Source organism: Erpetoichthys calabaricus, chromosome 3 (genome assembly GCF_900747795.2).
Source record: "Erpetoichthys calabaricus chromosome 3, fErpCal1.3, whole genome shotgun sequence".
Taxonomy (NCBI): Eukaryota; Metazoa; Chordata; class Cladistia; order Polypteriformes; family Polypteridae; genus Erpetoichthys; species Erpetoichthys calabaricus.
The window spans coordinates 273,826,038-273,970,216 of NC_041396.2; the positions used below are offsets into that span (position 1 = coordinate 273,826,038).

A 144,179-nucleotide genomic window follows, 5' to 3' on the forward strand; every position below is an offset into this window, starting at 1 on the left:
TGGCACATGAATCGCTTGTCGACCAGGCAAAGATATTTTTGCCTCCTCTTCACATAAAACTGGGACTCATGAAAAATTTCGTGAAAGCACTGAACAAGGAAGGCAAAGGTTTTCATTATTTAAGACAGATGTTCCTAAGAATAACTGATGGCAAGATCAAAGAGGGCATTTTTGTTGGCCTCCATATCAGACATGTTATGAGTGACAAGCGGTTTGAAGATCTTTTAGTTGGGCCAGAAAAAATTGCCTGGAAAGCCTTCAAAGAAGTTGTTGACAATTTTCTGGGCAACTACAGAGCCCCAAACTACATTCAGCTGGCAGACAACCTTCTCAAAGCATACAAGACAATGAAGCGCAACATGTCACTCAAGATTCATTTCCTCCACTCACACTTGGACTTCTTCCCCGCAAATCTCAGTGTTGTCAATGACAAACACGGTGAAAGGTTTTACCAGGACATTGCTATGATGGAGAAACAATACCAGGGCAACTGGAATCCGTCAATGCTTGCTGACTACTGTTGGTCACTGCAACGTGATGCGCCAGACATTGAATACAAAAGAAAATCAGGAGCAAAACACTTTTAGTTCTGTTGAATTTAATAGCTTATGCGAAACATAAATGTGACTAAATACATTATTGTCAGTAAACATATAAATGTCTATTTCTCAGAGTTCCTATGTGATGCAGTTAAACCAAAATTATATTTGTGCATACCAAGTAGGTATCACAATCAGCAAAATCTTTTCAGGAAGCAAGACTTTTCAAAAAAATTGTTGTGCCATATAATGTGCCAAACATCATCCTATCTTTTCCCTCCTAAGCTTTGTGCAGAATGTGTACAGTAACAGAACTTTTGTTTGTCCAACTTTTTTTTTCTTTGTTGAAACCTCTTTCTGTTTATTTGCTTGTCAGCCTGAGTAAACTGGACAGTATTTGCAGCTCAAAGTACACTTTTACCGAAGTTCAGATGAAAGGTGGAGAAGGGCCATTTTAGTGGACCGCTTTTATTTCTAAATTTCTATCTTATTAAAGGTCATACGAGGATTAAAGACTAGAAAAGGTAAGTCAAAAACAAGAAAAAAAAATGTTATTTCAGAATGACAGTCTCAACACTGGTTTTCAACGGCTTTGTTGAAAAATCATTTTCTTAATAGTAGAATGTGTGAGGAGTTTGGGCCGGCTGGATGAGCAGCTGTTTAAAGGTAGGTAAATCTGTATAGACACTGGGATTTTCTTGTTTTCTGTCATCAAAATCAGGAGCTCATTTTAGCTTAATAAAATCATACTTTTTTATGTATTTATTTATTTGCTCTCCTATAGTAGATATTGCCTAAGTGTAGTTTGCATGGTTTCTTCATGTCTGCAGGAGGTTTTCTCTGACACAGAATGAATGTCAGTGTCTACAAGATTGGGCCCTATGATGAATTAGCAAAATGTCAGTAGTTGTTTTCTGCACTGATGTTAAAGGAAGGCTATTGTCCCCTTGACCCTGAGTTGGATTAAGGGGCTTGATAATGCTATATATTAATTTTAAATGCCCCATCCAGGTCTGTTTGGTACTTTGTGCTCCGTGCTGCAGGAACAGTCTGAGCTGGTTTAAATGTGTGCAGAAGCTAGAAAACTGGATTGCCAGATGATATTTAGCAAATGGATGGATTAGTATCTAGGATTTATTATAACCTAATTAATAAAGGAGGTACAGTGGCAAGAGAAAGTATGTGAGCTGGTTTTCTACATTAATGGTTCATAAAATGTGATCTGATTTTGATCTTTTTCACAAGTATACAGAAACTCAATATACTCACACTAATAACACACAGGCAGTTCTAATGTTTCATGTAATTTTTGATCAAACATTCAAAGATGCTTTGGAAAAAGTATGTGAGCACTTAATAACTGGTAGAACTTTATTTGGCAGCAATAACCTCTAATAATCGCTTCCAGTAGCTACAGGTCAGGTTTGCATAATGTCCAGGAGGAATTTTAGACCATCCTTCATGTCAGAACTGCTTTGGCTCAGCCATATTCTTAGGATGTCTGCTGTGAATGGCTCTCCTCCACAGCATTTCTATTGGGTTCAGGTCTAGGCTCTGACTGGGCCACTCCAAAAGGTGGATTTTTCATTTTTAAATTTGAAACTGTTTTCCAGCAGATTTACTTCAATGTTTACAATCATTGTCCTGCTGCATCACCCAACTTCTAGAAAGGTTCAGCTGGCAGACAACCACCCTGACATTATCTTGCAGGATTCCTTGATAAACCTGAAAATTCATTTTTACCTCGTTGATGGCAAGCTGTCCACACTCTAAGACAGCAAAGCGGCTCCAAATGATATTACTCCGTCCAATGTACTTCACCGTTGGGATAATGTTTTCATGTTGCTACGTGGTGCCCATTTTACACCATACACACTGCTGCATATTCTTCCCAAACAATTCAGCCTTAGTTTCATCAGCCCACAAAACATTTTCCCAATGGAGACTCAAGATGGCCTTTGGCCTTTTTTTTTTTTTTTTTTTTTTTTTTTTTGAGAGAAGTGGATTCCTCCCTGGTGTCCTGCCATGAACATAGTGTATATTCAATGGTCTGTGTATGGTAGACTCATGAACATGGTGTTGAAGCTAACCTGTTTCAATGATACTTTCAAGCCCTGAGCTCTTACTCCAGGGTTCCTTTTTATCTGATTGATCATTCCCCGTTGTGTGTTTTGATTCATCTTGGCTAGGTGTCCACTTCTGGGGATAGCAGCCATATTTCTCTGTTGATAAACAGCTTGTCTAGTGTATAGTGACAAATATCTAAACTCTTTAAATTACTTTATAAGCATTTCTTGGTTTATGCAAATCAACCATTCTTGCTCATAGCTCTTCTGAGGTCTCTTTTCTTTGCTAGACACCCTTCACATAATCAGGTGCTTCTTTTGAATAGTAAATGTATAATGTCTGAATCTTTTTTGTAGGTCAAAGAATTTCTAAACTGCACCTCCAGTCTCATTTTCTAACTCCTGCCTAAAATTAGCTTTTGTTGAAATCATTAGCCTAGGGCTTTGCACATTTTTTCCAACCTAAACCTGTGAATGTTTGAATAATGTATTCAATTTGAACAAGGACAATACAATAATTTAATATGCAAAAGAATGATACAATAATTTGTGCATTATTAGCTAAATCAGACTTTTTTCATTATTATGCCTTAGATGAAGATAAGACCATATTTTAAACCAGTTTTTTTTTTTTTGTTCTTTATTTCGCCTTATAAAATTTCTCGTATTAGGAATTTGTTAGTTTTCGCATACCCCTTGGGGTCAAAGTGCAGGGTCAGCCATTGTACAGCACCCCTGGAGCAATTGAAGGTTAAAGGCCTTGCTCAAGGGCCCAGCAGAGTAGGATCTCCTTTTAGCAGTGATGGGGATTCGAACCAGCAACCTTCAGGATACCAGTGCAGATCCTTAGCCACAAGCCACCACTCCACCCACTAAGTTTACTCGATCAAAAATAATGTAATTTATTGAATTAAATTATTAAAATAAATTATTGAAATAATAACAATTTATTGATATTAAAAACCATGCCTTTCTTGATATTTTAGTTTATAATTCAAAAATGGAATAAGAAGGCGGCACGGTGGCGCAGTGGGTAGCGCTGCTGCCTCGCAGTTAGGAAATCCGGGTTCGGTCCCAGGTCCTCCCTGCGTGGAGTTTGCATGTTCTCCCTGTGTTTCTGTGGGTTTCCTCTGGGAGCTCCGGTTTACCTCCCACAGTCCAAAGACATGCAGGTTAGGTGCATTGGCGATCCTAAATTGTCCCTAGTATGTGCTTGGTGTGTGGGGATGTGTGTACCCCTGACTTGCACCCTGTGTTGGCTGGGGTTGGCTCCAGCAGAGCCCTGTAGCCCTGTGTTTGGTTATAGCGGGTTGGACAATGGAATAAGAATCTGAAAATCTACATCTCATTAAAGTTCGATGAATTCTGAAAAGAATGATACCAAACATATATACAGTATGTAGGTTTTAAAATAAGCCCAATTAAAAGCGTAACATTAAAACGTCACATTAAATCATTGCACAAAATCATTGTACTTTTAGGCTTAGGATTTTATATATGCAGAGTAGATGTGGTTATTTCCAAATGGCTAACATACTTTGCATCGCCACTGCATAGACTTCTGTTTTACACTGCATAGCATCTTGTGTGCCCATCATTTATTGTGTGTTGTAGCATCTTCCTTTGTGTTTTAGTATAACTATATTACATTACACATGTACTATATAAATGAAAGACCTGTGTGTGTGTGTGTGTATGGAGCAGTCCAGATAGATAGATAGATAGATAGATAGATAGATAGATAGATAGATAGATAGATAGATAGATAGATAGATAGATAGATAGATAGATAGATAGATAGATAGATAGATAGATAGATAGATAGATAGATAGATAGATAGATAGATAGATAGATAGATACTTTATTAATCCCAATGTCCATTCTGCTTACACTCAACCACAGCAATTAGATGGCACATGCATGCACTTTTAAATTTTTTCAGCTCTTGCATGCACTGCTCTACAAAATACCTGTGTGCAGCAAATGCCGCCATGCAACTACAACATTGTGTGAATGATACAGATGAAGAGACAAAATATTGAAATGAAGCAAACACTGCGGCTCAACAATGTGCAAGTGAAACACCTCAGCAATGGAGGGCAAGGCTTGAAGTTTTCACAAAAAAAAACATTGTCTTTCTGAAGGTATTTTCTTAAGACAAAGATTAATAGGACTCTTGTGCCAATGATACGGCTAAGATATGGTACTACCAGTGTCTTCTTACAAAAGCCAGTGGAGCAGCAAACACAGATGGGTCCACATCCTCTGCACTCAGTAATTCTTAAGAGTTAGCTGACAACTCTCCAAGTTTATGAATATAGTAAAACTGCTAGGGAGTCTTCGGGTTTTTTTTGTCCCAAAACCACACAGAGCTAGTATACTATAAATGGAAAGGCATTGGCTCCCTGATACCCTAAAATTAATGTTAGCACATTTGTAATATGTGATGTGTACAAACAGAAATTTCATATACAGTATAAGAATAAAACAGAATTGAATTAAAATGTCTCTTTCACTCTGATTCATTGTAAACTGACTCACCATTTCATCTGGAAGAATAAATTGTGATTGATTTCTAGATTATAAAGAAGAAAGTCAAATATATTCACATACATATCAGAGGCGTCTTCTATGACAGGCATTAAGGTAACTGCCCCACTGATCCTAAAGTTGGAAGGCAATGCTCCCTGAAACCAATCTCAAAGCAATGCTAGAAAAAACTTATGATGGTAAAATGAATTGAAAAGTGCATCCAAGGTGCATTTGTGTCAATTATGTGAAAGCATAAACAGAAATCTTTAGCTGGTAGCTCTCTATTTAACTTGTCAGTTTAACATGTAGCTTACAGTGACGGTGATAGAATGATCCTATAGTTACCGTACAGCCCCATAAACCATAAATATATAAATTCAGTCATAATTACAGTTTTGTAATTATAGCAAAGTGTTTTATTACCACAAACAACTGTCCATACATTTCACCGTATACAGTATTACTGAGAACACAATGCAAATACTTTCTGAAAAATTGCAAAAAAAAAAATGTCAAGACACTGACCGCATGATATAACTTTGCTGAGATCTTTGTTGATACTCAGGATGAGACACTTATGAGAATATAGGGGTACTTTTTCTCAGGAGCGAGAAAACATGAGACAAAAGAAAATATCTTCATTATATTTCTTTCTGACCTCATTGTTGTCTTGAAGAAAGCAAAAAGCTATTAAGGAAATTTTCTTTTTGATTTTTCATTCCTATGGGAATGCAATCATAAAATTTGATCAAACATAACTGTAAAGATTATCAATAGAAATTTACCCATGATTCCTGTTTACTGTTCGTTTTCTAATACATGCAAAACAAAATAATGTCATCATCCAATCAAAGCCTGACATCAGAGTTTTTCCAAAAGGAGACCAACTTCAGAAAGCCTATTTACTGAGGTAAAAGCGAATGTGAAGAGAGTAACCAGAGAAATCATAGAAGGCAATGCACAATGGAAGATGATATATGTGGAGGATTAAAGCAAATTTTAAAATAAGCCCGTTTAAGAGATGCTTGTACATTGAATTAAATCAGCCTAGGGCAGTGCATTAAATCATGTTGCCATGTTGCTGGTTTCTTTTTATTTTGTTGTATCTGATGTCTCCTATACTCTGCCAAGTCATAGACTATTATAATTATCATTATTGTTAGGGCTCATTTATACTTGACACTCAGAACGCAGACGCACAAGCATCATGGATGTCACACGTTCCTAGCATTCATTTGATGCGTCCTCTGAACAGGTCCTTAGAAATTTAAGCGATGCGTGCACGAGTTGCAGTACCAGCAAAAAGTCAGGGGGGCGCAGTGTGATTAAACTTTAGAATGTGATGTCAGAGTCTCTGTTTACAATCTCCATGTGACAGAAAGCCTCTATGCAGATCCTAGAGGATCGATGTGCACACTTCGATGTTTGATGAATGGTTCGATGTGGTGAAGCAAAATACCAACATACAAATGCATTTGTGGTGCTTTTATATTCAAGTCTCACATACCATCTTTTGTGCCGTCTTTTTTTTCTGGGGCTTCATCCTGTCCCGACAGCAGCGGCAAACAGCAATAGATCACCACAGAGAACACATTAAACATATGATATTCCAACACGCTACACATTTAGAATCCTTAGATTTATACTTGATATCACTTTCATGATGAAATGCATTAAAGTATTATGAGACTTGCCCGGACACCACCAGACAGACACCGCATCTTTGCATCTTTATAAAATGCACGTTTATTTTTTGCTCTCCAACTAACACAACACAGTCCCGCACAACACACTGTGCTCCTTGCCCAAATCACCTTTTTCCCTGGCCTACTGGTGGTCCTACTGGTGGTCCTTTCCGGCAACCCCTTCGCGGGTTTCGTGCCCCTTTTGATGGGACCACTAGCACTCCAGATGTCATTGCTGACTTTGGGGCTTCCCTCTGCACCCGCAGATGCCTGTCTGTCTCCGTACGTGATCTCACGGGCTCATGTCTCACTCTGTGGGATGACTCGGCTTCATTCCTCGGGCCCTCCCCTGTCCCTGGGCCACCTTTCCTCTCTCCACGGGAGCTTTGTCCTGCTCCCACTCCCGACTCTAGCTCAATGATTGGAGGGAGGCGGCCCCTTTTATCCTTACTTGGATGAGCTCCAGGTGCTCTGCCTGACGACACCTCCTGGTGTGGCGGAAGTGTCAGGAGAGCACCCGGAAGCACTCCGGGTGTCCCTGGAAGGATCATCCTCCATGAGTGTGGTGGAAGTAAATGTGTCCCAGGCTCCATGAGGCCCGGGGCGCCCCCTGGCGGTGGGCACAGGCCCCAACGGGCTTGAGCCTCCCTGCTCCCCTTCCATGGCCCTCTCCTGATCCAGGGCGGTTGCCCCCTCATGGCCCGGAGGATGAACACGCCTCCTCCCAGTCCTTCCAGGAGTCCTGGCTGGGTCTCTCCCCCAGCCTCCTGCGATAGTATGTATGTTACATTTTACAGATAAATCGTTAATCGTTAAATAACGAATACTGTGAATAATTACACACATGTGGGTGACACGGTGGCGGAGCGGTAGCACTGCTGTCTCGCAGGGTGTCACGTCACTGCTATTCTCTGCCTGGAGTTTACATGTTTTCCTGCTGGGTTTCCTCAGTGTGCTCCAGTTTCCTTCCAAAGATATGCAGATTTGGAGATTTGGTGCTGCTAAAATGACTCCAGTGTATGTGTGTGCTTCACCTTGCAATGAGCTGAGGGCCCATCTAGGGATTGCTTCTGCCTCATGCCAAATTCTTGCTGGAATGGACACATCCCTGGATTGATGGATTTAATCATTAAACATCCTTTTCAGAGATATTGAAGTAAGGGCGGAGTGGTGGCTCTGAGGCTAAGGATCTGTGCTAGTATCCAGAAGGTTGCCTGTTCGAATCCCCATCACTGCCAAAAGAGATCCTACTCTGCTGGACCCTTGAGCAAGGCCCTTAACCTGTAATTGCTCCAGGGGTGCTGTACAATGGCTGACCCTGCGCTCTGACCCCAAGGGGTATGCGAAAACGAACAAATTCCTAATACAAGAAATTGTATAAGGTGAAATAAAGAACAAAAAAAAAAAAAAAAAAAAATCAGAATTTAATGGGTATTCCAGGCAATTCACAACACAGTCAAGCTGAACCTGTTCTCACTGTGATAATATCTCACACTGCCACCTGGAGGATTCCTCCAAATTTCCGTAAAGTACACACACAAGTATAAACAGTAAAACGCTTGTGTAGCAGAAACATCTGCTGGAGCATGCATCGCGTCGTGTGAAGTATAAACCTGGCCTTATTGTTTTCACTGTTATAATTGGAATATTACCTATGTTGTAGCCTAGAATTTTTGCCTTCACAATATTTATAATGAATTGGTGCCTAAGAGCATTACATCTCATATAGATAGATAGATAGATAGATACATACTCAAACTCACTGTGGGCCATTTTACGGGCTTCAATTAACCACATATGTTCACATCTTTGGAAATTTCTAGAAATAAAAAAAACTTTGTACTACATTCATGGTTTCCGGGGTAAATGTAAAGGTGTTCACCCATCCATTATTCAACCTACTTAAGTCATTTGAACTGTAGCATATCCTGGGTGCTAGGCACACCCAACCACACTGTCCAAATTTAGAACTGCAAAGTAACCTAACATTCACATAAGAACACATGTTCACGCAAACGCAGGTAGGCAGTAAGGCATAGTTGTTAAGTCTTTGAACTTCAGACACTTGTGGTTTGTGGGTTTGTGGGTCCTGCTTCTGACTTTGTCACTACATCTGCCTGTGCTGAAAAAACAAAAACAATGTAATCAGTTTTACCTCAAATATTGTAAGTCACCATGGATTAAGGTATCAGTCTAATGATTACATGATTTATACCTCTAGCACTTTATCCCAAACCCAAGTTTATCTTTCAGAATTGAATAACAAATATGTACAAAGAATAAAGCAAAATATGTGAAATGATACAATGCAAAAAAAACAAAGTATAAATAACTTAATAACATTAGAAATGTACAGGTAAAATATGAAATACTAAGATAGAAAAATAGAGCAGTAACTATATACAGAGTATAAAACTGTATGGCATGGTAATATTGGGAGAATAGATGTGTTTTAAAAAGGAAAGACTTGTGCAACTGCAAAGAGATTGAGGAAGAATGTTCTAAAGTTTTGGAGCAGCCACACTAAATGACCAGGCTTTTACAGTAGACAGTTTAATTTGGGGAACAAAGAGAAGACCAGAGCCATAAGACCTTAGGGAACAAGCTGGAATAGAAGATTGAAAGAGAGAAGAAAGATAAGAAGGAGCAAAGGCATTGAGTGCTCTGTATGTAAGTAAGAGAAAATTAAATTCAACACAATTAATTACAGGAAACTAGTACTGTATAACAGGAAAAGGACAAGAATAATATGGGCAGATTTTCTGGTGTGAGTGAAAAGCCAGGCTGCTAAGTTTGATATATATTGTAATTCACGGAGAATGTTTAACAGCGAATCCAGCATATAAAAAGTTACATTTCTATGAGATGTGAGGTACTGAAGGCATACACTGCAATTTCAGTGCCATGGAAACTAAGTGAAGAAAGGACAGAGGCAGCATTATGTAGGTGATTGAATGCGGCTTTACATAGGGAGTTAATGTGAATCTGAAAAAAAGAGTCAAACATAACATCAGGATTACAAACTGTACTCGAGAAAGTAATTGTAATGACATCAGAGTTAAAGAAAATATCACTGACATTTGAAAGACTGGCTTTCGGCCGTACCAAAAATGATCTCAGCCTTATCCTGCTATAACATAAGAAAATTAAATGCCGTTCAGAGGAGAAAGTGGAAAGGGACCAAAGAGGTGGGTGCTTAGGTATATTTGGGTTTTCTAGAAATTAAATTGCAAACCATGCTGATGATTACTAATAGAGCCCTGGGGAAGCAAAAAATTGACCTGGAACAGAGCCGCTGGGGACACCTTGAGAAACTGGAGTGGTAGGAGACTGAGGTTTTGCAATAGAAAAGAAATATAATAAGGTAGGTCCTGAACCAGACCAAGGTAGTATCACCAAATTTCCAGGTGAGACTGATGATGTCATGTTGTTCATTCACATGCTCACAATGGGGAAAATGTATGTATTTTATCCCAAAATATTGTTAAATCAATACTCCCGGAAAACCAGGACAGAGTCCTGTCTTCAGTCCACAAGATCATTCCCAAGTGAACGTCTTTCCTCTGTGTGAACTGATATGCATTTTGTCCTTTGTGAGAATATGACTGGATGACTTGATGTGTGGATTATATGACATAAGTAAGTAACGTGTGATTTTTTGATGCTGTTTGCTGTGGTCCAACATTGGTCTCCATAGACATCCATTCTATCAAAGGTTTGTTACCTCTGTCATCCATGTAAACAAAAGATTCTCAGCCATTCCGACAACCTACATAGGGTATGTAACATATTAAAAAAATGTCATGTTTAGGTGGAGTATTCCTCTAACTAGACCAGAGTCCAAGGAGTAGAGGAGGTAATTTACTGCTCTATGAAGATAAGTTTCTTTGCTATAATAGGAATGGAAACCTGACTGGAAAAACTCAAACAAATTGTTAATGGACACATGTGCCTGTAATTGAGAGGCCTTCTCAAGAACCTTTGAAGGTTAGAGACGAGTCTGTTTCAGAGTTTGAGGATTATTGGAATTAATTCTGAGACAGTTGCAGGATTTCATATTTGCTTCAGCATGTAGTGCGTTTTACAGATTGAGTTTCCAATACAAGTGGGTCTTATCAAAACCATCAGTAATGGAATGAAACTTTAAAATCACATTTACAAAAATGAAATCCATAAAGAGAGAATTTTCCATCCATCCATTTTCCAACCCGCTGAATCCGAACACAGGGTCACGGGGGTCTGCTGGAGCCAATCCCAGCCAACACAGGGCACAAGGCAGGAACCAATCCCGGGCAGGGTGCCAACCCACCGCAGGACACACACAAACACACCCACACACCAAGCACACACTAGGGCCAATTTAGAATCTCCAATCCACCTAACCTGCATGTCTTTGGACTGTGGGAGGAAACCGGAGCGCCCGGAGGAAACCCACGCAGACACGGGGAGAACATGCAAACTCCACGCAGGGAGGACCCAGGAAGAGAGAATTTTAAAACAGTAAAATACTTAATAGGTTTAGTACAGTGAAAATGTATTTGTCTATCAAAATGTAATTGTTGCCACAGTTCATCAGGAAATTAATGGACAGATATTGTTGTTTTTCAATTATATTTAATCAATTTCTACCTTGTTCTTGGCATGTTTTGACAAATCTCCATTTATGTGTGTGCCAGCTCTGTATTTAATAATTAGTTTAATCTACACTTGTATTTTAACTGAGAACTGTTCACTGTGCTCTGTGCCTGCACTCTGTGAAGAGTGTTGTACAAAAATAAGTTGTTTTGTGTATATTGTATTGTAATGTATTGTATATACAGTAAATATCGGAGAAGATGTCATTAATATAAGTTATACAGACCAGTGAGGGACTCCACTGATGGCCTCACTCCATTTTTCTCTTAGGTGAACTCTTTGACTCCTACCCATTAACCAACCTAAAACACAATTTTCATGGTAACAGTTTCTCATTTCAGGCGGCACAGTGGAGCAGTGGTAGCGCTGCTGCCTCGCAGTAAGGAGACCAGGGTTCGCTTCTCTGTTCCTCCCTGTGTGGAGTTTGCATGTTGTCCCCGTGTCTGCATGGGTTTCCTCCGGGTGCTCCAATTTCCTCCCACAGTCCAAAGACATGCAGGTTAGGTGGATTGGCGATTCTAAATTGTCCCTAGTGTGTGCTTGTGTGTGTGTGTCCTGCGGTGAGCTGGCACCCTGCCCGGGGATTTGTTCCTGCCTTACGCTGGGATTGGCTCCAGCGGACCCCCGTGTTAGGATATAGCGGGTTGGAAAATGACGGACTGGCATTTTCTCATTTCAAAATTAACTCTGTACTGTATCAAAAAGTCTTTTTGAAAGTTTAAGTAAAGTATGTTGTATGCTTTACTTTTGTCTGCCACTGTAGCTGTCTGTTCAAAAAGTCTAACAGATCAATAGTCTTACTGCAGTTTACCATAATAAAAAGTACTTAGTAAATTATCAAAGTTCAGATTGAGTAATATGTTTTTAAGTTTTTATGTCTGCAGACTCACAAATACCACACAGAGAGACAGACAGAGGGCCATCTAAAAGAGGTCAAATTATGTTCAGGATTTCCTAAAGAGTGAACTTCGAACCTGTTACAGTTCTGTACAGTTTAGATAGCTTTTGTTTGTGGAGAGAAAGTAAAAAGTATGTTCATCAGGGATGAAAAAGTTTTTGGTTTTTTTTGTAAACTATAAACTATACAAACTACTATAAACTATAGTAACATCAGATAAAAATGTACAAAAAATAATAATAAACTGGAAAAGTGAATATATCAGTAATTGACTGTGATTATTAATACCATTCGTGCTACTATATGTTACTAGAAGTAATAAACCAGTAATTGAAAGACCACTACTTTCTTAAGAAGATTCTAAAGAAAAGGAAAGTTTGAGATGGGTCTGAAGTTACTGAGAAATGCAAGAATCAAGGGAGGGTTTTTCCAAATAGTACTTACAATGTCAATTTCTTAAGAAAGAGGAACCAGGCCAAAAATTAGTTTTATTTATAACACAGGAAATGGGAGTCAAAAAGATAGGAAGACGGGCTTTTAGCAGTGAGGTAGGACTGGATCAAGTGAACTGTTACGGGTACTTGATTTCACAATCAGCTCATGAACGTACACAGGATCAATGACAGTAAAGCAGCTAAAGAGAGAAACAGTACTAATATTATTACAATTGGACTAAATGTCAACTGGAGGGCAAAATGTAGTTACTCATAAACAGTGAAAGAAAAGGTACTGGAACAATTAATTAATATAGATTACTTTTGTTATTATTCATAACTGAAAGATAATAACCCTAACCTCAAAGCCTGTGATTGACAGCAGTAGCTGTCTTATTCAAACCAGAAGTTCCTATTAGTGTTTGAGGGGTTGTATTTGTTTTATATTAATTTGTTTAATGTATATTGTGATGAGTACAAACATCAAACCATACACATAACCATTGTAACTCAAATCCCAGGTTCAAAATTAAAGTTTTATTTTCAGAAACACCTTACAAAAGTCACTAAAACACAAGTGCAGTTCTCCATCTCTTTTCCCCTCTCCTGCCACTTCTTCCAGGTGAGTTTTGTTCGTCTTCCACCTGACTCCAACTCACCAGAATGATGGCAAGTGGCTTCTTTTACCTTAGATCCAGGTGTACTTCTGGTGCTAGGGTGTAGCCCATAGGAAGCACTTCTATGTGAAGCAGAAGTCCAAAAAAGTAGGGATCACGGATCCTGGTGGTAGTCATGGAACCCACCAAGGCTTCCCCATGGGACTACTAGTTCCAAGCAGGCCTTGTGGATTTCCATACAGGTAAGCGTTGCCCAGGGATGCTGGCATCTAGCATGTCAGGGGAGCATGTTGTCTTGACAGGTTGCTTCCCCCTGTCCTTCCATCACACTGGCCTCTCGATCGGGGATTGTTTCTTTGTACAGCTTTGCCAGGATGCCAACGTATCCACTTCCACAGTATCCTGTCTCCTGGCCAAGGTAGGATGATCCTCATCTTATCTATCTATCTATCTATCTATCTATCTATCTATCTATCTATCTATCTATCTATCTATCTATCTATCTATCTATCTATCTATCTATCTATCTATCTATCTATCTATCTGTCTGTCTGTCTGTCTGTCTGTCTAGATAGATAGATAGATAGATAGATAGATAGATAGATAGATAGATAGATAGATAGATAGATAGATAGATAGATAGATAGATAGATAGATAGATAGATAACTTCATTTTCCTTTACGATTGTTTCCCACTATAATTCTGCCCAGCTGGAATTATGGGTCTAAACTCAATACATGAAAATTTTCCCAGTATCACATATTATATGTAATACTTTGAACAGAAATAAAAACTGGCATTGTGTACTTCAGTTGGTTGTGGCTTCTGTATATTTGGTTGTGGGTTCAAATCCTGCAATTAACATGGTGAGAACCTGAGCAAGTCACTTCACCAGCTGGCTCCAATTAAAAAAAAGAAAAGAAAAAGAAATTAACAATTCAAATATTGCAATTCACCTTGGATAAAGGCATCTGCCAAATAACTAAATGAATGACATATGCTTTAGTCTCATATTCATTCTTCACCAAGAATATACATTTTATGAATATATAATTAAAAAATAATACATTTTGCCTCATTATCCCAGTATTTTGTTTCTCATTGTATATTATCAATTTTATTTGAAAAAACTCTAAAAACTTATTACACAAAGAAACAAACAGGCAGTATGGGAAATACAGGATACAAATTTATTAATAATTATGAAACTATATATCTTGTCTATTGCAACCTTCATTTGTGATACTGGCCCTATATCACTATTTTTATTATATTCGCTGCATAATCCATGCATCCATCCATTTTCCAACCCGCTGAATCCGAACACAGGGTCACGGGGGTCTGCTGGAGCCAATCCCAGCCAACACAGGGCACAAGGCAGGAAACCAATCCCGGGCAGGGTGCCAACCCACCGCAGTCGCTGCATAATGATTCTCATTAATATGCTCAAAATGCTCCTGAAAAGCCCGTTGTACTCAAGCAGATAGATATCTTCTGCCATCTGCTGGAATATCTGTGCACTACAGGCAAAAGTCAGTATTTAAACAACAGAGTGCAGTTGCACCCTTCTCAATTTAAATGCTATTTTGAAAATGGGTCGCCTCGAGGTGGAGACGCAAGACAACTTTTTGTGAAAATCTTTGCTCCGTTTAAAAAAGTTACAGGTAGAAGTTTATATTGTTACTGAAATTTCAAGATGAAGGTTTAGAGGATCGAAACAACTTATAAATACGTATTATTTTATGCTAGAATACATAGTAAAATCGTTTTGAAAATGTGCAGATATACAGAGTAATTTAGCCATAAATTCCTCAATAGTCAATAGTAATTTTTATTGCATTTCATGATGCAATATGCATTATAATTACAACAATGCAAAACAAAAATCTTTTTTTTAAATCTGTATGTTATATTGACAATTGCAATAATTTGATTTTGGTGTGCAATTTTAGATGCCAAAAAGTACGGCATTGAAGGTGCCTTGCACTTGATTGTAGATGAACAGTTAGGGGAAGATGAGAATGATGATAATGATGAGGAATGGACTCCTAATGCAATGCTTACAGAAGGCCAAGATCAAGTGCGGCAGACTGCTATCCTCTTCAGAACCGGAAGCAACACCAACCGGCAAAAGGGCAGTTTGTAGTGTGCCTCCTCATGTGAAAAAAAGGATGGCATTGATCATTTTCTAACATGGGAACCCCAACAGAGATGCAAGGACTGCACAGGAAATCACTCCTCACGTCTATGAGGATCATATCTTATCTTCATCTATGCTTGAACAAAGACAGAAACCTTTTTTTTTGTAACCACAATATTAAATACAAAAAAAGGTTCTAAAATTTCCCTAAAAAAAATAACCAAGCAATTTGAAATGTTCTAAATATTGTTGAAAAGGACATGTTGTGATCAATAATTTGCCATAAATACCCAATGAATCAAACATTATGCATAAAATGTTACCATATATACAAATTATTTTTTCAATTTCATTTGTGTATTTTGTCATAACATTCAATAAACCCTTTAGTTTTAAAAAATTAGAATTTTTTGGCTATTACTTTATACATACTGTATGTCAGGCTTTACAGGGCTAGAGAAATGGGCAGACGTGATGGTATAATGGGCACCTCTGTATTGTCTAATGTGATCATTGTAAGCAGTGCAATGCACTCCAGGTCTTCTGATAAAACCCCTCAAGGTGCCATCCAGCAGCTTTCGTGAATCTAAACTGAGAGGGGCACCTTGTAGCAGAACAGGTGGAAGGCACAATTCTAGTTTTCAGAGCGGCTAAATTATCAAGGGTAGTAAAAATGAGAGAATTAAGGTTACAATGAGATATTACTGTTTGGCTACAGTTAGTCGATACAGGAGGATCAAGAATGGATTCAATAAGCTTGTCATCTCATTTATCAATGATGGAAGCAGAGGGATATTAACATGCTTACACCAGCAGAAGAAACAATGTCTAGTCCTGTATGTGTGTATGAGAAAGAAAACCAACAAGCAGAAGGAAATCAAAGCAGTCTAGTATGGACAAAAAAATATCAGAAATCACTGAGCAGCAGGGAGACTCAATATGAATGTTTGAATGACCAAGAAGGAAAATTCACAAGCAGGCAGCAGACACTATTGTAAGTGATTCAGTAAATTCTGACTTTAGTTTTAACACATACTTTGGTGAGCAATAAATCAAACTGGAACATCCTTATGAGTTTCATTGCAAAATATTCAAAAGAAGTAATGTTTAAAACAACAGCAACGTTTATTTTCATAACCCATCTGCATATAGGACAGTAGCTCAAAATGCTTTAAAACAATAAAAGCTAAACAGAGCTATGGAGGAAAGTAAAAATTAAAGAACTGTTATTTATAACAGCAGGGAATTGTAATGTTCAGCTTAATAACAAATTATGTTCAGATGGCCAGAAAGAACTGGAAAATAAAAACTCTATTTGATAGGGTGATAGTAAAATTAAACCAAAAGTCCACCCAGACCCCCTGGGGACTCTACAGCCCATGAATGTGTCACCATTAAAAGGATACTTTTGATGAGCTCTCTTTAGATTCCTACTTACAGATGTTGTTGCAGTATACTTAGACCAGGAGACAGTGGCACCACCAAAAAACAAAAAGGAAAACACAAAAAACTACTGATTAGTGACCAGTCTCTGAAATTGCATTTGTAGACAAGCGTCACATAAAACAATAGCCAGACCAGCAACCTCACAACAACAACATAACATTGATTTCTACAGCACATTTTCATATAAACAATGTAGCTCAAAGTGATTTACATGATGCCATAGAAAATAAAAAAAACAAATAAGATAAGGTAAGAATATTAAGGAATACATAATCTAGAAAATAAAATCTATACAATTTATAAAACACAGATACTGTAAATAATGCATAAAAAGGTAACATCTTTATATACAATATCATAATAAAAATCACTAAAGAGAAGTCTGGTGATAAGGAGGACAGAGAAAAAAAAACAAAGAAAAACTCAATTTAAGGTGGAGAGAAAAAAAAAACAATATCTGCAGGGGTTCCAAAATTAAAAGACCACCCTGCCCCACTATGCATTCTACCTAACATACTTTTCCTTAAGTCATTCGCCATTGTATTCAGGCTTCTTCCATTTCAGAATATTATTGATGCCACTCTGCTTCTGGGAACACTTAAAATTTTACAGATGGTTTTATCCCTTTGCAATGTCGGTGTCTTACCACAATTTGATCATGGAGGCCTACAGAGAGTTCCATGGACATCATGGCTTGGTTTTTGTCCTGACATGCAGTGTGAATTGTGGTGCCTTATATACACAGGTACACATGTGGCCTTCCAAACAACATCCAATAAATGTTTCCACAGGTGTACTGGGTAACTGAATATAAATTGATGGGTAAAAATGTCAAATGTATCTATTTAAAATGAAATCTACAATGAAGTGTGCAGAAATGGATTCTGATTACTCTCTAACCCATGTTAATACTGTTTACAGATATTCTTTTACAGTTGAGTACAGGCAGATAAAGCAACTTACTCCGGGTCACAAAGTGGTTCACAGGTGGGATGTATACTAATAATGTATGTATAGAGGTACATAAATATTCAACCATACAACTTAAGTACAAACAAAACCTTTTGGCAATAAGTGACTGATAGATGGACTATAGTCAGCCATCAGTATAATTGCTGCTTTGTTAATTATAATTTGTCTAAGAAAATAATACAAAGAAAACCAAGAAAAAAATGCATTATTTCAGTGCTGTATTCTACTGAGTTCTAATCAATTTGCAAAAAAACAAACAGGTGAGAATACAACGCACAAAGCTTGCTGGCAGGACAGTGAACTCCATTCTAAATAAAGAGTGCAAGTTCCCTATTGTAATGTAGTTTATAAATATCTGTTTATTACAGTTTTTCTCAGTCACTCTGAGAACTCCAATGGTCAGCACAGTTGCCATATTCTCAAAATAGTCAACACGGCACAAAAAACTTTTTTGCTTACTTGGCTGATGCCTTTATGCAAAAAAAGTACAATATTTGAGATACAATTGGTTACATTTCTTTAGTTGTTTTTTTTCAATTGTAGCAAAGGCATGTGAAGTGACTTGTTCATAGTCACAGAGTTACAATAGCAGGATTTGAGCCCAAAACCTCAGTGTCTTAAGTCCATAGCCTTAGCACCTACAGCTTAGGGTCCGCCTAGATTACTAATTTGTTCAGTAAAAATCCTCATTCTCCATGCAAAATACACACAGCAAAAGTGAATAATAATAATAATAATAATAATAATAATAATAATAATAATAATAATAATAATAATAATAATTCAATTAGTCACCAGCTAATACACTGGCAAAACACTGGTTATTATTTTCCCTGAGTGTAGTCAACCCTAAAGTGTGTTGTGTTGCTCACTGTAGCACACTATCTGGAGAGGGAAAACTAAACTGTTCTATACATGGGTGTCAAGCAAAGTAATATAACCTACAGATGTAAATTTGCTGTGTGGTAACTTATTGGTGTTCATTCATAAGTGTCCAAAGAGATGATGCTACACAAAACGATTCGCCCTTAGGCCAGCCTCAATCACAAACAAGTCATGATTTAGGATAAGATCAATAATATTTGCTTGTATCTTATGTCATTACAGACCTCTGTTTTATGCAGTCATATCCCAACACCTCTTTCAGCTTGCTTCTGAACTCTTCCTCTTCCTCTTCTTGGTCCTCATCTTTCTCCTTGACAGATTTATAAATGTCCTGTCTTTTAGTTTTCCTTGATCAAATAAAGCTACAAAACCATATAAAACTGTTATTTTTGTATGGACTGATTACTGTATCATTACAATACTACATCAACAAATCCAACCAAATCAACTGGAATGGTTGTTGACGAGTCCACCTCTGACCATCTGTATGGTTTGTCCATAAGTAAGGAGATATCTGAGGAAGATACACACAGGAAAATTTCCCGGACCAGATGGAGTCAGTCCTTGAGCTCTTAAGGTCTGCACAGACCAACTTTGTGGTGTATTCTGTCACCTGATCTGTTTTGTCATTAAGGCATCAGAAAGTGCTGCTGCATTGGAAAACATCCTGAATTGTTCCTGTTCCAAAGAAAGCACCAATCTTCACCTAATGACTAAACACCAGTGGCACATACTTCTCATGTCATGAAGAGTCTTGAGAGACTGGACATGGACTAAATGAGTCCTCCTGTAGTAGACCAGCTAGAACCACTGCAGTTGCATATAGGAAAAAGATTGAAGTGGAGGATGCAAGTATCGATCTTCTCCAAAAGGCTTATTCTCACCTGGACAAAGCTGGCAGCACTGTGAGGATTATGTTTTTCGATTTCTCCAGTGCCTTCAATACCATCCATCCATCCCTGTTAAGGGGTAAACCCAGGGATATTCAGGTGGATGAGCCTATGGTGTCGTGGACAGTGGACTATCTTGTCAGGCATACCGCAGTTTGTGAGACTCAAGAACTGTGTTTCTGATATGGATTTGAGCAACACTGGAGCACCAGAAGGAACAATCTCTTTACTCTTTATAGCACCAGGCCATGGCACTTGCAGAAATTCTAAAATAATTCTGCACTTATAAGGTGTATTAATAAAGGGGATTAAACCGAGGAGAGGTTCACGTGGAAAAGTTTGTTTCTTGGTGCAAAGAGAATAATCTGCATCTTAACATCACCAAAACCATGGGACTGGTTATTGATTTTTGTCATACCAAAGTCTGGTCACTATTCAGGCAGTGGATGTAGATGTGGTGCACTCCTGCAAGTACTTGGAGTCCAAATCAATAACAGGTTGGACTACTCTCAGAACAAAGAGGAACACTATAAGAAAAGGGAGAGCAGGCTCTTTTTCCTTAGGAGACTGTGCTTCTTTAATGTGGGAAGTTATATCTTCTGTAACTATGTGATGGCCAGTGTGATTTTTTATGCTGTGGTGTGCTGGGCTGGTAACTTCACTTCAAGAGAGACCCACCGTATCAACAGGCTTAATAAAAGGGCAAGCTCAGTTACAGGATGCATTTTGGACACCCTGGAGGTTGTAGTGGAGGAGATAATTGAAACAAGATTGTATCATTATGCCATTATGAACAATGCTGCACATCCTCTCTCTAACACACTGACACTGAGGACTTTCAAGCAATGAATTATTCAGCAGACATACGTCAAGAAATGCTACAGGGGCTCCTTTATACCAATAGTAATACGTCTGTATAATGCCTCACTGTGACTGTGACAGCCAAGTCAAAAGTTTTCTTTCCTTTCATATTTTCTTCCTTGTTAGTTATAATGGTGTGTGTTCAGACCAAAGTCTGTGTGCATATAGCTGTATACAGTATTTATTTATCTATTTCTGTATTTATTTATTTGAAGATCTATATAAAGCTAAATTTCCCCCTGGAGACAAATAAAATTTTATCTATCTATCTATCTATCTATCTATCTATCTATCTATCTATCTATCTATCTATCTATCTATCTATCTATCTATCTATCTATCTATCTATCTATCTATCTATCTATCTATCTATCTATCTATCTATCTATCTATCTATCTATCTATCTATCTATCTATCTATCTATCTATCTATCTATATATATATAAAAGGAAATCCTGGAATGGAAAGCAAATGCAAGGCTACGATACATGATAATCTCGAAAGACATTTAAAAGACCCACGAGACCAAGGAGACTTGCCATGGTGCGTCTCGCGGGGACCGTAAACATGAGACTTGGTGCCAAGAGATTGTCCCAGGGCTGTAGCAAAAAGGACAGTGGCTGTACAGGCTTTAAAAAGATCGAAGGGCAGCACGTGAGCAGCTATAATCACCCCCGCGCCTCCTCTGAACGCAAACGCGAAATTTGAAATTATCTTTGTACACACAGAAATGTACATCAAAGCAAAGACTTACAACTTGAGGAAAGCAGACATTACGGGGATGAGGAAGTATCTACAAAACAGAATGGGAAAGCAAAAACTCAGCAACTGAAAAAAAACAGATGGTGTCACTTCAGATATCTTTTGAAAAGGGGTTAAAATAAGATTATTCTAAAAACCAATAAAACAAACTATCTAAAAAATAGGCCTAAATGGGAAAATAGGAGCATTTTTAAAAAAGTAAAACTGGAATGATCACTGGACAAGAAAATTTAAAAAGGCCAGATAATTCTGATTTAGAATAATATTGAATACTACAGCAAGAAAAGAGAAACCAAATAAAATTGCTAGTGAAGCCAAGACAAATAACAAGGATTTTTTTAAGTACTATACCAGTAAAAGGTCAATAAAAAGAATTTAAGAAGCCTTAGGGACAAACATGGAGAAATCATTGAAAATGAGAAAGAAATAGCAAATTTATTAACAGATGAAGACATGGATTGCCTCATGCAGAAGTAAAAACAAACTCTGAAATCATAAGTTTTAAGACAGAAAAAAGGCCCTCAACACTTTGAAGACTAATAAAACTTGCAGCCTGATGGGTTTTTACCAATTGTATTAAAATAAATAAAAGACATCATGTATAAACCCTTGTTACACATATTTGAGCTGTCACTTGAGAAAGGAGAAGTATCTGAGGACTGGAAAGTTGCAAATGTGACTCCAATCTTCAAGAAAGAAGTGGATCCTAGTAATTACAGACCAATAAGTCTTACTTCTTTGCCATGCACATTTTGAAAACAATTAGAAAAGTACCTAAATGAAAATAATGTGCTAAATAACAGCCAGCATGGGTTTATAAGGGGAAGGTTCTGCCAAACCAGTCTTTTAGATTTTTTTGAAGAAGCAACCAGAATAGCTGACAAAAACAAAACATCCAACATAATTTACTTTGACTCAGTCTCACATCAAAGATTAATTCTGAAACAAGAGGTTGTAGACATCAGAGGTAACCTACAAAACTGGATCTCCACTTGGCTAACCAGTAGAAGACAAAGAGTACAGATAAGAGGAGAATGCTCCACATGGAGTTCCGCAGGGGTCTATCCTTGGACTGTTACTTTTTCTGATTTTTATTAATGACATTGATTTTGATATAGTGGGTAAACCTGTGAAATTTGCAGATGACACTAAAATTGGAGGGATGGCAGACACGGAGGATAAAGTGAAAAGAATTTAAATCGACCTGAACAACCTTCAGGACTTGGCAAACACCTGGAAATTGAAGTTTAATGTACAAAAGTGCAAGGTCCTATATGTGGCAAAAATAACATCAATTACAGATAATCTGCATGAATAAAAGCTAAAGTACCACTTCTGGTTAGCGAAAATAGCCCAAAAGGTGATAGAAATCTATGTTTTATACCTAATACTTGTATGCAAAATTTGGTTGACCTAAGTGAAAGCGTACTCAAGCTATTCTGTTCACATACACACATTCACACACACCGAGTCAGACACACAGACATTATTCCAAAAATGAACTTTTCGGAAAAATTTCAGACTCCGGGAGGTCTAAAACATCGAGATTCATCAAAATCTAGAAATGGAATTTTTGGAGGATTCCGATACGTTCCCTACGACAAAATAAAAAATTAAAAGAAAGAAAAGTTCGAACTTGACTGTTCCAGTCCCAGTGAGAAATTTTGCAGACATACCGTATTTGCTGTTGGTATAAAGGAGCTCCAATAGCATTTCTTGATACACTTCTTTTGAATAATTTGGTTGCTGAAAGCCCTCAGTGTCAGTGTGTCTTACAGAGGATGCGCATCATTGTTCACAATGGTACTCAATTTTGTTTTAATTCTCTCTTCCTTCCTAGGGGGTCCAGAGTGTGTCCTATAACTGAGCTTGCCCTTTTAATTAGCTTGATGATTTGATAGACCTATCTGGAAGAGATGTTACAAGCACAGCGCCACACAACATAGAAAATCACACTGGCCATCACAGAATTATTGGAGATGTGAAGGATTACACTTCACACATTAAAGAGCCCGTTCTGCCCTTTCTTATATTGTTTCTATGTGTTCCATGACCACTTCAACCTGTCATTAATGTGAACCCCCAAGTACTAGTGTAGTAGTGGACCACCTCTATATTTACTGCCTGAATAGTGACTGGAGGCTTGTTGGTGTGGTGAAAGGTAATAAGCAGTTCTTAAGTTTTGCTGATGTTAAGATGCAGACAATTCTCTTTACATCCAGAAACAAAGTCCTCCACCGACTCCTATACTATGTCTCATCCCCTTATCAATACACCTCATGCATGCAAAAACATCTGAAAATTTCTGTAAGTGGCATATTATATATTATATTTCTAGCCTGAGATGTACAGAGTGAAGAGAAAAGGAGACAGGACTGTTTCTTGTGGTGCTCCAGTGTTTCTCACACAGTCCTTGAGTCTCACAAACTGCATCTGCCTGACAGATAGTCCATTATCCAGGACACCATTGGCACATCCACCTGCATGTTTACCCATTAACAGGGATGGCTGGATGGTATTAAAAGCACTGGAGAAATCATAAAGCATAATCCTCAAAGTGCTGCCATCTTTGTCCAGGAGGGAACAAGCAAATAGAATCTGTTGTGGCAGAAACACGCTCCTCAAAGAAGGCACTTGGAGACCACAGGATGTGCAGGTAGAATCAAGCTTTACTGCGTGATGTACACATGCTCTGAATTCAAATGAAACGAGCAGTTAGAAACTCGGCTACCTTACATTTATTACAGTCCTTATCAAAAGTTGGCCTCACTCAGCCCATTTAACACTCCTATCTGACTCCAACTTCTCGTTGTCCTGGTCCTGCCTCTAATTCATTCACCCATTATTTGCCAGCCTAATGAGTGTAGCACTCCATCTTATCCATCATGGCCATCTGGAAGGCCTTCTCCCCACCTTGAACTCGTCCAGTTCCTGCCATCATTATCTCTGGTCCTCAGTTCACGTTCACCACCTGGAGAGAAGGGGGTGGGGATGGGGATGGGGGTTCTGTCTGTCGACTCCTCTCCACATACCTGACCTTCACTCATGAAATATTAGTGGTTTCCAGCTTGCTAAAAAAAATAAAACTATACTGGCACAAGCCCGTTTGTGATTTAACCCTTGCTATACTAACGTGCACTAGGATATAATGTTTAATTTCATATATGCTCATGATTCTCTTTGAATATATGCAAATCATTAACTTTAAGAATATACTTTTCTATATTTTCTGCATCCTCCACTTGCTGTGTAAAGAGTGTTGTGATGCGGTGTGCTTTTAAGGCAATGTAAAACATTAAATCTTTTTGTATCTTTGGAGCCAGTTGAGTGTCTTACCCTGATAAATGTTGATTTTAGTAACATAGAGTATAGAAGGGAAGATCTCATCTGGACATTTTGACACTTAAATTCACTAGTGGCAGAATGAGCAGCCAAAAAGTGACACGTGGCTGAAGGTTAAATGGAGGATAATCGGTTATGGCAAGTCTGATAAAGTTTCAATACCTTAGTAACAGATTTTGGAGTATGACTGCTTATTCAGTCATAAGGCATATGTTTATTCACATTTGAATTTATGCACATTGTGACCCTCCCCATTTGGTTCTGTGCATGAGGAAGTTTTCTACTTGCCTTTCTTCCATGTTCTGCTAACTTTGTAAAACTGTAGGCATGCTACAGCTCTAACATCTGTGCTTGCTTGCAGCTCATTTCTCTTAAGAGCTACACGTGGCGACAGCTAGACTTAAGCAGGGTGGCCCATCCGTGCACTAATGGCACACAGATTTCATGATGATTTTCAGTCTCTGGAGGTGGACGAGGATGCAGAAAAATGGAAGAGAGGTGAGAATGTTTACAGTTTTTGGATTTCATGTTTTGATGTACAAATTTATTATTAAATAATAAGGCTTCACTAACTGTCATTTTCCAGTTGAATTGGGTGACTCTTAAATGATTTAGACAACAATCCAGTTTCGTTGACTAGAACAAAAATTTCTACTTTCAATTGGGATAACAGTTCATTTGACGTTAATGGCTTCTTTGAATGGAAATGAAACTGGTCTCCAGCTTTCTGCTGCCTTATTCATTCAAGTCAGGAGTGAGCTGACAACTTCTACTGGCCTCAATGTATTCTTTAACGCATGATGCTTTTCTTCCCAGGTATGATGACTCAAGTAGGGCAGTCGGTTCGATCATCCAGATTGCTGTACATCACATTTGCAGTTGTTTCTATATTTCTCCTGGCTATTATAATAACAATTGGCGTCAATAGTAAGTTCTATCTGTTTTGTGTTGTCTTTTCATAAATAAGAACTTGGTGGAGTACTAATGATGTGACCACATTTCTAACACATTCTTTAAAAGTTAATATACTATAAAGCAGCGTTTCTCAACCTTTAAGTATTTGCGACCCGAGTTTTCGTAACAATTTTAATTGCGCCCCCTAACGTTTTTTTGAAAAGAGCCCACTAATACCAATTTGTTCTTTTTTTAATTAATAATATATTATAGATGCATATTTTATTATACCTACTTAACTTTTATCAACATTTATCTAACTCTATATTTATTTTTCTAGTATCAAAATGTCATTTAAGTTAATTTGTTTTGGTTTCAATAGATGTATTTTTCATATTTTTGATTCTTGTTTTCTTTTTTTCACATCTTCGTGCCTCCCTTTTTGCTACTTCGTGCCCCCCTAGGGGGGCCCGCCCCACAGATTGAGAACCACTGCTATAAAGACCACATGCTGATGTTTTATCCTTGAGATCACAATGTGGTATGTGTAAGACCTGGCTGTGAATCTGGTCTATTGTGCCTTTTGTCAGAAGTTTTTGTATTTTTAGAATCTAAATGTGAGACTGGAATAAGAACCCATGTGTGAGTTTTGTCTGTTCTCTATGACATTTCATGGTTTCCCTTGTAAATTTTATTTCTTTTATCTCAGACACTGTCTAGTGTCTAATGGTGCAGACTATAAGCCCCAAAACTGCTGGTTCATCCCTTGCTTTGAGCTCAATTACCTGTCTTTGTTTATACTTATGGATGAGGTTCACTGTAACAATCACTGAGCCCACTGTACCATCATATCTACAGCAACATCCACAAGTTCCTAGAGAATTCCCCAATTTTTTCAGACCATTTGGAAAATATGTTCCCTCTAGTGTATCCATGCCTTATATACTGTACTTTGTGAGAGAGTTGCTCAGGGAGCATGCTAACTAAATGCTCAAACCTCCTTAAGTGTCCTTATTTGATGCAAGAATCAGATGTTCTAATCCAATCTCCTCCGGCATTGCTTAGCTGATATCCATGTTATGAAACAATAGACAAGACAACCTGAGCAGGTACCTTAATTTGGCTGCTTCTAATTGAGATCTAATCTTTTTGGTCATGACTTCCAGCTCATGACCATAGGTTAGGATGGGGATAAAGGCTGGCTGTTAAATCAAGTGCTTTGTAGAAGGAAGTCATTCTCTTTTCACTATCACTGTCCAGTGCAACACCAGATTATAATTTTCTCATTGTAAAGTGGTTTTGGTGGCATGCACTATTGAAATTTTTATGTAAAACAAGAAGAATATGCATGTTTTGGTAATTGGCAATGTGTTTATGCTCGAGAGTTTGCTCTTTTAAAAAGACTTGTGTATTGCCTTTGTTTTGGTCCTGTTACTCTCAGGATAAACAAAAAGGAGGTGAAAATTACCAAAAATGCTAACAATTCTTCAGATCATGCTCTGCTTTGCATGTTTGGTCACAATGTGTTTGCTTGAGGCAGTTAATGTGGTTAAGTGTTTAAGTCATTATATGACTTTATGTCACAAGGAGGGCAGCACGGTGGCGCAGTGGGTAGCGCTGCTGCCTCGCAGTTGGGAGACCTGGGGACCTGGGTTCGCTTCCCGGGTCCTCCCTGCGTGGAGTTTGCATGTTCTCCCCTTGTCTGCGTGGGTTTCCTCCGGGCGCTCCGGTTTCCTCCCACAGTCCAAAGATGTGCAGGTTAGGTGGATTGGTGATTCTAAATTGGCCCTAGTGTGTGGTGGGTGTGTTTGTGTGTGTCCTGCGGTGGGTTGGCACTCTGCCCAGTGTCTTGTGCCCTGTGTTGGCTGGGATTGGCTCCAGCAGACCTCCGTGACCCTAGTGTTCGGATTCAGCGGGTTGGAAAATGGATGGATGGATGTCACAAGGATGCCAATTCTGCACCCATTCCATTGGGTCCTGGATTTTGTCAGGTGGTGTACTGCTGTGTCAATGGCATTGCATTTAAATCCTAAGGTTGGTAGTTCAAACTGCATTTTTGACCCACTTGGCTTAGTGCGTGAGCAAGTTGGTCATTCCGCCTGGGTGCCAGTTGTAGAATGATCCTAAGTCAAATTACCAGTCCATCTTAGTGCACATTTATGAATGTGTGATCAATTGCACTTTATATAAAAAGGTGGTATATGCAACACATTCAGAAAGTATTTGAACCCCTTTACTATTACATAGTTTAGTATGTTGCATCCTTATGCTAAAACCATTATTTATCTACCATATAATAAAACATAAGCTTTGTGGACCTGGAGAAAGCATATGACAGGGTATGAGGAAGTTGGGAGTGGCAGAGAAGTACGTAAGAGTTGTACAGGATATGTACGAGAGAAGTGTGACCGTGGTGAGGTCTGCTGTAGGAGTGACGGATGCATTCAACATGGAGGTGGGATTACATCAGGGATCGGCTCTGAGCCCTTTCTTATTTGCAATGGTGATGGACAGGTTGACAGACAAGATTAGACAGGAGTCCCCGTGGGCTATGATATTTGCTGATGACATTGTGATCTGTAGCGATAGTAGGGAGCAGGTTGAGGAGACCCTGGATAGGTGGAGATATGCTCTAGAGAGGAGAGGAATGAAGGTCAGTAGGAACAAGACAGAATACATGTGTGTAAATGAGAGGGAGGTCAGTGGAATGGTGAGGATACAGGGAGTAGAGTTGGCGAAGGTGGATGAGTTTAAATACTTGGGATCAACAGTACAGAGTAATGGGGATTGTGGAAGAGAGGTGAAAAAGAGAGTGCAGGCAGGGCGGAATGTGTGGAGAAGAGTGTCAGGAGTAATTTGTGACAGATGGGTATCTGCAAGAGTGAAAGGGAAGGTCTACAGTACGGTAGTGAGACCAGCTATTTTATATGGGATGTAGACGGTGGCACTGACCAGAAAGCAGGAGACAGAGCTGGAGGTGGCAGAGTTAAAGATTTGCATTGGGTGTGACGAGGATGGACAGGGTTAGAAATGAGTATATTAGAGGGTCAGCCCAAGTTGGACGGTTGGGAGACAAAGTAAGAGAGGCGAGATTGCGTTGGTTTGGACATGTGCAGAGGAGAGATGCTGAGTATATTGGGAGAAGGATGCTAAGGATAGAGCTGCCAGGGAAGAGGAAAAGAGGAAGGCCTAAGCAAAGGTTTATGCATGTGGTGAGAGAGGACATGCAGGTGGTGGATGTAACAGAGCAAGATGCAGAGGACAGAAAGATATGGAAAAAGATGATCCGCTATGGCAACCCCTAATGGGAGCAGCCGAAAGAAGAAGAAGATAATAAAACATAAGGTCTGTGTGTCTAGTTCCTCTGAGCAATCTGATTAGATAGTTTGGCTATGGTGTAATTAGTCAGTTTGGCTATGGTGAGGTGACGAAAGAGGAAACATGAGTGTGAGACGCACAAAGAGGAGTAAAGGCATATGATCCACACAGAGAGAGCTGCCTTCAAAGATGGCACTTACAAAACCAGACTGGAGGAGAAAAAGGTGCCTTGAAAATAATGACATAGTGCGGGGATGCACTTAAGAGCTGGAACACTGGTGAAGAGGCATTCCCACTAATACAAATACAAAGGAATTGCACTAAAAGTAGATGTAGGGAAAGACATAGGAATGATTCTACTAATTGTCTGTGACAGGTACCACAGTTTTTAATAAATCTGCAAAGAAATATTCTAAAACCTTGCTTTTGCTTCTGAGGTATTAAGTGTTGCTTGATAAGGGAAGGAATTTGAACAATTTTAGCTTAAGTCTACAACATGACAAAATACAACAAAAGTGAAGGGGTCTAAATACTTTCTGAAGACACTTACATTATGTTTTAGTGTATATATCAAAAAGGTTCATTGGCTGGACCTTCATCTTGGACACTTGTCAGTTTTAGCCATGGCTTTATCATTGTAAGAAATACTTCTGTTCAGTGGTAAGGAAGCAAAAAAGCAAAAAGAGAGTTAACATGCTGTTCCTTTCAATGAGCTTGTGTCTTGTCCAATGCTGATTCCTGCCTTGTATCTAAGCTTACCAGGATATACTCATTCCACCTCATAAACTGTTTTTAAAATAATCAGCTTTATAAAATGAATGTATGAATACACCAACTATGCATAAGGTATTTTAAAATTGAATGAAATTAATCAATTAGTGCATATTTACTGAGGTTGGTTTGTCCTCCTTTTGTTTCTGAAAGATGGTATGCTAATTTAATTGCCAACTTTAAACTGGCCATGTATGAGTATTCATAAATGTGCACTAAGATGGACTGGTAATTTGACTTGGGATCATTCATGTCCAGGTGGTCTTGCCTCCATGAACCTAACCTGTATTAAGTGTGTTGGATAATGGACGCATTTTCTTGCACTCAAATATTCCTGTAAAATAAGTACAATATGTTACATTTTCCAAGTTTTATACTGTCCCAAAATTGTTCAGGACAGGTGAAATGGCGACTCTAATTTGGTCCAATGCAAATGTAAATGTGATGTGCAATGGACTGGACTGTTGCCTCAGCCAGTGTTGGTCCCAGCCTTGTGTCTAATGCATTTGAAAAAGACACCAGCTTCCCATCACCATGAGCTAAAATGAGCAATCTTACAAAATGAATGAATCAATCAATTAATAAATGAATATTTACAAACTAATTCTTGAATATACAGTCTCTAGGTACATCCATTGGTAATTCTATGAAAAAAGAAAATGAATCTTGAACTAGTATGCGAGTCACATCTTTTCTTTTTTTCTTTTAATAAAGATGTGAAAGTACAGAAGAAGTTCGAAATTCTAGAAAATTCAATAACCAACTTCAGCGCCTCATCAAATATTGACATTCAAGGGCTCAGAGATGAAGGTAAGCTGCATGTTCTCAGGGTTGCCTAATCCCTGGGGAGAATTACAGTGGAAACAATGTTAAGGACATGGATTTTCAACAAAAATGGTGAGCAGTTTAAGTCAATCTAGTGTCCTCACTGTAAATTTCTTCCACTCGTTCCTTCTAATTGTTGTTGAAATGCTAAAACAAATCTCTAAGTTCATTAAATTTTCTTTGGTAAGACAACTCAAAGGGCAGAAGCCTCATCAAGTAATGGTGCTGACATGAAGGATGCTGTGGACCCCTATAGTAATATTGATGACCAACACAAAACCCTAAGTAGCCAGCCTTCTAAATAGAAACAATCCTGCCATGTTATCCTTCTGCTGTGTAGAGTGTTTTTTGAACACAAACAGCTGATCTGGCCGTGATTCTTACCACATTTTCCAGATATTTCATTTAACTCTGGCATTCATGACTGGTTTCTGGCTAGCACCTAATGACCCCAGGAGGAACTCCAGCATCTTCATAACACTGTAATAAAAAAAACAGTATGTCTTGATTGTCTTACCCTGAGGGATATTAGATGAAAATAGAGAAGTTGAGGAAGGCAAACATGACAAGAAATAGGATGAAACAATTGTTTATTTTCTGCAGTTCTTTTTGAAGTAAAAACCCTTCTCAAGCATAACTCTAACAGTACAATTGTACAAAACTCAATAACAGGAGCAATTTGACAGACTGGCATAGACACTGACTGGAAGACAGTGATGAGAGTAGGAGAAATTAAGGTAGGTAGGTGCTATAAGAAATATGATAAACCAATTGGTTATTATCTGTGGATCTGCTTCCATAAAAACCTTTCATGAAGCACTTTGCACACAGTACAGTTGTGGAACGCCCTATAACAGGAGCAAGATAGCAGACTGGCATAGGAGCACACTGTATGGCACAGTAGAACTTGAGCATCAAAAATAGTTGTGTGACTCTAAACCACTAAGACACAATCTGGATATAAGTGACAATTTAGTAGTAAGGGTAATTGTAATAATAGTGGTAGAGGTAGAAGTAGCAGTAATAGTAGTACAGATTGAAAATTGGGCTTACAGCCTGGACAATGCACACATTGATGGGTGCCTCTAACCTGAGTGAATATTTAGACATGCATTCCAGTGACTAGCCTGATTCCACGTCTACAGGAGATGAGTTATTAAGAAAGATTTAAAAAGTGTAGCCTTTTTAATTTAAGCAAAAGGAGATTAAGAGAAGACATAATTGAAGTGTTTACAATTATGGAAGGTATTTGTACAGTGGATTGAGACTGTTACTTTAAAATGAGTTCATGAAGAACATAGGAACAAAGTTGGAAACTTGTTAAGGGTACATTTCACACAAACATTAGGAATTATTTCTTCACACAAAAAAACATAGACACATGAAATAAGTTACCAAGTAGTGTGGTAGACAGTGGAACTTTAGGGACCTTCAAAACTTGACTTCATGCTATGGAGGAACTGAATGGATTAGACTAGCTTATTTTTTTGGGATGAATGGCCTGTTCTCTACTACATTGGATTATAATGAATATTGACAACCTTATAGCTCAAGATAATTGTGAAGAACAAGTAAGCTCTATTTGTCATTTGGTTTAAACATGAAATAAAGCCGAAAAACAGACCTTTTGGCCACATTTTAAAGGTCTCTCAAAGACAGAAGACAAAACAGCAAAAAAGGTTTGGGTACCACAGGTTACTTCCTTTAATGTCCAAATTGATATTATGAAAAAATAATGGCAAATAAATAAAGGTATGTCAGCACAGATGTTGTAATGGCTTATTGTAGCCTGTAAATGAGGTCCATTCCATTCGGAAGTCAGGCTCTGAATGATGGAGGACTTCTTGTGGTTAGGAGTTAATGAAGGAGAGGAAGCAGAAGGGGTGGAGCCAGCAGTGTCTTGGCAGGAAGTGACATCAGTAGTCTTCCACTGAGTTCTAAAGTACAACCACGAAACAAACCTGATGCTTGCCTGTGTGACACAAGATATTATAAGCACATTTTAATATGTAATTTTGGTAAACATTGATTTACAATAACCGCTCCACAGGTTATACAAAAAGGTCACAGTAATGCCTTAATAACAGTAATAAAATTATATAAGTAATATTATCATTAGTAGTAGTAGTAGTAGAAGTAGTAGTAGTAGTAGTAGTAGTCTTACTGTCACATATACAGAGAACAGTGAAATTGTTACTTGCATGTCACTCTCTGGTGCCATGATAGATGAGAATGTATTAAAACACTGTAATTTAAGCTCATTTTATTTTAAAAGCAATGTAATAATAATAATCATCATCATCATCATCAATGTCATTGTCATCGTCATCATCATCATAAAAATACACTGAAGTTAGCCAGGTAATTACAGAGTAACTTCTGTGTAAAGACATAGCAAATAAGAGATGATTAAAGTGTTGTCGATTTTGCTTAGAACAATAAAAACTGAAGACTCTTGACCAAGGAATAAGGGTTAGAGGCAGATCTTCAAATCAAATGCACCATATTATGAAAATGTGCCTTTCCTGTTCATCTTGTGCACTGAGTTTTCCGGAAGTATGTTTTAATAATCTTTCAGCACAAAATGTATGCATTTTGCATGTTTTGAGCCTTCTGGTGGCCGACTTGGTTTTACAGGAGACTCCAAGAAAGGCTTTTCATCTAAAGGAAAGAGCTGTAGGGGGAAAGGGAGATTCAGTGAGCAACAGTGCCTTCTCTCTTCTCAGGGTGACATTGCTAACCTTACATAAGTCCTAAAGATTTCCCATGTGACATGCTTGACATTATATAACTTTTTATTTGCCCGTGACTGCTGGTTGTTACACCTAGGACTGTTCTTAAGCTGACTTCTTTTGTAAATAGGCCCTCTGTCCTCAACTTGGGGTTCCTAAAAACAAAAGATTCCAAAATACCTCAAAAAATGCCCACTGAGGGAGACTGTCAAACCCTGGCTAGTTACAAAAAGGGTAAATTTAAGATCTTTATAAATAAAAAGATTTATTTTTACAAAAACTGTTCAGTGGCACAAAGCAATCTGAGGAGTACAAGAGCCTAAAGCAGTTGCTGGAAAAGCCAAAGGCAATGCAAGGCATACAACGTTCCAAAACACAAATAGTAGTTGAAAAACTGAGCATAGAGGTAAAAAAAAAAAAAGTTCAGTGCATTCACAACAACATAAAGATAATCAAAAATCCAAAAAAAAAAACTCACCAACACCAGCACATTCAATGGACCTTAAGGGCTGTAGGTTTTCTCAGCTTTTAGAAGGCTGAGGACAGTCCCTTCATGTTAATGGGCAAGCCTCTTTGGGAAACACTCACAAGACACATGGAACACAGTCGAAACTACATAGACACATAGAAAGAAAACATTTTAGCATAAAAGAATAAAAAATTAACGAAAAATACATATAAAAGGAATCTGAAACCCTGCCAGGGGGAACCTTAGCTAAAACATGGATTCACCAAACTCAAGTAGCTTTCTCAATGCAATCCCTACTGTGTTTTATGTTAAACCCCACTTGGAATAGGGAACCACTGATAACCCAGACCACAGAAATTTAAATGAATGAATTTATTAATTATATAATAAAACAATAGAAGGCACACTAAAATAAAAAGAAATAACAGAAATATTATATTAATTTCTAATGTTAGGAATTAAATATTAAAAAATGCAAAAAAAATGCAGATAATGTCATACCTTTTTCTAACCTATTTAATCCAGACCAGGACTGTTGATGGTGCTGGAGCCTATCCCAGCTAGCATAGGGCACAAGGCAGCAGCAAACCCTGAACAGGGCGCCTGTCCATTACAGGGTTACCACACAGACACAGGCCAGTTTACATAATCTTCAAGAAATTCACAGAGACATGGGGAGAACATATAAACTCCACAAAGGGAGGACTCAGAATGCAATACCTATTCTCCTTACTGCAAGGCAGCAGCCAAACTATACAGATAATGTAAAAAACAAAACAATCTAAATCTTACAAGATTTAAACTATGCACAAAAAAAGGAGTTGAGAGATTATGTCTAATTACAAAGTTAGAGAAATCCTTACTCCAAATGGAAATTCAGAGTAACAAGCCAAAAAGTTTAAAGTAAGATGCTACAAAGTTTATAGTCCAAAACTAATATCAGAATTTTCAAACACACAAGTAAGTATATTTTTATTATTATTAAGTATATTATAGCCTTTAATTTTTGCCCCACTCCCAACCCACCCCCGCCAAGTTAATGTCAAGCCGGTGCCAATGAATTTATTTCCCAGGATTCTAATTGGCTGCGGACTCAGCAAATGTCGTTAAACAAACCGCCAAATTGCTTTTCTGAATTCTCTTAATTTCACCTCTTTTCCTGTTCTTTGCATCCTATTGTACTACCCCTTCAGTGTTTAACTTATTCTCAGCATATTGGTGTTCTACTGCCTTTTACAAAAGTCAAATGGGTTCATTCAAAATGCACTATAAACTTTATCTTTTCCCTTTTTTAATCAGACCAAGACTTTAAAGATGAACTCCTGAAACTGCGAGATACAATACAAAACATTGAACTACAGCTAGTGACGGGTGGGTAAAGCATCTCATTTCAATTTATTTTTTTTCATCATGGAATTATTTTGTTTTTTCATGTTAATTAATGAACGTCCTTAGTATTTCCATATGTATAATACTTAAACCTACAGGCACTCTCTTAATATTTATTGTTATTATTGTGTTGTTATAGTGCAAAGGGTCCCTCCTGCTAGCAAAGATGTTAATCTTCTGAGGTCACAGCTGGAATCTTTGAAATGTCAATTTGAGAAGATTCAGAAAAATGGTAAATAAATAAAAATGTGATTTCTGTTTTAGGTTTATTTCTCCTGTGAGATGTCATGTGGAATGGATGATTAATGTGGTTTATCACAAAATGTACGACTGGTTTAAAATCAATGTATTTGTCTGCCTTTATTTCTCATTGCACTCTTTTATGATGAACATACCAAACAACAACATTTATTTATATAGCATCATTTTCATACAAACAATGTAGCTCAAAGTGCTTTTCAAGATTAAATAAAAAGGAAGTTAATATATAAAACTTAAGCAAGCAAGATTAAGCAATAATTCTATACAGCATGTACAAATGAAAAAGGTAAGGTCAGATGGCCAGGAGGACAGAAAAAAACAACAAAAACTCCAGTTAGGCTGGACAAAATCTGCAGGGGTTCTATGGCCAAAACACCACTCAGCCCCCACTGGGCATTCTACCTAACAAAGATGTGATAACTGATTCCTCATCATTTACAGGCTTCACATAGAAGAATTTGATGATGATGGTGGTCATGTGGACATCTGGGACACCCACCATTCAATCCATATACGCCGCACAGTTCCTTGATCAGATGGTGTTGGCTCAGATCACCACCACAAAAAAAACAGAAAAGAAAACAGTGAATAGTACAGATCAGCAAGGAATTGCAGAACCTGGAGGAAAATTATAATTTAATGGCCTTACAGATTAACAGAGATACAACTAAAATATACCTATGAAAATGCCATTTTAAAATAATTGGTTGTTCTGCAATATTAGCCTGGTGAATTTCTATTGGTAAAATATTTCACATTTTAGGTGCATAACAGCAAACAGCCACCTCACCACTTCTTTTCAGGTTGACACTTAGAATTATAAGCAGACCTTCATTTGAAGATCTGAGCTAACGACTTGGAGTATAGGAGACACACATTTCAAAATCTAGGACGGAGACTATTTAAGGGTTTATAAACCATTATTAGTATTTTAAGTATTTTTTACTTTATTTTAAACCAATGTAATTATGCTAAAACAGGTGAGATGTGCTCAGATTTTCTTTTTGTAGTTAAGATACTTGCTGCTGCATTTGCACTAACTGTAACTGCTTGGTGTCTTTCTTAGGGAGTTGTGTAATGAGTGCATTACAGTAATCTAGTCAACTGAAAACAAAAGTGTGAACTAATTTTTCAGCTTCTTGCAAATCCTAACTTTAGCTATATTCCTAAAGTGAAAAAATGCAGTTCTCGTAATCTGATGAATATGTGATTTAAAATTTGGGTCAGAGTCAATAGTTACCCCTAAATTCTTTACCTCCGATTTGACCTTTAAGCCTAAGGGATGAAGTTTATTTCTGCTTTCTCCTTATTTAGTTTGAGAAAGTTACTGCTCATCCATTCAGAAATACAAACATGTCACAGGATCAGAGCCGCATCAGCCAAGATGGAATACCAGTCCATTGTAGATTACATTCATATACACCTACATTTTAAAGCTTTTCAAGTAAGAAAGACAGACGTTTTGAGGTAAGGTTGTTGTATTCAGTGATCATGGTGTCAGAGAATCACTACAGAGTACGATGTAATTGTTATTTACATATGCTAATCAACATGTGCCATAAATAGAGAGTACAGTAACCATATCTTGAAACATTTGCCTTCTTTATCTGATGTATACTATAACTAAATAATTATGTGCATGTAAGATCATACTTAAACAACATATAAAGTCACATTAAACTTACTATAACATTACATTATCAAATCATTTAATCCACTTGAAGGCCATGGAGGCACCAGTCCTTCGCAGGGTCACGTCACACATAAACAGTGGATCAGTTTAGAGTAGCCAGTTAACTTAATAATGATGCCTTTGGGGAGGTGGGAAGAAATCCAATGTATCTGGAGAAAAACCCATGCAAATGGAAGGAGAAAACAAGTAAACTGCAAAACAACCATGCAAAGGTTTTGAACTCAGGGCACTGGATCCATGAGACAATAGCTCTAACCACAGTATTAAATATATATATACTGTACATATTTTGAAAATGAAGACTAGTTGATTGCCTGAAGCATAAAGCCTGTCCAAGTCATCTGTTTCACAAGATCAAGATGATCCATTGTGTTTTAACTTTAATAATCTTTACCTGTAGCTAAACCACAAAGTTGCAGGTTCAAGCAATTTCTTTAATCTGTCTGTGCTTTGGATGAAAAAAAACACAGTGAGCTTGAAAGTTAAAGTATATAAAATATAAAATAACAATAATAATACTAAGCAAAGGGGTGCTTATTTTAAAGGGGTTATTAATTAATCAAAAAAAAACTTCACCCAACATGACACCCACTCCAAAAAAGAATAAAAAATAAATAAACAAAAAAACAACACGGTCCTAGACTGACTGGATGACCCCAACAATGTGTAGCCATGCAAGAATTGAAACAGTGAATTAAAAAAAGCCAAATCGCTGAGTCATGGCTATGCAGTCTCCAACCAACCAAACTGCAACTAACCATTCATCAATAGTGACCTCATAACCAATGTCTGACACTGAGAGTTCTAACTGGATAAAGTTTTAAAAAGAGCATTTCCAGAGGTTCGGGAAAAAATGAATCATGTGACTTCCATTAAGAGGAATGAGTGAGTGGGACTCACTAGATTCGTTATGCATTGGTCTACTCTTGTGTACTTTAAGTTTAACACACACCAACTCACACATACACACACAGGAGTAATTCATACTCTCATTTAAACCTGCACAGCCTGTCTCTCTTCTATAGGGAGACTCCAAATAGAGACTTACTAGCTTTGGTGTGGACAGACCAGATGGGCAATCCCTAGACACTAATGTCTAGCGCAGGGGTGTCGAACTCCAGGCCTGGAGGGCCGCAGTGGCTACAGGTTTTCATTCTAACCCTTTTCCTAATCAGTGAGCAGTTTTCACTGCTAATTAACTCCTTTTCCCTTCATTTCAATAGCCCTGTTTTTAAGGATTCAGTCCTCTGAATTGATTTGTTTCTTCATTAAATGGCAGCCAAACAGAAATGAGACATGAAACGAGCCAACAGATGACCAGCTAAACTGGGATTTTAAACTCCAACCAATTTCACTCCAAACAGTTTCTTAATGAGAAGCTGATTCTTGCTCTTAATTAAGCCTGTTATTTAATTCAATTGCTTGTTGCTGCTCTTATTCAGCCGCAGCAGATATTTCCAAATTTGTCGATTTTTTTTTTCTGTTTTTTCTAAGAACACCGTCAAAATGTTTTGGTGACCTGAGAGATCAATCTTACTGAGACCTTCACCTTTCTTTATTTTCAGATATTGTGTGATGGGCACAGGTGAGCTGGTCATGTGGTGGCTTGTTTGGCTACTAATTAAGGAAAGAGACACAATTAAGGGGCCTGACAAGTTAATTAAAACTAAAGCAAAATAAGTTAATTAGCAGTAAAAACGGCTCACTAATGAAGATGGTTAGAATGAAAGCATGCAGCCACTGCGGCCCTCAAGGACACCTGTGGTCTAGCGCAGGGGTAGGCAACGTCGGTCCTGGAGTGCCACAGTATGTGCAGGTTTTTGTTCCAACCCAGTTCCTTAACAAGAACTCAATTATTGCTGATGAAGCACATATTGCTTAAGTGACATTTTAATGCTTCATTTTAGTGGTCTCGCTTGTTAAGGTTCTCCAACCTTAATTGCTTATTTCAATCTTAAACTGCTGCATTCAGTGTTTTAATTGCTCCTTATTAGCAATAAGATGTAAAGCACGGGTAGGCAATGTCGGTCCTGGTGAGCCACAGTGGCTACAGGTTTTCATTCAACCCAATTGCTTAATTAGAAACCAATCATTGCCAATCTCAGACCTTATTTAATTTTATGGCTTGTTAGTCTGTGCAATGTAAGGCTTTTATATCGTAGATTTTTTTCCTTTCCAAGGATATCATCCAAATGATTTGAAGCCTAAAACAGATCATTTTCAGTCTGTCACATTTTTCTATTAGGTGTTTTATTAAATCAAACCGTGCACGATGAACACACACAGATGTAATTGGAAAAAAGCTAGCTGGAGAACTGCTGGCTGCTTTGTCTTTTACATCTTATTGCTAATAAGGAGCAATTAAAACACTGAATGCAGCAGTTTAAGATTGAAATAAGCAATTAAGGTTGGAGAACCTTAACAAGCGAGACCACTAAAATGAGGCATTAAAATGTCACTTAAGCAATATGTGCTTCTTCAGCAATAATTGAGTTCTCGTTAAGGAACTGGGTTGGAACAAAAACCTGCACATACTGTGGCACTCCAGGACCGACGTTGCCTACCCCTGGTCTAGCGCATACAGCATTTTCCTGTGACTTATCAATGGTGCGTTACTCCTTCCTATTCTACTCACTTTTGAAGTCGTCCAATCAACTGTGGTTTAGAACTATAAAGGAATGGCCTTTTTCATGTTTTACGTGTAGGAGTCTCTGTAGACATGTTTGCACATCCTCGATTAACACCCCTTGACACCAGAGGAAACTCTGAAAGTAAGCTAACCAAATGTTGCTACAGCTGCAAATCATTAAATGTTCACACTGAAATATGGATGGGAGCATACAGCTGGCTTTCTGCAACCTGGCTAAGGCTGCTCTCTTAACAGGCCTTATGTGCCACTGAAAGCCTAAATCAAGGGGCAATGCTCATTGTGTCTTACAGCACCTCTTGACTTCCATGGACTTGGAATAAAACACATAGAAACAATCTAATTATGTTAAGCTTTCATTTTAGTGGTTTAATTAAAACTTAAATTAAGGATTGCTTGAGTCGTTTAGCATTTTTAATATTTTTTTTTTTTTTTGTAATTCACCCCGGCTCCTTTATTTGTCATATATTAGGAAAAGGAATGAAGAATTTCTTAACTCTTTTGAATCTGAATTTTTTTTGTCATTAATTATTTTCACAAAAATCACTTTTGGTAAAAAATTTTAACATCTGTTCAAATTGCAGAAAACATACAACAGACAACTATATGAACACTCTATTCTCAATTATTTCGATGTGCATGATACCATTAAAGGGCACAAGTAGCAAACAATGCTAAGTCGTGAATACTGAAAATATGAATTGCACTGCTGGAGTTTTTATCAACAGCACTCTTATTGTCACTCTCTTCTGACACCTCAAAATCTTCATTTGGTAGTACAGAACTTGAGACATCAACAATTCATAAAATCATCTTCTGCAGAGGTTTCTTTTGATGATGGTGGCTGAAGATATTTGATGTCCTGCTGTAAGAATAATGAATGGTATTCAATTCTCTTGCAATTTTTTCTTCCAGCTAGAGGATAAAATTAAATAATACATTCTAGGTGACTTTTTTTGACTTACTGTATTTAGCCTTCCACCCCTTGATGTTGACTTTTTGTTGACACTCAGTTTGAAATTGTTAAGACAAGGAAAATGATATTGAAGAGACAAAAGTTGTGGTTGAAAAAATAGTGCGCTGTGGTCTGAAGCCAAAAGATCTAAATGAAATCGAAACTAACAAAGGCAAAACCCTTCATTAAAGTCAAGAAATACATATAAAGAATCTGTTGCTCTCAAATTAAAACACATACGTAAAATTACAGAATTTTGATTTTTCTTTCTTTAGTTCATTTGAAGAAAATAACATTGCATACAATCAAGTCAAACTTAACAAAATAGAATTTAACTCCGAAACAAGAGAAAAAAATGAGAGTCAACAGCATTGGCAAAAATAATAATAAAAAAAAGAAGGGAGATTGTCATTTTCCTTATTATAGTTGCTTGTATTAAAATTTTATTAATTAGATCTTACCATAGTTTTAAAAAAGTTTTGAAAAGATCTTCTAAGCGATAATTTGATTTTTTCTAATTTCAGATAGTATAGTCACCCACTGACTTATAAAAGGTGGGATGGGATTCTTCCAGTTGAGTAGGATATGTCCACGTGCTAGTAGTATGGTGATGGCTATTCCAATCAATTTTGATTTTGACTGAATCCAGATTCATAGATCCTAGGATGAGCATCTCAAATAAGTTCTGGGTCATAACCTTACAATTTATAACTTCCAGGTGTCACATAATAGCAAAGGGGACCTGTAGCTAAGCACATTGAAGAAGAAACAATATGGTGATTCCCACAATATATTAAATGAAAATTATAGACATTGAAATGAAATAAAAATTCAAATTGATACAAATTAGCTCTAAAATGATAGATAGATAGATAGATAGATAGATAGATAGATAGATAGATAGATAGATAGATAGATAGATAGATAGATAGATAGATAGATAGATAGATAGATAGATAGATAGATAGATAGATAGATAGATAGATAGATAGATACTTTATTAATCCCCAAGGGGAAATTCACATACTCCAGCAGCAGAATACTGATAAAAAACAATATTAAATTAAAGAGTGATAAAAATGCAGGTATAACAGACAATAACTTTGTATAATGTTAACATTTACCCCCTCGGGTGGAATTGAAGAGTCGCATAATGTGGGGGAGGAACGATCTCCTCAGTCTGTCAGTAGAGCAGGACATTGACAGCAGTCTGCCGCTGAAGCTGCTCCTCTGTCTGGAGATGATACTGTTCAGTGGATTTAGTGGATTCTCCATGATTGACAGCTCAGCGCCTGTCGCTCTGCCACAGGTGTCAAACTGTCCAGCTCCGTGCCTACAACAGAGCCTGCCTTCCTCACTAGTTTGTCCAGGCATGAGGTGTCCCTCTTTTTATGCTGCCTTCCCAGCACACCACCACGTAGAAGAGGGCACTTACCACAACCATCTGATAGAACATCTGCAGCATCTTACTGCAGATGTTGAAGGACGCCAGCCTTCTAAGAAAGTATAGTCAGCTCTGTCCTTTCTTGCACAGAGTATCAGTATTGGCAGTCCAATCGAATTTATCATCCAGCTGCACTCCCAAGTATTTATAGGTCTGCACCCTCTACACACAGTCACCTCAGATGATCACGGGGTCCATGAAGGGTCTGGGCCTCCTAAAATCCACCACCAGCTCCTTGGTTTTGCTGGTGTTCAGTCGTAGGTGGTTTGAGTTACACCATTTAACAAAGTCCTTGATTAGGTTCCTGTACTCCTCCTCCTTCCCACTCCTGATGCAGCCCATGATAGCAGTGTTGTCAGCGAACTTTTGCATGTGGCAGGACTCCAAGTTGTATTGGAAGTCCGATGTATATAGGCTGAACAGGACCGGAGAAAGTACAGTCCCCTGTGGCGCTCCTGTGTTGCTGACCACAATGTCAGACGTGCAGTTCCCGAGACGCACATACTGAGGTCTGTCTGTAAGATAGTCCATGATCCATGCCACCAGGTATGAATCTACTCCTAACTCCTACTAATAAATGCATAAAAATCTACAGAATCGTTACATTTACACTTTTGTGTTGCTTGTAATTTTCCTTTGACACCTTTTCCTGTAATAACTCATTTATGACAACACAGGTTCTACCTGAAGGGCCTAATTTAAGACCTCTGAAGCCCTTCTTTGCTACCTGTTCTGTTTTGTTGGTCCTTTGACTGTTTAAGGTTTTCATATTTGATCTCCTTGACTTTTGCTCCTGTGTTTGGACTTTGATTTTTAGATAGCAGGTTTAGTTTGAATTTTCGTTTTTCTTTGTATTTTGTCATCTTTTTGAACATTTTGGTTTAGTTGTGTTTTTTGAATTTGTAGTATTTGTTTGGAAATTAATTGCTTTTAATATTCAAAATTATAACTGAATAAGGAGTTTTACGCTGACTAATTTTTCAAATAGGTTTTCCCTCTCTATTTTGGGCAGTATACGAAGTGGAGACACATAACTCCTTTGGAGCTGCAACCTCCATGTTATTCTTACATTAGATGGAGAACTGGTGGGGGGGCTCCTTGGAGTTTTCATGGGGAACATAAACGTAATATAAATTTGATCGGAGATTTTGGATGGGGTTGTGATGTGTTACCTGTGCTGGTAGGCTGCCAAACAGTGCCAAAAACTGGAGATGAAAGGGTACTCCACTTCAAGCCGTGGTTTTAGGCAAAAATATATCAATTCTAAACACTTAATGGCTATTTACAGTAACTCTGGGTATTATCAGCTCAAAAAATATATCACTTTGTGCCCTATTTCATGATTATTGGGAAGAATTTTGGAATCCCAAAGAAACACCACAAGAAGTCAGGCAGCTCACGTGTCAGGTTAAGCAAGATGCCTGTACCAATGTTGTCCAACTTCTACAGCAAATATGCCTGGAGCCATCTGGAGTGCTGTGGACTGTTATTGGGTTAACCTTCAATGATGAGTTTTACTCCCATTTATCTGATTAGTATACAGACAACACTGCTGTACAGCCAACACTATTGAACAGTATACTAAGAGAACACGAAATGTCATGGAGGTTACTGCTGTTTACCAGGGGCAGTCTGACCATAAATCAGACAGCTCGAGTTTCTGTAAAACAAGTGTTTGTAACAGACCTCCCTGGTGGCATTCTCCAACACAATAATTTCACATGTAACTGCCATCTTCTGAAAATACCTACATATCATTCCCTGAGCATTTATTTCCTCAGAACTATCCCTGATTTTCTGGGACACCATTTACTCCCTGGAAGTACAGATACACAATGCCTGATGGGATACAGAGCACCATTTTGGCCTTTGTAGGACCCATAAAATGCATTGCCATTTATGAGATATTATCCAGTAATAATCACTTTCATGATTATTCTTTCAGCTTTATTCCAATATATTTTCCTTAACTCTTGATTTCTAACACAATCATTGTTTTTTCCCTGTGTATTGTGTAAATTATGCAACTGCATCTAAGTGCAATTATTATTGTCATAAACTGTAAAATAATGATTTGGATTTCATTTCTAATGGTGCATTAGAAACAAGCAAAGTCTGCTGCTCGGAGGGCTGGGTGTTTTACTCTGGCAGCTGCTATTTCATCTCATCAGACACATTAGACTGGAATTCGGCCAGAGATTACTGTATTTCCTGGGAGGGTCATCTGCTCGTGGTGGATAATGATACTGAATGGGTGAGTAGAAACGATATTTGGTATTGTATTTTCAAACTTTTACTCCCTGCTGCCACCATTTTAGTTTATGTAAACTCATACATGGAGTGTTGTCATACAGTATGGCACTGCATTGGGACTAATTAGGATGCTCCTCACTGCAACTTTCAATAAAGACTAAGGGAATTGCCAGTGCCTCCATGTCTGTATTCCAAAAAGCTTTATAGTTCTCCATTGCATTCACATTTGATTGAAGTAAAATCTGGAGGCTCACCTTAAAGATCTGAATTGAAAGATGTGATAAACACAGTGCACACTATAGTGTCCCACAAGGACTTAAGGACCAGTCTTGGGGCTCCAGCAGACCGCTGTAGCCATGTTCAGAACTAAGCATTTGAAAAAGTGACTGTTTCTGTTTTGTTCTTATGTATTATTAAATTTTGTTTCTTTTTTTATCAATTGCTATGTTTTTCAATGGGTGCTCTTATTTTGCAGCTACAGATGTGGTCTGTTCTTGAGAAACATGATACTCATCAATGCTAGTTTGAAAGCACTTTAAAAGAAAGCAGCACACAGAATTTGACTAAGCAAAGAAAACACTTTGTTAAATTCTAGTACTCGATCAACACCAAAAGTGAAACAAAAGAAGCGAAGAAAAATCTGATTTGGTTTTGTGACTTTGATTTTGGATTCACTCCCAATAATACAAAGGATGATATTTAATGAATGTCATGTATCTGTAACAATAGACCTATTGAAGGTACAATCTTCATATTTCACTGCCCTCTAGGAAGATATATACTATTCAGAAAGGTTAGCCTGCATCAAACTACATCAGTCCTCTGTTCTTTTCCCACCACAATCCAAAAAACATTGATTGTGAGAGCCAAGTCAACAAAACAAAATTCTGTATTATCATACTATTATTACCATCTGTATTCTGTATTATCACACTATTAACTCTGATATCAACACACACAACAAAACAATAAGGTGCACAAATTATGACCCTTTTCTCACAAATGCCCACACTTATGTACAAGTTATAAATATTTCTCCCTGTATGGAACACATACAGACACAAACATTGATAAAAAAATTAAAAAAGAAAGTTGGATGGTTAAAATGCAGTTCGATAATGTTGTAGGTGAATGATCTGCCTTATTGCATTTTTGAGCTATTAGTCTCAATCTTTTGATTCCACAACAGATTATGAGGAGCAGATTTGTGCAGCCAGAACAGCGCTACCCCAAAGAGAGAAAACAAGTTCAACTCACCATCATGTTCCCCAATACAACAGAAGAAGTCATTCTTAGAAGCTCAGATCTTATCTTTAATAGACATCTTCCTATTTATGTGTTATCTTCAAGGTGGCTATGTTAGATAGCGTACATCCTTACTTTTTGGCATCAATAGCTGCCTCCCTTCATTTCTACTCTCTCAATTCCTCCCTCATTTTGTGCTGGCAGCAATCCTTAAAAGTTCCAGCACTTCTTCCTTCAGTTGTTATGTCATCTCAAAACATCAGACTTAGACAGCCATAAACCCCTACTGCTCGTGACCCTCAAAACTTGGCTGACACCTCCAGTACACATGTAAGTTTCCACAATCACCGTAAATTATTGGACAGTATTGGGACGATGGTTAGAAAGAAAAAAAGACGGGATTTCATGTATGTAGCCTTGCTTGGCTATTCACACTTGACAATTAATGGAAGGAACTATTAAGGGTAAGATTGAGCAGCACATGGCAAGTACAAGAGTTTTTCTGAACAGTCAGCATAGGTTCAGAAGAGGGAGGTCATGTTTTAATAACATGTCAATGTCAATTTATTTATATAGCATATTTAAAACAACATAGGAATGCTGTGGCCAAAGTACTTTACAATAATAGAATAAAAGAAAAACATACAATTAACATAAATTTTAAATTTAAGTGTAAATGTAACGATTGTGTAGTTTTTTATGCACTTATTAGTAGGAGTTAGGAGTAGATTCATACCTGGTGGCATGGATCATGGACTATCTTACAGACAGACCTCAGTATGTGCATCTCAGGAACTGCATATAAGTGGAGCATATAATATTATTTATCTTGACTTTCAGAAAGCATTTGATAAGGTGCCACATGAGAGGTTGGGCATCAAACTAAAAGAAGTGGGAGTTCAGGGTGATGTTTGTAGATGGGTGCAGAATTGGCTCAGACACAGAAAGCAGAGGGTGATGGTGCGAGGAACCTCATCAGAACTGACCGATGTTAAGAGTGGTGTTCCACAGGGGTCAGTGCTAGGACAGCTGCTATTTTTAATATATATAAATGATTTAGGTAGAAATATAAGTAACAAGCTGGTTAAGTTGGCAGATAATATCAAGATAGGTACAGTAGATTAGCAGATAATTTGGAATCCATTAAATCATTAAAGAAGGATTTGGACATCATACAGGCTTGGGCAGATTTGTGACAGATGAAGTTGAATGTCAGTAAATGTAAAGTATTTCACATAGGAAATAAAAATGTTAGGTTTGAATACACAATGGGCAGTCGGAAAATCGAGAGTACACCTGTGAAAGATTTAGCAGTCGTAGTGGACTCTATGTTATCAACCTTCGGACAGTGTTCAGAAGAGATTAAGAAAGCTAACAAATGTCAGGTTATACAGTGCCTTGATGTGTAGAGTACAAGTCAAGAGGGTTCTGTTCAAGCTTTATAATCCACTGGTGAGGTCTCATCTGAAATACTGTGTGCAGTTTTGGTCTCCAGTGTAGAAAAAGGACATAGCAACACTAGAAAAGGTCCATAGAAGAGTAACTAGACTCATGCCAGGGCTACATATGATGAATTATGAAGAAAGATTAAAAGAGCTGAGTCTTTTCAGTTTAAGCAAAAGTTTACTAGGTGATATGATTGAAGTGTTTAAAATTATGAAGGGACTTAGCACATTGTATCAAGACTTATTTTAAAATTCATCAAGAACACATGGACACAGTTGGAAACTTGTTAAGGGTAAATTTCACACAAATATTAGGAAGTTTTTAATTACACTGAGAACCACAGACACTTGGAATAAACTACCAAGTAACTTCAAAGACAGTAAGACTTTAAGAACTTTCAAAACTAGACTTGATGTTTTTTAGAAGGATTAAGTGGATAGGACCGGTGAGCTTTATTGGGTTGAATGGCCTGTTCTCATCTAGATTGTTCTAATGTTCTAATGTTTTCTTGCCATCTCTTAAATTAAAGACCTTTACTCTTTTGGCTACTCGCAAAATATGTTTGATTCCTGTAACAAGCACCTAACATGTTAACTGCATGACCACTAGGGGGTGCCCTGAGCCCCCAATTCCAGATGCAAGTGTGCAGGCACAGACCAGGGTAAAAATGAAGTATATTTTTCATTTTACAAAGTACCTTTTACAGGCTCTCCCTCTGAAATACAAGCACAGTGACGAACACAGTTCCAGTTATTTTCCCCTATTTTCCTCCAGGCAGACCTTGTTCACTACCTCCTGATTCCAACTCCCTGAGTGAAGTGAGGCCACCTCTTTTCTTTAGGACCTGTAGGGCTTCTGGTGCTGTGCTAGGATATTGTTTGAGGAAGCAATTCTGTGTCAAGTGGAAACCTCACAAGTGGCAATAGTCCTTCCCTGCAGCTCTGCCTGGCAGCACTCATGGAACCCAGTAGGGCTGTGCAATGGGACTACAGTTCCCATTATGCCCTGTGGGGGTGTGTATAGGTGGACCAGTCCAGGAGTACTGCCACATAGTGTGTCAGGGGAGCATGCAGTCTTGGTAGGCTGTCTCCCCCAGTCTTTCCATTATCTTGGCCTCCCAGATGGGTAAAGGTCTTCTGTCCATCCTAGCTGGAATGCTAGCCCATCAATGTTGGCACACCATGCCAGCTTCCATGGCAGAAAAAGGATACGAGGTCCATCCCCACCGGGATGCCAGTCCATCCATGCCATCCTTCACAAGTTACACTGTGTCTGTTCGTTCAGTACCCTATGGGTGACCTTGCTGTCACTATCAGTGTTGCTACAGTGTCACGAATATGGTTGCTCTTCTATTAATCTGCTCCAAAGAACACAGAAGTATGGTTCCATTTTTTCAGTGCAAAAAGTGTTAAAGGCGCTGAAATTTATACCTGATTATGTGCTAAGAATGGGGACAATTCTTTATCTTTGTGAGGAGTTTGCACATAAATAGCAATATTGAAGTGTGAGACAAGTGTATGGCTGTATAGTGCTTGGGATGACTGGCAACATGAAACCCTGAGGAGAAGCGGGAAGAAATTATGATCAGCATTTTCAGCAAGACTGTAGTGAGCAGGAGATATAAACATGGCGAAAGAGTGTTAATTCCATCAAAATTACCAAAAAAGCAATCCAGGACTTTCATTGGCAGCCCAGATGGAGCTCACTCTAACCCAGCCTGTCCCTAACTACTAGCTGAGGCTTTGGCCAAAGCTACGCCAAAAAAAAAAAGAAAACTGACTTTAAAATAAAAAAATACTTTAGAGCTTCAAAATACCAAAAATGCAAAGACAAACCAAAATGTAAATCTTTATATATTAAAACATTAATCTTAACTTAATAGGGAAACAAACAAATAATGCTAAAAAGAATAAAACAGGAGCTGCCTAAAAGGTAATCCAAAGCAAACAAGTCCCAATTTACCAAATCAATGGCAAATTCAGAAAACAGAAACAAATTGTTTGCAGATTCAATTTTGCACAAAGATTTTGTTTATCACTAGTCACCATGTATGAACTTGTATGAAAGTTATGTGTTTATGTAGCATATTTAAAATACATGACTTTGAATTTAGGTAACGTCATTTAGAAGTGGCCTGGCATCTGGCACAGTGGGGTGAAGCTTTCTGGAGTCTGAGTGTAAGCGTCAGACTTCACAATTCTTTGCCATGGTGGAACGTGATGAGCTGCCCAAATTAAAATTTTCACTATTCCTCTTAAATATACAGAGGATGTGAATATCTCTAACCACTTCTCCTTTTTTACTGTGAGTATCCTGATTGTCTTTGTGCCACCATAATGAAGAAGGCTTGCTGTGCAGAATGATAACACGTATGTACAGATGGATGGAGCTTTTGAGATACAGCAATTGCATGCATATCTGAGTGTGGGGCTTTTTTACAAAACAGTCAAATTTGATGCCTGAAGTTTTTTCTTTATGTTTTGCAGATGTTTGTCACAAGTTTCACCAAGCCAAGATACTACTGGATTGGATTGACAGATGAAAGGACAGGCAAATGGGAGTGGGTTGATGGGACAGACTACAAGATGCATTCTCAGTAAGCCTTCTTCTGCTTCACAAGAGTGACCTTTTATTTTTTACTGGCATGGTTTGTTCTTTTATATAGTATAATTCAACTGGCCAACCATCGTCTTATTTACTTAACCAGTTTAGGGTCATCGAGGGCTAGTACCTATCTCAGCAGCTCTGAGCAGAAGCATCATACTTCAGCACTCAACACAACTTCTAGTTGGAGAACACATTTCACTGTTTTGTTGCCTCTTTTTGTGACAAATTCTACAACTAGGACGGCAGAAGTGACTTTGTTCACAGTTTTATCTTAACTGTCCATTTCGGGCCCACGCAGTAGCTCTGCAGGATAAACACCTCCGAACCCACCAGCCAAGATGGAACAGGCGGCGGGTACAAATCCTCTCCTTACCATCATCAGAAGAAAATATGACCTATAAAGGAAAAACAGAAGCCAATATTTACTCCCCTCCTCGAACTGCCACCTTACCGTGGTGGAGGGGTTTGCGTGTCCCAATGATCCTAGGAGCTCTGTTGTCCGGGGCTTTATGCCCCTGGTAGGGCCACCCAAGGCAAACTGGTCCTAGGTGAGGGATGAGACAAAGAGCGGTTTAACAGACCTCCTATGACGAATAAAAAATTTGGACGGCATTTTCCCTCGCCCGGACGCGGGTCACCGGGGCCCCCCTCTGGAGCCAGGCCTGGAGGTGGGGCTCGATGGCGAACGCCTGGTGGCCGGGCTTGCACCCATGGTGCTCGGCCGGGCACAGCCCGAAGAGGCAACGTGGGTCCCCCTTCCCATGGGCCCACCACCTATGGGAGGGGCCAAGGAGGTCGGGTGCAGTGTGAGTTGGGTGGTGGCCGAAGGCGGGGACCTTGGCGGTCCGATCCTCGGCTACAGAAGCTGGCTCTTGGGACGTGGAATGTCACCTCTCTGAAGGGGAAGGAGCCTGAGCTTGTGCGTGAGGTTGAGAGGTTCCGGCTAGATATAGTCGGGCTCACCTCGACGCACAGCTTGGACTCTGGAACCAATCTCCTTGAGAGGGGCTGGACTCTCTACCACTCTGGAGTTGCCCCCGGTGAGAGGTGCCGAGTGGGTGTGGGCATACTTATTGCCCCCCTACTTAGAGCCTGTACATTGTGGTTTACCCCGGTAGATGAGAGGGTAGCCTCCCTCCGCCTTCGGGTGGGGGGACGGGACCTAACTGTTGTTTGTGCGTATGCACCGAACAGCAGTTTGGAGTACCCACCCTTTTTGGAGTCCCTGGAGGCGGTGCGAGAGGGCATACCTTCTGGGGACTCCCTCGTACTGCTGGGAGACTTCAATGCTCACGTGGGCAATGACATTGAGACCTGGAAGGGCGTGATTGGGAGGAATGGCCCCCCCGATCTGAACCCGAGTGGTGTTTTGTTATTGGACTTCTGTGCTCGTCACGGATTGTCCATAACGAACACCATGTTCAAGCATAGGGGTGTTCATATGTGCACTTGGCACCAGGACACCCTAGGCCTGAGTTCGATGATCGACTTTGTGGTCGTGTCATCGGACTTGCGGCCACATGTCTTGGACACTCGGGTGAAGAGAGGGGCGGAGCTGTCAACTGATCACCACCTGGTGGTGAGTTGGCTTCGATGGTGGGGGAGGATGCCGGTCAGGCCTGGTAGGCCCAAACGTGTTGTGAGGGTCTGCTGGGAACGTCTGGCAGAGCCCCCTGTCAGAAGTAGCTTCAACTCCCACCTCCGGCAGAACTTCGACCACATCCTGAGGGAGGTGGGGGACATTGAGTCCGAATGGGCCATGTTCCATGCCTCTATTGTTGAGGCGGCTGACTGGAGCTGTGGCCGTAAGGTGGTTGGTGCCTGTCGTGGCGGCAATCCCCGAACCCGTTGGTGGACACCGGCGGTGAGGGACGCTGTCAAGCTGAAGAAGAAGTCCTACTGGTCCCTTTTGTCCTGTGGGACTCTGGAGGCAGCTAATAGGTACCGGCAGGCCAAGCGGAATGCAGCTTCCGTGGTTGCTGAGGCAAAAACTTGGGCATGGGATGAGTTTAGGGAGGCCATGGAGAACGACTTTCGGACGGCTTCGAGGAGATTCTGGTCCACCGTCCGGCGTCTCAGGAGGGGGAAGCAGTGCAGTGTCAACACTGTATATGATGGGGATGGTGCGCTGCTGACCTCGACTTGGGACGTTGTGGGTCGGTGGGGGGAGTACTTCGAAGACCTTCTCAATCCCAATAACATGCCTTCCAATGAGAAAGCAGAGCCTGGGGACTCGGAGGTGGGCTCCCCCATCTCTGGGACTGAGGTCACCGAGGTGGTCAAAAAACTCCTTGGTGGCAGGGCCCCGGGGGTGGATAAGATACGCCCGGAGTTCCTCAAGGCTCTGGATGTTGTAGGGCTGTCTTGGTTGACATGTCTCTACAACATCGCATGGACATCAGGGACAGTGCCTCTGGATTGGCAGACCGGGGTGGTGGTCCCCCTCTTTAAGAAGGGGGACCGGAGGGTGTGTTCCAACTACAGAGGGATCACACTCCTCAGCCTCCCTGGAAAAGTGTATTCCGGGGTTCTGGAGAGGAGGGTCCGTCGGATAGTTGAACCTTGGATTCAGGAGGAACAGTGTGGTTTTCGTCCTGGTCGCGGAACAGTGGACCAGCTCTACACCCTTAGCAGAGTCTCTGGAGGGTGCATGGGAGTTCGCCCAACCAGTCTACATGTGTTTTGTGGACTTGGAAAAGGCGTTCGACCGTGTTCCTCGGGGAATCCTGTGGGGGGTGCTCCGGGAGTATGGAGTACCGGACCCCCTGATAAGGGCTGTTCGGTCCCTGTACAACCGGTGTCAGAGCTTGGTCCGCATTGCCGGCAGTAAGTCGAACCCGTTTCAAGTGAGAGTTGGTCTCCGCCAGGGCTGCCCTTTGTCACCGATTCTGTTCATAACGTTTATGGACAGAATTTCTAGGAGCAGCCAGGGCGTTGAGGGGGTCCGGTTTGGTGGACTCAGGATTGGGTCACTGCTTTTTGCAGATGATGTTGTCCTGTTTGCTTCATCAGGCCATGATCTTCAGCTCTCTCTAGATCGGTTCACAGCCGAGTGTGAAGCGGCTGGGATGAGAATCAGCACCTCCAAATCCGAGACCATGGTCCTCAGCCGGAGAAGGGCGGAGTGCCCTCTCAGGGTTGGTAGCGAGATCCTGCTTCAAGTGAAGGAGTTCAAGTATCTCAGGGTCTTGTTCACGAGTGAGAGAAGAATGGAGCGTGAGATTGAAAGGCGGATCGGTGCAGTGTCCGCAGTGATGCGGGCTCTGCATCGGTCTGTCATGGTGAAAAAGGAGCTGAACCATAAGGCAAAGCTCTCAATTTACCGGTCGATCTATGTTCCTACCCTCACCTATGGTCATGAGCTATGGGTAGTGACCGAAAGAACGAGATCGCGAATACAAGCGGCCGAAATGAGTTTCCTCCGCAGGGTGTCTGGGCTCTCCCTTAAAGATAGGGTGAGAAGCTCAGTCATCCGGAAGGGGCTCAGAGTAGAGCCGCTGCTCCTCCGCATCGAGAGGAGTCAGATGAGGTGGCTCGGGCATCTGATCAGGATGCCTCCTGGACGCCTCCCTGGTGAGGTGTTCCGGGCACGTCTAACCGGGAGGAGGCCCCGGGGAAGACCCAGGACACGCTGGAGGGACTATGTCTCTCGACTGGCCTGGGAAACGCCTTGGGATTCTCCCGGAAGAGCTAGAAGAAGTGGCTGGGGAGAGGGAAGTCTGGGCATCTCTGCTCAAGCTGCTGCCCCCGCGACCCGACCTCGGATAAGCGGAAGAGAATGGATGGATGTCCATTTCGATTTTAGGTCTTCTATTGTGCAATGATAATACAGAGAGGTTGTGTCAATTTGGCAACCTTTTCCAGTCTTGTCTGGGTTCGCTTCCCGGGTCCTCCCTGCGTGGAGTTTGCATGTTCTCCTTGTGTCTGCGTGGGTTTCCTCTGGGTACTCCAGTTTCCTCCCATAGTCCAAAGACATGCAGGTTAGGTGCATTGGCGGTCCTAAATTGTCCCTAGTGTGTGCTTGGTGTGTGTGTGTTTGTGTGTGTGTGAGCCCTGTCCGGGTTTGTTTCCTGCCTTGTGCTCTGTGTTGGCTGGGATTAGCTCTAGCAGACCCTCGTGACCCGGAAATTAGGATATTATACGGGTTGGATAATGGATGGATGGTATTAATTTTATTTCAAGAAGGTAAAATGAAGCAGAAAAAAATTTGGAACTTATACAAAAAATAGCTGCAAAATCAATCTAGAATTAAAAAAAAGAAAACTAACAAAAAAATCAAACCCCCACTCGAGAGAAAGACGGGAGAGCCCAAGAGTAGAGAGAACAAAACATCCTTTTCTCCCAATATGAATGCTTATTCTATTTTTTTTTCAGTTAAGTCTTGTCATGTATTAAAAAAGTTTTGGACTGATCCTCTAAGTGGATTTTAGGAGGCCCAGACCCCTCATAGACCCAGTGATCATCAGAGGTGACTGTGTGCAGATGGTGCAGACCTATAAATATCTGGGAGTGCAGCTGGATGATAAATTAGACTGGACTGCCAATACTGATGCGCTGTGCAAGAAAGGACAAAGCCGGTTATACTTCCTTAGAAGGCTGGCTTCCTTCAACATCTGCAATAAGATGCTGCAGATGTTCTATCAGACAGTTGTGGCGAGCGCCCTCTTCTACGCAGTGGTGTGCTGGGGAGGCAGCATTAAGAGGAAAGACGCCTCACGTCTGGACAAACTGGTGAGGAAGGCAGGCTCTATTGTTGGCATGGAGCTGGACAGTTTAACATCTGTGGCAGAGCGACGGGCGCTCAGCAGGCTCCTATCAATTATGGAGAATCCACTGCATCCACTAAATAGTATCATCTCCAGACAGAAGAGCAGCTTCAGCGACAGACTGCTGTCACTGTCCTGCTCCACAGACAGATTGAGGAGATTGTTCCTCCCCCAAACTATGCAACTCTTTAATTCCACCCGGGGGGGTAAACGTTAACATTTAACATTATACAAAGTTATTGTCTGTTTTTCACCTGCATTATTATCATTCTTTAATTTAATATTATTTATTGTATCAGTATGCTGCTGCTGAAGAATGTGAATTTCCCATTGGGATTAATAAAGTATCTATCTATCTATCTATCTATCTATCTATCTATCTATCTATCTATCTATCTATCTATCTATCTATCTATCTATCTATCTATCTATCTATCTATCTAAGTGAGAATTAATTTTTTTCCAGTTTCAGATAATATACAATGTCAGTAGCCCACTGAATTATAAAAGATGGCATGGGATTCTTCCCGTTAAGCAGGTTAAGACCACATGCCAGTAGTGTGGTTATCAGCTATTACTATAAATTTGTCCTTATCCACTTTCAGCCCATCTGCTTTGAGTAGTAAGAAAAGTGCTATATAAATGTAAATAATAATAATAATTATTATTATTATTATTATCATCTGGAAATCACCAAATATCACTCTTAAGAATAGTTTCTCATATAAAAAACAATTAATGGACGGACCCTGCACCCAGTGGCCAGTGCAAAATGATGGATCTGCTCTGTTTTAAGGGTATGTGACATGTAAAAGAGAGCTGCTTAGAGCAGGATGCATTTATTTATCGTCTTTGTTGATTACTAACATATTTACATTGGCTGTAGCCTTTAAAACTTTCTGAGGAAAAAAATAACCTTTATTTGAGGATTCTTTTTGCAACTTAGAGTATCCATTGGTGGGGGGGTAAGGATATGCCCTCTTAGCCACCTCTTGAACTCCACTCATGTAATCAAAGTGCAGCATACTGGATTTAAAAGAGGAGAAGTGCGTGAAAGTTAACACAAAACATTGCATAGACGTCTGTGCCTGACTCCAAAGTTTGACGGGCCTTACCTTGTTCAAAACACTCAATTTTCTTCTTTCCTTGCATCCACCATAGTTCTTGACTTTTTGTAGGTATTGTATGCATTGTACAGTAGTTGTGGTTGAGTAGACATTACTGTTTAACTCTTGTAGATAACCAGAACCCATCCCTGAAACTTATTACTTGCTATAACAAAATTAAACCAGTTACAAAGAGTTGTAGGAGTTATTAAAAACAGTATGAATGATTTGCTCTGGTCTCCATATTACACAGCTGGCAGGAATGGGCAAATTCCATCTCTTTGTAATTTTTTTAAGATTATGTAAAAGAAGGCTATGAATCAAAATAGTTAGAAAATTCATGTAGTGTGATATCGCCATTGCACACACACACCCTCTACTCTTGCTCATACAGTATATCTAGAGTTGCCAATTCACCTAACAAGCACATCTATGGGATATGTGACCCAGGCAGGCAGTGTCTCAAGCAGAGTTCAAATCATAAGCACACCACTTCCACTGCTATAATTCATTATGTAAAATTGAAATCCAGTGTTCTATTAAATGATCCGCTTAAGAGTCACTTTCCATACCTTGAATATGGTTTTTAACTTTCTTAAGATGTGCTGTAGTAACTCGCCTGTCTATCTAATTCAGCAGTGGTCTCTATTCTCTCCTTCACCACCACCCTACTGTTGGGCTCTTTGAAGTTGCACTTGACATTACTCTTATCTTATAAAATTCAATATTTTGGTGCTTTGCATAAGACTGGCAGTCACTTACCATAACTTAGAAAAATCCTAACTTATTTTAACCTTTAAAAGTTGAACTACTTTGCTGTGTGTCAACAATTTTTGCTAATGTCGCCATTACTAAAACTTATTGCTACTATGTCAGATTTTTTATGCAGAGTGTGTTTTTACCCTGCACCTGCTAAAAGCAAGAGCTGGCATGAAAACCTTGTTCCTTCAATGTGAAGGGTCTTGTTTTGTGTAAAACATTAATAGCATTAGATGATTTATCAAAATAAATTTAATTGAAAGGTCTTTTGCCTCAAAAATGTATTCAGAGTTTTGAAATACTGAAAAATGATCGGCGCACATTCTGTTCCAATCTGTATTTTTATTGCAAACTCATTTTCCAAAGAAGACATAATTAAATGGCAAAGTCAAATTTCTTCCAGCAGATATTGTAAAGAATCTTAAAGTCTGAAAGAGCCTTTTTGCATATTGTAAGTCTTCAGGCTGGAGACTCGTTTTTAAATATTCGCAATAGTAAAACTCACCTGAACAGTGAACTTTAAAAAAAATGTAATTCTGCAATCCAAAATAACCCATTTGTTTAGAAACAATGCCCCCCCCCCCACCGAATATGAACACGTTACTTACTAAAAACAAGTAGAAGTGACAAAGTGTTTTATTAGTAGGAGTACTGTCACTTGAAGAACAGCTATTTATAAATTTGTACTTCCAAATAAAACTTTAAAATGACTCTAAACAACATATTTAAAAGTGTGAGCTTAACTATCATTTTGCATCTGTCAACATGAAGGTGAACAAGCTTTATGAAAGCCCCCTTCTAAAGTGGCACTTCAGGACCGTAAATAATCCTGTTGCTGCCAGTTAACGTCTTGGGGACTGTCACTCCATTAACTCTTCCAAGATGCCACCTACTACACTATAATGGATGCCCTGACCTTTACAACTTTATAAGTAGCAGATTTGAGATTTTGACTGTAAACATTTTGCCAAGACTCTCTAATGTCTTAAATAGTTTTCATGTTGTATATGTAAGCAAACAAGCTGGTTAAATCTACAGTTGATAGTAAATAAGGAAGGGCAGATAATGTAGAATCAGCTAAAATGTTACAGAGAGACCTTGGCACCATCCTTGCCTGGGCAGATTTCTGCCAGATTTGATATTACTAAATCTAAGGCATCACACACAAAAGTGTTAGATTAGAATACATGTTAGGAGGTCTGAAACTAGAAAGTACCCTATGAGAAGGACCTATGGAGTCACAGTGGACTTGTCACTATCAAGACAGTGCACAGAAGCCATTAGGGAGGCTAACAGGATGCACAATGTGTGGAGCACAAGGCCATTCGTGAGCTTTACAACACACTAGTGAGACCTAACTTGCTGTGCTGCTTGTATTTTTAGTCTCCATATTGCAAAAAAGATTATTAAATCTTATTATCATTTGACTGACACTTTTATCCAAGGCCACTTACAACATTTGAGATACAATTGGCTACATTTCTTTTGGTTTTCCAATTGGAGCTCTGTTAGGTGAAGTGATTTGCTCATGGTCACATAGTATCAGTTGTGGGATTTAAACCCACAACCAAAGGGTTTGAAGTCCAAAGTCTTAACCAATACTCCAAGCTGCCTACATATTTTATAGTGTAGCAAATATAGCAGATGTAGCAGCACTGGAAACTCTGCTGGGCTGATTTTACACAAATGTTAGAAAAAATGTCTTTGTGCAAGGAACCGTTAGACACACTGAATAAATTACCAAGTAGTGTGGTGGAGTGCAGAACTTTTGGGACCTTCAAATCTCAACTTGATGCTATTTTTGAGTATCTTATAATAGGATTGGCAAGCCTGGGCATATAAACAACAACTATGTGTTCTTTGCATGGGTGACATACTGTACCTTTCTAAATATTACCTTAAAATTGAATTACATATGTTTTTAAAGAAATATCATACTGACACTCCCCATGAAGGTCTGATGTGCACACTGGTCAATTTCTTTCCTTCACCCGCTGACCCTGATATACCATTAAAACATTTAGAGCAATGGAAGCGTTGTTACATTATGCACCAGTTGTTTTGTACCAGCTGATGCCTGTTAGGCAGCTCTTCCTGATGAAGTATGGTGCTGCTGCTTTCAGACAGGCCTCACAGGGAGTCTTAGTCTTCCTCGACCTGGAAGCTCTCAGCCTTTTCTTCAAGAGCTCAGATAGGTCATTCTTTTAGATCTCAAAATCATGCAAACACTTCATACTTCTCTCTTGTGAAATTGCTAATTTCAATGTTGATTTCTGATTGAGTAGAAATATTAAAAATCCTCATCTGGTTTCTGATAAAAAAGTTCCAGGGTATTCCAGTATCCATTTCCACTTTCAAGTAAAGTCTGGCATGAGGCCAGTTGAACCTATTTATTCCAATGTCAGCCCCCCCGCCCCTCCCCCCAAAAAGCCCAAATAGTCTCTGCAATTGAAAAGCAGCTTGAGGTAAAAAAAAAATACTTCAGTTTTCTTTAATCAAAATAAATAAAATTCATCAAATGATACAAACAAATCATTAGCATTGATGAAAATTGCATCGCCTGCAAATTTTGTAAAAACCTGTGAAGTCCCTGACACATTACATGACGTTTCAGTGTTGTTCAGTTGCTGACTTCACTTATATAATCTTAGCAAACCAAAGGCAAATGTGACCGCCAATCATGTAGACTGACATAACCAGTGACTTATGCCAACCAGTCTGTAACTCTTAATTCTCAAACTGGATACCTTCCTCATCACCAGCTGTGTACTGAAATTCTGTGCAAGAAAATCATGACCAATAAATAACACAATATGCAGCCACCGCCCAGTCGACGGCCCTCAATGAACATTCTCGACTTTATATAAATTATTTAAAGCATGTGAAGAGGTGTATTATCCTCAGTTCTTTCAGTATTCCTAGTCTTTTAACTCTTCCAGATGGATTTCATTAACCCTTATGCCCATGCTTCTATAATTATCACTGGAAAACTAATACTTCTGGCACAGCTTCATCCAAGTAGTGTAAATCCCAGATTAAGGAATTTTTTCAAAGTGCTCCTACCTCTCATTGTTCTCCCCATTTGTTTCCTTGTCCTTCCTGTATTAGGGTCTCCTATCTGCTGGGGGTTTTGTTCCCTAAGGAATCCATTGTTTTCATTTATTTTTTAATTAAACTTACTGTTTTGGGACGTTAGTTTTCTGCTATTTTGATGGCACCATTGTTGATTCCTGTTGCTAGGAACATCTTGGAGTGGGCTTGTCCTTACAAAATCAATCAGGTTTAGTGGTAGGGACAGTTCTATGAGTGTGAGAGCTGAAAACCAATGAGCATCAAGCTGGAAATTTAATGCATACAAACCAGATAGAAATAAGAAACACAAGTGCTGTGTTGTTCAGTTCAAATTCAAAATGAGTGAAGATTTGCAAAACAACAATAAAGTTTATCAGTTTGAACATTCGATATCTTGTCTTTGTAGTGTATTCAATTGAATTTAGGTTGAAAAGGATTTGCAAATCATTGTATTCTGTTTTTATTTACGTTTTACACAACATCCCAACTTCATTGGAACTGGGGTTCTATCTATCTATCTATCTATCTATCTATCTATCTATCTATCTATCTATCTATCTATCTATCTATCTATCTATCTATCTATCTATCTATCTATCTATCTATCTATCTATCTATCTATCTATCTATCTATCTATCTATCTATCTATCTATCTATCTATCTATCTATCATATAGTGCCTTTCATATCTTTCTCTTTATGTATCATCTATTTGTTTTTCAGACACTGGAAACCAGGGCAGCCTGACAACTGGAGAGCACACGGTCTTGGTGGTGGAGAGGACTGTGCCCATTTACACAATGATGGCCGTTATAATGACGATCACTGCAGTCGCCAGTACTTTTATGTTTGTGAGAAGAAAAATCCATGAGATAAAGCTGAAATGAAATCAGAGTCTGATTGACCATGAATTTGTTTGCGCCTGACAGAATTAGAGAGGGAAATTATACCAATCTCTTCTCCAGTGCTTATTCGTATTATTTCTGTGCTTCCACATACAGAAAATGAAGTGCTGCATTTGCTTCTTGTTGCATGGATGGAAGATATTTTAAGCTGAGATCTTTTTCAAAATAAAAATGCTCAGATTTCCTGCAGCTCTGTTATTGTTGTGTGTACTATTGGCGAATATTACGGCTTTTCATTTGCTATTGGGTTTTTAGTTGAAGACTTCATCTCCACTCATGAGTATTGATGAGTTACCGTAGAGTTTCCATTAAGTGGCAGAAAACATAGAAATATTCATGATTTTTGAAGCATGACGTTATTTCATCCACTAGATGGTAACAGAATACTTTATGAGCTATTTGGGCTTAACACTGTAAAGTGGATTGCAACATGTCACCCGAGCATGACTCGGGCTTAACCGTATGTGCATAGAATTCCAAGTCTGCATCATGCTCAGAGTTAATGCCAAGGAGGTTAAAGTAGTATTTTCTCTGAATGCTTCTTCCAATTAGATGAATTGTAATTGTTAGTTTGGCCCCCATTGTGTATGCACATGTGCGTTCACCCTTTGATGGACTGGCATCCTGTCCAGGGATTGTTCCTGCCTGTCACCCGATTCTTGCTGGAATAGGCTCTAGCTTCCTGGTGACCTGGTCCTGTATAAGCAAGTTAGGAAGTGGATGGATATGGATAGATGGTTTAGTCATCTAACAATTTCAATTATATTTACAAATTCTATATATAATTCCTAGTCTGTCCATATTCCTCTTCAATTTTAGTAGTCTTAAAGGTTCCTATATTTTATATTCTCATAGCACCGGGTCTAAAACCTCTGGCGATTTTTTTCAGACCATAAGCATTCCAAAATGATGCCCTGAAACTGAAAGTTTAAAGTGTGGCAAAGTTATTGGCCTTACGTTTAGCTTTCCCTTGGACTGTTCTATTATTCAGTTTTTTGTCTGTTTACATACATAAATACCTACATACAATTGCAAGTGTCAGTTTTAAGCTAGCTATGCATAGTAAAGCGTTATACACCTACAGGCCAACAGTTTTTGCCATTGGAGCAACAAAGGAAACAGCACACTGACACAGTGGCTCACACTGCTGTTTCACAGCTTCAACAGACTGGTTTAAAACTTGCCTGGGTCACTGCTTACAGTTCTCTCTATGCCCATTTTTCTCTTATGCAATAAAAACATACACATTTAATTATTTGCCATCTTTAAATTAGCCTTGCTTTGGTGTGGCTCCATGGCCTGGCACTGTGGTAGATTGGCACCGTATCTGGGGTTGATTCTTATCTTGTGGCCCATGTTTCTACACTGTTGGGTCTGCATTAAGATGTTTATGTAAAAGGATAGATGCACATATAGGATATGCAACAAAATCAGAATTGGGTCACATAAAATTGGCTTTGTAATGCTAGACTACATGCACACCCACTGGATAACTATAATGTTCCATCTATAATTTACTCTTGTCTTGTGTCCACACAGATAAAAGGCTCATGAGTTAATCATGTCACATTAAAAAAATGTAACAAGTACATCAAGAGGAAGTACTGAATTGCCTAATAGGAGTGGGCAGAAAAGACCCTCAGAGGCGCTTCTTAGCACACCTGGATGGAATGAGCTTGTGGCTAAAAGTGCTCTAAGACAGCGCCTCCTGCTGGATGGGATTTTTCATTATAGCATCCAATTTTGCAACCACAGCTTTCAGTGTGTCCTGGCTTTGGTCTGCGATGGAGCAGACTTTCCTGATAAGTTTGTTCAGGTATTATGCTTCTTTTGAACTCAGGTTGCTTCATCAGGAGAACACCACACTGGCTACTACAGACAGATAGAACATTTCCAACAGCTTACTGTATACATCAAAATATCTGTGTCTTCTTAAAAAAGTACAGTTGGCCCTGGTCCTTCTTGTACAATGCTACTGTGTTGTCAGACCAGTCCAGTTTGTTGTTAATGTGAGCCCCCAAGTACTTGTAGTTCTGCACCACTTCCACATCCTCCTCCTGAATGGTGATTGGTCTTAGATGCTTCTTGGGATGCTAGCAGTCCGCCACCAGCTATTTTGTCTTGCTGATGTTGAGTTACAAGTTGTTTCCCCTGAACCACAAAACAAAGTCCTCCACAACCTTCCTGATCTCTGATTCGTCTCCATTATTAATGCAGCCTATGATGGACAAGTCATCTGAAATGTTCTGTAGAAGGCAAGTGCAGATATTGTACTAGAAGTCTGTAGTAACAGTTGGATAATCACAACTGAGGCATAGTGGGAGCACTGGGGGATTATTAGCTGATAATTGTTTTATACTAGTAGAGTATGAGTAAAATAATGATCAGACCTACTGTATGTATAACCTATGTAATAATCTGTATGCTAATATCATGGAGTCTCAGTTCAGTTGATGTGATGTAATGTGCATGAGTGTACTGTGTGTAGATTGGTGAAAGATTGGTTTAACATATATAAAAATATACATGAAAGATCTGGTTAGGAATGTAAATAATGAACTGTTAAAGTTTGCAGATGATACCAAGCTAAGTGGAATTGCAGATAACCCAGAATCAGTAAAACTCTTATAGATGGACCTGAACTAAACATGTGAAATTTAATTTAGCATATTAAATGAAGAAAGTAAAAATATTAAATTTGAATATACAATGACTGGTCTGAAACTTGAAAGTACCCCTTATGAGAAGGACCTGGGGGACTTGTCACTATCTACATCCAGTCAGTATACAAAAGCCATTAAGAAGACTAATAGAATATTAGGTTATAAACTACGATGTGTGGAGTACAAGACAAAGGAGGTTATGCTTAAGCTTTATAATGCATTATTGAGGTCTCACATGAAGTTCTGCATGCAAGACTAAACTCCAGAATCCCAAACAATAAAAAACAAAAAAAAAAATGAAACACATAGCAGCACTAAAATAAGTCCTGAGAAAAAACAACGAGTGTGGTTCCTGGACTGAGAGAAATTATGAGTTATGAGAAAAGACTGAAAGAGATAAATCTATTTGAGAAAACAGAAAAGTGACATGAAGTGTACAAAATTCTGAAAGGTATCAGTATAGTGGATCCAAGATATTACTTTACATAAAATTCTTCAACAAGAATACAGGGACACAGACTATTAAGTGAAGATTCCACATAACCCTTTGAAAGTTTTCCTTCACACAAAGAACCATAAATGCATGAAATAGTTTACCAAGCAGTATAGTAGAGAGCAGAATATTGCGGACCTGCAAAACATGACTTGATGTTTGTTTGGAGAAATTAGGTGGGTAACATTGGAATGTTTGTTGGCCTGAATGGGCAGTTCTCGTAAAAAGTTTCTGAGTGTTCTAATGTTCTAATTAGAGTAAGCTTAACACAGACAAAATGGTTGCCTTCCAGGACCTGAGTTTGAAACCTCTGAGTTAGGTGTTCATCTTTCAGCTCACTTTGCATTTCATTATCTTATAACAATAATCTGAATAGTCAGATAATGTTAAGTTCCATTTCTGTTAATTAGCTTGGAACTGCTATGTGTTATGGTGTGTATACATTATATAACTAGTAACTTGTAAAGTTTTAATCGCATTTTAACTATTAACTTGTTGCAGTGCTCTGAGCTTGCACTCAGTGAAGAATGATATACAAAAATAAACTGACTTGAATTGAAAATTGAATTTATTCTTTGGTTGCTGGTTAAGAAAAAAATAAACAATGAAGAATTCTGAATCTTAAAAAGCAAGTCAAGTAAAATCAAGGCAGCATAAGGCTGCTTCATTATCAGTAACAATAGATTGCTAATTCGGAAAATGGCTGGAATGAAGACTGCAGCCACTGCAGCCCTTCAGGATCTGCGTTCAACAACATTGCTGTAAACCCTAGAGAAGAACAGGATGTAGATATAAACCTGCAACACCAGGGGGTGGTTTTCTCACATTAGGATGACAGATAGGACTCAGGTGGTGGATGTCCAAACAATGAGGAATCTCAGACCTTCAAATTAGTAACAAGCCAAGGACGGGGTGGATGTTCGGATACCAACACCTCTTGACACCTAAAGAGCATAAAACCTGGACTTGCACACAATTTTGGTCCCTTTGAAGATTAAAAATAACACTGGGCAACAATGTTTTTCAAAAGTTTTGCTTCCTGAAATTTTTTTTTGCTGTTATTATGGCAGTCAGCCTGAACCAAGCACACATTTAAATTTCAAACTAACTGTAATTTGGAGAAACATGAAATTAACTTTTATTAAATTTAGCATGTTTAATCATTTAATGATGATGACACATTATGCATTAATTCAATTGAGCTAAAATATTTTGCTACTGATTTTCATTTGAGCTCCTCATCTGATGCTTCTTGTTTCATTGCCAACATCGTAATAATGTCTTGGTGAAACCTTTTACTATGTTGGTCACTGACTGCACCAGGATTAGCAGGGAAGAAGTCCAAGTGTAGATACAGAAAACAAATCTTTAACAACATCTTGCACTTCATGGTTTTGTACACTAAAAGCATATTGTCATTCAGCTGGACATAATTTGGTTGCCAAAGAAATTCTCAACAATATCTTTGGAAGAGAGGGGCGGAGCTGTCAACTGATCACCACCTGGTGGTGAGTTGGCTTCGATGGTGGGGGAGGATGCCGGTCAGGCCTGGTAGGCCCAAACGTGTTGTGAGGGTCTGCTGGGAACGTCTGGCAGAGCCCCCTATAAGAAGTAGCTTCAACTCCCACCTCCGGCAGAACTTCGACCACATCCCGAGGGAGGTGGGGACATTGAGTCCGAATGGGCCATGTTCCGTGCCTCTATTGTTGAGGCAGCTGACCGGAGCTGTGGCCATAAGGTGGTCGGTGCCTGTCGTGGCGGCAATCCCCGAACCCGTTGGTGGACACCGGCGGTGAAGGATGCCGTCAAGCTGAAGAAGGAGTCCTACAGGACCCTTTTGTCCTGTGGGACCCTGGAGGCAGCTGATAGGTACCGGCAGGCCAAGCGGAATGCGGTTTTGGTGGTTGCTGAGGCAAAAACTCGGGCGTGGGAGGAGTTTGGGGAGGCCATGGAGAATGACTTTCAGATGGCTTCGAGGAGATTCTGGTCCACCATCCGGCGTCTCAGGAAGGGGAAGCAGTGCAGTGTCAACACTATATATGGTGGGGATGGTGCGCTGCTGACCTCGACTCGGGACGTTGTGGGTCGGTGGGGGGAGTACTTCGAAGACCTCCTCAATCCCATTAACATGCCTTCCAATGAGGAAGCAGAGCCTGGGGACTCAGAGGTGGGCTCCCCCATCTCTGGGACTGAGGTCACCGAGGTGGTCAAAAAACTCCTTGGTGGCAGGGCCCCGGGGGTGGATGAGATACGCCCGGAGTTCCTCAAGGCTCTGGATGTTGTAGGGCTGTCTTGGTTGACACGCCTCTGCAACATCGCATGGACATCAGGGACAGTACCTCTGGATTGGCAGACCGGGGTGGTGGTCCCCCTCTTTAAGAAGGGGGATCGGAGGGTGTGTTCCAACTACAGAGGGATCACACTCCTCAGCCTCCCTGGAAAAGTCTATTCAGGGGTCCTGGAGAGGAGGGTCCGTCGGATAGTCGAGCCTCAGATTTAGGAGGAACAGTGTGGTTTTCGTCCTGGTCGTGGAACAGTGGACCAGCTCTATACCCTTAGCAGGGTCCTGGAGGGTGCATGGGAGTTTGCCCAACCAGTCTACATGTGTTTTGTGGACTTGGAAAAGGCATTCGACCGTGTACCTCAGGGAATCCTGTGGGGGGTACTCCAAGAGTATGGGGTACCGGACCCCCTGATAAGGGCTGTTCGGTCCCTGTACGATCGGTGCCAGAGCTTGGTCCGCATTGCCGGCAGTAAGTCGAACCCGTTTCCAGTGAGAGTTGGACTCCGCCAGGGCTGCCCTTTGTCATCGATTCTGTTCTTAACTTTTATGGACAGAATTTCTAGGCGCAGCCAGGGCATTGAGGGGGTCCGATTTGGTGGGCTCAGGATTGGGTCACTGCTTTTTGCAGATGATGTTGTCCTGTTTGCTTCATCAGGCCGTGATCTTCAGCTCTCTCTGGATCAGTTCGCAGCCGAGTGTGAAGCAGCTGGGATGAGAATCAGCACCTCCAAATCCGAGACCATGGTCCTCAGCCGGAAAAGGGTGGAGTGCCCTCTCAGGGTTGGTAGCGAGATCCTGCCCCAAGTGGAGGAGTTCAAGTATCTCGGGATCTTGTTCACGAGTGAGGGAAGAATGGAGCGTGAGATTGACAGGCGGATCGGTGCGGCATCTGCAGTAATGCGGGCGCTGCATCGGTCTGTTGTGGTGAAAAAGGAGCTTAGCCGCAAGGCGAAGCTCTCAATTTACCAGTCGATCTATGTTCCTACCCTCACCTATGGTCATGAACTATGGGTAGTGACCGAAAGAACGAGATCGCGAATACAAGCGGCTGAAATGAGTTTCCTCCGCAGGGTGTCTGGGCTTTCCCTTAAAGATAGGGTGAGAAGTTCAGTCATCCGGGAGGGGCTCAGAGTAGAGCCGCTGCTCCTCCGCATTGAGAGGAGTCAGATGAGGTGGCTCGGGCATCTGATCAGGATGCCTCCTGGACGCCTCCCTGGTGAGGTGTTCCGGGCACGCCCAACCGGGAGGAGGCCCCGGGGAAGACCCAGGACACGCTGGAGGGACTATGTCTCCCGGCTGGCCTGGGAACGCCTTGGGATTCTCCCGGAAGAGCTAGAAGAAGTGGCCGGGGAGAGGGAAGTCTGGGCATCTCTGCTCAAGTTGCTGCCCCCGCGACCCGACCTCGGATAAGCGGGAGACAATGGATGGATGGATGGATCTTTGGATGGCTTCCATACAATTTCCTCTGGCTGCACTCGCAAATCTTCATTTCGTTTGTCACTGATGATGTGTCTAATTTGTGGATCAACAAAACTTCCTTCCTTAATCTTGGCATCAGTTATTTCTGGAGATATTGGCATCCAATATTGGAATCTTTCACCTTATTTTTTCATCACTTTCACAAAACATTTAATCAACCCAAGTTTTATATAAAGAGGAATGCAGAAATATCTTTGTTAAGTTGACAAGTGGTTTTTATGTGCTGCACTCTTCTGCCCTGGAAAATAATGCTTACGGAGTAACCAATTCTTTTTAATGTAATGAGACTCTTCAGCTGCGGTGGGTTGGCACCCTGCCCGGGATTGGTTCCTGCCTTGTGCCCTGTGTTGGCTGGGATTGGCTCCAGCAGATCCCCGTGACCCTGTATTCGGATTCAGCGGGTTGGAAAATGGATGGATGGATGGAGACTCTTCAGCATGGCTGTCCCATTCCAGTATTTGCTATATCTGAGCTGCATTCCTAGCAGCAGTGACAGTACTTTCAGATCACCAGATGTAACTATTGTACCATATATGCATATTCATAATACAATGTATCTAAAAAAATAGGCAACTGTAGTAAAATGGTATGACACGGGAAAATTTAAAGATGATTTTTGTGATGAACAGTTCCAAATTCATAACATACACCAGCGGTTCTCAAACTGTGGGGCACGAAGTAACAAAAAAGGGGGCGCGAATGTTGCCATATGTGGCGTAATTTCGCTATTCTAAGGGAAATTTAAAACTTGTAGAGGTGTATTGGCAGTAAAAAATATATGAATAAATTTTATTAGGGTTTCAAAAAAACGTTAGGGGGGTGCGATTAAAACTGTTATGAAAACCCCGGTCGCAAATACTTAAAGGTTGAGAGACGCTGACATACACCCAGAAGTGTGCAGGAAGCAAAGTCTTCATTGAACAGTGTAATCTGTGACCCAAGTTTGACAATCCTTTAGATGTTGCTTGTACCACAATAGTTTTCTGCCCTTAAAATGTAACCAGCAGCCTTTTATTTTTTATAATAATAAAGATTAATTCAACTTAAGGGTGTACCATGTGCTGGAAAGTAAGTTTTGTTTAAATTTAAGGATAGTTTGTTAAAATAATTCTTTACATTTAAATAGTGCTTTTTCTCACTACTCAAAGCGCTCTCCACACGGGGAGGACCCAGGAAGCTAACCCACAATCTCCTTACTGCGAAGCAGCAGGACTACCACTGCACCACCTGTGAGGTGAAAATTAAATTAAATTAATAAAGAAAATTCCTACAATTTAGCAGTTACAGCACACATTTACTAAATTATAGAAAAGACTCATATCATGCATAAAAAAGGTAAGTTTTGACTTCTATGCTTAATATTTTGGCAGAATGTTTTGCCTAAAAATGAGAATTTACAAAAAATTCTGAATTAGTATAAACCGTCCTAATTCAGGGTGTTCATAAAAAATGTAATAATTTACTTCTTGAGGTAGAAGTACATAATACACAAGAATAGTTGTGTCAGATATTTAACATATCAACTTGTGTTTAAAGTTTAAATATGCTTAATTGTAGCAGAAATGTGTCAGTTTTCACTCTCTGATGAAGTCCATAGATGAATAGATCTCTAGTAAAGGATCCAAAATCAAAAATAACATAATTAGTAATCACTGACCTTGAAATAGTCTAAAAATGACATCCCATGTGCTCATGTTTGAAATCTGTCATTTTTATCTTTCTGGGAGTGGCTCTTATAGGGCTAGGACCAGCAGGAAAGAATCAAATATCTGTTATACTATGTTTTGTTATTTAAGTTTAATGTCACTGTTCTCTGTGCCCACTGTTATGGACTCATTCATACAGGCTGACCAAGTATGGTACAGAGGGGCACAGCTTCAGTATTTAGAATTGCGGAGCCAAGCACAGGACTAGAGAGCCTAAAGACAGACTAGTATATTTCTGTCCTCTGTCAGCACACTTTCCTTGTTGGGAGAATGAGAACTGTATGTAGGCATTGTGCTATTCCTGTATTTTTGAAGGTGGGGTTTGAGTCTTTTCCTGTCTTTGTTTAGATCCAAGAGAAGGAGCCTGCACATGGAGCAACCCGAATATAAGGATGGACCTATAACCAACACTTTGAAGCTGCCGGGCAGAAGAGTATGTCTTCCATCCGAGGCCGGGCAGAAGATTATGTCTTCTGTCCGGGTAAAATCCTTTCAGTGTGGCGACGACAGATGGCAGACTGCGTAGGTCGAGTCTCCCACATGCTTGATATGTCTGTCATAAGCTTCCCATTTGTAATACCATGTGAGCCTGTCAATAAAGAGCTAGATTATCCTTTTCACTTCTCGTGTAATCTTGTAACCATCTTATTGCATGCTGGAGGGGAATAATACCTTCTTTATTTTTATTTAAATTCAGGTTAATTAAAACGCCGCAATTGAAAAGAACACATTTCCAGAGAGCTAATGCCTCTTAAGGAAACAATATCAAAAATATCATATTAATGATCATCAACCTTAAAATAACATGAAATGACACCCCACTTGCCTATATTACTGATCCCAAACTTTTCCAGTTTTATGAAAAGAAGAAACTTTGACATCTCATATCCCATTAGTGGGTAAAGAGATAGGGTTGGTTGATATCACTTGCACAACTTCAGGTCCTTCTGATCATTTTTGCTGAAGGCACCTATTGGTGGAATTTCCTGCACAATATCTGGTACAAAAACGGACCAAAAATGAGGATTTTTTGGGTCCGAAGAGACAATAAGGAGGGGAGACCCGAAAAATCTTAATGTCTTGCATAACTAGACATCGAGATGGGTCAAACAATATATTATATGTAAGGGTGCTCTTGTACCGGAGAGTCAAGAGATGGAAGAAAAAAAACAAAAACTAAAGTGATTTCAAATTGTTCGTGAACACAATACAGATTTTGAATGGGTTGGTGTGTCATGTTTGTATGTATTATGGATTTCAGTACCCTCCGAAAAATTATATTTGATAAATTTGGGGGCTCAATTCCCATATTTTTACACCTGGATCTGAAAAATTGTAAGTAGAAGCAACTGAAGAGCAAGTTCCCAAAGCACACTCACTCTCACATCTGAGATTGTATTGCATTTCTAGAGCCTCAGTGTCTGTAAGAGCCAATCTTAGAAAGTTAAAGCTTTGAGTTAAACTCAGATTAGTGTTTGCTTAACTTCAATAGAATATAATTTTCTTTCATAGTCATAGACAATGCTAAAGCCTTTACCCCCTGTAAGTTAGTATGAGATAGAACTTTCTTGCTATAACTAAGATACAGTGTGTTAATTGAATCAGTTGTTGTTTAGAACAGGGTCTCAGTACACAGGGACTTAAAAGACCCATTTTCAGCTTAGAAATGGGACAGGCCTACAGTTTTATGACTATTTTGAAATAGTTCAGAAACGTTTTGAAGTGATTTGTAACGATATGAAATGTAACAAGATTTAAGCTTTGAACAGAACTTTTCTTAACAAGAACTTTTCTTTTTTTCTCTCTTTTTTGTGTGAACTGTTTTACTTTGAATTTTAACTAAAACTTTTAAAAACTATGATATTTTGTCTGTGGAATCATTTCTGCGCGTCAGGCTTTTGTTGAATCCCATTTTTATAATAGAACTGCTGAAGTTTGGTAATTTGGGAAAACACAGCTACAGTGTCACAATGCATGTGAGCCTGTTCTAGAAGCAATGTGCAGAAAGCAGAAGTCAACCATGGACAGATCATAGTTATGCACACACATACACCTGGCCAAGTTAAAGTACTGAATTTAACCCGATAGAAATGTTTAGAAAATCTGGAAAGAATACCAGACCATCCAGAGATAAAAAACACATAACCAAAGGTGGGTTGTGCAAACTCCACACAAGCAGCATCCATGTGTGTGACCCAAACCTAGGACTCTGAAGCTGAGAAGCAGCAACTCTCAGTTATTGCACCAAACTGCCACCCATAGATGTTTAGCTGAATGCAATTCCATTTATTTTTATGCAGCACTCTTCATTATAGACAGGTTTAGAATGCTTAGACAGATTTTCCAAATGAATATGGAATCACCCCAGACAGATTCAAACTTGCTATGATCAAATAAATTATTTTATTCAACATTAAAGAAAGAAAGAATTGGACATGCCTTAGCCGAAGCTGCAGTTAAAGCAGGTGCTCCAATATTATAAATCTACAGGAAGATTGGAAGGAAGTCTGCTTTAATTTCTCCTTTTCTAACCCACTGTATTATTTCATAATGTCTATCAACTCAGTAAATGAACAATTTATGCTGCGTCATTAAATTGTGCAATCTCACCACCCCCAGCCTGTGTTACCAAACCATCACTGGGCCAATGAAGGGGCTTGCTGAAATTGTACTGTCACTGATTAACCCATTATTGGCCACTACAACAACAACAACAACATTTATTTATATAGCACATTTTCATACAAATAATGCAGCTCAAAGTGCTTGACATGATGAAGAAAGAGAAAAAAGACAAAATAAATAAAAATTAGAAATAAGGGAGCACTAATTACCATAGAAAAAAAAGTAAGGTCCGATGGCCAGGGAGGACAGAAAAAACAAAAAAAAAAACCTCCAGACGGCTGGAGAAAAAAATAAAATCTGCAGGGGTTCTGAGGCCATGAGACCACCCAGCCCCCTCTAGGCATTCTACCTAACATAAATGACCTCAATCAGTCCTGAGGTCAAATAAATGTGTTTTCAGCAGTGTTTTAAAGTGCTCCACTGTATTAGCCTGCCGAATTCCTATTGGCAAGCTATTCCAGATTTTAGGTGCGTAACAGCAGAAGGCCGCCTCACCACTTCTTTTAAGTTTATTCATCCATCCATCCATTTTCCAACCCGCTGAATCCGAACACAGGGTCACGGGGGTCTGCTGGAGCCAATCACAGCCAACACAGGGCACAAGGCAGGAACCAATCCCGGGCAGGGTGCCAACCCACCGCAGGACACACACAAACACACCCACACACCAAGCACACACTAGGGCAGGGGTAGGCAACGTCGGTCCTGGTGAGCCGCAGTGGCTACAGGTTTTCATTCCAACCCAATTGCTTAATTAGAAACCAATCATTGCCAATCTCAGACCTTATTTAATTTTATGGCTTGTTAGTCTGTGCAATGTAAGGCTTTTATATCGTAGATTTTTTTCCTTTCCAAGGATATCATCCAAATGATATGAAGCCTAAAACAGATCATTTTCAGTCTGTCACATTTTTCTATTAAGTGTTTTATTAAATCAAACCGTGCATGATGAACACACACAGATGTAATTGGAAAAAAGCTAGCTGGAGAACTGCTGGCTGCTTTGTCTTTTACATCTTATTGCTAATAAGGAGCAATTAAAACACTGAATGCAGCAGTTTAAGATTGAAATAAGCAATTAAGGTTGGAGAACCTTAACAAGCGAGACCACTAAAATGAAGCATCAAAATGTCACTTAAGCAATATGTGCTTCATCAGCAATAATTGAGTTCTCGTTAAGGAACTGGGTTGGAACAAAAACCTGCACATACTGCGGCTCACCAGGCCCTGCACTAGGGCCAATTTAGACTTACCAATCCACCTAACCTGCACGTCTTTGGACTGTGGGAGGAAACCGGAGCACCCGGAGGAAGCCCACGCAGACACAGGGAGAACATGCAAACTCCACGCAGGGTGGACTCGGGAAGCGAATCCAGGTCTCCTAACTGCAAGGCACTGCGCCACCATGCCGCCCTCTTTTAAGTTTAGCTCTTGGAATTCTAAGCAGACACTCATTTGAAGATTTAAGGTTACGATTTGGAGTGTAAGGTGTAAGACATTCCGAAATATAAGATGGAGCGAGATTATTTAAAGCTTTTGTAAACTATAAGCAGGATTTTAAAGTCAATTCTAAATGACACAGGTAACCAATGTAGTGACATCAAAACTGGGGTGATGTGGTCAGATTTTCTTTCCTAGTTAAGATTCTTGCAGATGCATTCTGCACTCGTTGCAATCGATTTATGTCTTTTTTGGGTAGTGCTAATTAATATTTTTTTTTTTTTAATTTTTTGCATTTATATAGCGCTTTTCTCACTACTCAAAGTGCTTAGCAATTGCAGGTTAAGGGCCTTGCTTAAGGGCCCAACAGAGCAGAGTCCCTTTTTGGCATTTACGGGATTCGAACCGGCAACCTTCCGATTGCCAGGGCAGATCCCTAGCCTCAGAGCCACCACTCCGCCTAGTGCTGAGAGGAGAGCGTTGCAGTAATCTAGCCGACTGAAAACAAAAGCGTGGATTAATTTCTCAGCATCTTGCAATGTTATAAGGGGTCTAACTTTTGCTATATTTCTTAAGTGGAAAAATGCTGTCCTAGTAATCTGATCACTAGGGGAACTTTGCTAAAGGACCCCTTGTTGCAGCCCCCACATTGAGTCAGTGTGGTATTTAATTGGGTTTTCCCAAGCCTACACTGCCCATGGTCTGCCCACAGGGGGCTACTATGTGCATGTTTGATGTTTTATCGGGAAAAACAAAAGCAAATCTTTAAATTGTGTTTCTTTAATACATAACACAATATTAAGTTATAGCATGCACTGCACATCTACTGTGGTTTTACAGACAGTTACATGAGATCAGACAGATGTGGAGATTAGTAATGTTTTCGTTTATCATCACAATTCATAAATAAGTTTCATTTTCCTCTTTTCAACAAAACAAATTGTGCTGATAACATCAAAATGTCAAAGCCACAAAATTCCTGCCTCCTGTGATGTACCCAATATATTTAAGAATACGCTGCAAATTTTTTCCTTACAGCTGTGTCCAGAGAAACAGTGCAGAGGAAGAGTCTCAACATGGACCCCCAGCAACTGTAAGTAATCCGGTCAATGAATAGGAGTAGCAGATGGGGCATCATAGATTTCTGAGGAGGTGGTCAGGTGAGCCTACGCTGCTTATTCAGGGTGAATTTGAATTTCTCATTGTGAGTTTACTTACTTACTTAAACAGCAACTTCCAGTTTTAAATAAACACTTTAAGCATATATATGGGTCCAGTCTTTTGATAAATGCACTGGAGATTTTGCTGTGTGACAAAGGGGGTGAGCTATATGGAAATTAAAGTGGCAAAGACAATACAAATAGGAAAGGAAGCAAATCACTAAGAAAAGACTATTGGAGACAAATATAATATAAAAGGTTACTTCTTAAAATCACACTGATATGACAATATTGAAAAAGCAACAAATGTGCCTCAAGAATTAGCAAAGAGAAGAAATGATGTTCGTCATAATAAGATAACAAATGTGGAAGACTGAAGACTAGCACTTGACTGGTGGGTTATGCCTACAGAAATAGCCTCTTTAGCGTTATGTTTACCCTGGAAAAAAACAAGCAGAAAACAACAAGACAAAATGTTATTATGTGTAACAGAAATATGTAAATACTAAAGCAACAACATAAAAACATAGATGTTCTTAAATTATCTTAGTGTAAATGACAAAAAACAGAGATTGTGTGTACTTGTGCTAGAGAAATTAATCATAGCCCCCGGACAACCTACTGTAAACCCTTTGCAAAAAATCTTGGTGTGATTTTTGATAATGCCCTCAAATTTGATAAACAAATTAACTCCATTGTTACAGCCTGTTTCAATAAGCTCCGGGTATTAGCTAAGTTGCAGCCCTTTCTTTCTGTACATGATTTTGAAACACTAGTTCATGCGTTTTTCTATTGTAACTCATTATACATTAGAGCTAATCCGTCATCCAGAATGCTGCATACGAAAATAGAATCACATCACAACAGTCTTAGGTTCTCTTAACTGGCTTCCTGTTTGCTACAAGATTGAGTTTTCAAATTTTGCTGTTTGTTTTTAAGTCCCTAAATGGTTTAGCCCCCTTTTATATTATTGACGTCTTACACATTTAATCTCCTTAATGAACTCTGAGGTCCTCTGACCAGAAGTTATTGGTTGTGCCAAGTTCTAGACTTAAGCTTAGAAGGGACCATGCTTTTGCAATAGCTGCCCCTAAGCTTTGGAATAGTCTACCATTTTATATTACGTCAGCACCAAAGTTAGTCACTTTCAAATCAAAAGCCTATCTTTGGACTTAGCTTCATTAACTTGTATATGAGTATTTATTTTTTGCGTATTTATTTACCATATATATATATATATATATATATATATATATATATATACACATACAGTATATATATATATATATATATATATATATATATATATATATATATATATATATATATATATACACTGTATATACTGTATGTCCATCCATCCATCCATTTTCCAACCCGCTGAATCCGAGCACAGGGTCATGGGGGTCTGCTGGAGCCAATCCCAGCCAACACAGGGCACAAGGCAGAAATCAATCCCAGGCAGGGTGCCAACCCACCGCAGATATACTGTATGTATTTAGCATATTAATGGAAGCAGTACATCTTTGGTTGACTTCTATTATTTTTAAAAGTGCTCTATAAATAAAATTTGACTTTGACTTGACTTGATAAATACATTGGAAAATGGATGTCGAGTGTCTGCTGCTGTAATGAAGCAGATTTAGAAACAATCATCTACACATAGCCCGACATTACACTTGGGGCAGTAGAAGCGTGTGTCTTTGTGCACTTTTCTTATGATATTTTATCTTTCGCTTGTACACAAGTAGGTAGAATGTTAGTGACTGGACTGCACAATCAACATTCCCCTTGTGTTATTGTAGGCTACCGCAGCTCAAGGCTTAATGACTTCACATTTCACCTAGAACAAACCATACATGATGACAAGTGGTTATGGAGCTACCACCTTCCTTGTCCTTCTATTAGATTGTACTCATTTAGCCTTTTTTCCCATAAACCCTGTTGCACCACAGTGAAACTTGATGTGATCATATTCACTTGGCATATCACAGTGGTTCAATCATACAGTACTGTATACATCAGATTCACTCTCCATGTCAGCATCCAATAACCAACTCACATTGCCATAACTATTGCTTGATTCAACTAATGGTTTTCATTTATACACCATTGTGATTTGGTTGAAAACTCCATTGCACTTGTGAATATTGATGAGTTAGTTTAGAATGGAAAAAAGCATAGAAAAATTCATGATTTTTTGTAGCATGTTATTTCATCCACTAGATTGCAGCAGAATACTTCAAGAGTGTTTTTTTTTTGGGCTTTACGCTGTAAAGAAAATCATTAAACATCACCCCGAGTCTGAATAGTAATGAGATGCAATCCTGAGCCTGTGCCATGCTCAGGGTTAACAGCAAGGAAATCAAGGAATGACAATCAAGGAGATACAAATCAATGAATTTACTTTGATTAAGTAAAAGATGATGAGGGAGAATAGAGGGTGTTTACTGAATAGGATGCCAAAGTCCTCCTACTAGAGTTAAAGCAGTGTGGAACCTCAGCTATCGGCCATGCGCAAGGCTGGGATGAAAGGCAAGAGGGGAGAAATGCAACCTGTTAGCCATGATAATAAGGGATTAAGTGTACAGGCACCCTAACCCTATCTCTAACCCTAAACAGAGCTATACAAGCCATCCAGAGGAGCTCTAGTTGGATATCCTAGATACATGGAGCTGCCTTAAACTAAGACTTGATATTCAGGGCAGACTGTACATGACCCCAGCAGCAAATGTGAAATTATAGAGAGCAATTGAATGTAGATTTGAGAGGATTCAGAATAAGTACATGACTAGTGGGTGTCTCTATAGGGTTAAGACATAGTAGAGAAGGTGACAACCAGAAAAGTGCAAACCTAGGCTTGACTAAATGAGCCTGAACACCCAAAGGGAAACCTAGGACAGTGTGTTGAGCAGAAAACCATGGGTCTCTACTGTACTTTGGTTAACAGACTGGAGAATCTGGAGCGTCACTTATCAATAACAAGCAAAGGTAGTATTAAAAAGAAGTCAGAAGAAATTCTTTAAAGTGGCAGCTATAATTAAACTGTGTTTAACTTCAGCATCAATGTGAAGGTGCCTGGCACAGCAGTGACAGTGAACGCTTAGCCCAGTATTGCTGATTTGAGTTGATGAAAACTTTTAGTCAATCTTATAGTGTGAGCTTAAGCTTAAAACACTAACTTTAATTTTAAATTATTGAAGCCACTGTATACTATTGGTTAAATGAAATGCATGCTTTGCAAGACCTCAAATCTTCAAATATTTCACAGTCTATGTCTTACATCAGGGTTTAAAACATGAACAGCTCATCAGGCACACAATGTTTCCTGTTTGAAAAGAGGAATCTCTTATGACAGAAATGGAGCAGCTGCTCTATATAACTCCACTGTATAAGTCAATAAGCCAGCCATGTCATGAGTTCTCCTTCTAACAGTCATACCGGTAGTATCGTGCGTGTCACGGGTAGGGGTAATTTTTATTAAAGAATACCACCATACCTGGGATGCTAGTTCAATGGACTCTTTTCATTTATTTATCACCAACACTAATCATATACATTCAAAAAAGGACCCTGTCCCCACTAGACTTCATTTGTAATGAAGTTATTTAATTAGAAATTCAGGACATAATATTACAATGCAGCAAATGAGAGTGAGCCAGAAAGGGAGCGAGCAGTAAAACCAAAAATGTACAGCAGTGATTACAGCAGACAACTATGTAACAAAAGCTGCCATATACTGATTTTTTTCTTAGTTGTTCCCCATAGAGTAATTTTAAGAAATGCATTGCAGTGAAAATGGTAGCCTTAATGGAATAGAAATTGAGACCCCAGAATTAGCTAGTCATCTGTTGGCTCACTTTGTATGTTATTATTGTTTGCCTTTTAATTAGCAACAAAAAAACAATCAAATAAGTAAAGCATGGTTCAGAATCTGACAAGCAAGTAAAACAAAATAAGACTGTTTTCAATAGCAACATTAATTAATTTGTAATTAAAAAACTGATTGCAATGAAAACTTGCCATCACTGTTCCATCTCAGATTGAGAACCTACAGAGTAAAAACCCTGGTCTACAACTGGATGTAGATGCAAACATGGGGCAGTAAGGGAAGGTTTTTCACCCTTTGCCAGACAGAATGAAAATGAAGGACTGGCAGATGAACAAGAAACTTAAGTCAGCATTCCTCCTTCTTGAACCTAGATGAAGGAGTCTCTGACTGTCAAATTCATATTAAGCTATGGAGAAGGATAGAAGTCTGGACACAAGCATCTCCTGATACTTAGAGAGTAAAGAAATTTCTGTCTCTTTAGAACTCAAGAAAACAATCAATGAGTGCACAAATACCTGGGGCCACTGAAGGAAGCTCTATGCTGTTCCCTACTAAATTATGGGGCTGTCCTGAATTCAGAAGTGATTCTTGATAGACTGTAAATGACCTCAGGGGAATCTGTACAGCCACTTTCATACAAACATTCTTTAAACAAACAGTTGTAAGGAATAACAACAAGCACTAGACTGACAGGTGATGGTTAGACGAATAAGGCAGAGAGGAGTATGTGAAAACCAACCTAGTCTAGAGTAACCCATGGCAGCAAAACATAAGGTGTCGAAGGGATGGAGACCTTAAAGAGAGTTTGCATATGAAATCTGTTAACCTGGTGAAGCTGGGGCACAGAATACATTCACGTGGACTTCTTGGACAGGTTGGTGACTTTGATGTGGTGGAGGCCACTGTTCAGCTGCAGCCTCATTTTGCCATCACAGTAGTGTAGAAATCCATGTCTTGCTGAACCTGATCTGCCAGTGATGACTCTGGTGTTGAATTGTTGTTTGTATGGAGTCTCTTTCTGGCCTTGTTCACCATGAATTAGCCTGCTAGGCATATACAGTTCAATCTCTTGTCTTTAAAGTTCATTAGCTCTCATAAGCCTCACCAAAGTCTCATTTGATGGAGGAAAACTCTTTAGTGCACTTATAGGAACTAAACGTTAGTTCATGCTTTGGATTTTTCAAAGACTGTGAGCCGTTCTATGGTTGGCCACTGCTGAATTAGCACACAACCAGCAGTCTACACTGATATTCAACCAATATATTTGTTTATGCTGATAGGCAAATGCCACCCTAATCACACTGCTTTAAATTATAGGTTCCCTTTACTTTTACTTTAATAGTATTGCTACCCGTGACATTCATTATGAATTATCTCTCTATTACTCAAAAATATAGTGGAAACAAATTGCTAACAGCTACCAGGCAAAGTCTTACCAGGACAAATGCTATATTGTGGGCACAGTTTGGCGTGGGAGTGAAAAATGACTTTAGATAATTCAGTCTCGATGGTTCCAACTCACCTGGAGCACAAGGGACCATTTGAAGACACTGCTTGTGGCCTTTTCACAATTTTACTTTCTTGTTGCAGTTTCCAGAAAGAAATGTGGGAAAAACAGTCTGAATCATCTATATTAATGAGTGAACTTTCAGCTTCTGATAATATCCACAAGTGCAACATTGAACCACAGTCAGGAAACACGGGTGAGCAATTTCTATTAACAAAACCCATAGGGCTGATTGAATTTGTTGGTATGGTTTTTCTTTGAGCGGAATATCAGCTGGTATTAAAAAATCTTTATAATATGTAGCGCTGCCTTTCAAAGTGATATGTCAAAGAACTATCACATAAAACTCATTAGTCAGTAATATATTAAATAAAATATGTCATCGCAGGACCGAAGAGCATTGGTTAGCGCTGCTGCCTCTCAGGTCTGGCAGAATGGAATTGAATCACACTGTGCAGGGCTGCTTGTGTGGAAATTTTGTGTAGTCTCTCTGTATCTGCTTTTGCTTTTTGTCTGTGTAATTCTGCCACAACCTACAGGCATGCATGTCCATGTGATCAGCCACACCATTAAGGTGTCTCATATTGACATAATTTTTGGTTTATTACTGTTTACAGCCAGGAAGATATCATAAATAATTATGAGAGTTCTCACCTGAAGTTTAATGGGATGATGCGGAGGGGAGCTCCATTGAAAACAATCCTGTAGTGGCCCCCTGGGCTTGCGTGGGACCTAGAGGAGAAAAGCGACTGGCATCCTGGCAGTATTTGGTCACGATGGGAGAAAGGAGCATAGCATTAAAATGGGTGCCAGCAGAGAAAAAGGGCCCGAGAAAGTTTAGAAAGCCACTAGGGAGTGGAGTGAGGAAACTTGGACACACACTGGCATGCACACATATGTGAGACCGAATGTACAAATGTAGTTATATTCTTACCTGTGAGGAGCATATCACATAGTGAGCGTCACAACATGTGTTCTGACAGGAGAATTCTAGAGCACATCTATAGGGATTGCTTGGCTAAACCCTGCAGAGATATAAAATGTCAAAGCAGGAGCTAGATGTCACCATTTGATCTTTTGCCTTCTGATCAACTTTTTGTGGAGAAAAGAGTGTAGTGTGGAATAAATTGACCTCCGAGTTATTAAGAGTAGTGGAGATGTATTGTAAGAAAGGGGTGGTGAGCTTTTTGATTGTTCATTTGCTTTTTTGTTCTCTTTGGAACATCTTTCAGAATTACTAATTTATACTTGGAAGAAGGAAATCACTATTATTATTTTTATTTACATCATAGCTTTTCAGGGGAAGATGTAAATATGTTAATTTTATTCATTTTTTGCATTTTAATTGTGTCACTGTGCTTGTTTGCTGCTGTTGAAAGAACTGCATCGCACTTGCTGCAATAAAAACAGCTGGTTTTGCACTTTATTTTCTTCATTTAAGGTATTGAGCTTAAAATGTGCAGAATCCAGGTTAAGTCTTCACCTTCAGTAGGCTATAACACTTGAAAAATATACATTAATATTAGGCTTTCTAAAATGTATGTAACATGTGGCATGAATTTCAGTGTAGAAAAGTGTTGCTTAAAATAAAGTTGATCATTCTTTTTTTTTGTTTCATCAATGTGTTTTATAAACTGCGCTATTTAAAATAATGTTTGATTAAAATTATATTGTGGCTTTTCTAATTAAATTCAATTTTTTTTTAATTCTTTTGCAGAGAAGCTTAGAAAAGGCAAAGAATGGCACTCCTCCATGCTGCCGTACTGCCTTCTAGGGATTGGGATTCTACTTGTCTTGATGTCCATTGGCATTCTAAGTGTCTTGTGTAAGTGTGCTTCATGGACAGGGGGACTCGTTACTTCATGAGTACAGTTCAGTTATCTTTCTTCTGTTGCAGGGCTTCTCTGCCCTGACACCTTTGTGTTAGATAAATCTGCACTAGAAATGTACATTATACATTGTAAATTATGATGGTCACCCATTACCCTTATGCAGTAAATAAAAAATAACAATATTCTCAAACCCACTTATTGCTCATTTACCTAAGCTGCACGTTTTTGGGGATTTGAAGGAAACCTGGTGGAAATCTCATCCAGACACAGGGAGATTTGCAAAATCCACATAAACAGCAATAGGTCGCAGTATTAGGTGCTGAATGGATAAAACAGCAGCACTAACCACTGCACTACCATGCCAATAGACAGACAGACAGACAGACAGACAGACAGACAGACAGACAGACAGACAGACAGACAGACAGACAGATAGATAGATAGATAGATAGATAGATAGATAGATAGATAGATAGATAGATAGATAGATAGAATATAAAAATTGTTTTAATTCCTCAATAAAAGGGTAGAGTGGTGGCTCTAAGGCTAAGGATCTGCGCTGGTATCCTGAAGGTTGCCGGTTCGAATCCCCATCACTGCCAAAACAGATCCTACTCTGCTGGGCCCTTGAGCAAGACCCTTAACCTGTAATTGCTCCAGGGGCGCTGTACAATGGCTGACCCTGTGCTCTGACCCCAAGGGGTATGCGAAAACTAACAAATTTCTAATACGAGATATCATATAAAACGAAATAAAGAACAAAAAAAAAAACCACAGAGACTGCCTGTGTGAAAGTTTCACAATATCCATACAAAACAAACAGGCAGGCTGTAGCTTTTATTAGTATTCAAACTGACCAATTTCATGCACAGGTATTTCAGCATGTATTGCCATGTACTGTCCTGATCCAGAGCCCATTCATCCATTATTGAGGTATTTTGTTCACAGTCATGACAATTAATCAATTCATATCTCAAAAATAGACTAAATAATATCTCACCTTACATTGCTGAATTTCTGAAAATATATAAAAAATCAGGCTCTAAGAAAAGATATGAACATTTTGTAGGAGAGGAAAGGAAAGCAAAAATGCTACTTAACAAATTTATGGAGAAGTGTCAAGCCCTCAGATCCTCAACCTGTAAATGTGGAAGACCCCAGGACTTCGGCAGAGGAACTGAGGCTAGTGGGACAGTAACCGAGGTGGACTCAGAGGTGCAATTTTAAAATAAGGTGCAATTTATTTGTAGAAAAAAACAGTTCAAAAAGTGCACTTCTCAAAAATGTGAAAATAATAAGTAATTGGAAAAGTATGCTATAAAATGCACAATAAATATCTCAATAAAAATTGAAAAAATTGCACACACTAAAATCTTCTTTTTTTTGGGTACTTCACACAGAAGAGCACATTCAGTCATAACACGTTTTTTCTTAATTATGCATTGAGTTTTGTTTTGCTATCCCACTCACTAAACTAAAGCTCAGAGGGTCACTAAACTTTCTGTTTAAACAGAACTAGAGCCCATCTTATACAGCAAAACATGCATGCATACTGTATAAGCAAGTACCTTGATGACCTCAGATTCTCTCAGCTTCAACTCCCCCTACCAAATTCTTGCCTGACTTTTATAAACCTCTCTATCAGTTGACAAGGAACCTGGTCACCCATTCATTCCACTGTCACACGTACTGTAATCCTTGAAACAAGTGAGCTAACCTCGTGCGTGTGTGCTTACCTTCTCGTGAGATGGTATGAAACTGATGAGCATTCACAAACGCCGCCTGACTCTTCTGTCCTGCTTCCAATGCCCGACGAAACACAGTTTTTTTTTTGTTTTTTTAAATTCCGCAGCCAGCATACGTCAATAAAACTGCAAAAAGCAATTATTTTAAACTTTGCTGCACTTTACCTTTTAGGCACTTTTAAACCAGCAAGTGAGCAACTGTAAAAGAAACGGGTAGGGGATTAGCCGATACAACTCACCAAAATCATTTTCAGATAATGGCCACAATGCCGTCCGAAATTCTCCATATGCACCTGAAAGGATGCAGGTACATGCCATTTCTCTGATCTTTATTTCAATGGCTGAAGACTAACAGGGTATGGTTAATTATATCAGCAGGATACCACAGAGAGAACCTGTACTGTCCAGCAGAAAGGTGGTGAGGGCACATGTAAAGAAAGTGAACATTATTGTGGAGAAACTGAACCACAAGGCTTCGGAATAACAAAATCAGAGTATCAGTGAACCAACTACAAGAAAGCAAGCTTACAACGTTAATTATTACTATATCATGCTTTTATTATTATTATTATTATTATTATTATTATTACATAGAACTTAAATTTATTATGCACATATTTAGGAATTTCTTCCATTTAATATTATTTTGACATATGTTGTTGAAAACTGGAAAAAAAGTCTGGCTACAGTCAAACTGTAGCTAAAAGTGACTCTGTTCTGATTTTTACCTGTTTACTTATTTATTTGTTATTTTTTTTATTTATTTTTGATTGTTTAAATTAATTTTACAAGTAATACAAGTGGCGTATCCTGAATGTGCCCAGTATGCACAAAATAAATAAAAAGTGTACAGTTGTGACCTAGTACATGTATTCTGGTTGCTGTGCTACTTCATAACATTACAGTGCAGGACATCCACAAATTCATCAGCTCATGATGGCAAGGAAGAAAAATGGAAAACAGAAAATTATAGCTGTTGCACTGTGAGGTTTTCACTGTTGTATTTGTGCATAAAATCCCGTGGGCATGAGAGTTGAACCAGGGCAGGTGGAACCACGATGTTGAATAGTGTTGGATGCCAAACAGAACTTATGAAAGTAGTGTATATCTTTTATGACATATTTTTTATTTCTTTTTGTTGATCAAAAGAAACAAACGATACAATTTCTGACACATATGAGTGAAAACATGGGACCAGGGTAACAGTGTACATATCTATTTTGAATTCAAAAATTAAAACAAGATTGTATTGTACATGCTGCACTGGAAAAGGCTCCAGGATTTCATGGCTTAACAACACAGCAACATTCATGAAAAAATAACAATCTGAAACAACAAAATGTAGGATAATAATTCCAAAACTTAAGTAGAACAAATCCAAATATTTTTAAAGTGGATCACAAAAAGTAATCAAAAAATAACTGTAATGAAACTAAAATAAATGAATTTAAAGGCTTTGACAGGTTGTATCTGAATAAAAGTGCGCAGGCCAAGGGCGGTAGATCTTGGAGGCATTACACAGTAGCAATTGATGGGCATTTCAAAGCTAAAATCTAAATCTGCAATGTCAGTTCAGTGAAGGAAGACAACTAAGAGAGTGCATCTCAAAACAAGTACTCCTACCCATGTATAACAGACAGATCACAGGACCCTTGCTAATGTATCTTTGTCACTGACTACATGACTGCTGTGAAAACAAAGACCACCCTGTCATTTAGAAGAGTATGGAAGTAGTTGCTGGGGACAATGACTTTAAAGGGAGGACTATGTAATGGCACTGTTAAGTTCCATCAGCCTGGGGATGAGTTACCAACAGTATTAGCTGGAATTCCGTCATGCAAATGTGCCAATTAGAGTCAACTGCAGGGGAGCCTATAAAAAAGTTAAGTCTACAAAGTCGCATATGAATTCCAACTAGCAGAGAATATGAATAGCAAGAGCAGAGAACCCATATTGGCACTTGGAGTCAGCATTACAGTATTTACCTTTAACAGACAGTTGACTCACTGTGGCTAACGTAAACATAAATGCAAACAATTCACACTACAAACTAAAACATATGGTGTGAAGTTACAGTGCTTTGCTTGACACGTACTATTCATTAAATACATGGTAACAATTTTACTACACTAAAACAAGGAAAACAGGCATGTTGTTGTCTTTTTTCTTGGTATCCACAATGCCTCACTCGACTGATGACGACATCTGAGTCCATTCTCCTAACTATTTGACTCCAATTTTTAGACAGAAACTTTAAAAAAACTTAAACTGGGATTCTGATAAATAGGTGATAGATACCTTAATTTAACACTTTTTTCCACATTCATCACTTTTTTTTTTTAGTTTGTAGAAAACACTTGTAGCTGCACTTACCCAAAATTACCAAAGTTCTGCAGGTTCAGTTTGCTTTGTAGGATTCTGGCAATAGCTTGACACGTTGAAATGATTCCACAGACAAAATATCTTCATTTTTAAAAGCTTTAGTAAAATTTCAAAGTAAAACAGTTCACACAACAATAGAAAAAAATGATATAGCAAAGAAAAGAAAACTTCTGCTTAAAGCTTATATATCTTGTTTCATTCATTAAGTTTGCTCATACAGTCGAACCATTTCTAAATGATCAGGAAATTGCATGTCTATCCAACTTACAAACTGCCAATGGGTCTTTCAGTCCCTACTAGCAATGATATACTGTAGCTAAGAAGGTTCTATTTCATATTAACTTATGGGGGTAAAGACTGTACCATAATCTATAGCTATGAGAGACAATTATATTTTATTTAAACTAAGAAAACACTAATATGAATTTAATTTAAAGCTTTAACTTTCTAAGATTGGCTCTTGCAACACTAATGGAGGGTTTTACTGTATTATTATTATTATTGTAGGCCCTGGCCATACACCACATTGAAACAGATAAAGATGATTTACAGTACAATGCTGATTATTATCTCATTGACCTGTAACAAATAAAGCAAATTTGGAGCACAAAATTCTTCCTTTTCCTCAGGTGCTGCTGCATCACATCTCCAGGATGTGACACCTGCAGCCAGTCACTGCTCCTGTGGCATTTATACATTAGCCATTGTCAGTGATGGCTTTCTCTGGATGCTGCTTTTTTCTTCCATACCCCAAAGACATGCAGTTGAGGCCAATTGACAACTCTTTACAGGTGTTCAGTCATGTGAATGACTTTGCCTGGTGAAGGTTCGGTGTCTTGTCCAGGACTGATTTTTGTATTGCGTCTGATGCTGCTGCCTATTGTGGAATAAAATTAAAGCCAGATTAGACAATTATTAAATAGGATGTATTTTATTTATATACATCAATGGATTCAAGGTCTTACGTCTTGAATAAACTTGTGAGTCTTGAGTTGTCAGTACAATGAGTTTATATGCCTCCCTCGCATATTCATTCCCCAAGTGTTACACATGGCTGTATTTGAAACAATCATCACTGCAGGATTCATAATATTCATTGACCAGAGAAAGAATTAATTAGTCCTGATCAAATACTGGCTTTTGAAAAGAGAGAATTTCATGAGGCTTCAGTTCATGAGACCACAAACTGAGTTTGATTACTTATTCTGCTGAATCACTTTCCTTATCTATGCACTCACAAAGCTAGCCTTGTCACATTAAAATATATAATTATGTTTGTCTTAACCTTTCACATATAGCAAAGACACAGCAACAGACTTATGTCAAGTAGTTTCAAAAGGAATCCAACATTTGAGCAGTGTAAAACAAAGATTGTATGCTGCAGGTAGAATTAAAATCCCTTAAAATACAATTCATAAAGGATTCATTGGATAAGCATAATAAAATTCCACACCCTCATTGAGGCCCTGTACTGCCATAAGAAGCTGAAAGAATGAAGAGTTGTGTTTTATTGGCAGAGGACTGCACCCTTTTATTTTATCAGTTTCTAATAGTGAATAACAGAGAGTCTAAAAGTACATTTAGGATAATCATTTAAGCTAGTCTGTACTAAGATCTACATTGTTAGATGAACTGGCGCCATTCTTAGTTTTTGAACTCAGTGTTTTTGCATTTCCTGCTACCTTTGAATAATGCCGGTGTAAATGAGACAGATGTCACCATGCCCAGTGAGACCAAATCAGCAGTGTAGACATTAAACGTCAAATGCAAAGATATCGAGTTCAATCCTATAACACTAAATGACCTTCACTTAACTTGCCTGGGTTATAATAAAAAAGTAAAAAACAAACACAAAAAAAACTTTGAGGGTGGTGTTCACTGTAGTTTGCTTAATACTTAATCGTATTGAGCAAATCTAAAGCAGCCAACCCAGCTTACACCCTTCATTTCATACAAAATGTGTGTTGTGAGATGTTCTGTTTAGTGACACTTAACTTGTACTTTGTGTTTCTCCAGATAAATTAAAAGCTCTTCACGAAAAAGGTAAGAACACCTTTCTTTGTTTAAAGTGAATTATTGTTTACTTAAATAAAAATCATAAAATTCTTGGTCCAGAGGACAAGGGAATCATAAAAAATATGACAATTTAGCCAGATGTAATGAAATAATTGATTTAAACACACCCTGAATTTTGGTCATGGCTCTGAGATGTGAATCAATTTACAGTAGCTAGCACATTAAATTTGAATTCATGTGTTAAGTCATGAGTGGCGCAGTGGGTAGTGCTGCTGCCTCGCAGTTGGGAGACCTGGAGACCTGGGTTCGCTTCCCGGGTCCTCCCTGCGTGGAGTTTGCATGTTCTCCCCGTGTCTGCGTGGGTTTCCTCCCACAGTCGAAAGACATGCTGGTTAGGTGGATTGGCGGTTCTATATTGGCCCTAGTGTATGCTTGGTGTGTGTTTGTGTGTGTCCTGCAGTGGGTTGGCACCCTGCCCGGGATTGGTTCTTGCCTTGTGCCCTGTGTTGGCTGGGATTGGCTCCAGCAGACCCCGTGTTCGGATTCAGTGGGTTGGAAAATGGATGGATGGATAGTGTTAAGTCATCTCACTCAGCTCTAATTCTTGAGATCTGAATCAATTCAGTTATTTAATCCAGGTGTAACATTACTTTTACGAATTCTCAGACTTGACATGTACTTTTAGCAAGATACTTGATCATGTTGAATTCTGTTCTGTAAAAACTAATATTAAGGTATAATTAAAGTAATTTAATTTGTTTTACATTAATTGTCTAATTGTCTATATGTGTAAGAAGTTTACTTGTTATTTCTTTTTCTAGAAACCAATAACATGCAGGGAATGCAGGACAAGCAGTTGCCTTTAAAGTCCTTTCAGTCCACAGCAGATCTCAGTGAAGGTAAGTAGGGTGAAATCACAGAGTGCAAAGAGCCTCGTCTCGAAGTAGGCCAGGACATCAAATTCATGGCATCTACAGCAAATATTCTCCATTTCTCTCCCATGCTAATAATGATAAAAGATGAGCCTGATGTTTTTTAGACTTTATCATAACATGCATATTTATGCATTGTCACAAAAAACAGACACAAGAGTCATGAAAAGGTTTGGGGCAGCCACCCGTATAATATTCCCTGGCTGCAAATGGGTAAATTGCTACCACTGATGTGCTCAGAATGGAGTCCAAAACAGAACTGATTAGGTTAGTCAAATATGGTGACTTTTACGGCCAGAAAAGGAAGTGAAGTCATCGAGGGCGGAAATGGAAGGGTCCTCTTCCATAGGTTCGGACCCGGACATGATGTCATCAAGAAGGCTTGAACAGGAAGTCTCTTCGGTCATGGGTTCTTCACCGGAAGTGACTTCATCCAAGGGTCCGGAACCAGAAGTGACATCATTAGGGCCAGGTGGAATTTCCTGTGAAAGGTCTGCAGGAAAGTGAGAAAAAAGGCCAGTGCACTCCACCACCCCCTGGTCTGGCGTGGAATTACTCTCATTTAGACCCTTTAGCTGCCTCTCATGTGCACATGTGTGACAGCATGTAAATATTATGAGTTTATGGACCTCCAACTTACTATATAATATTTGTAGTTTTCTGTCAGTGGAAAGCACTTTATAGTGTAAAAATAAAATGAATAAAATAAAGTTGAATAGCATTTATGTTGGCATAGTGGTACAATGGTCAGCACTTCTTCCTAACATATTCAGTGTACTAAGTTTCAATTCAATGCATGATCGACGTCTGTATGATAGATTGCACATTAGCCCTGTGCCCATGTGGGTTTTCCTCCTGGTGCTCCAGTTTTTTTCCATATGCATTTTGACATTTGTGTTTAGTTAAGTATAATTCTGAACTGACCTTGCATTGTTAAGTCAGTGAGTGGGCCCTGTGATCAGTGTGCAAAATTGTCCAAACTGATAATCTAGAATTGGAACATTTTGATACAACATTTATAAATGAAAGTTACAAAATTAAATATCTATTCCCCAATGTGTGGTTGGTGTCACCTAATTTGCATACCATAATTTTAAAAGTTATATAAAGGCTGTCAAACATTCAGGGAGCAGATGGGCAGTCCCAAACTGAACTTATCCAGGAGACAGAAATGAGGTGAAGCAGAACCTTTTTAATGTTAGAATACCTGTTTGACTAGCATGAAACACTGGTGGTAGCCGTGGACTCTCTCAGCACCAAAATAGCTCCCTAAATAGTGGGCATGAAACAGCTGTTGCCTTCAGGTTCAATGTACAAATACACACAAATTTACAGTATATACACTATACAAAGGTATACATGCATAGAATGAATACAAATGCAATGCATACATATAAACAACAACTGCAAATCTGAAAAGAACAATATCTTAATGATGTTGATAACAAAGGTGTGTGATTAAGTTTACTACATTCTACTTTAATGACAAAATAAACTACGAGATTAAAGTGGACATTTTGACCTTTTTTCACTGTGTCCCTATTGTTTTTTCTTTTCTCTGCACCCTAATACACTTCCGTATGACACTCAGATGGTGGGCTACGACTCGCAACTCGCCTTTTCATGTCGACTTTGATATCTGACCACTTCTTTTTTATTTCGGCACTGTGCGACTTTCTGAACTTAAACTTTTGAGATTCTCCACCACTCTGTATCACTCGATCAACTTCCTTTTGTTGTTTATATTACTGCTTAAGCCAACAAATAGTTTTTCCTTGCCTCCACTTCATATATTCGCTGAAATTCTTTTTTTCATGTGCCTTTGCCATTTTCTTTTAACCAAACACTGAACAGAAGGTGATATTTATATTGATTTGCATACTAAAATATGCAAAATTATAGGAGAAGATGGGGTGGGACGGTAGGCACGTGCATGTATGTTACTTTTCACGCTGCCCAGGATTTATGGAATGGAAATACATGGAAGCTGGCTTATGTACGGTTTTGTGCATCTAAATTTGTTTGTGCGTACGCACTTTCCACTTTTGTCTGTACGCACGCCATTATGCATGAGGCCCAAGGTCTTTAGCTTATGTATTTGTTGCCCAGTAATAAAATTAAAAGTTAGGTACTACCATACCACCTTCTACTTTAGGTATTTGTAGAGTCACCCTTTGGATGCAGGAATGTTTTGAATTCCAAATAAATAAGGTTAAAATTGAAACTAATTTCTTAAAGAATGATTTGTTAATGTATATGGGGATGCTCTGAAATAGAAAAGAAACTTGGGAAGGATGTTCATCTTGACAGATATTGATATTCTCTGCTAATTTCTTATGGAGGGTAGACCGTCTGTTCACATCTTGTTTAATTCTTTCAATGCTGATAGCAACAGTTTGTTGAAAAAGATCTTTAAATTTGCTAGTGATGTTTGCCCTTACTTATTTAAGCTGATCTGATCAAATAAATGGGAAGGTGACCAGTCTAATAATATGTCCTAGAGAGTTTACTGGAAAAAGCACAATTTTATTCAAATTAATTTTGAGTCCAGATATCTTTTGAAATTCTCATAGTGCATTTACAACTTCTGGCACAGAAGTTTGTGAGTGTGATATACAGTATACAGTACCATATCATCTGCATATAATGGTGTTTTTTTTGCTCAAATCCTCCTCTGGTAATCCCCTTTATCTCTGATACATTTTGAAAATGAATGGTCAATGGCTCAAAGAACAATGGTGATAGGTGGCATCCTTGTCGAGTACCATGTTCTAGTTTGAAGTAGTTTAAAATAATGTTGTTAATACAAACAGAAGTTTCTGGAGCAATATAAAGTAGTTTGATTCATTCACATATGTTTGGGGTGAACCCAGATTTGTGCAATGTGGTGAATAGGTAGTCCTAACCATGTCAAATGCTTGTTCTGCTTACAAAGATAATAAGATCTCTGGTGTGTTAGATTTTATGGGTAAATATATTTAATTAAACAAACATTGAAAACTAGAAGCTAATTGTCTGCCTTTAATAAATCCAGTTTCGTCTAGTGATATTACAGAAGTAAGCTCTTTCTCTATCTTTCTAACTAGAACTTTGGAGAGTTTCTTAGTGTCATTATTCAGGAGTGTGATTGGTCTGTATTATGCACATTGTAATAAGTCCTTATTTTTCTTTGGGAAGATGACAATTAATGCTTGGCGAAAAGTCTGATGTAGAATTTTGTTGTCTCTAGCTTCTATAAGTGTTGCTAATAGTAGTGGAGCAAACTTATTTAATTTTTTTTTAAATTCCACTGTGTAGCCATCAGCTTTCCAACATTGGGAGTGAATTTATAAAGTCAAGTAATTTTGAGAGTATCAGAGGTTTACCCAGTTCCTCTGCACTAAGACGATATAGCTATGGTATTTATAATACATCAAAGACTCATTAGATTGTGTTGTATCTTCTTTAAACTGACTAGAATGTAAGGACTTATAGTACTCTTTAAATGTGGAGGTTATATTTTTATGGTCAATGATTTTATCTCTATCTGTGTTAGTAATTTCTGTTACTGCATTACGAACTTCCTGCTTTTGGATTTGTTATTAGCCTTCTCTCCATGTTCATAGTAATGATGTTGTGATTTAAAGATGAGCCATTCCATTTCTTTTGTCATCAAAAGGTTAAATTCTGATTGAAAAACCTGTCTTTTCCTATAAAGTGCTTCATTTGAAGACCTGGCAAATTCTTGGTCTATTCTGGTAATTACCCTGATTAACTCTGATGCAGCATTGGTTTCCAGTTTATTTTTGTGGGAAAGATATAATAAAAATAATCTGTCCTCTTAAAAAAGCCTTCAGAGTTTCCCATAGCATTCCAGTGGAGACTTCTGAGGTTTATTTTATGTAATTGTTTCTTGTGGTTTATATTAAAAATGTTATTGCATTATTAATTGAGATGTGAATAATTGTGATTACAATAGACCAGCATTTGTCCAGGACTGGTTCCAATGTGCTCATTGCTGGCAGGAGAGGCACCAGTGTTTTTGTAATTGGATAAGCAGGTTATAAAATAAATGGACTGATGAGATTAAATATTTCAGTGACAAAACTGAAGCATATAATACAGTAGTTCCTAATTATAATCATAGTTTCTAATTGCCAGGTCTTCAGATTCTTAAGGAAGTGAAACTCACTCAAGAAATCATCAAAACCATTGGAGATACAATCCAGACCAGCCATCAGTCTGTCCACAAGCAAGGTTAGGAGGGATGTCTTGGGTGAGAAGTCACTGTCATTTAATGATCTGTGGTTATGCTGATGAGGTTTGGGCCCTTACACAAAGGACAAGCTGAAGTAATTCGTGAACGTTTTCTGCAATTACACTATATGGGCTAAACTTTATAGACACCTGATCATAAGAACTATTTCAACTTGTGGGATATTCCATACCAAAACAATAGCCGTAAATATGGAGTATCCATATGCTTTACACCATTCCAGCCGGCACCTGTGTATTGTGTATAGTGATCTTCTAGTGTGTGCAGCTCCTCAGCCATGGAAACCCATTTCATGAAGCTCCCGACACACAGTTCCTGTGCTGATGTTGCTTCCTGAAGCAGTTTGGAACTCTGCTGTGAGTGATGCAACAGAAGATAGGCAATTTTATGTGCTATGCACTTCAGCACTCAACAGCCCTGCTTCACGAGCTTGTGTGGGCTACCACTTCATGATTGAGATGTTGTTGCTCCTTTACCCTTTCACTTCACAATAATAGCACTTACAGTTGACCAGTGCAGATCTGGCAGAACAGAAATTTTACATACTGACTTGTGGCAAAGGTGACATCCTATGACAAGTGCCATTCTTAATGTTTGTCAATCGAGATTCCATATCTATGTGCTTGATTTTATGTACTGGCTGTGGCTGAAACAACTGAAATCAATAATATGGAGGGATGGCCACATACTTTTGGTGATACAGTAAAATTTAGAATGGCATAGCAAGACAGTACCCTAACTGGAATCATAAGCCCAAAACTTAAAACTTTGCGTTGAACAGATACATTTTGACCAATCATCCACCAAGGATGACTACATCTTGTATTATTACTGAAGCATTTGTATGAGGAACTTGTACTCTAGCCTTTACAGTTCTTTCTGTAATTACATGGTGTTTTCTCTTGGATACAGTGTGAGAGGGAGCGGCGTGGGTTCATATACAGAGACATACCACCTAAAGCATCCATCCACATCCCTGCACAGTTAACTTGCTTCACAGTGCACTGTGTTAAGATAGTGTCAACAAGGAGATAACACATTGTCATTTTAAATTTGGGTCACACACCCTGCTACTGCATGCTGCTAAAGGCTCTGTCACACTGCACAATTTTTTCCATTGGTTTTAAGTTGCAAACTTAATTTACATAATCTTAGCAAGTCAAGGATATTCACGGAAACACTCCTGTGACAACCAGGCATGTAATTTTACATTCCCAGCAACTAATTCAAACCAGGTTTGATTTTGTCTTAAGTCATAGGGGCAGGCTAAGTTGAATGTGAGAATTAATTAAGAATAAGTGCAAACCTGGAGGTACAATGCATGCAATACAGCCACAAAGAAATGGGTGAAACCAGTGTAGTGCACCTCATAAGGGGCTCGTCAATCTGATATCTCATACTTTATGTGCCATGATGATAAAAAGACTTCACCGCAACTCAAACATATTAGTACAGCAGGCTGTTAGAAGGATGGGCAAGCTTGTAATACTGTGAAACTGTGTTTAATTATTATAAAAAAAGCATAGCCACAATATAGTAAGTCCAGAGAATAGCAACTAGGATGACTTGGGCTGAGAGGTATGAGGAATGAAGAAAGACTGAAGGAGGTAATCATTTTCAGTTTAAGCAAAAAGAGATTTAGTGAGTACATGACTGAAGTGTTTAAATTAATAAAGGGAATTAGTACAGTGTATTCCAGCTATTATATTAAAATGACTAGAAGAACAAGTACATAGAAAGAAACTGATTAAAGGTAAATTTCACACAAATATTATAATATTAGTAAAACAAGGTATCAATTGTTCGGATAGATAGTAATACCTTGGGGACCTTCAGAACTCAACTCAGTGGTTTTTAGGAGGATTAGAGGGTCAGCTCAGGTTGGAAGGTTGGAAGACAAAGTCAGAGAGGCGAGATTGTGTTGGTTTGGACATGTGCAGAGGACATGTGCAGAAGAGAACTGCTGGGTATATTGGGAAAAAGATGTTAAAGATATAGCTGCGAGGGAAGAGGAAAAGAGGAAGGCCTAAGAGAAGGTTTATGGACATGGTAAGAGAGGACATACAGGTGATGGGGTATAACAAAGCATGATGCAAAAGACAGGAAGATACGGAAAAAGATGATCTGCTTTAGCCACCCCTAACTGGAGCAGCTGAAAGAAGAAGAAGAAGAAGGTGAACAGGATTGATGGATTTTATTGGTGTGAATAACCTGTTCTAATTGAAATTATTTTAATGTCTGAAGTCATCACAGAGTCATTTAGTTTATGTGATTTCTAGTTGTGTAGTTTGAGATCCTTAGACAACGGATGGAAAACTATGTTTGTCAAGTTTGACAAATCCCTTCTGAGTGGAATTTGTGTAACGTGACACTAGCTTAAGTTGTTGTTTCTAAGGTTACTTTGAAACTTTTCTGATGCAGAATGGCACAAATGAGAGAAAGCACAGATAATAGCCGCATAAAAGATGGAAAAGAGTGGTGATACCATATCACAAGTTTACAGTATCATTATTGTCGCACGTACAGTAAAATTCTTTCTTGCATGTAGAAATTAACATGTAACATGTCTCTACTCTCCAATGCCATGTTATGTGATGTAACTACTATACCTCAAATGTTCTGTTTTTATTACTATAAATCTCAGAACATATTTTTCATTAACAGAAGAAAGAAAAAGATATCTCTAGCATTCACAAACAGAATAAGAAAATATACAGTGCATTCAGAAAGTATTCAGACCCATTCACTGTTGTAGAGTTTGTTTTTGAATAAATTAATTTTCCATCTTTGCCCATCAATTTTCAATCAATAACCATAATAACAAAATGAAAACATATTTTCTGAAAGGTTGGAAAATTAATTAAGAATCAAAAACTGAAATCTCTCATACATATAAGTATTTACAGCCTTAATTCAGCACTTTGTAGAAATAATTGCAATGATTACTGCTTCAGTTCTTCTTGGGTAAGTGTCTAACTTTTCACCTGTATTTGGGCAGTTTTTCCCATTCCTCCCAGGAGATTTTCTCAAGTTCCATTATATTTCATGGGAAATGTCTGTAAACTGCCATCTTCAAATATCTCCACATATACTCTGTGTGGTTTAAGTCTGGGCTTTGACTGGGTCGATCCAGGACAGTTAGAGAAACTACACTAGCAATATCTTTGCTGTATGCTTTGCTTCATTGTTGCGAATGAACATTACCTGATGCCCCTGTGTGAGGTTGTGTGTGCCGTTGAGTTGGTTTTCTTCAAGGACCTGTCTGTGTTTGGCTATATTCATCCTTTGCTCAAATCTGGCAAGTCTCCCTGTCCCTGCTGCTCAAAAGATAAATGTGAACATCTCTAGAAGAATAACACATCTTTTTTGAAACTGAGGAATAAAACAGAAGTGGAGAATTTGAAGTTTAAATTAAATAAAGTTCTGGTAAAGGCATATAAATGGCCTAACATTGGGAATCATGGAGTTTACGCGCCTTTCACATGTTTGACAGTCCCAGATCAAGATTCAAGTGGTAATATTCCTAATTTAAAAAAAATATATATTTTTATCACTAAAGTAATATTCAGCATTCTTCATAGGATTGTCTTCCATTACATTTACTTGGACAACCTTCCATTCTGACATTTTATTTTTATTTCTTATTTGTGAATAGCATAGTTGTTAGCAATTATTTTTCACAGCTTCAGGATCTCAGGTTCAAATTGTGGCCTTGTTGCTTTCTATGTAGAGTCTTTGTGGGTTTTCCCCAGATTTTCCTTTTCCTATCCTATATATTAAAGATGTACTGGTGAGTTTGTTTGGTTGACTATGCTTGAGACTGAGACTGAGACTTACTTCACCATCTGTGACTCAGAATTGAAATAAGAGGTTCAGAAAATGGGTTATTGTTTCTCATTTTATACAGGACTAAAATTTGCCCAGGATTTGACCAACACTCAAGAACTGGTACAAAATCTCATTGCCTTGCAAAAACAAGCAGAGACAAGCACTATCTCCATCCAGAGAGATCTACAGGCCCTGACTCACACAGGTATGCCGTTGACTGACATCATCTCTGAGTCTGGGCAGTACACCATATCAAAGATGGCATCTTGGATGCATAAATCAAATAGGATCTTTTACTTGTTTTACCTGAGTTCTTTAATTATGTTTATCTTGGTTCACTTTGAATAAACCAGCATCTAATTACCTTTTTAGGATAGTTTGATTAATATGATATGCTCAACTATTCTCCTCTATTAGATCAATAAAAGCTTATTGACTGGCCTTCGAACTAGGATGTGAAGTTTGATTTCTCCAACAAGTAAACCAACCATTAATACTAAAACAATAATGTGGCTTCCAAATTTTCATTCATGGTAGCTCTGTTGTGGGTATAGGGAGTACTTTGATATGCATCTTGTACTGTAACAGTAAACATATTTAGTCCTTTTTTTTTCAAAATAGAAATTCAAGTTCTCAGAAGTGTGGAACGAATGGAGTTTGCCCTCCAGAATCTGAGCATCCAGATCATGGAGAGTGAGCTCAGCGACAATGAACAAGGTACATTTTAATGTTTTCCATATTGGGGTATGAAGGATTTGCAACAGTTTGGTAAAGATAGGTAAATACATATTAAAGGCACTATAACAGTTTATAATAGACAGTATATACTGTATGTATAGAAGAAAAAAACTGTGAACCCTTTATAGTTACCTGGAGTACAAATTGATTAGCAAAAGCATGCTCACAATAAAAGACAAACACAATGTGTTATGCTAATAAAACAATTGTGCTTCTTCTTGTCAATACTGAACACATCCATTTTGACATTTTTAGTAAGTCGTACTATCTCCATTAGCAGCAATGACTTCCCACTAAAAATCCTTGTAACTGCTGATCAGACTTAAATGATGGTTAAGAGGAATTTTAGACAATTCCTCTTTACAAAAACAGCTTGCAACATGGCATAGCATTTCAATTGGGTTGTAAGTTCAAAAAAGCTCTTGGTGTGATCTTTATAAGACGTCCATTCCCAGGGAGAGCAGCAACAGCACTGAATTTCCTCAATTTGTAGAAAGTTTATCTTAATGTGAATTAATGAACCAACAAGACTTTGGACATGCTTTAGTAGGTTTTGTTTGATCAGCATGGGGTTCTAGCATGTATATTTATTTGTCAACCTTTCTGATATCATGTTTTCACTTTGTAATTATGAGCTATTGAGTGTTGATTGATGAGCAAAAATAGCATATTTATTCATTAAAAATAAAACACAGTATGTTGAAAATGAGTCCGAAAAATTCAGAATCAGCTCTCCAGAAGTTATACACACATATATATAAAGTACAGTCTAATATGTGTAATACATTTTTAAATATTGCAGTGCTACATCTTTTTGAAGAGATAAAACTGACAAAGGCAACAGCTGAAAATCTTAGCGTCGCCCTGGAGGCCACTCAAGAAGAAGGTACAGAACTCATCCTTGAACTCCAAATTTCTAAACTGGTGTAAACACTGAACTATATGTGAACTGTTATAATTGGGAAATTTTTATGTGCTAGTTATGTGTCATTTGTTGGCTCTTTGCACCCAATGAATTCAACTATGATGTTTATTTTTTGATTTAAGACTTCCTTAAAGAGTTTTTATTTTGTTTTATTTTTTTGCACTGTGCTGCAACGCCATTATGTTTTTTCACATGTTTTTCACACCACAATTTTCTGCCATTAGCATTGGTGGCTGCCATAGTAATGATTCCCAGAATTCTTCAGGGCGGCATAACACAGGTCAGCACAAACACTTCCTTAGTATCCAAAATGAGATAAAATCTATGTTTACTATCAGTTATTTCTTTGGTGTGTTTTTGTTTATAAGATTTAAATTATTTGGCCTTTTGGCTTTGATTTTTTACTTAGTACTTTGGACTGATAGAAGGTTTTGATTCCCAAGTAACAAACTTTAGAATGGGTTTATTTACATCTATTTGCCTGGTCTATTCATGAAAACTACTCATTTTAAGTGAATTTCTGCAGGATCAAGTATTATTTAAGGAATGGTACACACTTACTCACTTTCATTGTAGTGAAGTGATGTTAATACAGGGTGAGCCAAAATAAAGTACCACATTTCTCAAGGTCATTGCGTGAGGTAGAGGCGGCTGAGTGGGTTGGAGTGGGGGTTCTGTGATAGGTGATCCCTTGTTGTTTTCAGTCAGCAACATGCCTTGGTCCGGTGTGCACCATGTTTTCGCTGTCAAAGCGTTCTTCAGAAACTACGAATCTATCATCATTACACAACGCACCTCCTATCGATGACGATCCAAATCGGAAAACAATTCTTCAGTGGGCAGCTAAATTTAGACAGATGGGTACAACATTTAATAAAAAATCTCCAGGCTGTCCTCGGACTGTATGAAGACCTGAAAACATCCAAGCTGTAAGGGCGTCAATTTTGATGTTAGACGTTCAGCACACAAACATGCTTCTGCCTGAGGCATTTCCAACACATCTTTGAGGAGGATTTTGCATAAGGACCTTAATTTTCATTCATAAAAAATGATGGTAGTACAGGAACTCACTGAGAGAGACTGGGAGAGCCATAGAGAGTCGAGCACAACATTCTGCAAACCGTTCATTGAGATGTCATCATCATGTGCAGTGATGAAGCACATTTCCATTTGAATGGTTGCATAAATAAGCAAACCGTTCGCTATTGAGCTGTAACCCAAGGGCTGTCTGAAGTGGAAGATATACATCCACTGACCTCAAAATCTTGAAGTCCTCAAGGACGTTATTCGCCACGAAATCGCTGCTATTCCCCGTAAAATGGCCGAATGAGTCATGCATGTGTTCAGAAATCATCTTGAAGAGTGTATCACTAATGATGGCTACCACCTTAAAGACGTCATTTTTAACACACAGTGTTATGTTTCTGTTCTAAATTAGCATATTTTTTTTCCCTCTAGACTTCTTCTAGTGTTGATAGACCTTTATTGTAATATGCAAACCAAGACAGCCCATTTATGTTGTTTCAATTGTTCACTATTTTTTAAGTCCTGTGTTTTTTGGGAGTATTGTGTTTTTTGGGATGCTGTATCTAATACTGGTGTTGTTTTTTGTTTCACTTTAATTTTAGTATTGTCAGAATTCATTCATATCATTTCAAACACAGTGTGATGCTGTTGTTATGGCCTTGCTATGGTTAGAGGTTGTGACACCTGATGTTAGCAGTCAGCATGACGGTATAAATGTCTCACTGCTCACTTCCTCTCCATCTGAATTTGATGAATAATCCCTGTTACACTTAAAGTTGTTATTCTACAATTCATGAGTCTTTTGGTATTTAATTATTTGCCTATGTTATTTTGAATGTAATTTAACATTTGGTTTGATTTGTCAAAAGATTGACTTGATTTCCTGACCTTGTGTGTTTCATGTTCTGATCCTTGAGTCAAAATATTTCTTTTCTTTTTAGCAGAACAACTGGTATGTGTGACATGTTGACCTTCTAGTTAAACATTCTGCAATTTTTAATAATGATACAATGGTTTATGTGATCTTTTCTATGATCTTTATACTTTAAAACTGTACTCATTTTAAATTGTTGCAGACTAAATTTTCACTGATTTGTGTTGGCACTTCTCCACTTTCTGCATACTTAATGATATTCAAGAATAATGGACAAAAGCCGATCCTGATTAGATTTAAATTTCTCCACAGAGCACTTGTTTTGTGGGATTATTTATTCATTGTGATTGTACTACATCTTTTTGTTGGACACTTTGCAAATACAAAGCACTTTTGCACCATCTAATGATGTGTTGTGTCCTCATTGCCCAGTCCATCCTTGGAACATGACTATTGATGCCAGCTGCAGGCACCCTGGGCATCACATGATGACTAAGTACTTTCTGTACTATGTCTCAACACTGCTACATATTCATCTGCATCAGAACTATTTTGCTTCATTTGTAAGTAAAAAATGGAAGTAATTATTTGAAAATTAATTAAAATGAATTTAAAAAAATTATTGGGTGTTATGAGGGTGGCACGGTGGCGCAGTGGTAGCGCTGCTGCCTTGCAGTTAGGAGACCCGGGTTCGCTTCCCAGGTCCTCCCTGCGTGGAGTTTGTATGTTCTCCCCGTGTCTGCGTGGGTTTCCTCCGGGCGCTCCGGTTTCCTCCCACAGTCCAAAGACAAGCAGGTTAGGTGGATTGGTGATTCTAAATTGGCCCTATTGTGTGCTTGGTGTGTGGTTGTGTTTGTGTGTGTCCTGCCCAGGATTGGTTCCTGCCTTGTGCCCTGTGTTGGCTGGGATTGGCTCCAGTAGACCCCTGTGTTCGGATTAAGCGGGTTGGAAAATGGATGGATGGATGGATTGGGTGTTATGCAGTCATTCATGTCTGTAGATTGCCATTTAATGAAAATGCTGATACTCAGCACCTGACAGTATAAAATTTGTTAAAGTGTTATTTTAACACAGCTGATTTTTTCCTTGAAACCATGAGAAATAACTTATGGTGTGGACCCTGAAACTTCTACTTTATTTTTCATGGATTCAGAAAAGAATAACCAAATAACATATTGTCTTGCCATGCATTTGTAAGTAGCATACAAGTGCCAAATTTTAACTCCATAAAGATAATGTTTTAACAAGTCTACAAATAAAGGGTTTTATCTAAATTTTCTCCATTCGTAAACTCTTGTAATCCTCACATAAATTCCTGCTAATGGCTACAGAGTGTGACATCAGTGCATTTTCTTTGTTGACTAGGTTCTACAATTCTTCAAGGCTTGAAATCAGCACAACATGAAATCCAGAATCTCAGCTTGTCCTTGGACAGCCACACCAGAGATATTACAGACCAAGGTGATGCTAATTAAATTAAATCTTTCTAACTGATCTCCAAAATTGTTGTATTACAATCACTCTTCTAACAAATCAGTGACAGAGTATTTCTTGTTCAGAAGCCATCAGAGGTTGTTACTTGTGTTTAAGCTTACAAATTATTGGCCTGTGGTATCTCTTCACTAATTGTACTAATAATTTAGTATGGCTATTTCATTATTTTGTGTTGCTGTGGTTAGCAGTGCTCTCTTATACCAGAATATAAATAATATAAATACAAAGTCAGTAGTAAAGCAATGTTGTTTTGTAGGAGATACATGAGGAGAAACACGTGGTGAGGGATACATAGCAATAATTTGGGATCACCCAAATCACCACTGATACAGTATATAGGTGGATATTTTTAATAGATTCTGATTTACTGCAACATACTGTGTAAAGGAAATGTTTTAATTACATTATATCACATTACATATCCTATCATGACAATCCCTCAAATTAATCTGACATCTTTTTTTTATTTTAGAATGGCTGCTGGTTCAGGATATTAAGCAAATAGATTATGCAATACAGGCTCTGGGAGTACAACTCAAGGAATATCTGATAAATGACACCGAACAAGGTGATGCTTTGTGATTAGACAATAGTAAGGAGTTTTAAAAAGAAAATTCTTAACACAGATTGTGTGTATAATGTTGTACAGGGCTGCAGCTTCTGCAAGAGATTAAAAATGTCAAAGAAACAACAGAAAACATCAGCTTATCTCAGGTGGATCTTCAAGATCAAGATCAAGGTATGAATTATCAAGAAACATCAAGAAACAACAAAGAAAACATGGATGTTAGTGTGTCACACTTCAATTTAGAACCATGCTGTTAGATAGATAGATAGATAGATAGATAGATAGATAGATAGATAGATAGATAGATAGATAGATAGATAGATAGATAGATAGATAGATAGATAGATAGATAGATAGATAGATAGATAGATAGATAGATACTCATAAAAGAGTGACAGTAGTAGATAAATAATAAGCTTGTGTGTTTGTCTTTGTAGAGGGAGTAACATCTGATATTCCACAAAAGTATGAAAGTCCACTCATTAATACCACCTTGGAAGACATTAATGAAAGCTGCAATCATTACTGTGGTTTTTGAATCTTTATATAATGTATTACTTCACCTGTTAACAGTTGACATTTTTTTCAGTTTTCTTGTTACATTTGCTGTCTTCAAATTTCTGTCATACTAACTCTTTTTTAGCTAGCAAATCTTTACCTGTCTACCTCCAGCTGTCAAATAATAATAGCCATACATATGCAGTATATACATAAATCCTTAAGTTTAATTCCAATTAAAAGTCACAGGAGGCTGACTTCTATCTCAGTAGCAGTGGATGCAATGTGGGAAACAATTTTAGACAGGACACCAGTCCATCACAGTAGTAATGAAGCAAACTTGAAGTTATTAGGCCAACATAATCCAATTCTAGGTTCATGAGAAACCAGAGACTGTCCTGGCACTGGGTGCCAATATTCAAAGATGACACTGTATCACAGGGCACAGTCCTCTCACGTGGAGTCAGTAGTAAGCATAACCTTCACATCTTTATAATTTTGCAGTACCTGAAAAAACAAAAAAACATTATGCAGACACAAGCAGACTTATGAAATTCACATGATCAGTGCTTTTCCTGGGATTCAAACCCAGACTGTTGAAGATTTGAGAGAGACACTACGACATCCTGCAAGCACAGCATGATATATTACTACAAAGTTAATATAAAACACAAAGTTACATACCAAAACTATGAAAAACATGGCACAACATGTACACAGAAAACGATATGTAAGAATATACATGGTATAGTGTATGGATTGTACACTGTCAGGTCAGCTTCTGTGGAGCTGAAATCACTTTAAAATAGACATCTTTGCACTGCTTACACTCACATTTTAGTGCAAATCTAACAGAGAAATAGGAAAGGCTTGGGATATGGCAGTGCTTAGAATTACAGCAATATCACAGCACTGTGAAAATAAGTGAACTATGCTTACACTTGAGAGACATATTTGTATCCAGTGAGTTTTTAGACTGTCACCATACAATGGATACAGAAAGTATTCAGACCTGTTTGCTTTCTGTATACTTTATAGTGTTGGAGATTTAATTTTAAATCGATAAATTTTCTGTTTTTCCCATCAATCTACATTCAGTAACTATAACAACAAAGTAAAAACATGTTTTCAGAAAGGTCTGAAAATTCATTAAAAACCAGAAACTGAAATCATTTAGATAAGAAGTATCCATTGCAATTAAAGAACAAAGAGAAAAGGTCTGAACTTATTCAAGGAGCTTCTGTTTTAACACTAGAATCCCTGGAGGCTAAGAAAAATATCATAATGCCAGGGCACCTTAAATTCCTTCACATCTCTTCATCAGCTTCTTTGTTTTGCAAATGTGTCAGACAGCACAAGCAGCAATCAGCCTACTACCCCATCCCCCACCGACGTAGCTGAAGTTCAGCATTTTGTCATTATTACTATAACATGAAAAAAGTTTCTGTTTTAGATATGTGTTCAACATTTCCTATCATCCAACGTTTACCCAGATTGTTGTAGACACAGAACACATATGAAATGTATGTATTCCAATCAACGATATACTATTTACTCTATTCAGTTCCAGACAACTCACACCCGGATAAACAGACTTGAGCTGGGAGAGTTTAGTGTCTGACATCAGCTGTGTCAGTGGGGGATGGGATAGCAGGCTGCATGCTGCCAGTGCTGATTGACACATTTGCAAGACAAAGACACTGATGAAGAGGTGCTAAGGAATTTAATTTGGGCTGGCATTACAACTGTTTTTGGAAGGTCGTGTGATTCTAGTGTTAATTCCTGAAGACAAATCTCTTTTTTCTTCCAGTTCAAGTACAGTTGGACAACATACACGTCTGCTGTTCATCTCCATGCAATGAATGACTTCAGAGATTATCTTTTGCTCAATTTATTGCTCTGCTTTCTTCCATGTAAAAGCCAAAATTCCATTATACCATCTCTCCTAAATTCTAATTGTCCGTTCTCGGTTTACAGCAAAATGACACATGCACTTCCTCAAGTAACATATCAATTCACCTATTAAATATTTTTATATCTCCCGTCCTCTTCTCTCTCTCTCTACCCCTTATTCCATGTCTTCTTCATCAGTTAGGCTATGGCACATTCCTGTAGCTTTTAATTCCATTTCTTTGCAATATTAATGCAGCTTCTTCATCTTCTCAGTTTTAAAGGCTGCCCAGAACCAGACGGATATGCTGCACATGGTACTCAGCATACTCTTTAAGGTTGCTGGTCTAGGTAAGTTTCATGTTTTACAAATTAGTGTCTTGAGAAGCAGAAATGGTCACATTAATAATAATAATAATAATAATAATAATAATAATAATAATAATAATAATAATAATAATAATAATAATAATAATAATAATAATAATAATAATAATAATAGGGCGGCACGGTGGCGCAGTGGTAGCACTGCTGCCTCGCAGTTAGGAGACCTGGGTTCGCTTCCCGGGTCCTCCCTGCGTGGAGTTTGCATTTTCTCCCCGTGTCTGTGTGGGTTTCCTCCGGGCGCTCCGGTTTCCTCCCACAGTCCAAAGACATGCAGGTTAAGTGGATTGACGATTCTAAATTGGCCCTAGTGTGTGCTTGATGTGTTTGTGTGTGTCCTGCGGTGGGCTGGCACCCTGCCCGGGATTTGTTCCTGCCTTGTGCCCTGTGTTGGCTGGGATTGGCTCCAGCAGACCCCCGTGACCCTGTGTTTGGATTCAGCGGGTTGGAAAATGGATGGATGGATAATAATAATAATAATAACCTTATTTATATAGTACCTTATCATACATCTTCATGCAACTCAAGGTGCTTTCCACAGATTAATTAACAAAAACAAAGATATACCACATTTGCTTCGATTATTATCATTAATTAATACCATGATGATTTCTAATAAATGTAAGTATACTAAATACAAAATCAACCAGGTATTGTTAAATAAAATTTAACTAAAAAAGTGCAAAACAAACCTTCACTCTTATCAGAAAAAGGTTTTTTAATTAAAATATTTATACATTAAGACTGACAATAGAATAGCCACATCTAATATATGGCTATTACTATATATATATAGTAAAATAAAGACATACAAGAGATTATAAAGTGTCGGGGAATCCGTCCCGGTATACTGTGAAGTTCTTCCTGAGAAGATTATGGTCAAAGTTGTAGTAATGACAATAGACAAAAAACAAATGACAGTTGGAGTATTTATGAGGTAGGGATGGAAATTGGCACAGGATGCTGGGAAGGAACCGCAGTGGTGGATGGGTAGTGGTGACATCATCAGATGGGGACCAGAGGGAAGGAAGGAACCCGGAAGTGGCTGGTGTCTTTGTTTATTGTTTTTCGGGTGAATTCATGGTGGTGGATTTTCATCTTTCCTGAAGGAACAAGGAGAGAAAGGTTAGTACACTGCCGTTCTCCCCTGACGAGTGATTTTGCGCTGCTTGTCGGGTCTTTAAGCTGCTCCCTATGCGCTTGTACGTGACGTGGCATATTGTCATTGGTGATTCTAAATTGTCCCTAGTGTGTGCTTGGTGTGTGGATGTGTGTGTGCGTGTGCCCTGCAGTGGGCTGGCACCCTGCCCGGGGTTTGTTACCTGCCTTGCACCCTGTGTTGGCTGGGATTGGCTCCAGCAGACCCACGTGACCCTGTAGTTAGGATACAGCGGGTTGAATAATGGATGGATGGATATATATATATATATATATATATATATATACATATATATATATATATATATATATATATATATATATATATATATATATATATATATATATATATATATATATATACATTTTACCTTGGCATATGTACATTGCAACCCATTCATGAGAAAAAGTTTGATGTTATCAAAAGCAAATGAAACAGTCCATAGGGGTGTCAGTTGATATAGGATCTAGATGAATTTCATAATTCCTGAATGTGATTGTTTGACCAGCTGACATGGAGGAGAGGAAAAGAAAAAACTCCTACTATGAGGCATAGGAGTAAAATAAACTGGGAACAGCTGATATAGTTAGCACAGTCGATAATATGGTTTCCAAGTCCTCTTTGTTTCTTCCAGTGCCCCAGGTGACTGCAGAACAGAGCCCTTTGATCAGATGTTACAGGATGGGAAACAATAACACATAAAAGCAATAGATTAATGTTGAGCTAAACTTATAATCAACAACAACAACATTTATTTATATAGCACATTTTCATACAAAAAGTACCTCAAAGTGCTTTACATAATGAAGAAAAGAAAAATAAAATACAAAATAAGAATTTAAAATAAGGCAACATTAGTTAACATAGAAAAGGAGTAAGGTCCGATGGCCAGGGTGGACAGAAAAAACAAAAAAAAAACTCCAGAAAGCTGGAGAAAAAAAATAAAATCTGTAGGGGTTCCAGGCCACGAGACCGCCCAGTCCCCTTTGGGCATTCTACCTAACATAAATGAAATAGTCCTCTTTGTAGTTAGGGTTCTCACGGAGTCACTTGATGCTGATGGTCATACAGACTTCTGGCTTTTAATCCATCCATCATTTTTGGAACATCATGGTACTTAGAGTAGCTAGTGGTGGCACAAGCCACCACCAAAAGGACACCGGAAAAGGAAACAGAAGAGAGAATAGGGGTTAGTACAGATTTTAGAGCCACCATGAATGGTTATTATAATGAATTGGATATACAGAGTATCAGGATTAAATTACAGTGAAGTTATGAGAAGGCCATGTTAAAGTAATGTGTTTTCAGCAGTTTTTTGAAGTCCTCCACTGTATTAGCCTGGCGAATTCCTATTGGCAGGCTACTCCAGATTTTAGGTGCATAACAGCAGAAGGCTGCCTCACCACTTCTTTTAAGTTTTGCTCTTGAAATTCTAAAGAGACACTCAGTTGAGGAACTGAGGTTGCGATTTGGAATATAAGACGTCAGACATTCCGATATATAGGATGGGGCGAGATTATTTAAGGCTTTATAAACATAAGCAAAATTTTAAAGTCATTTCTGAATGACACAGGTAACCAGTGTAGTGACATCAAAACTGGTGAGATGTGCTCGGCTTTTCTTTTCCTGGTAAGGATTCTAGCAGCTGCATTCTGCACTAGTTGCAAACGATTGATGTCTTTTTTGGGTAGACCTGAGAGGAGTGCGTTACAGTAATCTAGTCGACTGAAAACAAATGCATGAACTAATTTCTCAGCATCTTTCAATGATATAAGAGGTCTAACTTTTGCTATGTTTCTTAAGTGAAAAAATGCTGTCCTAGTGATCTGATTAATATGTGATTTAAAATTTAGATTACAGTCAACAGTTACCCCTAAGCTTTTTACCTCCGTTTTGACTTTTAATCCTAATGCTGCCAGTTTATTTCTAATAGCCTCATTGTATCCATTATTGCCAATTACCAAGATTTCAGTTTTCTCTTTATTTAACTTGAGAAAGTTATTATTCATCCATTCTGAAATACAAGCCAGACATTGTGTTAGTGAATCAAGAGATTCGGGGTCATCAGGCGCTATTGATAAATACAGCTGTGTGTCATCAGCATAGCTGTGGTAGCTCACGTTGTGCCCTGAGATAATCTGACCTAATGGAAGCATGTAGATTGAGAAGAGCAGCGGACCCAGGATAGAGCCTTGTAGAACACCATATAGGATATCATGTGTCTTTGAGTTGTAATTACCACAACTAACAAAGAATTTTCTCCCTGCCAGGTAGGATTCAAACCAATTTAAGACACTGCCAGAGAGGCCCACCCACTGACTAAGGCGATTCTTAAGAATATTATGATCAATGGTGTCAAATGCGGCACTCAGATCTAAGAGGATGAGAATAGATAAATGGCCTCTGTCTGTATTTACCCGCAAATCATTTACTACTTTAACGAGTGCAGTTTCTGTGCTGTGATTTGTTCTAAAACCTGACTGAAATTTATCAAGAATAGCATGTTTATTAAGGTGCTCATTTAACTGCACAATGACTGCCTTCTCTAGAATTTTAATCAGATCATTATGTTATGATGTAATTACTGAAAAGCCAGATTTAAAAAACAAGGATTTTGGAAGTTTTTTGAAATGGTCCACAGATTTAGCCCTGCATATTTCTATTGGTAAATTATTCCAAATTTTAGGTGCATGAGAACAGAAAGCTGCCTCACCAGTTCTTTTATGCTTAGATCTAGGAATAACAAGCAAACCAGAATTTGCAGATCTAAGACTGCGTTTTGGTAAATAAGGAAAAAGACGTTCAACAGGTATGGTCAAGATTGTTTAAAGCCTTATGTACAAGTAGAAGTATTTGACAATCAATTCTAAAGGACACTGTCAGCCAATGTAAAGATATTAGCATTGGGGATATATGCTCATATTTTTCCTTTTGGTTAAAATTCTTGCTGCTGCATTGTAGATAAGCTGTAGCTGATTTAAGTTCTTTTTTAAGTACTTCTGATAGGAGAGCTTTTCAGTAATCTAGTTAGGTAAACACAAACACATGTATTCATTTTGCATAAAAATTTCCTGACATTATATGATATATTAATATCCCTAATAAGTTTAAAATTTGCTATTTGCAAATTACACATAGATGGCAATGACCAATTTAGGGTTGCACATCTTAACTTGAAAAGGAACAAAATATAGGAGAGAAGATCTCTAAATCAGTAAGATGAGAGCGTGACTTGCTCTAGGGCTGTTCCTAGCCAGAGGTTAGTGAGGTCACCTTAACTATACCAAGGGGTCCCATTTAAAGGATCATTGGGGTGGTTGCAGGGGCGACTGGCCCAGGGGATGCCATGAGTCCTACTTCTGTTTCAGGAAATGTGTGCCAACCCCCCGCCCCCTAGTTGCAATCAAAAGAATGACAGTTTCAAATGAGGACCCCCCCACTCATTGATTTCATATGCAATCACCAATCGTGGGGGCGCTGATCTTCAAGGAGGCAGTTTTAGTACGCCAACGACTCAGCAATTTCAGTCACAGATCTGAATATGACTCTCTTTGGGATGTGTGCTGTTTAGGGTGCTTGCAACCAATGCTTCCTAGGGACGCCGTGTACCCTTGAGTCAGCCAAAGGTGGCTAACATTATATATGCTTTGTTTTGTACTACTGTAAGCCATTAAAGAAAACAATAGACTATATGAACACACTCAAATGCCTTTCAGCTTTTTAAAACAAGTCTCTTTGGCCACTGTGATACATTGAAAGGTTTTGAGGAGACAATGATGAAAAGCTGTTCCTAGGACAGAACTTCTTCACTGTTTATTAAACAGTTTTGGTAATGTTGATGGAAATTTGAGAGGGAGATTAAGATTTTTGGCTATAAGATTAAGATTTCTTTTTTACTTTTTTCAGATTCCTGTCCAACCAATTTCCAGCATTTTAAAGACAGCTGTTATCATTTTTCAACTGAAACAAAGCAATGGCAAGAGGCTCAGACTTTCTGCTCCACGTTGAAGTCACACCTTCTTGTCATTAATGATGCAAATGAACAAGCAAGTTATTTTCTTTTCTGTATTTAAAGGGCCAAAGATCAATCCATTGTGCTCTGTCTTGTCTATTGAGTTCATCATTTCTGATACAAGTAGTGGGTTATATACTAGTTAATCTGGTATACCAGATGAAATTGTTCCTGCGGTACAGATTTCAAAAAATGTTTTACTGGCCTGGGGCCTGATGTATAATGCCATGCGTAGAACTCACACTATAACATGGCATAAGCACAAAAGCGGGAATGTGCGTACGCACAGAAAAATCCAGATGCAGGAATCTGTACGTACGCAAACTTTCACGTTCTTCCACTACATAAATCCCAATCAGCGTGAAAAGTAACGCACGTGCACGCGCCTTCTGTCCCGCCCCAACTCCTCCCAGAATTTTGCCTCTTTGAATATGCAAATCGATATAAATAGCCTTCTGAGAAAAGACAATGGGAAAAGCACGGGGGAAAATATAAGAATTTCAGCGAATACCAAGTGGAGGCAAAGGAAAAACGTACTATTTGTTGGTTTAAACAGTGGTATAATCAACAAAAGGAAGTTGATCAAGTGTCAGAGTGTCGGAGAAACTCGAAAGATCAAGTTCACAAAGTCGCACAGTGCCCGAAATAAAAAAGAAATCACATATCAAAGTCGTGAAAAGGCAAGTCGTAGCCCACCGTCTGAGTGTCATATGAAAACTTATTAGGGTACAGACAAAAAAATAGGCACATAGTGGGAAAAAAAGCACAAAATGTCAACTTTAATCTCGAAATTTCCACTTTAATCACGTAGTTTATTTTGCCATTAAAGTAGAACATCATAAACTTCATCTTAAAATCGTTTAATTTACTAGTTTCTCAAATCCCATTGTAACTAAAGTAGGAAGTTAAATGCTTTGTTCTGTATTTGATCTTCTTTGTGCTCTGTGTGTGAATCACTACCTGCTTCTTAAACGGGCTTTCTCTTTCTCCGACAGGACACATAATCCATTACATTCGTGATATTACAGCTCTCTGAATAAATAAAATACTGAGATGTATACGTGATATCTTTTTCATGATGATAGGAATGAAAGCATATTATTAAACATGGGAACACGGTGGCGCAGTGCTTGTTCATATCTCACGTAAGAGGCTTGCTGCGCCATGCGCGACCTTCAGTGACATAATTTATCACAGCAGTACTGTCTCTTTCAAACGTACTAACTTCCAATTCCTGTCCTTACTTTTCTTTCTCCAAATACCCAATCGCCACACAATCAGCTATGTAATAGACATGAAGCCATTTGTAAGCTTAGAACGCCGATTCTTCAGAACTTTTAAGGAACATTGAAATATCTTCGTAGTACTTGTTTAATTATTCTATCCGTCTATTTTTCCAGTGTTGCGTCAGCGCAAGAATACAACGCAATGCAGGAACAATCCATGAACTAGCTAGCGCTGCGGCACCATGTCCTCACATGTTTAATTATTAACAATACAGATTATTTAAATGAAGTTAAAGTTTTATCTGTATAATATAATCAACATATTTTGCTGCATTTCATCTTAAAAATGAAAACCGTCATCATATGTAGATACGCGCTTTATAAAGTGGTGCAGGTTGTGCAATATTATAACTGTAGTGCAAGTTTACAGTGAGGTAATTGCACTTATAAGTAAACAGTTCTACAAGGAGCACTTGACGGACCGATTGAGTGCGTTTAGAGTTCTTGGGATGAAACTTTTTCTAAACCGCAAAGTCCGTACTGGGAAGTCTCTAAAGTGTTTTGCCGTGGCTGAGTCAGCGTCTGCTTCATGCTGTATACCGATAATTCTCTTTCCGATCAGCTGCTGCTGTGATTCCCCACTCAGATAGAGTGATGTAAATACTCCAAGTGGTGCTGTGAGAGTAATATGGAAAAAGATGATCTGCTGTGGCAACCCTTAACGGGAGCAGCTGAAAGAAGAAGACGATACAGTGAGAGTTACAACGCTAAAGCAGTTATGGTATTTGGAATACTATGGCTATTCCCTGGACCATTATATTGCTGCAGGTTAATTACAATCAGATGCATTACACTAATAAACAAAATGAGTTAGTTTCAGTGTATTTATAAAGCCGCGTCAGGAATGTGGAGCTAAGAAAGAAAGGGTGACCACACAGGAACAGTAGCACTGCTTTGACGCTGGGTGCCACCAGTCTGCAAAACCGAGCGGAGAAATTGCGTACGCCAAGGTATGAGGTACCGTGGAAATGTGCGTGGCTTTACGCCAAGTTTAGGCTTTATACATCGCGATTTGAGCGTGGAAACGTTCGTACGCAACATTTCTGTGCGTACGCACCGTTTATACATGAGGCCCCTGGTGAGAACAAGTGAAAAATTAACAGATCACAAAACATATAAATCAAATGTGATATGTTTATGTAATAATCTCTTAAATGTGATGTATTTCTCTATATGGTTGCAGGTGAAGTGTAACAAGTAAAGTTACTTCTTTAAAAATATAACCCTTAGTGACCTGCAGTTCAGACTGATTAGTGAGCTGATACTGACACCAATCTCCCACGACTCTGCATTGGATTAAGCGGTTTTGACAATGTGTGACAATATAAGTATGGTAATATGCCAGAAGTTTAAAACAGGGAGAAAGGACAGGAAACTTTCATGTCTGGTTCTGTGTTGGCTTGTCATTGGCATAAATGAGTGAGTGAGAAGGAAGCTTCTCTTTCACTGGTTTAAGCTTCTATCAAATCCTTTGGAGTAGCTGAGTAGTAACAGATAAAATATATGACTTTGTGCATAATTAATCATTACTTCATTTGTCGGTTCTTAACAATACATATTGCCGTCTGAAAAGTATGTACAAATACATTACATTGGAATCTACTGAAGTCATCAAAACTTAAAATTTTACTGTGATATAATTTTTGGCCAAGCTGTCCACTACAATGCATTGGATCCATCTAATTTTGACATCACTTTACATTCTTAGCACTAGAATTACCAAAGCCCATGAAAAAAATGGTAAACCAAGCCCGCCTTAAATCTGTTCGCACCTCTCCATCAGCGTCTTTTGTTTTGTAAATGTGTCAATAGAAACGGCAAAAATCGCTCTCCCAGCTCAAGCCTTGTTTATCTGTTAGTGAGGAGCTGTATAGAGTAAATAATATATCGTTATTTGGAATACATGCATTTCATGTGTGTTCCGTGTCTACAAAGATCTATGTAAGTATAGCATGACAAAAATATTGAACACATACCTAAAAGACAAACTTTTTTTCATGTCTAGTAGTAACGACAACATTTTGACATGAAGTGTATAATGTGGAAAGACTGAAGTCCAAATATCAAATAGGCACTTTCACAAAACATTCAAGTATAACAAAACAAGTGTGCTTTTATTCAAGACCATAACCAAAGAAAAACAAATTGGGTTAGTGTACTTTGCTGTTATGAGTGCTTTGGTAGTACAGCAGGAAGAGCTGCTAACTCATACTTGACAGGTCGTGGGTTCAAGCCTTGCCATGTCACAAAATAAACGTTTTGAGCAGTGAGCTGCCCTTATTGCTACTATTATACAGTAAAAACATACATTTAATTTGATTCTGTAACAGCCGGTGTAAATGTATGGTGCTTGTAAAGGTTAGCATTTATTTTATTCAGTTTTATTCTCTCGGTCGCATTCACGCTCGCCCCGATCTGACACTGCTGTTTTCAAATAAAGACGAGCTATAACAGAGGTGAACTCAGATGACAATGAGGGTACTACATCGGAGAAAGAGAACAGAAGCCCTCCCCGCAAGGAACGGCCACTCACATATAAGAACAACGCAGCTGCACCAGGCGTAAAGGCAAAAGATGGCACCGTTTGGATGCAGCAACAGGTCTGGCATCATCCTGCCAGTTAGTCTGCCCGACACTTGTCTTTCAACAAAACACCATGGCTTACAGAGTGATTTTTACCATTTCTGCGGCGGTGGGGGGATGGGATAGTAGGTTACTTGCTGCTTGCACTTATCGACACAAAATACGCTGATGGAGACGTGCAAATGGATTTAAGGTGGGCTGGATTTATGAGTTTTTTCGTAAGGATTTGGTAATACTAGTGTTAGGCAAAATTCCTACAGATTTTGCTTAGACTCTAAAATCGCTGAAGTAATTGGTGCATATAATCTTCTCTTCATTGTGGCTCAGTGGGAAGCTCATTTTGTTTATGAAAGTGAACTAAAAATCATGTGTGAAAGAGTGCAGGCAGTGTGGTGTAGTGGTTAAGGTACTGCACTTAAAACCATAAGTAGACGCACTCGCTCGCTTGCTCACGCTCTCTTTCTCTTTGTGCTTTTCCTACCTCACAATCTCTCATGTCCAACCACATTCCTCAGTTTCTCTGAGTGCCACACTTTTCTCTGATATCCTAAAGACATAAATGTTAGGTTTCAACATTAGAACAATTGTGATGAGAACAGGTCATTCAGACCAACAAGCTTCACCACTCTGTTCACCTAGATTGTCCGAAGTTCAGTTTTGAAAATCCCTAAGCTCCTCTATTCCATGACCACACCATTAGGTAATTTATAACATGTGTCTATGGTTCTTTCTGTAGAGAAAAACTTTCTAATATTTGTGCAAAATCTGTCCTTAACAGATGTGTTCTTATTGTAGCTCTTATTTTAAAGTAACAACTCAGATCTACATGTCCCCTCTTAGTCTCTGTTATATTAAATTGAAAAGGTTCATTCTCTCCTCGCAGATTATTCCTTTTAGTTTTAGAGGCAGCCTAGTTTCTCTTTTATTGATTTCCCTAGTGCTGCTATGTCTTTTATGTAATATGGAAACCAAAAATGAATTTAGTACTCCGTGTGAGCCTCATTAGTGCCTTATAAAGCTCAAACAAATGTCACATTCTGCAACTTCTGGTCATGGTGTTATGTCAAATTTGACTGAAGTTACTGATTGCATTGCCTGAACATGTGAGTTGAGATGACCAAAAATGGCTACTCACGTCACATTTACTGACTGAGTGCCAGTCTTCCAATACAGTTGTGCTCGCTCCTGTTTGCAACAACCAATAGTGTGCCGCATGATAGAACACATGCTATATGAAGAGTTAACAGCTATGGCAAGTTCAGCCACAATCTTGGCCATTTTTTATTTTTTTCCATTCAAGACATCAGACAGATGAGCTTCTCTTCTTTTTGTGTTTGTGAAGTCCAAAACTCCCACATTTTTTTTCTTGTCTCTGCATTATCTATATTGAGCATTCATTGGTTTCCAGCTCTCATGCACACAGAGCCACCCCTACAACTAAAGACAAAATCAGACTTGTTTGATCTATTCAAGCAAGTCGTAGACTGGTTGGAGTGAGTTGTTAGTTAGCATGCCACATTAGACAACTGCCATAATGGGAGTGAACCACAGGCTGCCTCCAACTCACTAAAATTGTCAAAATGAAAGTTATCACTGAATAAGCCTGCTACTTGTGCAATAGACCCCATTTCCACCACACTTACCAAATCTTGCTTTAATGTCATAATCCCGACTGCTACAACAATAAATTCACCACTTGATGCTGGCTCTGTGCCAGCTACTTTGAACATCATTTCTGTAACCCTAACGTTAAAAAAGTATTGTCTTGATACTTACAATCTGAACAATTTTTAGTCAATCTCTATTTACTTTTTTTGTCTAAAGTTCTTGAGCATGTGATGGGCTGCCAACTCATTGGTTACTTACATTGTAATAAGCTAATGTAACCTTTAAAGTCTGATTACAGGGCACATCACAACTCTGCTTTGAGTACCTTATGGTGACCACTGGGAACACTCTTGAGATATCCCCAAAAACAGAATGTCTCATAGACACCACAAAAGTACAGCAACATGGCTAAAACAAAATATATATGGTCAACACTCTGCACACTTCAAAAAGAAATATACATAACATGTAAATCCCTTAAATAAAACCTATATGTCAATGAGCAATAATATTCAAACTTGTTGCTAGATGCCACAAAACTAGACTATTAATAGCGAATGGTAACATTGATAGATACGTTAGGTTCATAGGGTCACTATTGCCACATACTGTATATAGAATGCAGTGAAATTCTAACATGTTAATAAACATGCAACACATCCTCATCCCCTGTTACTGTGATCAGTGAGTATTAACACTTTACCGCAAAAATTGTTTCTTAATTAACTGTCTTCCTTCTCTGGAAATATTATGCTGCCTGGAAGTTAGAATTTCAGAATAACAGAACCAGAAACATATAAACATATAAATATTAAACAGGAACACTAAAAACTCTTAGCTTGCAGAATCTCAATAAAAATGTAAATAAACAACAAACCTCTCAATACACTGGAATATCTAAAAAGAAATAAAACCTCTGACTTGAATAAAAATAAAAATCAGTCACAGTGGAGCATTATAAAAGTGCTAATGAAGGAGGTCAGGATTAAAAATGAGCTTTGACATTAAATCTATAAAGTCATGATATAATATTTTAATTGAATATTTCTGAATAAAAACAGATCACATGGAAAGTTTCTGTGGTGTTTTTCAGAATTATGTCAAAACAACTGCCAAAGGAGAAGTATTTTGGATTGGACTACATGATAGTGTGAATGAAGGAGCTTTTCAGTGGGTGGATGGCACAGACTTTACAAATGTAGACAAGTGAGTGTTTCAGTATTTTTTCCAATTTGTACCTGGAAGCTGTCATGCTGTCAGTGCTTTAATGTGCTTTATATTAACGAAAACAGAATCTTAAGTAATGCATCTATATCCATAATTCATGTAGGTTCTGGGATGAGAATCAACCGGACAATTGGAAAGACGGTGAAGATTGTATTAACATTAGCTCTTCTGGTAAATGGAATGATAACATATGTACATCAAAGTTAAAATTCATTTGTGAGATGAAAAAAAAGAGCCTTGATGACTGGATTCAGGAGCAAATGGAGGCAATCAACTTAAAAAGGCACAGCAAACTTACAAGACAGCAATGAAACCAAAGTGAAGGAGAAAAAAATTAGCTGTCTTACATTTTTAACCTTTGCCAAGTTATTATGAATAATAATCAGTTCAACCAAAGGTGAAAAAACATTCATCAAGATAAATGTATATACTGTACAGGTATTCAAAAATATATCAAATAAATTCCAGAAACTGGTAAAAACAAGCAATAGTTGTTTTTTCGGCTTGTTTTCTTTGATGTCTTCTTGTTTGGTTGGATCTCCCAAGATGGACATACCCTGTATTCTGAGCTGACTTTTTTTCTTCCCCAGTTAGTGGAAAATATGTACTGTCTTACTATTAACTTTATTGTTATTGAACAAGAAGCCATTACTGTATCTGCAACTGGCAATATTGAATTTTTCTTCTCTGAATGGGCAATTTCTTTTTTATTTTCCATTTGTATTTTATTATTGCCTTGGACAACAGTTTGCATACATTTTACTATATTACCAGCAAGAATTTCTGTTTTCCCCATTTTTTGGCAGTTGTGTTTAGTCAATTTAAAATTCATGAGCTTCAGAATCCTTCAGTTCCTTATGTTCTTCCAATTACAGCATGACATGAATGCAGAATTCTGACACAGTGGCCTGAATGTGGGTGACAAGCAGATCTTTGTGAATGGTAGTATTGTTTTCCCACTGTGTATGTATGTGTATGCAATACTGGTGTATTTAATAAGCTATGATGGCTATGCTGAGGCACCTTCTATAATTATTTCCCATGTGTATTATTTTCACTACCTGATCTGTGCAACATAGAGATGAACATAACATGTTTAGTTCAACAGTGAAGACACAATATACAATAAATCTATGCAGAATAATGAAGCATTTTCACAATTGTCTCCTTATGGTCAGCTAATGTACCTCTGAAATGAAAATGTTGTGATTTTTTTTTAATACTAATCTGGTAGTAGCCTAGTGTGAGGTGGAATACGCTTACAGTGCGCATGCATTAAAGCTCTGCACATGCACAACACAAACCAGGCAGGGAGCGCAGATCAAGTAATAACAACCCCATCCTTCACTGGCTGATACAGCCCTGTGTGTTATGTTGGCCTTGCAAAGCATCCTGGAGGACTGGGAAAAAAGTTTGTCTAAGCCGGCCGCACGGCGAATTTTCAGGGAAACATTTGTCAAACAAGGTCACTGGTGAATCCAGCAAATTTGTTGCAAAAAACACTTTTGTTACTTTTGCTGATTGGTAGGTCTACTATTCATCCATAAGACAGATGAGTGACTCATTTATTCTGTTGAATGTTAAATTTCACTAACATATCCACTTCACCATTGGAGTTTATACTTAAAATTTGAAAACAATTGCACAAGTCAAGATATAGCAGCAACACAAGACCAGACCTGTTTGTTACTGTTGAGGGGCTGACAATCTTAAATTGCTATAAAAGAACATATACATGTATATGTTGAAATACATCATATCAACTGGAAAACCTCTTCTGTTAGTATCGTTTGGCACAGTTTCTATTATTCTTCAATCTTCCGTTTTAAGCTTTCACTATCTTTCTGCACTTTATTATTATTATTATTATTATTATTATTATTATTACCACACTTCTTTAAACTTCACCTGTTTGTTATCTGGTACAAATCTTATAATCGATATTTAACCCACTTCCTATTGTCCAAATGACTTAAAATTTTGCACACTTACTCACTTCAATACATAAATCAATAATCAGTTTTACTAATTGATCAATTAATCCATGTCAATTAAGAAATGAAATTTTCATATGAAGAATAGTTAAAGATTTCACCAATAGATGGAGCTAGTAACAGATAGAAATATTAAAGAAAGTGTTAAAATATTGATTACAAAATTATACTAAAACAAACCCAAGACTAAAAAGTTGAAAATAATATATATATATAAAATACTTTTTAAAAACCACACTTATATTAAGTTAAAAAGAGTACTAAAAAGTAAAAAATAAGTCTCTCATACATCACTCGTAAAATAAAAGCGTGGGCGCTTTTCATCAATCAACATTCAAAAAACACTTCATAAAATCTTAGCAAAAGTGCCCACCTTTTATTTTTATATATATATATATATATATATATTTTTTTTTTTTTTTTTCTTTTACCTACACCTCAGGTTCTGCAGTCCTCTTCTGCCTTAAACTGAGACTCAATCTTTAAAGAAGTGAAGAATTGCTCCAAACATTTGAATCACCAGTTTATTTAGTTTATTTAATTTTTTCTTAAGTATTTCTCAACTGGCTGCATGACTTTTCCTAGCCAGAAATGGAGGATCATCCTGCTATTTCCACAAAAATAAATACTCAAATGAGCACCTACATCGAGATTTTCTCACCTTTTTTATCTGCCTGCATTGTACTTTTTCTGTCAAAAACAAAAAAGTCATACTGTTAACTATGATATAAACGTTACCACTACAGAAGTCCAGGTATACATCGGTGCTTTTGTAATTTCTCATTGTCTCACCATCCATGGCAAAGAATAACGTAAAGTAATGTATGCTCCCTATTCAACACAAGCAGGCACTTGAATAAGCTGTCCTCCCATTCCCACACTGTGAGCAGTTACTCTTAATAAGCAAAACTGTAACCTCATACTGGCCACATATTTACAACTGTGTTGTTTCGTGTGGGGAACTCTGAGACATCAAAGGTTGTGCATATGGTGGATATCAGAACACTAAAAGACATTCATTAATAGAATTCTGTGAATTCTCTACAAGTGAATACAATTAAAACAGAACTGTGTCTTGTCCAATTCAGCTGAAAGGTTGTGATTTCTTTATTTCTTCTCCCTTGGTTTTGGTCCTTGATAAACTTTGCTACATTCACAGTCTCAAGCCTCAAAGTCATGCTCACCTGAGTTTTAACACTAGAATTACCAGAGCCTACGAGAAAACTCATAAATCCGGCCCACCTTATATCCGTTCGCACCTCTCTGTCAGCGTCTTTTGTCCTGTAAATGTGCTGATTAAGACAAGCAGCAAGCAGCCAGCTATTCCATCCCCCCACTGTCGCAGAAAGTTCACAAAGTTCTCCCAGCTCATGCCTTGTTTGATTATCTGGGAGTGAGTGAACTGCTGGAGTTTTAGAGTGGAAATAATAGATTGTTATTTGGAACACGACACGCTGCATTGACATCGTGCACCAGAAGGCATGAGCTTATTCAATGCAGCAGGAACACTCAATAAAACTGAATAAAAAAAATAAAGTGACGGTGAGATACGAAGAAGGCAGATTCACCAGCGTTTGTGTGTCAGCTTTGATCCCTCCAGATCAGAGAATGTCCAGTTCCATTGCCTCAAAACACTACTCACATCTCCAGTTACTCCCAGTTTCAAATAAAAACTAACAGCGTCAGATCCCTGGGGCGGTGTATGTATGGTGATCGTGACTGATAGAATAAAAGTGAAAAAAAGGTAACTTTTACAAGTACAGTACTATAAATGCACACGGTCTGTTACAGACGCAAACCAAATGTATGTGTGTACTGTATAATATTAACAATATGAGCAACTCACTACTGTAAACAGCAAATACAGGAGACAGTCAGGATCAAACCGGGGACTCTTGATTATAAGTCAGCAAATTTTACCGCTACACCACGGAAGCTGTTGTAGTGTCCTTGAACCTTTTGTGAAAGTGTTTATTTGATCTTTGGACTTCAGGCTTCACACATTCTATAGTTTATGCCTACATTTTGTAACATTTATTACTAAAATATGAAAAAGTTTCTGTTTTAACAATGTGTTTACACAGATTACTGTTGAAACGGAACCACACGTGAAATGCATGTGTTCCAAATAACGATCTATTATTTCCACTCTAAAACTCCAGCAGTTCACTCACTCCCAGATAATCAAACAAGGCATGAGCTGGGTGAACTTTGTGAACTTTCTGCGACGATGGGGGGATGGAATAACTGGCTGCTTGCTGCTTGTCTTAATCGGCACATTTACAAGACAAAAGATGCTGACGGAGAGGTGCGAATGGATTTAAGGTGGGCCGGATGTACGCGTTTTCTCGTAGGCTCTGGTAATTCTAGTGTTAAAACACACATCTGGACATCTTTTTATCAAGAGTCTGATCATTCCTGTGTAGATTATGATTTATTTGTTATTATTTTACCATTATATTGACAATATTCATGTATTTACTTTTTTATGGCTAACATCATTTTATGTGTTTATTTTGCATGAGTGTTGTCATTTTGGATATTCGGGTTCCTGGAACATTGCATGTTTGTGGACATATTCCTAAGATCAGCAATAATGTCTTTTAATTGAACCTAATTATTCCTTAATATAGTGATTCAAAAGCTGATGGTGTAAAGGTATCGTTGGTATAAAGAGTTTAAGAGTTATGTGCATTTCAGCTAATAAAATCACTACAACAAACAATTGTTCTGCAATCTCCTAAAAATTGCCAAATGGCCACAAGATCTGGGCATTCAGCCAGGAAAGTTATTATTTTTAAACTGTGGTTAGTTCTTCCTTTCTAATTGCTGACTTATTCAAAAGGTTGCATTTAAAATTGCTTACGCTTAGTATTGCAACTTATTATATATTAGTATGTAAAAATTAGTACCACAGCTCAATAATCTTAAACTGAATGAATTCCAATAAGCATGATTAATAGGTTTAATTTATTTTAATTTATAATCTCTAACTAAAATTAAATTCATAATCAAATACACTTTCTTGCTTGGTTCAATCTGGAGGGAAAACAATTGCTAAAAACCATTAAAAAAAGGAGGGTAAATTCAGGGAAGCTGGAATTCTGCCACCAGACAAAGGAGAGGAGGCTGCAATCTTAAAAAAACATCCGCTCCTGTCAGTGGAGTAACTGGAATTTGCTGGGTCCAATAAATGAAAGAATAAATGAGGTCCCTCTCATGCAAAATTAAATTAAATTCCATTTAAAAACAGCCATCATTAATGGTATACGTATATAAACAGCAAAACAGTCAATAGTCAAAATTCTGCTTTATGGAGTTGTGGGGTTGATCCTTTTTTAGCTGAGTGGAATGAAAGAGAAGCAATAAGGTTTACAAAAAAAACATAAATGTGCAGTATTATTTAATCATTATTAATGATGAAAACCTTATCAAGCTTAAAATTGCTCTCTTCTATTTTTGTTACACGTCAAGGTGTCTGCAACCTTTTTGTAATTAGTAATTATCCTTGCTTAACATCATGCTCCAGGGGGTCCCTCCCTCTTGTGGAAAAGCTGTTGATCCTCATCTGTGGGGTCATGGTACAGGAGGATTGTTTTCCCCTTTGCAAGCAGTGACCCCTCGCAAAGCATTCTGCAAACATCTCGTAACCCTTTCTCATTCAGTAATATTGTAATTCACGACTCAGCACAACCCAAGTTCAGACCCATAGTTTAAGAAACACTGATCTAGATTTTATTTGGCAATCAAGGCATTTCAGGCTTTAGGTTTAGGTTATATCCAGGGATATTCTTGTGTTGTTCATGCCAAAACAAGTGAATCCCTATGTGGAGAATGGAGAAATGCAGGTTGTGAAGACATCACTCCTAATCAGTGCTTAAGTGGCTAGGGTCTGTGTGTTTGTTAAGCTTATGGTGCAAGAGTAGGGCAACCTATAACTATTCTGTCATGGAATGGTTAACAGAAAGATATTTAAATAAGGGACCAAAAGAAAAGACACGAGCCCAAAGACAATCAAAGACTTGCTACTGGGAAGTCAAATATACACTGTTATCAGGGTCAGGAACAACAGGAGACCTTTAGATTGAAATAAGCTTTTTCATTCTTGGTGAGTAGGAGGCTGCAGCAGCTGGTGCAGGCAGCCTCACATTACAGGGAGTTTCCCTCTTTTATACTAGACCTGTTTACGTGTTTGAAGCAGAACTTATAGCAAGTTGTAGTGATCAATACCTTATTTTGCTTAGGTATGCAATGTTTTTGCACAATAGCCAGGAGGAATTAGCTATATACCCAAGTTTTTAGCAATATGCTCAAAATAGTTTAAGCAAGAGTTCAGAAACCGGTTACAGCTGATTTCATAATATCACAGGGTGTTCTGTTATTATCAAGAGGTCAGCAGTTTCTTATAAAAGCATGGAAATTAGTCCCTTAATTCTGTGCACAAGCTTAATTCTTTTTCAGCATAAAATGAGGAACAAATCATATAGCTCTTTGCAGCATGATTAATACAAAATGCAGTCCTTGGTATTGTGAGTTAAATACCTATAATCATTACAGTTAATAATGTTTTTCTTTCTCAATAGCTACATAATGGTGGACGGAGTGGCCAAACAATTCGAAATACCATTGCTGCTTTAGCTTTGCACCACTCAGGGTATTTAATCCATTGTATTTGAATGTGGAATCACAGCTCTACAGCAGCTGATCGGATTATTGGGATACAGCATCTAGCACACACTGCCTCAGCCATACACACAGTGCATTTGAACTTCTCCCATACAGTATGGGAAACGCTTCAGAGCCTTTCCTGTAGGGACCTCGCGATTCCCAAAATGCTCTAAACCACTCAATCAGTCCATCAAGTGCTTCTGGTAGAACTGTTTGTACATATAAGTACAATCACCTCACTGTAAACTTGCACTACAGTAATAATATTGCACAACCTGAGCCACTTTATAAAGCATGTATTTACATATGATGACGATTGGCTTGTAAGTCGATTTAGATTTTCAAGCACTATCTTCTTTGAGCACTTGACATCATTTTTAAAATGACATTCAGTAAAGTGTGTATGTTACATTATACAGATATATATTTAACTTCATTTTAATAATGTATATTGTTAATAATTAAACATGTGAGGACATGGAGGCATAGCAGTAGCAACAAGTTGGCGTCCCGTTCAGGGATTGTTCCTGCCTTGCGCTGTATACTTACTGGGATTGGCACAACACTGGATGGATAGATTGATGGAATAATTAAACATGTTCTATGAAGATATTTTAATGTTTTGAAGAATCTGTGTTCTAAGCCAGGGGTCTCCAATCACAGTCCTGAAGGGTCGCAGTGGCTGCAGGTTTTTGTTCTAACCTGGTTGCTTAATTAGAAAGCAATTCTGCCAATAATTTAATTTCATGGCTTGTTAGTGCTTTAACTCTGCTATGTCAGGTCATATCCTAGACTTTCTTCACCTATCTAAGGATATCATCCAAATGATTTGAAGGCTAAAATGGACGAGCAATTCTCAATCATTCACTTTTTTCTCTTTACTTTCCTTCCAAGTATTTAATTAAACCAAATAATGCAAGATAAATACACACTTGCGTAAGTGGTAACAAGCCAAATGGAGAAATGCTGGTCTCTTTTGTCATTCGCATGTTATTGCTAATTAGGATCCATTAAAAACTGAATGAATACAGCTGTTTAAGATGAAAATAAGCAATAAGCATTCAAAATCTTAATGAGTGAGACAACTGAAGTGAAGCAGAAGTGTTACTTGAGCAATTAGTGCTTCTTATTAAGCAATTGGGTTGGAGCAAAAACCTGCAGCCACTGCGGCCCTCCAGGACTGTGATTGGAGACCCCTGTTCTAAGCTTACAGATGGCTTGACATTTATTACAGAGCTGATTGTGTGTCAATTTGTTACTTGGAGAAAGAAAAGGAAGGACAGGAATGGCAGGTTAGTATGTTTAAGAGAAACAGTACTGCTGCAAGAAATTATTTCATCGAAGGTCGTGCACAGCGCAGCAAACATCTTGCGGGAGGCAAGAACAATCTCTAGACACGGTACCAGCTCATCGCTAATACTGCGCCATTGTGTCCCCATGTTAAATACATGTTTTAATACCTATCATTATGAAAATTATATCAAGTATACATCTTAGTATTTAAATTATTCAGAGAGCTGCAATATCACAAAAGTAATGGATTCTGTGTCATGTTGGAGGAAGAGAAAGCCCATTGAAGAAGCACGTAGTGATTCACACACATAGAGTACATAGAAGAACACATAGAATACAAAGCATTTAACGTGCTACTTTAGTTACGATGGTATTTGAGATACTAGTAAATTAAACAATTTTAAGATGAAGTTTATAACGTTCTGCTTTAATGACAAAATAAACTATGAGATTAAAGTGGAAATTTCGAGATTAAAGTTGACCTTTGGGCATTTTTTTTCACAGTTTCTCTGTTTTGTTTTTCTTCTCTCTGTACCCTAATACACTTCCATATGACACTCAGATGGTGGGTTACGACTCACCTTTTCACAGCAACTTTGATATGTGACCACTTCTTATTTATTTCGGGCACTGTGCCACTTTCTGAACTTGAACTTTCAAGTTTCTCCACCACTCTGTCACTCGATCAACTTCCTTTTGTTGTTTATATCACTGCACAAGCCAATAAATAGTAAGTTTTTTCTTTCCTCTAATTAGTATTTGCTGAAATTTGCCAAAATTCTTCTTTTCCCCTTGTGCTTTTGCCATTGTCTTTTCACAGAACCCAAAACATAAGGGGCTATTTATATTTAAATGCATATTCAAAGAGGCGTAATTCTGGAATGAGTCTGGGTGGGGTGACAGGCTCGTGTACAAGTGATTTATGGAGCAGAAGAATGTGGAAATTGGCATATGCACAGATTTATACATCTGGATTTTTTTGTGCATACACACATTTCTGCTTTTGTCCATACGCCATGTTTTAGTGTGAATTCTATGCATGGCATTTGCCTGAGGCCCCTGGTGATTTGTTTGATTTCTCTCCATACCTTCTTAGTAGTTCCTGTTACCTCTGGGAGTTTATGTACTTCCTCACATGTAAAGGATTCAGGAAAATGCAAGTTTAGAGCATTCTCTATTTCTCTGTCTGTATATTTAATTCCCTCTTATTATTCCTTATTCGCTTCATCTCCTTCTTGATTGCTCTTTTACAACAAAAATACAGAAAGAATCTCTTTTGGGTCATCTTTCATCTATCTACAGTATTCCTCTCCATCTTCCTTTTACCTTTCCTAATATCCTTAATAGTTGCCCTCATGCTCTCATATGCCCTATGTATGGAGGAGAGGAAAATAAAAACTGCAGTCAGCAGCACCCCTGGATAAAATAATTTTCTACGGTGTCCACCATCAGTTATAATATAGAATGACAAATACAAAACCAGACATAGAATCTGTTTTAATATCTAACATGAGTGCCTCAAAAGATGTAAATCTCCTAACACGTTTACGAGTAGTGTTGAGGTCTTCACCCGGAATTATGTTAAAGCCAATTCCTGAAGGAATGTAAAGCAATTTGGTGCTGCCTCAACAAAAGGAATAGTGTCAGATTTGCAAAACCAATTTTCTATAAGAAAAAACAGATTAGATTTTTTACGTAATATGATATGGCTTACCAAAGTAGATTTATTTACACAAGGGCCAACAACATTTTAAACTGTATAGATGTTTTTGAGATGGTATTTTACTTTGTTTTTATTTGAACTAAGTTACTAATATAGTTACCCCTAGTAGAGGATCTGATTTTAATTCTAGATTTTAAGTCTAATTATGCTAATTATTATCTCATTTTCAACTGAGACTAGATTAGGTTTCATAACTGAATTTATAAGATCATCTACAGAATAATAACATGTGGGATGAAATGCAGCCTTCAATTTCAGATCACAAGTCCACGGCCTGGATAATGGTCTAAATATTCAGGCAAGAAAGTGAAGACTAGTGACTCTTCCTTTGGCTCTGCCCTTTTCACTTCTTTTCTCCCTGTTTTTTTTTTTTTCTTCAAATTGTCCTTTTTAAGGAAAGGGTTTTATTATCTGATCACAATACTACCACAATGAGTCTCACAGTTTTGGCTCTGATTTGAGAGGAATGGAGCAATCAACTTCCACTAAGTCCACTGTTGAAGAGGAATCATACTGACTTTGTTTTGTTTTCTTTTTCATGATGGACTGCAAATGTTCAGGTCACACAGGCCATAATTCTCTTTACTATCCAGAGACTCTATAAAAGAGTAGTAATTCTTCCTCCACTTTTGCCTTATGAAATGAGGACTTTTAACCTTGCACTATTTTTTAATAAATGGAATTAAACTAAATCTCTTAGCTGTGATAGAATCTAAATGATTTTTCAGTACCCAGCATGAATACATTACTCTTAAATCTCAGCTTAGGAACAGTGTGATTTCTCAATTATGCCTCCAAATATTAAGAAAACAGAGATCACTTGGTACTGGTACTAACCTTATTGCAGCACTTCTGATTTGTCATTGTTATGTGCCAATATTAGAAACAACTTTCAGGGTGGAGTGGTGGCTCTGAGGCTAAGGATCTGTGCTGGTGTCCTGAAGGTTGCCAGTTCGAATCCCCGTCACTTCCAAAAGAGATCCTACTCTGCTGGGCCCTTGAGCAAGGCCCTTAACCTTCAATTGCTCCAGGGGTGCTGTACAATGGCTGACCCTGCACTCTGACCCCATAGGGTATGCAAAAACTAACAAATTCCTAATACAACAAATTGTATAAGGTAAAACAAAAAAAAAAAAACTTTTTCCAAGAAATCGACCAGATTATTGAACAATAATAAGAATGAATTACACAAGAAAGAGTGTGAAAGGCTATGATGATAAAGACCGTTATTTTTTAAATTGTCATTTCAATCTTTGCCCACTGACTAACTTGGTAATCCTGAGTGATCCAATTCACCTGGCAGGGCAAACATATAGGTAAACAACAGTGAGTTCAAATTCTAGCCCTGGCACTGTCTGTGTGGAGTTTGTACATTCTCCTCATGTCTGTTTGAGCTTCTCTGTAAATCCTGATGGGTTTCCTCCTAGATATTAAAAAATGCACATCAGGTTATCTGGAGACTCTAAACAAAAAGTGAATGTTTTCTTTTGGACTGACATCCCATTCAGTGTTAGTTCCTGCCTTATCCTTACTGCTCCTGGGATAGGTGCACACTCTCTACTACTGAATATGTGCATTAGAACAATAGAAAGTGTTTGATGAGAACAGGTTATTCAGCTCAACAAAGCTTGCTAATCATATCCACCTAATAATGTGGTTTTTAAACATCCATCCATCCATTTTCCAACCCGCTGAATCCGAACACTGGGTCACGGGGATCTGCTGGAGCCAATCCCAGCCAACACAGGGCACAAGGCAGGAAACAATCCTGGGCAGGGTGCCAACCCACCGCAGGTTTTTAAACATGAATCCATGAAAATTATAAAGCATCCTCAGATGTTAGTCTGTCTGGAAACATGCTACATAAAAATAACATCCATCCATTTTCCAACCCGCTGAATCCAAACACAGGGTCACGGGGGTCTGCTGGAGCCAATCCCAGCCAACACAGGGCAGGAAACAATCCTGGGCAGGGTGCCAACCCACCACAGGACACACACGGGCCAATTTAGAATCGCCAACCCACCTAACCTGCATGTCTTTGGAATGTGGGAGGAAACCGGAGCGCCCGGAGGAGAACATGCAAACTCCACGCAGGGAGGACCCGGGAATCGAACCCAGGTCCCCAGATCTCCCAACTGCGAGGCAGCAGCACTACCCACTGCGCCACCGTGCCGCCCGTAAAAATAACATTTATTATTTTATATGGAATATGGTATAGCTTTTAGCTAATTGATGCCATTCAGTTTTGTGCTGATTATACTTTGGGAGTAAAACAAATTTTTACTTTAAGAGAATACAAGTTTTAGTCTATAAAAGTCCTTTACCGAAAATATTTACCTATCCATTGGACTAGCTTAGTCCATTTAAAGACACTCAGATGCAAGGGAGAAATCAACTTTGCATTAGAAAAAATGTCTAAAATCATAGATTAACAAATGTTGGAGGACTGCTCCCCTCCTTAAACAAGAAGCTGATACAGCTTGAAGATAAGAACTGGTGTAACAATATTTGTTTCAGTGCCAATACAATTAATTAAAAAATGCCTGGTGCTCTTTCTATTTCTATTATATTTTGTATTACATTACATTTTGATCCCAGTGTGGATTGGCCATCACATTCCCTGTGATTATTCTTGTCGTTGCCCACTTATCTTTAAGATAGTGAGCGTTATAGTTAGAGAAATTGTCTTTAAAGTGGTGAGACAAGATCTTAACCTGTCTTTATGATGGTCACCTTGTTTAACTCCTTCCTCACTCCAACTTTTCTAAAGCCCAAACAAAGATAGATAGATAGATAGATAGATAGATAGATAGATAGATAGATAGATAGATAGATAGATAGATAGATAGATAGATAGATAGATAGATAGATAGATAGATAGATAGATAGATAGATAGATACTTTATTAATCCCAAGGGGAAATTCACATACTCCAGCAGCAACATACTGATACAAAAAACAATATTAAATTAAACAGTAATAAAAATGTAGGTAAAAACAGACAATAACTTTGAATAATGTTAATGCTTAACCCCAGGGGTGTAATTGAAGACTCCCATAGTTTGGGGGAGGAATGATCTCCTCAGTCTGTCAGTGAAGCAGGACAGTGACAGCAGTCTATCGCTGAAGCTGCTCCTCTGTCTGGAGATGACACTGTTTAGTGGATGCTTCATAACTGACAGGAGCCTGCTGAGCGCCCGTCGCTCTGCCACAGATGTCAAACTGTCCAGCTCCATGCCTACAATAGAGCCTGCTTTCCTCACCAGTTTGTCCAGGCGTGAGGCGTCCTTCTTCTTAATGCTGCCTCACAGCACACCAAATCGTAGAAGAGGGCACTCGCCACAACCGTCTGATAGAACATCTGCTGTGTCTTATTGCAGATGTTGAAGGACGCCAGTCAGTTTCTGGATGTGCCAGCTAGTGTCACATGTGCTGTAGAAAGCCCAGTAAATGGGTCTGTTTCTATTTCCTTTATATCCGGTCAGTCAGTCAGTCAGTCATTGTCCAGCCCGCTATATTCTAACACTGGGTCATGGGGGTCTGCTGGAGCCAATCCCAGTCAGCACAGAGCGCAAGGCAGGAACAAACCCCAGGCAGGGCACCAGCCCACCACAGGGCACACACACACACACACCAAGCACACACTAGGGACAATTTAGGATCGTCAATGCACCTAAACTGCATGTCTTTGGACTGTGGGAAGAAACTGGAGCACCCGGAGGAAACCCACACAGACATGGGGAGAACATGCAAACTCCACGCGGGGAGGACCCGGAAAGCGAACCCGGGTCTCCTAACTGCGAGGCAGCAGCGCTACCACTGAGCCACCGTCTTTATATTCAACTAACCTGAATCTTACATATGCCATTAGTTACATTTAATACAGAGACCCAAAACGGGCATGGAGGCTGGTGCCAATTTCTACTCTGCTGGTGTCTGCCCATTATAATTACATTTTCTGGTTTCCGAGATGCATTTTTGGTGATTCAATTCAAGTATTAATTAATTAATGTATGTTTGTATAGCATACTTGACTGAGTGTTGACTCAGAATGCTGTGACAGTTACAAACTTTACAAATTAGTAATTACATAATGAATACACATAAAGACACAATGATAGACAAAGGGGTTTCATACTGATTTTAGGATGTCCATCTTCTTAAATATATTTGCCTTTACCAGCTGTACTTTTACCTGTCTGTTCAGTGATCCTTAGTAACTCATACTGGTTAATTTCCCCAGTTTTTTGTACACAGTGTGTATTTTAGATTTCCTCATGTTCAGACCTTGCAGTTCTAGAGGATGTGGATTGTTCTTCCCACCCCTCACAAAGGATCTGTTCCCAGGTACCAGGTGGATTGTCGCTGTCTTCCCTCTTCTGTTCTGGATTACTTTCTGGACAATCCTTTTTGTTTCTAATTGTTTTCAGCAGTTAAAGCTTGAAAGCTTTTATTCTCCATTTCCCTTTCATCTCCATGTTACTGCTTGTGGATTGTGTGCAGCCTAGCATGGGAGGGGGCAGGGGGCCTCATCTGCATAGTTTTCTTTGTAATCTCACTGGCTTTTTTAGGATTTATTTATATGCATACTTGGGGTTGTTGGCTCTAGCTTTGACTCCAAGGTCTATTTGGGGTGGCTCTGTTGTTTGATGGGGTGGATGGATTAAGTCCTTTTTTTATGTCCTGGATGGCTGGCCAGTGGTGGGTGGGGGCTTTGTTGTATTGCACCATTTTTTTTCTTTCTTTTTAAAGTATTTACATTGGATTTTCTACTATCTACTTAGTTATGACTGACTTATCAGTTGCCGAATGTTCATAATTGGGGTTCCGGTGTTAAGAGGGTTGATGTTCTGAAAATTCTTTGGTGTGAGAAGTTGAATGCCACTATACTACAAGAGAATGTCACATGTCTAGGATGTGTAACAAATACTTATGTTGGCACTTCCAGATAAAGTCTATTTATACCATGATCAACTGCAACCCCAAACAGGTAACCTCCATTGAAGTAATTAGAGGTCATCAAAAACCAATTGGCTGCACCAGTGATGATTTAGATGTGCCATATTAAGGTTGTGAATACTTAAGAAATAATTTTTTTAGTGTTTTACATTTGTACTTAATTTAGACCACTTTGTAATGACCTGTTTTGACTTTGACATTAAAAACTCTTTTTTCTGTTTAGCAGTGTCAAAAAGAGAAATTATACCCACTCTGATTTAATGTTGTATAAAAATAAAACAAGAAAACATCCAAGAAGGTGAATACTCTTTTAGGCACTGTATGTCAGGCATCTCATTGATCATGATAATTGCATGGAGTACAGTTTTGATCTTTGACCCTGCAGAGACTGTCATCTATGCTCCTTGAACTCATCAGGCACCTTTACGTATTGGGATTGTGACTAATTTTCTTGCATCAATACTCTCTACTAATATTCTTATTCTTCTTCATATCTTTTTACTTTTTGACATCTCTTTGCTTCATCTTCATTCAATCTCACAAATTATATTTATCTTAGTGTCATTCACAGCAAAAGTTGCCTTTGCTTCTCTCTGGGAATCTTCTAATATATTTTCTGTCTCTTTCTGGAAATCTTCCTCTTTTGATTTGACCCCTTCATAACTCTCAGCAGTAAGGACAATAAGGCATATGGGTCACATACATTGATCACTGGTCAAACAGTTTACATTTAGTTCGTGTGTGGGTGTACAGTGTTCTTCACCACAGTTCTGATCCTTAGCTTTTTACCTCCTTGGGAGGACTGGAGCAGAGCTGTTCCTCACTTGTGACTCCACTCTTTCTCCATTTTGGTGCTTGCCAGGTACAGGGGTTGTTATGTGTTGATGTTTAAAACTTGATTTAGCTTTCTCTAGGATGTTGGCACTTTGTGTCTTTACATAAAGATTTGATCAAAAACAACAATGTTGCTTTGAATATAAGCACACTGTGAAAAACAATCAAATCACACCAAGATATTTTAAGCTCAACTCTTATTTTAACAGGCTTATTTCTGTAGTGTTGGAGGAACACAGACCATCTGAGAGATCTGAATGGATACAGAAAAAAGACAACAAGAACAATGACAACTGTGTAGTTACTGCGTCACTCAACAGTAGATACTGTACAAGACACTGGTAAGCAGCAGGAAATCCTTAGATCACTTAAAGCATGTGCCTATTTGTGGTTGGTGTCAGAGAGATATTTTGATCAAACTTCCATACTTCAGGTCACATGTAAATGTCCTGAGCAGACACATTTGCTAGTTAATTTAACTCATAACTACTTTAAGAAGAGATCTTTATGATTTTGTGAGATCATTGATCATTGCATTAATGATGAAGATATTTTAAATTGATGATATTTCATGAGGTGTAGTGGGTAAGGTGCTAACCCAGCCACAGGGGACGATGGATGAGTTTAAATACTTGGGATCAACATTACAGAGTAACGGGGATTGTGGAAGAGAGGTGAAAAAGAGAGTGCAGGCAGGGTGGAATGGGTGAAGAAGTGTCAGGAGTAATTTGTGACAGACATGTATCAGCAAGAGTGAAAAGGATGGTCTAAAGGACAATAGCAAAACCAGCTGTGTTATATGGGTTGAAGATGGTGGCACTGACCAGAAAGCAGGAGACAGAGCTGGAGGTGGCAAAGTTTAAGATGCTAAGATTCGCACTGGGTATGACGAGGATGGATAGGATTAGAAATGAGGACATTAGAGGGTCATCTCAAGTCAGAGAGGCGAGATTGCATTGGTTTGGACATGTGTAGAGGAGAGATGCTGGGTATATTCAGAGAAGGATGCTAAGGATAGAGCTGCCAGGCAAGAGAAAAAGAGGAAGGCCTAAGAAAAGGTTTATGGATGTGGTGATGAGGGTAACAGAACAAGGTGCAAGAAGAAGAAGAAGTGGGTAAGGTGATGTTGAAAGCTGAACATATTATTATTTAGGGACAACAGTGGATCATAGGGCAAACTCTTTGATCATGCAGAAGTAGGAAATTTCAAGAACACTTTGTCAAGCACTGCACAGAAATAGATACTGTTGTGGGATTATGGTCCAGAAACCCCTTTGATCATCCAGGGGAATGACATGTTGTGACAAAATAAATGTTGTGGCGCCAACCCAGCTGTCCCCATTTACTTCCAAAATAATATTAGAAATAAAAACACAATGGTGATAAGATACCAACAAAGGATAGCCTCCTTATTAATCAGGGCAAAGTAATCTTGTTTCAAGTGATAAAGGAGCTCAGTATTGAATTGGCACCTCCATTCTGAGCAGTCATTTTTTATGGCTCAAAGGCCAGAAGGAGCTGAGTCAGTTGCTCTCACTGGGCGGTTTCTTGGTATTATGGAGGAAAAGGAAGATAACATAGTTGGGAGGCTTGGGTTGGAACTCCATACCTGTGAGGAATCTCGAAGGGTGACCCTCTGACACACATGTGTGTCACCTACACCAGTAAGTAGTTTTATGAATAAAGAAGTGCATAGAACATAAGCTATTACCTGCTGAGCAGTGGAAAAAGGTCATCTGATCAGACAAGTCATCCTTCACCTTTTTCTCAACAATCACTGTTGTGGTAGACACTAAGTCTATAGACCCAAGTGCTTGCCTCTCATAGTGAAGGGTTATGGTGACTCTCCGATGGTTTTGGGTGGACTGTCTATATTTACTCATTCTCTGTATAAATGACAATGAAAACAAAACAGTTTTGAATAATCAGCCCATGGTGAAGTCCTAATGGTAGTAGAATTTTCCAGAATGCCAATAGACACAAAGGGTCAATGAATAGTTCGAAAAGCACTTTAACAGTGCAACCCATATTCCATTACTACACTAACTCAGGATTTCTACTCATGGGGTCGGGGGTGGTTAGGTCAGGGCACTAGTCCACCAAAGGGCCCACTCAACACATAATTAGATTTAGGCTAAAAGAGGGGCCAAACTAGAATCTAACTTGTGTTTGGTGGTGTGGGAAGAAGTGCTATTGGAAAAGCAAGACAGACACAGAGAGAATGTGCCAACTCCACATGGACAACAGCTGGGTGCAGGATTCAAACTCTGGATGCTAGATCTCTTAAGCAGGACTGGGTGTTTTCCTGCCCAGGTCAAAATTAATGACTCAGAGTCCAGTGTGTCAGTTAAACTGTGTTTTCGTCATCCCTGTGCCCATCCTTGTCCACTCATAACCTCTTATCTCCACATTTTCTCTAACATTGATTCCCAGCATTGTTACTCATTTAATACACTGACTGCTGACTACAACTTGGGAAACTGTACTGTTCTGTGTGCCAGTTTATTCAAATTTTAGACAAAACACATTTCTTATTGTGTGTTTTGTTCAATAACAAAATTCATTTCATTAGTATATTAAAATAACATCCCAATTTTACATTGACATCAGGAACAAATTGTCACTGTGGCTGTCAACGTGTTAAGGGAATTTCCACTATTTTAAGGCTTGAATACCAAGCAAAGGCACTATTATTTTCTATACCCCTTTTGCTAATGCAGAGTTATAAGTGGTTGCTCTCCATTATGGATTGAACTGACAAAGGTAGAGCATATGTTAATATAGATATGGCATTCTCATTGTGTGTTGTGACCTCCCATGCTGGTATCTGCTCTATTGTCATGTTTTTATAGATCTCTTTGCTGCAGATTGATACAGTACTGTGTACTGGTACTCTGATATTCTCTGCTGTCATTTCTGGTTCTTTTGGGATGGCGATTTGTGCCACCACCACCTGATCAAGGCAGCACGAAGCCCCCTGAAATAATGGAATAAAAGTGAATGTCTCAGCTGTCCGAAAGGCCAACTTCAACATGTGAAGCATGAAAACAAAGAGGACTGATTTTGAAACTTTCATGTTAGGTAGAATGCCCAGTGGGAGCTAGGTGGTCTTTTGGCCTTGGAACACCTGCAGATTTTTTTTTCTGTCCTCCCAGTCATCTGACCTTACCTTGTCTTGTTGTTACTTATTCTTTAATATTATTAATTAATCTTAATTGTCTTTCTTTTCTTGTAACTTTACTTTTGTTATTTTGTAAAGCACTTTAAGCTATATTGTTGTATAAAAATACAATGTTGCTATGTTGTAAATAAATCTTGTTGTTGTATATTCACGCACCCCCATGAAAGAGGTATATTCTAGGTAACAACACAACACATGTTGTGTGTTTGTTCTCGATCTACATGCTTCAAATCACTCTAGGCAACCACTTTATATCATCTGGGACAGCGGAAAGCCCTGGGTACAGTGCAGGAGCCAAGATTGTATGTCACTGGAAGCTGGGGCAATTATTTGACCAATTATTTCCTTAATTGAAGCAAAATAAAAGAAAATCTATGAACCTACCTAATTAGTGAAGCCACTGAAGCAAAGACACATTTTAGGGGGGACAACGAGTAGGAATGTTTCTTCACGATATTTATTCTGGCGCACATTCACCTATACAATTATAGTCTCTATTGTCGCAATAACGAGACATCACACAGATAAAGGTTTGGGGCAGCCACCCGTATAATGAGGTATCCTGGCTGCAAAGTCATAAATGCAAAATATAGAGCACTGATGTGCTTACAACAGAGTCCACAACAAGACTGCCACATAGGGGAAATGGTTAGACTTTTAAAGGGGAAGACAGGAAGTGAGGTCATATGGGTCTGGCTCAGGATCATCTGCCATTGGTTCAAGCCCGGAGGTGACATCACAGGGGCCGGAGCCGGTAAGGTCTTCTTCCATTGGCTCAGTCCTGGAAGTGACGTCATGAGAGCCAGGTGAGATCTCCCGGGAATGGTCTACAGGCAAGAGAAAAAAAGAATCAGTGCACTCTGCCACATCCCGGCATGCCCCAGAACTGTCTTCCCTCGAGCCCTTTAGCTGCCTCCCATGTGCACGTGTGTGACAAGGCCCCCCCCTTAGCCCAGACCCATCGGGTCGGGAGGACCCAACCGAGAGGTTGTGAACCCGAGAAAGAGCATCAGCGTTGGCATGGAGATGGCCCCAACGATGGATGAGTGAAAAGTTGTACGGCTGTAGGTCAAGAAACCACCCGGTGACCCGCGGATTCGACTCCTTGTGCAGGGCCATCCACTGTAGGGGTGCATGGTCCATGACAAGGGTGAATTCCCGGCCCAAAAGGTAGTTCCTAAGCTGAGTAATCGCCCACTTAATCGCCAAAGCCTCCCTTTCCACCGCTGCATACCTGGTCTCCCGGTCCAACAGTTTCCGGCTCAGGAACATGACGGGGTGTTCCACACCATCGACACTTTGGCTCAGCACGGCCCCCAGGCCTGTGTCCAAAGCGTCCGTATGGAGGATGAAAGGCAGAGAAAAGTTAGGTGCTTTCAGAATGGGTGCGGACGTAAGGGCCTGCTTCAAGTCATTAAATGCAGCGCCAGTCTTTTCGGTCCATACCACTATGTTCGGGGCCCTCTTCTTTGTTAAATCAGTCAAGGGTGCCGCTCTCTCCGAGAATCGGGGTACGAACCGGCGGTAGTACCCCGCTAACCCGAGAAAGGCTTGGACTTGCCGCTTGGTTTGCGGACGGGGCCATTTCAAAATGGCATCTACTTTTGAGCACTGTGGCCTTACGGTACCCCGACCCACCAGGTAGCCTAAATATTTGGCCTCGCTTAATCCAAAGAAACATTTCTTGGGATTAATCTGGAGCCCGGCCTCACCAAGTGTCCGCAATACCGCTCGTACCTGCTGTATGTACTCCTTCCATGTGCTGGAATAGATGACCACGTCATCGAGGTAGGCAGCACTGTATGAGTTGTGAGGTCGGAGCACTTTGTCCACCAGACGCTGGAAGGTTGCTGGAGCCCTGTGTAACCCAAATGGAAGGACACGATACTGCCAGTGTCTGCTAGGGGTGCTAAACGCGGTTTTTTCCTTCGTGGAGTCCGTTAAAGGAACCTGCCAGTACCCCTTAGTCATGTCACGTGTGGTCAAGTATCGAGCCTGCCCAAGCCTCTCGAGGAGGTCGTCCACTCGCGGAATTGGATAGGCATCAAATTGGGAGACTTGATTAAGCCGACGGAAGTCATTGCAAAACCTCCAACTCCCGTCAGGCTTCCCGACTAGCACAATGGGACTGGACCAGGGACTATAACTTTCCTCAATCACACCTAGATCCAGCATGCGCTAGATCTCAAGCTCCACTTCAGCCCTTTTTGCCTCAGGAAGACGATATGGGCGTTCTCGGACAATAACCCTGGGCTCTGTCACTATGTTGTGCTCAATCAGAGAGGTCCTTCCAGGGTTTTCACTAACTACCTCCCGAAAGGCCCGGATAACTGTTTCCAGCTCCTGCCGTTGTCTAGGACTTAAATCCGTGCCAAAGTTAAGGTTAGCAGTGTGAGCAAAGAGTGAGCGGTGCTGGCCGGAGGAGGGATTGGGCTCCCTGTCCTTCCACGGTTTCAGCAGGTTAATATGATAAACCCGCTCCCTCGGCTGATGATTGGGTTGACTCACCAAATAGTCGACGAGGCCATTCCTCTCCTTAACTTCGTAGGGGCCTTGCCAATGGGCAAGCAACTTAGAGAGGGAGGTAAGCACTAGAACCATGACCTGATCTCCCGGTTGGAATTCCCGGAGAGACGTGCCACGGTTGTAACAACGGACCTGTGCTGCTTGGGCCTCTTCCATGTGACTTTTTTTTTTTTTTTTTTTTTTTTTTTTAATATTTTTATCTTATTAATTTTCATTGTAATCATTCCATACAAACAGATCAATTTATAACCCAACAAATCTGAAGACAAATCAAACCCCACCCCTGAGAAGGAGAGCTTAGCTAAAGGAAAATTGCTTTAAGCTTTTTAATAAGGCAACATTAGACAAAAGAAGGGGAGAAGTAAATATCTATATAAATAAGAGATGGAGAAGGGAGTTAAATGCAATAATAGTTAATTCTCTTATTCTAAAATAATATTGATTAAATCCTGCCAAGTTTTGAAAAAATTTTGTACAGATCCTCTAACTGAAAATTAGATTTTTTCCAATTTCAAATAATATAAAACATCAGTTTCCCACTGACTTATAAGAGGAGAATTAGGATTCTTCCAATTTAACAAAATAAGTCTGCGTGCCAAGAGTGTAGTGAATGCAATCACCGTTTGTTTGTCCTTCTCCAATTCAAGTCCATCTGGAAGGACACCAAACACAGCTGTTAGTGGGTTAGGAGGGATTGTGATACTAAGGCTGTCTGAGAGGCACTTAAAAATTTTTGTCCAAAATGATGTTAGTTTGGTGCAGGCCCAGAACATGTGACCCAGTGAGGCAGGAGCTTGGTTGCAGCGCTCGCAGGTTGGATCCTGGCCTGGAAACATTTTGGACAGTTTTAAGCGAGACAGATGAGCTCGATATATAATTTTTACTTGAATAATTCTATGCTTTGCGCATATAGAACTCGAGTGAATTCTCTGCTTTGCTACCTTCCACTCCTTTTCTGATATATTGATTAAGAGATCTTCTTCCCAATGTCCTCTTGGATCTTTGAAAGGTAGGGACTCTAATAAGATTTTATATATTGCGGAAATAGTGTTTGTTTCCTCGGAATTGAGCAGTATTTTTTCCAGCATTGTGGAGGGTGCAAGGTGGGGGAAATCGGGCAATTTCTGTTTAACAAAATTTCTAATTTGAAGATAGTAAAAGAAATGTGTAGCTGGGAGGTTAAATTTTGAACGTAATTGTTCAAAAGATGTAAATATGTTGTCTATATAAAGATCTCTGAGCATTTTAATCCCAAAACTTTTCCAGGTATTAAAAACTGGATATACTTGCGAAGGTTGAAAGAGGTGGTTCCCTTGCAGAGGTGCCACTGATAAAAGATTTTCCATCTTAAAATGCTTCCTAATTTGGTTCCATATTCTGAGTGAGTAAAGCACAATTGGGTTATTAGTATATTTGCGATAACTTTCATTTATTGGAGAGCAGAGCAGGGAATATAAAGAAGTACTACAGGATTTTACTTCTATTGCAGACCAAGCCTGTGTATGTGCATTTATTTGTGTCCAGGTTTTTATGGCTTGTATGTTTGCTGCCCAGTAATAAAACTGAAAATTAGGTAAAGCCATGCCACCTTCTGCCTGAGGTCTTTGTAGGGTCGCTCTTCGGATACGTGGGTGTTTTGAGTTCCTGTTTAAAAAACGATTTATTGATATATATTGAAATGTTTTGAAATAAAAAGAGAAGTTTAGGAAGGATATTCATCTTAACGATGTTAATTCTTCCGGCTAGAGTGAGATGAAGGGTTGACCATCTATGCAAGTCTTGCTTAATTTTTTCCATACAGACGCCAAAATTTTGTTGATAAAGAGCTTTATGTTTACTTGTGATATTTACCCCTAGGTATTTAAACTGATCTGCTATGGTAAAAGGTAGGGTGTCTAATTTATTATTATATGCTTGTGAGTTCACTGGAAAGAGTATACTTTTATTCAGATTAATTCTAAGACCAGATATCTTTTGAAATTCTGTTAGTGCTGTTAAAACAGCAGGGACAGTGTTTTCTGGGTCCGATATATATAAGACCATATCATCTGCATATAAAGAAATTTTCTGTTCCAGTCCTTCTCTGACAATCCCCTTTATCTGATGAGAATTTCGGCAGTGAACCGCCAGTGGTTCAATAGCGATTGCAAACAACAGTGGCGACAAGGGACATCCTTGTCTGGTACCACGTTCTAGTTTAAAGTAGTCTGAGCAAATTTTATTAATACAAACTGAAGCTTCTGGACTGGTATACAGTAATTTAATCCAAGCACAAATATTCGGGCCAAACCCAAATTTCTCCAATGCAGTGAAAAGGTAATTCCATTCGATCATGTCAAATGCCTTTTCTGCGTCTAATGATAGTAATATCTCTGGGGTGTTTGATTTTGCTGGTGAATATATAACATTAAACAAGCGTCGGAGATTTGAAGATAGATGTCGGCCTTTAATAAATCCAGTTTGATCTTGTGATATTACCGAGGGCAGCACTTTCTCCATCCTTCTAGCTAGGATTTTTGAGAGTATCTTAACATCATTATTCAGGAGTGAAATTGGTCTATATGATGCACATTGTAACAAGTCCTTATTTTGTTTAGGAAAGACGGTGATTAATGCTTGTCGAAATGTTTGAGGTAGTATTTGGTGGTCTTTAGCTTCTGTAAATGTTACCAATAAGAGTGGAGCTAGCTGAGTGGAGAATTTCTTATAAAACTCTACGGGGTAACCATCAGGGCCTGATGATTTCCCGCTTTGTAGTGACTTTATAGCGTCTAGTAATTCTGTTAGCGTTAGAGGTTTATCTAGTTCCTCAGCACTTAAAGCATCTATTTGTGGTATTTGTGAATTATCCAGAAATGCATTAGATTGCGTGTTGTCTTCTTTGGGCTCAGTGGAATATAAAGACTTATAGTAATCTCTAAATGTGTGCATTATTTTATTATGGTCGATGATTTCTTCTCCATTCTTGTTGGTGATTACTGGTATTGCATTGTGAACTTCTTGTTTATGAATTTGTTGAGCTAAAAGCTTATTAGCTTTTTCTCCGTGTTCATAGTAATGCTGTCTAGACTTATAAATAAGTTGTTCAGTTTCTTTAGTTGTTAAGATGTTAAGTTCTGTATGCAGGGCCTGCCTTTTCCTGTGAAGAGCTTCACTTGGACGCCTGGCTTGTTCTTCATCTATTCTAGTAATTTCATTTCTTAGCTCTGACACTTTCTTGGTTTCTAATTTATTTCTATGGGAAAGATATGAAATAATCTGGCCTCTTAGGAAGACCTTTAGAGTTTCCCAGAGTGTTCCTGCAGAAACCTCTGTAGACGTGTTTTTCTCTAGGAAGAAGCTGATTTGTTTGGATATAAATTCTGTGCAGTTCTCGTCTGCCAATAAAAGAGGGTTAAGACGCCATCTGCGAGGTGAGTACGAGGGGCTTATTGATTTTAGCTCCAAGACTAGAGGGGCATGGTCAGAGATAACAATTGTGTCATATTTGCATGATTTAATTGTAGGCAGGAAATTATTATCTATAAAAAAATAATCAATTCTTGAGTAGCTATAATGCACTGGTGAGTAGAACGAATATGTTCTTGAGTTTGGGTTAAGAAACCTCCAGGGGTCTGATAAGTTGTGATCATTTAAAAACTGTGTAATTATCTTTGCAGTATTAGATGTCGTCCCCCCTGTCACGGGAGTCCTATCTAAGAGTGGATTTAAAACACAATTAAAGTCCCCAGCCATTATAATTTTATGAGTGTTCACATTGGGAATGGATGCAAATAGATTTTGCATGAATTCCTTATCATCAACATTGGGTGCATAAACATTTATCAAAATCATTTTACTGTTATATAAGTTGCCCATGACCATCACATATCTCCCTTCAGGGTCCGACACTACCTCTGATGCTACAAATGGAACTGTTCTATGTATGAGAATTCCCACCCCTCTAGTTTTCTTTATAAAGCTAGAATGGAACATTTGGCCAGTCCAGTCTTTTTGTAATCTGAACTGATCCTTGGTTAGTAAGTGGGTCTCCTGTAAAAATACTATTTTAGCGTTTAAGCCTGTTAGGTGAGAGCATACTTTCTTTCTCTTTAATTCGTGATTCAGGCCTTTAACATTCCAGCTCACAAAGTTAACTGTCCCATCATGGAGACATTGATTCTGAGTTTTTAATGTCATTTTATAGTTTTAATTGGTAATATGGCAGTTTTAATCTTAGTTTCAAGATTCCCCAGGAGTTGTTGCATGTTAGCCTGTTGCTGCATTGATATTTATAATTATAAGGATTATAAGAATAGATTAAATATAACCTGCTCTCCTTCTCTCCCCCCTTTATCCCCCCACCCCCCCATTTTGCCTCCCCACATGAGGCTAGACCCCACTTAGCGATGTTCCAGTCCTCTGACATACGAAGAGACAGAGCACGTCCAAAACAAAACAAACCCCACCCTGCAGCGGCGTTACAGAATTAAAACAGAGATATCTTTTACAGTTAAATCCTTAATACTATCTGCCGAAAATGTTCTCATTAACAATATTTAAGCTTGAAATAATCTTCAGCGCTTTTAAGTTAAGATATTAAGATTAAAAAAAAAAAAAAAAAAAACCCTGGGAGTGATTTTAAAAACTAGTCTAGGATAAACCTGGTAATTCATACTGTAATAGTATAATGGTAATTGTATAAATACAGTAATCCCTCCTCCATCGCGGGGGTTGCGTTCCAGAGCCACCCGCGAAATAGGAAAATCCGCGAAGTAGAAACCATATGTTTATATGGTTATTTTTAGAATGTCATGCTTGGGTCACAGATTTGCGCAGAAACACAGGAGGTTGTAGAGAGACAGGAACGTTATTCAAACACTGCAAACAAACATTTGTCTCTTTCAAAAGTTTAAACTGTGCTCCATGACAAGACAGAGATGACAGTTCTGTCTCACAATTAAAAGAATGCAAACATATCTTCCTTTTCAAAGGAGTGCAAAGCAAGCAGTCAAAAAAAAAAATCAATAGGGCCTTTAAGTATGCGAAGCACCGCCTGTACAAAGCTGTTGAAGGCGGCAGCTCACACCCCCTCTGTCAGGAGCAGGAAGAGACAGAGAGAGAGCCACAGAAAAACAAAGTCAAAAATCAATACGTGCCCTTTGAGCTTTTAAGTATGCGAAGCACTGTGCAGCATGTCCTTCAGGAAGCAGCTGCACACAGCCCCCCTGCTCACACCCCCCTACGTCAGCACAAGAGAGAGAGAGAGAGAGAAAGTAAGCTGGGTAGCTTCTCAGCCATCTGCCAATAGCGTCCCTTGTATGAAATCAACTGGGCAAACCAACTGAGGAAGCATGTGCCAGAAATTAAAAGACCCATTGTCCGCAGAAACCCGCGAAGCAGCGAAAAATCCGCGATATATATTTAAATATGCTTACATATAAAATCCGCGATGGAGTGAAGCCGCGAAAGGCGAAGCGCGATATAGCGAGGGATCACTGTAGTAGAACAAGCATTAAACCAAGGGTATGAAGTTAAACAGTCTACTTTAAGGTATAGTAAAATAAAAAAAATAAATTAAAAAAAAAAAAAAAAGGAATAAAAAAATAAATAAATAAATAAAACGAATCCTACTTTAATCACTTCCACATTTTCACACTCACGTCTATAACTCTATAACTCTGATTAAAACATAAACATATAACATATAAAGTCCAGCTAAAAACAAAAAAAAGAAAATAAGATGTATAATTATAATACCAGTCTCTTTAAACATGGATCCAGTGATCAGATCATAGGTCTTTCCCGTGCCTTGATAGAATACGGCTCTTTAATTTTAATTAACTTTCAAAAAAGTGTCGGAAACAGCTTCTTTAATTCTTTTTCAGCTTCTTCTTTGCTGAAGAAGATATAATGTCCATCTTGAACTTCCACTTTCAGTTTGGCAGGATACAAGAGGCTGTATTTGATATCGGCTTCCCGTAGCATCCTTTTAATGTCGTTGTAGGATCTGCGTTTTGCAGCTGTTGATGGTGAGAAGTCGGGAAAAATACGAATAAGATTATTTTCGAATATAATCTCTTGCTTATGTCTGAGAAGTGCCATCACATCAAGCTTACATCTTAGTCGTTCGAAGCGGACAATAAAAGACCTAGATTTAAAGGCGCTTGGTATCTTTGTGCGATAAGCCGTGGCTATCTCATTGTCGAGTTTAAAGTCATCTCCAATTATTTTAGACAGTAATTCTACTACAAATTTCACTGGGCTTGAGCTTTCTCGTTTCTCAGGTATACCCTCAATTCTT

The 144,179-nt window shown here is 38.7% G+C and overlaps 2 protein-coding genes across 5 annotated transcripts; both read left to right on the forward strand.

The window, feature by feature from the left end:
• Nucleotides 1-910: 910 nt before the first annotated feature.
• On the forward strand, nt 911-60,453 carry asgr1a (asialoglycoprotein receptor 1a). Of its 3 annotated transcripts, none has more exons than XM_028798309.2 (9): nt 911-1,063; nt 25,069-25,205; nt 25,524-25,634; nt 30,405-30,500; nt 35,016-35,087; nt 35,245-35,337; nt 44,208-44,359; nt 49,536-49,645; nt 60,083-60,453. In XM_028798309.2, exons 2-9 carry the CDS (start codon nt 25,136-25,138, stop codon nt 60,228-60,230), a joined length of 852 nt encoding a protein of 283 aa, XP_028654142.1. In that variant the 5' UTR covers nt 911-1,063; nt 25,069-25,135; the 3' UTR covers nt 60,231-60,453. The 3 variants fall into 3 exon arrangements, with proteins under 3 accessions (XP_028654142.1, XP_028654145.1, XP_028654144.1); XM_028798311.2 differs by lacking the exon at nt 911-1,063 and adding an exon at nt 1,087-1,205; XM_028798312.2 differs by lacking the exon at nt 25,069-25,205 and having other exon boundaries at nt 938-1,063.
• Nucleotides 60,454-73,917: 13,464 nt separating this feature from the next.
• LOC114648959 (C-type lectin domain family 4 member M-like) lies at nt 73,918-117,034 on the forward strand. Of its 2 annotated transcripts, XM_028798313.2 has the most exons (16): nt 73,918-74,047; nt 79,537-79,649; nt 81,171-81,278; nt 87,429-87,455; nt 88,250-88,327; nt 92,501-92,596; nt 96,523-96,648; nt 97,065-97,160; nt 97,984-98,067; nt 101,372-101,467; nt 101,973-102,068; nt 102,150-102,239; nt 104,733-104,807; nt 109,906-110,045; nt 116,582-116,694; nt 116,819-117,034. In XM_028798313.2, exons 1-16 carry the CDS (start codon nt 74,031-74,033, stop codon nt 117,024-117,026), a joined length of 1,563 nt encoding a protein of 520 aa, XP_028654146.1. In that variant the 5' UTR covers nt 73,918-74,030; the 3' UTR covers nt 117,027-117,034. The 2 variants fall into 2 exon arrangements, with proteins under 2 accessions (XP_028654146.1, XP_028654147.1); XM_028798314.2 differs by lacking the exon at nt 92,501-92,596.
• The last annotated feature ends 27,145 nt before the right edge of the window (nt 117,035-144,179 follow it).

Coding starts and splice junctions, on each gene's coding strand:
- asgr1a (XM_028798309.2), top strand. CDS start 25,136: ATGGCACACAGATTTCATGATGATTTTCAGTCTCTGGAGGTGGACGAG. Junction 25,635..30,404: donor AATAACAATTGGCGTCAATA/GTAAGTTCTATC, acceptor CTTTTAATAAAG/ATGTGAAAGTACAGAAGAAG. Junction 35,338..44,207: donor TGAGAAGATTCAGAAAAATG/GTAAATAAATAA, acceptor ATGGTGCATTAG/AAACAAGCAAAGTCTGCTGC.
- LOC114648959 (XM_028798313.2), top strand. Junction 87,456..88,249: donor AAAAGCTCTTCACGAAAAAG/GTAAGAACACCT, acceptor TTCTTTTTCTAG/AAACCAATAACATGCAGGGA. Junction 102,240..104,732: donor TCTTCAAGATCAAGATCAAG/GTATGAATTATC, acceptor TCATCTTCTCAG/TTTTAAAGGCTGCCCAGAAC.